At 49.2% G+C, this 141,283-nt stretch overlaps 2 protein-coding genes across 4 annotated transcripts; both read left to right on the top strand.

Moving 5' to 3' along the window:
• The first annotated feature begins 31,234 nt into the window (after positions 1-31,234).
• On the top strand, positions 31,235-49,675 carry LDLRAP1 (low density lipoprotein receptor adaptor protein 1). Of its 3 annotated transcripts, none has more exons than XM_074162019.1 (9): positions 31,235-31,390; positions 33,797-33,939; positions 35,459-35,571; positions 38,278-38,392; positions 41,299-41,371; positions 41,792-41,875; positions 43,306-43,433; positions 45,084-45,118; positions 47,536-49,675. In XM_074162019.1, exons 1-9 carry the CDS (start codon positions 31,306-31,308, stop codon positions 47,678-47,680), a joined length of 921 nt encoding a protein of 306 aa, XP_074018120.1. In that variant the 5' UTR covers positions 31,235-31,305; the 3' UTR covers positions 47,681-49,675. The 3 variants fall into 3 exon arrangements, with proteins under 3 accessions (XP_074018120.1, XP_074018119.1, XP_074018118.1); XM_074162018.1 differs by having other exon boundaries at positions 31,249-31,390; positions 43,303-43,433; XM_074162017.1 differs by having other exon boundaries at positions 31,306-31,390; positions 41,792-41,861; positions 43,280-43,433.
• A 20,957-nt stretch (positions 49,676-70,632) lies between these two features.
• MAN1C1 (mannosidase alpha class 1C member 1) lies at positions 70,633-134,343 on the top strand. The gene is made up of 12 exons (XM_074161961.1): positions 70,633-71,205; positions 92,426-92,522; positions 114,001-114,116; positions 116,311-116,391; positions 118,586-118,680; positions 122,989-123,112; positions 125,325-125,418; positions 128,957-129,072; positions 129,267-129,486; positions 132,441-132,613; positions 133,418-133,533; positions 134,226-134,343. Exons 1-12 carry the CDS (start codon positions 70,633-70,635, stop codon positions 134,341-134,343), a joined length of 1,923 nt encoding a protein of 640 aa, XP_074018062.1.
• Positions 134,344-141,283: the final 6,940 nt, after the last annotated feature.

The following is a 141,283-nucleotide window of genomic DNA, read 5'->3' as shown; positions in this document are numbered from 1 at the left end:
CATTCCGTTCAAAGCCTGATCGAAACATTCCTGATGCAAAATGCATGACGAGCATTTTAAAGACAATTTAAGACGGTGCTAAAACCAAGGGATTCTTACAAGATTGAAATAACCGGCATTTTACAGTCTTTATCTCCATAATTGCTCACTTAATCTAATCTGTTTCCTCATGCGTTTGCCACTATATCCTAACTTTCATTAACCTTGACTAAACAATTTGGTTTCTTGATGATCTTTTTAGGCAGTCTCTCTATTTTTTTTGTAACCTCTTCAGGTGTATTGTCACGTAAAACCATCTGTTTATCTGTAATTTCTTTTTTTAAATAGCCTTAGGGTTGTTGCGTGGTTTGTTTTTTTTTTTTTTTTTTTCTTAGACCTCTCTATGAAGTAACTGCCATATATAGAATAATTGCAAACAATTTTTATCTTGAGAATATTTATGCTTCATCTGCTTTTAGTCCCAGGTATCAAAAAGCAAAGGGAAGTGATTATATAGGGTGCATCCCTACGCGTGGGGACGCATTTCTGCCTGCAGAGCCCCTGGGGCTCTTTGGAGGGCCCCGCATCTTACAGAAGCCTAATCATACGCCATCCTTAAAGACTTAACTTTTAAAATATTGAACTGTTTTGATGGATGGGGAAAAAAAAAATAAAAATAGAAGTGAAGGAGTCTTTTGTTGGCAATTAGCTTGAAGCAAAAGAAAAAAATCCGGTAGCCCTAAATGCCAAGTAAATTTGGTGCTGAAATTAAATAGAATCATAGAATCATCCAGGTTGGAAAAGACCCTTGGGATCGTCGAGTCCAACCATCTACCCTACTCTACAAAGTTCTTCCCTATATCATATCCCCCAACACCACATCTAAACGTCTCTTATGTTTACGTCTTAAATGTTGTGGTTGATGGCAGTTTTCCGTTATAATGAAAATATTTGCTATCTGGAGAGCCCGAAAAGAACACGTCTTGGGAGTTTTCTGGAAGTGAGAACTTGCTGAAAGGCAAAGTACTTTGTGTCCTCTCCAAAGCAGCCACGAGAGGGCCCAGGGCGCCCGGAGTGAGCCTGGCCCTGCTCAGAGCACATCATCGACATCACTCCCTCACCAAAATACTGGGAAAAATTCCATTTCTTTTTAAACAGGCATCTGAATGCTATGTCGTAGTCTTTCTGTTATGTGAAAGCATAGGAAATTCATCTTGGGAAGGCCAGAGATTTCAAATATGTGGATTTGTGTGATAATAAAAGCATAATCAATATGCAAACATTCTCTCCGTGTGAGACTATACAGAGATTCAAGGAAAGGGAAGAGAGAAGGCTTTGCTCTATTCTCCATATCCTTTATTTTGTGGAAACCAAAGCAGTACAGATCCTTTGTTGAAGAATGATGCAAATACAGGAAACTTTCCACCGTGTATAGACCTGTAAGTACCCATCTATAGTCCCTTCGCCCACCTTCTGTGGGTGCTGCCGGTACTTACCTGCCGACCTGCCTTTGCTGGGTGTCTGCCTGCTTCAGCTGCACCCTGCCAGTAGCCCTTTTCCCCCAGGAACACTAATATTACAGCTTAAATACCTTTCAAAGATCCGTGGCTATTCACGATAGCCTACGAGCCATTGTGTCTTCGCTATCCAAAAGTGTAGAACTGTCTCCTTCCGTAAAAGACAGGTATGATTTAGAAACGCAGGCAAAAGGCATTTAGCCCTGGATGAAAGTCTAGTTTCTGATCCAATATCAGACTTAGGGCTAAAAACGAGTTGTTGAACCTCTCCTCTGTTTGCAAAGGGGTACAGTATCTTGACTTGTGCAGAGGAGCTGGTTTAGGTTTCTGTTGAGAATAATTCTTCTCATTAAAGTTCAATTTATAGTAAAGATGCCCAGCATCAGAAGTCACTACATTAAAGATACTCTATATTTACACATACCCTTTTTTAACCTTAGACGAGCTAACATTTTATACCAAATTTTAACATGGGGCAGGGAGAAACCACACCAGTGCTGCAGCGTGCCCTATTAACACCCTGTTGTTGTGGAGTTGACCTTCATTAGCTCATTCCTTTGGCCTCCTAATTTAAATGCAGTTCTCCACGCTGCCTCCTTTAAACCCTTCTGCTTTGTCTCCTTGTCGGCTGCATCGCCCCGCACTGTACAGCAGGACCCTGCCGCCGGGGGGTGGGAGGTTATTCTTTTAAGATGAGGAGGATTATGGAATGAATTTGCTTTCCCTTTCCCTCCCCGCTTCTCCCTTCCATTTAGTTATTTTTAACTTTTTTTTTTTTTTTTTTTTAATTATTATTACTTAAAGTAGTAACCTATAAGTAGCGCTTACAAGTCTGGACCAAACTCAGAGCATCTGTGTTATAGGTAGAGAGACAACGAGGGGGGGCTTTTCGCCCCGAGGTGCTCGGAGCCTGTGTGGACTCGCAGAAGAAGAGGGAGAAATCAATCAAAGCAGCATCAGGGCAGCGTTCCCGTTCTACAACTCGGCTAGCAGGACGTAAGGACGCTGGGTTTGCTTCCCCGCCTCACAGACCGCTCTGCTGGGGCTGGGTTTGCCGAGGAACTCGGTGCAGATCCCGGTGCCCAGATGGAAGCCGAGCTCCTTGCAAAACTCATTTCGGCAGGTTCAAGCCCTTGGCAGAGCCGGTAACTTGAATAAGACCCAGCAATTCGGGCTTAAACTGCTGCTACATGTAAAGATTCATGTCCTCTGCTCCAAGGAGTCAGTATATCAAGTGAGTGCAGAGTATAAAAATGGACCTGCCCTTTCGTAATGGCATTTTTACATCTCATTAGCACAACTTTCCAAACCTGCTCGCAACAAAGAGAGACCTTCAGGCTCTTTCCATCAGTGGGCACCTGGCTGACCAGGTACAAATGATCCCTTTAATGTTTCACAAGGACACATTTTTTCCAGATGTCCCTTTGAATTTGCTGAATTTCATTGAGTATTATTCACCTATGTTTTGCCATTACGTTAAAAAAAAAAATCTATACATTATAGGTAATCTTTTTAATATATATTTCTGAGTGCCAGTAACTGTGCCTTACAGTGCCGACTGATAGAGCCTGATACTCCTTATTTTGTGGCTCCAATACAGAAATTTGAAAGTGTGTTTTCTACTCTCTTTTACCTGGCCTTCACATGGAATTATAAGTAAAAGGCTGGGTGTCTGTCTGCTTCAGCTGAATTTTTGAGTCAGTTTGTTAATTTCAATTAAAATTGGCAGCGAATCAGTAATGCTAAAGATACGCAAGCTCCTTCGACCTTTGAGAAAAGAGGCAGTTGAGGAGGGGGAGACCGTTAGCTGCTGCAGGAAGAGGTCGAGTCTTCTTAGGCTTTATAATTAATGAAGAGACCCAGATCCCTGGGTCTGCAGATACTGCAGGTCAGTGTGTTCCTGCAACTATTTTGTGTTAAAGCCTATTTAAAACCGAGTTGCGCTTGTTAAAACAAAGCTCAGCTGATGACATATTAACATTATTCCTTCTCCGACAGCAGGCTTGCTGTTCATGCTTTGCTTTGGAAGCATCGAATCTGCTCTGATTTGCTATAAATACTTTATTCTGCGTGTTGGGCTCTAGAGGGTCAGGGCCAATTTTGAGTTGTAACTTTTAACACCATCTTCCTCGTGATGAGTATGGAGGAAATCATTTAACTTCTCTCAACTTGCTTACCCATCTGTAAAATGGGATTTTTGTTTCTTGGCTTCTCAGGGAAATATTTTAAAGCTTGCTCCGTGTTTATTGCCGCTTTAAAAGTTTAGAGCATTATTAAAATGCTCAGTATTTCTGAGCTGGGCTCAGACACACAGGAATGCAGAGGCTGCGTGTAACAGTTTACAGGTAGGAATTTCTCTGGCAGATATTTTGTAAAATATTTGGCTTCCCCCTGTCTTATCTTGCCCACAGCAGCAAAACTTTAGTAACAATAAAAGGAAAACTTAAATATATGCATATTTTTAACAAAAGAGTCGGATATCTTCTGGTCCCTCTCTTTTTAATTTGTTTCTGATTTACCATAGCTAAAGAAAAAAGGAGGGAAATGTAGTAATGCGGTGGCGAACAGCAGGACCCCCACTTAGGCATTGACAGGGGAGAAGCTGGAGGAATTGAAACCATGAGTTTTACTACATTTTATGGCACGACGTAGCGCGTTAACAGGCTGACTTTCCTGCTGCGTTTCTAAATGGCAACAATACTTAGGAAGTCAAAACGCTCCTCAAGTATTCAAACGCAAAAGCAAGAGTTATTCACTGCAGAGGGAGCCTCTGCAATTATCCCACGTGTACCCGACCGCTCAAAAAGGGCCCATTATCTGGTGGTTCAAGCAGAGCTCTGCAAAGCCCTGAGCAAAACCAGGTTCTGCTCCCAGCCCTGTCGCTGTGACTTGCTCTAAAAAAGGGGGTTTTTTAACTGAAAAATGGTGAGGCAGTTCCTTGGCCCATAGAAACTGATCTGGGGAGATAATGGGAAGACATAGGAGGGAGTAGGATTAAACAGCAGAATTTTCTCAGCGCTTCCTCCTTAATTTTTCCAGCATTGTATGTTTAATAGTAGTTACATTAACCCTCTTGTTGATTCCCTTCTGCTCTTTGCTGAGTTTACTTCGCAATTTCTTTGTATTTCAGTTGCGTATTTCAGCCTTGTGCCTGCCCTGCTCTTGAGTAGATGGTGATCCAAGGAAGCAAAAACAAGAAATACCATTGAGTTCTTCCCAGTTTGTGTATCCAATCTGGTTGATTCTCCAGTAAGCTTGTGAAACAGCAACTCTATTTGTTCTGCGATAGCCCTTAAAAGAGCTATCGGATGGGGGATTCAAAACCATCGCTGGCAGCTGAGCAACAGCATGCTTCGGGGTGCCTCTTGCTTTTGTTTTGACCTTTAAAATTCCTGGTGCTCTCGGCACAACTGCGAAGTCCCACAAGCCAGAGCAATCACCGAGCTGAGATATCTCGTTTGACAGGTAGAAATTATTCCCTCCCAGCTGGGCTTTCTCTGCAGCGCAGCTCCGAAAACGTACATCTCCCTCCACCCGTTGGTTGGCTCTTTGGAGAAGCAGGTCCTTTATTCTAAACGGGTAATTTGCTAAGCTGGACCTCGTTCCTCATCTTCCTTGCTTTTTATGCAGCCAATAAGCAGCTGATGGAGTTTCAGGCTGTTGAAAGTTTGTGGTCTTTCTTGATTGGATTTTGGATTGCACGGCTGCCAGTAATACTATTTCTCAAAGTCTGGGCTTTGAAAATTACTTAGCCTTATGTTTGGCAGTTCAGTTAATAAGCTGCATAATTACAGTTCTAGGAGCAGGTCCAGTACCTTTAGAAAGTGTGGTGAAATCTAAATACCTTCTTCCTTCTCTGCCTCAAAATGGTATTCATTTCTTTCTCTTCTCAGTGGCAACAGAATTAATTTTGGAGAGACCTGTTGCTTGAAGTGGAGTCAGTGGATTAATAAAAGTGTTAATTATTAAAGCCTGCAAATGCTGCCTAATGATTGTTTGCTGCAAAGTTAATGTTTGATTGGAGAAGGTCATCTGCAAGCCTGAGTAGAAAACCTGTCTCTGTAATAGCAGGTGAAAGCACAATTACCTTCTCCTGATGATATGCACTGGTGCTCTCTGCTACGCTCCGCCCGATCCTCCTAAACAATGAGCTTGGAGGAAGAGCTGTTTTGCCATAGGACAGCTGCAACCCAAAAGGTCACCCTTTTTAATTAAGTGGGAGCAATTATGTCTGTGACTGTGCCTCCTAGGATGAGGCATGGGCGCCTCGTTCCTCATCCCCACCTGAAAATGAACCTCAGACTGAGGTGGTTTGTAGGGTTTTGCAGCCCGAAGGGCTGGGGTGCACAGTTTCCTGAGAGCTCAATTAACACGTGGCAGGTATGCAAAGGAAATGAGCAGATGCTGGTTTTACAGCCATAATCTGTGCTGAAATGACGTGCAATCACAAGTGTCTAGTGATCTGTGCTGCAAAAACTCAGCTTGGCAGGTGTCATCCCGAAACCTCTGTGTGCGCTTGCCCTTCAGGCATCTTCGGGTGTAATTGAACTGAACGGCACCAGCGGGGGTCTTCCCCGAAAGAGATGGGCATCCCATTGCTCCGGCTGAAGAATGATCTTCTCTATTAATTCCAGGTCTAAGGCACGCTGCTGAGCCTCTCTGATCCCATCTCGCAGGGGCAAGTTAACTGCAGGCTACCCAGAGGTTGTGACGGTGTTTCAGTACCGAATCCTACTCTTTGACTATTTCCCTCTACTCACAGTTAATTGGAAAGGGCATCAAGAATCTGGCTTAACATTTTGATTTTCCTGAAATGATGGTTGGTAGTGCTAAGGGTGGGAAGAGACCTCCGTTTTTCCCAACCCTGCCACTCATTTTCTTTGCGGTTTCGGGCAAAGCATTTAACCTGTCTGTGCTTTGAACTTTTTTTTTTTTTTCTTTTTTTTCCTATTTAAAATGAGGATGGTAACGTACAACCTTGAGAAAAACCCTCGAGAGCTTTGTAGGAAGGGCGTTGTCACAGAGCTGCCAAGTTCTGTAGTTGTTAGGAGAGCGGATGTTTAACTTTAGAATTCAAAACAAAACAAGTAAAGCATTGTGTTGTAGCTGCTGGGTTTTAGGCATTAATAATGTTGCAAGTCCCTGTAGACGCTCCCGAGCTCATTGCTTCATCCGAGGGATGAAACCAGTGCGTTTCGCAAAGGGAAGCGTAGTAAGAGGAGGACTATCGGGAGGTGAGTCTCTGCCAGAGCTGAGCAGTCAGAAGTGAAAAGGAAGGGAGCAGCTCTTTGGTGCAGCTACACCTCAAGTGAAACAAAAGACACAATGAAATAACCTCCTTTATAGCAAACAAGGCAGTCGAGATGTAAAAGCAGAGTTGGAAAGGGTGGTTGCTGACATGAAGCAATAAAAGCTGCTGCTTTATCTTTCAGAACCAACAAGGGCTTTGGAAGCGGCTGCTGTGAAAACACTGTTCCCCCAGGAGGAAGAGGATGCGGACATCTGAGATGTCTCCTGTGACACGTTGCACCAGGAGAAGCCCTGTCGGTCCGATAAAGGGTCGTGAGAGATCATCAGGTGGGAGAGAACTGAAATAATTCTGACCATTTGATTTAGGGAGGCTCTTGTGCTTCATGGACTGTCCATGCAATTGTTGCGACTTTGGGGATCTCTTCATTAACCTCTTAGATGTCCATAGGCAGGCTCCAAGGAACAGTTCCTGTCTCCTGGGATTTTGGCCCCTTGCTTTGCCGCTTCAAATTAACCTGATAAAAGGGGATTTGAGCAGAATCCAAGCTGCACGTGCTCCCAGCGTAGTGAAACACAGAGAGAAATCTCCTGATAGATTCTGACAACAGGAGCCACAGCAGCGAGAAAACAAGGAGCTGCGGCAGCGAGAAAACAAACACACACTGTCTGGGACTTCAGGGGCTTTGTATATTCAGCCAATTGAGATTTATCAGCCGCCTTTTTACTATAATTCACGGGGACATGGGAATGTTTCAGTTAGAGCAGCACTTCCAGGCGGTGAATGACTGTGTGGCTCCGGGAGTTGGGGCAGTTCCTGCTCGTAGCTGTGACTACAGGAGCGTGGGGTGAAGCAGCCTGTCTCTGCTCTGCCAGAGCCTACAATTAAGCCTCTCAAGCCTGTTTAAATGATACCAAGGCACAGCTCCAGCGAGAGGTCTCTCCCTTTCGCTACCTTAATTTACGCTTGCTGTTGATCACTTAATATCCCCCATTCGAGCGTTTTCACCCAGCAGGAGAAAGGTCAACAAGGGAGAGCAGAGTTCTTGGCTTGCGCATCTGCGATGCCGGGCTCCTCTGGAATGTCCGGCACTCGTGGATCTCTACAGTGTCTGGGGAAGGCTGTAAGGATTCTAGCCCTGGAATAGGTGGGTGTTTGTAAGATCTCTGTGGCAGAGCCTCTTGTTTATGGAAGGATGTGGACAGCAAGTGACAGAGAGGGACCCAGACTCCATACACAAGTGCATTTCAGAGCCTATGAAGATGATGATTCCTTCCCAGACCGACGCTGGTGGGGCACAGGCCAGGCTGCACACGGAGGGTTGGTGGAGTTCTGGCTTTCTGGGTTGTTTTTAAGAGTCTAGTCAGCAGGAAAAAGGGCCAGAAATACATCTCGGCAGAGAAAAGCCTCCAAATCCCGTATCCAATTGAAGCTGCAGAAAGAATGAAGGTTGGCAGAACGTTAATTATCTAGATTGGAGTTCAGCCAGGACCCTAGGGCTCACCCTCCTCCTCCCGTGACAGTGCCGTTGGGTATTTGATAGCTATATTGGGTCCAACTACTCAGTTTTATGCATCCCTTGAAAAGCTGGAGTCGCTGGAGCAGGAAACCCCCTCGGCTCCTGCTGGAGCTAAGACTATGTAGTAGCACCTACCAAATCTTTCCTCACCACAGCTTGTGGGACCTGAATTTTCTTTGGCAATCCCTATCCCGGGTTCTGCTGGCTGAGAGCCTGCTTCTTCGCGCGTGGGATCGGGCAGGATGGCAGCCCAGAGGCAGGACGCCTGCAGGCTCCGCTCGCAGCTTTGTCTTTATTTCTGCTACGGTGGGCGACCGCATCTTTGATCCGCTTCTCCCCCCGCGCCCTCCCACGTTCAGCTGAACACTCCCCCGGAGCAGGCGGGCAATGCAGGATACGCGAATTCTCCGCGCCTAAGGATTTTCCTGGTGCAATTCCCCAAATTCCCTCGCTTTTGGCCACGTCTGGCCACGTCACACAGCGTGGCGAGGTCGGGCAGCTTGTGTTTGCCAGTGGGTGAAGAGGAGAGTCCTGGATTCGCTGCTGTGACTGTGTAACAAGCCCTGTCTCGCTCCGTCCTGGTGTGATCAACGGGACCGGGGCTTCTCTGGCTGCCCTGTCATCGCCTGGAAGGGATGTCATTATGGGAGGGACGTCGATGTCATTACGGGCTCTGCCCAGCTGCTGTCAGCAAATGTTCTCCCGCTCGCTGGGTTAGCAAAGGGATGATCGGATCTCTCCGTGTGTCACTGCTTTCTCCCTGTGGCCACAACACACCAGAAAAGTTCCTTCCTCTGGTTCTTTGGTGGAAATATTTCATGCGACCCAGGAAAGTCCCAGGGGGGGCCGTGCCGTGCACTCTGAGCGTGGGCCACGTGAATGGAAGTGGTGTATTAATTATTATGAAATGGCTCTGAGAAACAAATGCAGGTTGCCATGGAAGCACCGGCAGCGACAATGTCACCTCATTTTTAAGATGCTTTCAATGTTCCAAACACAATTTCCCTTCTCTTTCAAAACAGACAATGGCAAAATATCCCAGTAGAGGGGAGGTGGGGCTGCATCCCCAGGCTGTGCAAGAACTTGACTCCCCTTTTTAAAGATCCGAGAGATCAACTTTGTGCCTAAGCCATGGAGTGGGGAGAGGGCAGAGGAGGAGAAGTTCACCCGGGAGGAGAAGGAAAGTGGGGAAATGGGCTGTTCCTTCCCCGTTCAGAGATGTAAGGGCTGGGGAGCCACAGGGCAGCAAATCTTGTGACCCCTGCTCCTTGGGAGGTTTGGGGGGTACCGGGAGAAGAATTAAACATTAAGGAGGGTGAGAATAGGGAGACGGGAAGCTGTCTCTGAGGATTTGAATGGAATAAATTGAGATCTCATATGAGAGAGGAAATGAGGCGAGCGGTAATGTTGAGAATTGATAATGCTGATTTAATGAATGCAAAAAATTCAAATTATTGGAGAGCAATGAAAAATACAATAGTAAATGCCTAGCAGCTGGGTTCTCCCTGCCCATTCCAGCCACCTACGCGAAGCAAAAAGGTGACCTTTTAACCCACTTTATTTTAATGAACCTTTTGTTGCATGACTTGCCCTGGGAACTTGTAGGTTTAGTGCGTGTAGCCAAGACCAGTAAATCTAAAGGAATAATCAGTTGTAGCCAAGTCTTGACTTGCCTGCTCTCAGGTAGTCTCATCTGCAGGCTACAAGCACACACTCAGAGGCAACAGTGCTTAACTGGTGGTGTGGTGCCATCGCCAGCCAAGCCCCCCAACTGATGGCAGGCGGGTTCTGCCCCGGCTGAGCCATGGCTTGGTCCTTGCTGCCCACAGCCTGGCAAACGGGTCCCCGTGAGCTCTGGCTGCTGGGCATCAGCTGAGGGATTCACTGAGCCACTGAGATGTCATCGCCTACAAGCCAAGTACCCTGCATGCTGATGGCTGTTAATCGCAGGGGTCCAACATTTGTCCTATTCTGGCTGCCCTTGTCCTGTACCATGAACTATTCCTGTCTTCAGAGCTGTGCTTGGTTGGATCCTGCAGTTAGTCTGTCACTTCCCATTTGTTCTCTTGCACTTGCCAAATTTCATAGAATCACAGAATGGTTTGGGTTGGAAGGGAACTTAAAGACCATCCAGTCCCAGCCCCTCTCTGGAGGGACACCCCGACCAGACCAGGTTGCTCCAAGCCCCCTCCAACCTGGCCTTGAACCCCTCCAGGGATGGGGCAGCCACAGCTTCTCTGGGCAACCTGGGCCAGGCTCTCACCACCCTCACAGCAAAGGATTTCTTCCTAAAATCTAATCCACATCTGCCCTCTTCCATTTTAAAACCCTTCTCCCTCGTCCTATGGTTCCCCTCCCTCTCCAAGAGTCACTCCCCATCTCTCCTGTAGGTCCCTTTTAGGTACTGGAAGGCCGTTCATTTCTTGATTCTGTGGCTCCTACTTCATTTTTTGGGTTGTTCTTGCTTAAAAACCTGCACCATTAGCCACCTAGACAAGGGCCTTATGGAAGTTTCTGCAGTGCTCAGAGCATGAGTAGAAATAGATTTACTGGAGCCATGCTGTTCAAAACTGGTGGAAAATAAAAACATTAAAATTTCATAGATTCCTAAAACCCAATATCTCTGCTCTCTTGAAACCTTTCAGTGCGAGGATTTCTGCTGCCTTAAAAGGTCTTTATGGAGACCCCAATTGCTAACACTGAGGGCAGCGAGTTCCATCCGGGAAGGCTGGAATCATGGCTGGGGCTCTGGCTCTGGGATGGTCCAGTCTTGCCTAAAGAGGATGGTGTCCCTGTGTTTTTCACCCAAACCTGGAGAGGGGCTACTCCACCATTCATGATTGGCCTTAAAATCTCTTTTGGGCTAAAAAGGAACACTGCAACCCATGTGTGTTTGAAAAAATCACACGTACTCAAATAGACTTACTAAAAAAAATGCATTTTAACCAAGTAACTAACAACATAACTTAACTCAGCCTGGGTCCTGTGTCATTTGCTTCTGAAATAAAGAGGTTTTATTCTAGGCCAAGAGGAAAATCAAAACGTAAAACCTCGCAATGGTTTTTGGTGACCTTGGATGATCACGTGCCGAAAGAAGACTGCAATATTCCAGCTGTTAAATCAAGCCATTGTGGGTTCTGCTTCTTTGCTGAAAGGCAGTGGTATCTCCCTGCGGGAACAGCCTGAGCCCGGGCAGAGGGCGGGCACGGATGAAAAGTAAGTACTCTGCTTAGATTCATTTTAATTCCCTCTTTATCTTTCGATAACTGTTAAATCATCAGCACCAAGAATAGCTTTTGCGGTTATTAAAAGCATCCGTCAGTCCACTTAGCCGCTGCAGCCGGTGCTAACCCCAATCTGTCCGGTTTATGCTCTTGCTGCGTTGAGTCTGCACCTCCGCAGCGATAACAGGGGTGCTGATTTAAAGGGGAGCCTTTAAATGGCCGTGGCAGGCGGCCTCGGCTACGCCGGAAAGCGGAGGAAAACACACCGAGACTTTGAAATTCTCTTCGTAAAGGGGGAAGGAAAAAAAAGTATGAAAAAATTGATTTCTCCAAGGTTGGGCCCTGCCATGCCTCAGCCCTCACCCAAAAGAGAGCTGTGACGCTGCTCGCTGGACTTCAGCTGTGAACATGTTTCGTTTGCCCCAGTGGCTGGCTGGTTGACAGCATCGTGAGACACTGGCCCAGGTTGCCCAGAGAAGCTGTGGCTGCCCCATCCCTGGAGGGGTTCAAGGCCAGGTTGGATGGGGCTTTGAGCAACCTGGTCTGGTGGGAGGTGTCCCTGCCCAGGGCAAGGGGTGGGACTGGATGGTCTTTATGTTCCCTTCCAACCCAAACCATTCTGTGATTCTATGGTCTAGCACATGGGCTGGAGTATGTGGAGAGCGGGCTTCACAGCTGGGTCTCTCAGTTGTTCTTGGTTGTCCGCCTGGCGCATCCCATCAACTGCAGTGAGACTTAAAAGCTCCCAGTGTCCCTTCACAAGCAATTTTAATGCTTTGGCAGCTGGGCTTGGAGACTCGGGCGAAAACCCTTCTCCCAGAGTGATGAAGATGAGGACCTCCTAATCCTGGAGAGCAAATGTCAGGCTGAAGCTCAGGAAAGGGAAGAAAAAAAAACCACCACCAAAGCATCAAAGGGGACACAGCTGGTCAAAAACTGATGGAGTGCACAGCTCCCTGGCAGGGAGCCTGTGGGCATTAGTAGGAAAGCAATTGTTCTACAGAGGCACAGGTCTGATAAACCAAGCTCCAGCAGCTAATGACAGGACGGGAACCATTTAACTAAAGAGCAGGCAATACAGATTTTCCAGTACATTTCTGATGCATTTTTTTAAAATAACAAGGTGTGTGGGTTTTGTGGTTGGGTTTTTTTTTTTTTAAAAAAGCTTCCTTTCATTGGAGTTTAAAAAAGGTCCCTGTATTTCCTATCCCTTCCATCCCCAACCTCCATGTACAGCAGCTGCTGAGAAGTCCAGCTCGGTGTCTGGATGCCGCACGAGTTTGCTGTGCCAGCAGCGAGCGGTTTTGAACAGCCCGAGTAGTCAATGCCTTTTCTGTCTGGTCCTCGGCCGCTGGCAGCGCCTGTGATGCTGTAATGGAGCCTCTCACAAAGCCAGGCTGGGTCCGGTGCACGGCGGGGGGAGCCTCACGGGGAGCCACATCCAGCACCGAGCTGCTGCCAGCGGGAGGTCTTGGGTTTGCTCCTGCTCACCCTCCGGCACGCAGAGAGGAGAGCGCCGTGGCCTGAGAGAAAAATGCCCTGGAAGTCTCTACCTTGAACTCTTGCCATTGTTAATTAACCACATAATCTCTCTCTCACGCAGTGCTCTCCATCAGTTCGTTTGTCTTGCTCTCTTCGCTTGGCAGTTGGAGAAGCTCGAACACAGAGGACCAACGTTTTGGCCAGTTGTCACCCGTCGAGTCCATCTGCAGAAGCCAAAATAAACGGAAGTTCCCCAAATGCCAGACGAGCACGCTAACCACGAGGTAACACTACTTCCATCCTGTTCTCCCTTTAAAAACGTGATAAAATTAGTTTTATTTCTCTCTTTGATTCCTCTCGAAGTGCTGGAGCGCTACACTAAACGGATTCCCAAAGGATTCCCCAACCTACCCCAAAACTTTGTGCCTCTTGCTCTGTGAAAGAGCACGTCATTTGATGTCCCGTAAGTAACACGGCACTAGCAGAGCCACAGCGACTGATGCTCCTTGGCCAGGAACGGGCAACCGGGGCTGGAGCAGTTACTGCCCGTGTCAAGCTTGTTGGTGCTTTCAGCATCCTTGGGGAGATTTAGAGCCGTGGCGACACTCAAAATCTCTGCTCGCTAATACCCAGACACAGATCAAACACGGGATTCTCGCTGGGCAGAGAGTGGGCTGGAGGAAAAGCAAAATATCCCTTCTCCTGCCCCACACGGCAGCTGAGGATGGTTCTTCCAGCCCGGCACCCTCCACCCACCTCCTGGAAGCCACGCACAGAGCGCTGTACCCGAAACGCCGACCTGATGCAATAGGAGCCCAGCTCGGTCCCTCTTCAGCAACTGGAGAAAACTAACAATGACAAAAGGTGCCCTTTAAGGGTATTTGCGTCCCAGAGGAATGCACTTAAGGGCTCCGTGAAGCGCGCTGACGTTATTAAAAGGATGTGCACGGGGGAGTGCTTGTCAGCCCTAAGTGAAATTGATAAAAAGATGTTTTATGCAACAGGCTGTATTTAAATCTAAGGGACAATTTAAGCTGCTTTGTGGGTAATAGCATCTCTTTGATTGAGAAGCCATGTTTTTTAATGTGGAATTAGTGCACGTGAGCGCGTTGGTGACCCTGTTTGCAGGGAAGGCACTGTTGTGCGCGTTGCAGTGAGCAATGGGACTTGAGGTACAGCAGAGTGACTTTAACCCTTTAGTGGCTTTCACCTGATTAAGGACAAGCCACTCGGCTCTCTCCTGGCATGTGAGAAGGCTGAGTTTGGTCCCTGGCCCACTGTGTGGTGACTGCTCTCCGTTGGGAGCACCAGATTTGAGAGGAGAAGTGTAAATGCCCAGCTGCAGGCTTTTAAAGGGCTGACAGCAGAGAGGCATTTACACCAGCCCGGATCCGAAACCCTCTCCCGGTTAATTGCCTTCTGCCTGTGCAAGATCAGCCGCTGGTTCAGACGACGATCACATTCATTATCGCTCCCTTTCTGAGCTGTCATCCAACGTTACTGTTCCCTGCCGCACTCCACCCCGGATCTGGCTCCTTTTCAGTGCTCCCTTGATGCAGTTTGGCATCTCTCTGGGCGAGAAGTGCTATTGCTGCCACCTTCCCCTATCAATATCCCTTTCTTGTAGTGCCCTTCTGCCTTGGCGCTCGATACCATCAACTCGGTAATTAGCATTGCATTGTAATTGAATTGTCAAAAGGAGCTTGCATCTGAGCTGAGCAAGTCAGCAGGGTTACTGCTGTCTCCTTTGGTCTTTCCTCATCTTTTTAACATCTTCTCTTCATCACTTTATCATTTATTAGCCATGATCGCGTCTAAGGACGAGATGGGGAGCCTTTTGGGGCAGGCTGTGTGTCTTCATACTCCTTCAGCGCTGCAAGCAGCTAGAAACCCGTATCAAGGGCTGCTGTTTGGTCCCTACCCCATCACTGGCTCACATCCTCTCTCCTCCTTCAAGCTAAATCTCCAAAGCAACGGAGAAGGATGCTTCCAGAGGAGCTTCAAGTGGCAGCAGATGTGCAGGAGCTTCCCCTGCCCAACCAGGTAGAACCAGCTGCTAAAACACCAGGTGGCGAGTGCTGGTAAGCAGCTGAAGTGGCTGCTAAAAAGGGATTAAAAAGAGCACACACACTCTTGCTTCGTGATGGCACCCCTCTTGGGAGCTGCCCCCATCCTCTTCCACCCAGTCCTGCTCATCCCAGTCTGTGCTTCAGCCTCTGTGCCCTGGTCCTGCTTTTGGCACCGACTGTCAGCACGGCCAGGAGAGGGCTGGGTGCTGAGCACCTCCACACCCCTGCCAGGACAGCTCTGCCAGCTTCTCCTGGCAGCACAGGGGTATGTGATGAGAAGATAGGACAAGGGATAATGGTTTTAAACTGAAGAGGGGGGATTTAGATAGATGAGATGTCAGAAAGAAGTTCTTTGCTGTGAGGGTGGTGAGAGCCTGGCCCAGGTTGCCCAGAGAAGCTGTGGCTGCCCCATCCCTGGTGGGGTTCAAGGCCAGATTGGAGGGGGCTTTGAGCAACCTGGTCTGGTGGGAGGTGTCCCTGCCCAGGGCAGGGGGTGGGACTGAATGAACTTTAAGGTCCCTTCCAACCCAAACCATTCTATGGTTCTATGTACGAGCCTCCAATGTAGCAGGGGGAAAAGCCCAGAGCCTGGCACAGCCCCTTGCTGCAGTTAAATACAAAACAACTTCTCCACCGCTGCAACTCGTCCTCTTGCCCATGAATTTTTGGGTTTCCCTTTTGGCAGCAGCATCAGAGAGTTTGCAGATGAAAAGCTGAGCAGCAGAGGAGCGGGGCTGGAGCAGGAAGAAACGGCCCACTGCGGATCTGCCCGGCCCCCGCTGAACCCGCTCCCCTCTTGTCTCGCTGCCACTTCCTACAAGATTAATGCAGAGAGCACGTAGAAAACGCCTTGGCAGAAATAAACACGTTTCCCATCCATCTGGGAATCCTGGCAATCTCTGTTGATGCTCCTGCTCGTAGCCAAGCCACGAGCTTTCAAAACACCATTGGGACCCATTTTACAGTAGCATCTCCAAATAAAGAAGGCGGTTCTTACGCAGCGGTTTGCGGGGCTGAGAGAGGAAGAGAAACCATGTGTTGTCTCGTTTGCAGGTGCTTTGACCTCTTTTTCCTGAAACTGTTTTACAGCAACACTTCTATTCTCCTCTCCCTTCATCTTCCCGTTCTGGGATGCTCCGAAATTCCCTAGGGAGATGCTGTTACTGTTCTCCAGGAACATGAATAAAGGTTGTGGAGAAGAGCCTGCATCAGGACCCGCTCACAGGCTGATGAGACTCAGGCACCCGGCTGCAAAGACAGCTCGGGCACGGTTCCTTTGCACGCCAGCAAATTTTTCCAGCAAAGCTGGGCTTTTCCAAAAAGCTTAGGCTGGTTTCCTGGCCAATTTACGTGCTGATTGAGGGTGGATCTGTGGGAAGCAGCTGGGAAGGTAGAAACACCCAAGGGCTAGAGCAGGAATTGCGATCCAGGAGATACTTTCTGTGCTGGCAGGACAGGACAAGTCCCTTCAGTGCTCCTGTCTACACAAGCAGATGCCGAATGCCCCAGGGAACCCGTGAGGAGCGGGATAGAGTCACTCCTGCCGTGGCAAGAGAAGCATCACTCCAAGAAACTGCTCGTACACTGGATGTCAGCGATGACCCCGGTGCTCTCCTTCGGGGCTGGCCCTGGCAGGAGAGGGCTGTGCAATCCCATCCCTCACTGTCAGCTTGAAGAAAGGCCTCATGTCCTCTTGTAAATGGGGCTAATGTGGGGCCATCGGAGCCTGTGGCACCCACGGCCCGGCTCTGCACAGCCCTTGCTTTGCTCAGAGAGCAGCGATTCGGCAATCGGTGCCAGCAGCGTTATTGCACAGACCACGGGGGTTAACGCACCAGGACGGTGGCGCTTCATCTGGTCCTGCTTTCGAGCAGATGAAGTGTTTTGCTGATCTGAGGATTCTACATCCACCCACACACACATCAACTGTCCAGTGACCCTACAACCTTCTCAGCTCGTTAAAATTAAAATGCCCAGACCCGCGTGTTTCAAACTCCTTTCCTGTTTTTGCACTCCCGGAGCTACCTGTCCCTGCACTTCCATTCACCCAGCAAGGATTTGCTCAGGAGCAGGGGCCTCTGCTTTGTTGTTGACTGCGGGAAGAGTGAGCTGCTAAACGTCTGGAGGACGAGAGTGTGCTGAGAATAATCAATATTTTATGATTCCTTCCCAGGCAGGCCGGCCGGGGGGCGTTTCTAGCCCGGAGGGAGCTGCACTGCCTGACCTGCAGCTCCCGGCAAGTGGAGATGCTACATCCAGAAACAACCCAACACTGTAAAGCTTCAGCAAAAGGGAATCAAGCGCTCCCACCGCCCGCTGCGCAGCCTCGGCTTCCTCTGGGATCGCTGAATGAATGGGGAAGATATTTCTCCCTGCGATTGTGGGACCTGGTTTGATTTCATGCAGCAGCAGTAAAAGGAGCTCCCTCCCCCCTGGATGGATGGAAACCTGCCGGGCTCCTGCCGGCCAGACCCTGCATCCCTTCCCCGAGGTCAGCGGGGAGATCTCCCAGTGTGGGTTCTGGGATTTCTCCGCTGTTTGCGGGGCACAGGGTATGGCTCAGGGTTGGCACTTTTGCTACCGTAGCAGTGGGACGAATGCCCAGGTCCTGCTCCAGCTGGGGGGCTGGTTCCCCACAGGCTCGTGCCTTGCTGACTGGTGTCTGAGAAGAGGTGAATCCACCCACCCGCAGTGGGTGCATGAAACTTGTAGGAAATTAGTATCTTTGGGACCTCGTTGCTCTGCTAAGCAGGGGTGAAACCAGCTGCTGGATCCAGGAGCTACTGGGATGGACGTGCTGGCACAGAGAGTGGCTGCGTACGTCATCCTCAGAACAACCACCTCATCCCCGAGGACCTGGCGTGCAGGTACTTTTCTTGTTCCTGAACTTAGGTGCCACGTTGCCTCTTTCACTGTAAGGCAGAGCGCCCGGTCAGCTCTGCTCTCTGACTGGAAGCAGCACCTGGTGCAGCAATATATTTTGGGGCTGAAGGGTGGCCAGTGACCCCCTGCAACCCTGGGCTGATGGTGAGAGAGAGGAGAGCCAGGGCACAGCATATACCGCTGCTCTCCAGCTGAGCACACAGCTGAGGGCTGGCCGCCAGCACCCTGCCGAATGTAATGTATTTCCTGATTTACGCTGCATCCCAATTTACACGTGATTAATTGAAACTTCTTGTTGCTATGGGACTGACATCTCCCTGCCTCACCTTGGCTTTCACCTTTTGTTTTCCAGGTAACTGTTCTTTGTTCTTTTATTTTCCTGCTGAGATGTGGTAGAAAAGCTGGGACCGGGGAGGGGGGTGGGAGGAGGGAGCTGTAGATTGTAATAGGGTATAATGGCCTTTTGTAAATACGTAGACAGCTTTTGCATACAGTGCAGCAGAAATAATCTGTTTTTCGTGGATCAGGAGCCACGCGATTGGACTGAGGTTGCTGGAGGGCCGTCCCAGAAGAGAGGCAGCAGAAGGGACCCGGGATGCTGGGCTGGGGGAGGCGGGGGGACAGGGAGGACCAGAGGGTGCACATTAGTCCATCCTTGTTCTCACATGCTCTGCTACGTCCCCAAACATCCGAGTCAGGCAGCCTGAGCGTGCCACAATGTGAAGAGCCAGCATTTGGCACTAACCAGTCTCAAATTAAAGCCACAAATCAAACCCCACGTTTGCTGTTGGGGTGGTCACGCACTTGTCGCATGATATTGTTATTATTATCTGTCCTGGAAAACAGCACCATAAATAGCAGCAGGGCTTAACACAGCCCCGAACTGCTTACAGTGTGGCAGATCCTCCCTTCCCTGCAGGGGATTGTGTAGGAAGGGACCTCCCAGGGATCAGGGCTGGGATCTCCAGGACCCATCCCAGAGTGGTAGATCCCCCCAGGGATCCCAGGGTTAGCCCCGGGATGGGACTCGGGCAGGGCGGCTGCTGTCTCAGTGTGGTGGCAGAGCTAAAAGCAGCAGCGGGGACCGTTCTGGCTTCCTTTGGGGTTAATAAAGCCCCCGTTGGTCTCGGTGCTGGAGGAACGGCCCAGAGTCTGGCTGCATCGTCTGCCGTGGCAGAGGCAGAACAGGGACCGCTCCTCGGTGCCAAAGATGTTCATGAGAAACGTGATAATCCCTGCCCCGGCGAGATCGTTATTCTAACATCTGTCTTTGCTCAAGGCCAGTTATCTTTCTTCTTTTAACTTATTAACATGGAATTATCAATACCCATATTCTGGTATTTGCTACACCTCCTAGCAGGGTTCAAAGCAGATAGATTTCCAAAGAAATGTAATTGATTCGGTACAAATGAGAGCAGAATGACATTCAGCATCGCATCGGGGTAGGAATCGGTGCTATCCGAGGCACGGGATGGAGGGACAACGCAGGGACCAGCGGCCTTCAGAGGAGCGGTTCAGGGGCAGGGGTAAGTGTGTGGCTCTGCCATACGGCCAGGAGACCAGCAGCCGCAGGAAAAGGGACCTGGATTCAGGACAAACTGATTTATCAGATGCACCCGGCGTGGAACAACCTGAAACCCAGCATGCAGCCGGTTTAGCGAATAAAAGGTCAGAGGGGAGGGCTGGGATTGCCACTCTGAATTCCTGAATAGTAGAAGCCACAGGACTTAATTCTCCCTTTCAGCAGGACATCCAGGCTTAGCTTAAGTTTTTCCACTGCTAGAGGAACCAATCCAATTCTTGATAAATTGTTCCAATAGCCAGTTATCCTCATTCTTAAAAATAATAATAAAAAAAAACCCCACCACGAAACAAAACAGCATCCAACAAAACCCCCAGACAATCTATTCTGAGTCTGATTTATCCAGCTTCATCTTTCAATAATCGGATGTGATCTCTTTGTCTCCCAGGTTGAGGAGCCTCTTTGGGTCAAGCTGCTGCTCCCCGTGACGCTGCGCTGCCGGTACCGAGCGGGTGGATTCACCGTCGGCCGAGTCTGTGGTGCCGGCTCTGCTTGTGGGTAAGAGAAGAAAGAACCAGGCTCCTTATCACCGCTGAGCACTGCACCCCTCACCCCGGGATCTCAAACCACTTTAAAATCAGGAAACGATTCTGCTTTGCAACAGTGGGGGGAAAAAAAAGAATAAAAAAAAAAAGAGAAGGCAGCAAAGGCCAAGACTGTTTTCCAGAAGAGGATTTGGTGACTTTTTAGAGCGGTCAGTGCCTGCCCTTCCCTTTGCTGTCAGCTGAGACCCGGGCGCTCAGCCCTGGGAGGGCCAAGCTCATGAGCCACGTGAGCAGATTCCAGTATTACTATTAAAAGCTCAAAACCCCAGAGTCAGCGCCTCCCCCCAGTCTACAGCTTAAAAAAAAAAAAAAAAAAAAAAAAAAGACTCAAATTTCGCTGCTCGCTGTTTGGATTTCTGAACTTCTGTTCTTCATATTTTCAACCACAAAAATCTAGAAACCTCATGTTTTAATGGACGGGGAAGGCTTGTAATCTGATAACATAACCCTAGGGGCAGTGTGTAAAACAACAAGGCTTGTAAGAGCTGGTCACTCCAAACCCTACAGAGCACATCCAGAGCAAAACCGGGAATAAAACGTGATCCCTGGATGTACTCATCAGGAAATGTTTATTTCTTTTTTTAACTTGCTGAAAACTTTACGAACTGCCATAGCCCTGCCTGCCCTTTCTTCATGGGAAGGATGGAGGATGTTGGGAAAGAAATTCCTAACGAAATCTCCTTCTGGATGGTTGGGTCTGGGTCGGGCAGAGACGTCCCGGCTACGAGGAACCATCTCAGCACATAAAGGAAACACCAATCCGGACTGGAGGGTAAGGAGATTAAAAGGCTTAAACAAGATGGAGAGAGATGTTTACAATTATTATTAGCTTCAAAATCTGCCCGACCAGAGGAGGAAGGCGCTGCCCATCTGCTGTTTTCCGTCTCCACGGCCTCGATGGTTTTGTTCCTGTCTGCACCCTAAATTTGATGTTCTGGTACAACCTGAACGCAAAGAACCACCAGCGACAGCTAAATCTGACACTGGTGATGCAGCGCTGGAGGTATCGAAGCAGCTGGGGAAGAAAAGCCCTGCAAAAACACCTTGGAGAGAGAGAAATAGCATCTTAAATGCAGTGCTGTAACGGGAGCGGGGATGGAGGCAGCGCCACTGGGCAGAGACAAAAGCCAGCACGGAGTTTTCTTAAGGAAAACCTGAAAAACGCTTATCGTTAAGAACACATTAAATTGAGCTGAGTGGTAATACTACATGAGGCGGTCGTGGCTTTTCACACAGTTCAAATTAACTCCCTTGGCATTTGTGTTATAAATTTCCTTATCCATGTCTGCCGTAACCTGACAGAGAGATGTTGCTCAGGGGCTGCCACATCAGCAAAGGACGTGAGATGAGGGGGATGGAGAATCTGCCAGGAGCTTGCTTTAGGGGACGGGAAGAGGATGAAGCCTTTTTCAAAGGAAATACTTAAGAATCAAGGGATTCCTAAGAAATCCTCATCTGAGCAATGGGTAGGATTTTCTAGGGGAAGATTTGCCTGGGAAAGGGAAGGATGCTGGACCCAGTGCGATCTTGGGGGTTGTGTGTATGGGGAGGAGGGGTGTGCAGGGAAATATGTATCTAAACTACTCCCGAGACATGAATTCATTGCTTTTCTTAAGCTCTTGATATTCAACTCTTTCAAAACACATAAGCACACCCTTATGTGGGTGCAAGGTGTGTTCATCAGGTACATCTAAGGCGCATCATCAGGGTACCAAGCCCTAATGGTTAATCCCAAGAGGCCCGACACTAACGGCGACAGCCAGCCCGGGGGGGCAGAGCATGGGAAGCCCCAAATCCCAGCGGGATGTACCTGCAAACATCCTTTGTCATTTGGGTCGAACAAGGGGAAGAGTTTCAGCTGGAAAGGATGGGGGCTTTCAGCGCCCGGATAGTTTTTTGGATGCTGGCCTTTTTTTTTAGGGAGGGCAGTTCAAAGCGTTGTCTCAAAATGCAATTTTTCGTTTTGTTTTGTTCCTGGTGAATAATTTAAAAGGTTTTAAAAGCTTAAATAGGCCAAAGAAAAGACCGTTCTGAAATGACCGTTGTCTTTCTCTTTCTCCCCAAAGTCATGGAAGACCCCAGTGAACCTTGATTGCATTTGGGAACCAGTTTGATGTTTTGGCTCAATCTGACGTGGAAACCTCTTCCTGGTGGGTTCGTATCCACAGGCAGGAGCAAAATGAGCAGCTCAAGTGACTTGAGCAAGATCCCCATGCCAGGTAAGGGGCAGAGCTGGAAATATACCCCCTGTCTTCTATCCCCTCTCTCTGCCGAGCCCTTTCTGTCTTTAATCAAACAATCACCGGGGCTGTTTCTGTGGCGAGGGGATCATCGGCCTCGCCGCTGATTGTGGTGAGTTTTCACCGCCTGGTAGCACCGGGGGAGGGAGATGCTTTCAGCCGCTGTAAATCAGCATGGTTTTCCCTGCCAGGGACCCGCGCTGATTGATGTTGGCCTCACCGAGGTCCCCGGCAAACATGCGCCGGTGGATTAAAATCAGGCTGTCGGGTGCCCGTGTCCTGCTGATGGATGTGACCACCCAAAGGCAGGGACATTTCATTTACGGCGGTTCAGGAGCCGTCGCACCAGAGGATGGAGTGGGTTTGGGCAGGGGCTCGGGGGGGGGAGGGGGCAGCTCCGGGTGCCTGATTTTAATCTGCTGCCACATGCCGGTGGGAACCTGAGTCACATTTTACAGCCTTTCATCTCGCATAACTCTTAAGAGCAAGCACCTGATGCGGGGGCACCACCTCGGGATGCTCTCCCCAGCATCAGCGGGGGCGCTGGGCTTTTTATTTGGCAGGAGAATAGACAGACCTGAGCTGTAATCCCAGCAAAGAGAAGCCCCGAGAGCATCAGGGAGCGAGAAGACTGAAAAGAAACATTTAGCTCAGGTCAGCCACAACTATTTACACGGGATGTACACACGACACGGCAAACCTTGTACTTGAAATAAAACCTTTCCCGCGTATTGACTGCACAAGATCCCATTTTGATGCTGAATTGCTTTGAAATTGTTCTGTCAAAAACTTTCTCGACATCAATATGCTCCGGCAAAACGTTTCAATCTTGGTGAAACAGCATTTCCCATTGGAAAACTCTTTAGTTTAAATATTTCCTTGTCTCTGCTGATGCTTCCTGGGTTCATGCCCTGCTTCCAGCATTGTTCTCTTCTGTGACCAGCATGTGACAAGGCTTAAATAAGTAATGATTTGTAAAGTGCTTTGATATCCTCTGATAAAAGATGCCCCAGAACACCGTGCATTACAGTACCGTGATTTCTCTCCCCGTTTCTTCAGAACGCATTAAATGTGTGGGCGCTCTGGTTATTTCCTCTAACGGCTGATATTTTACCCTGATGTATTTTTATCTTTGCTGTATTATATAACGAAGTTTTATGTTGGTGTCAATCTGAGAGCTCCGGCGCTGCCAGTAAAACTAATCCAGTTTAACACAAGCCTAAGATGAGGACTGGATTCCTCGTGATAAAAGGTAGAATTAACCCAAATAAGTGACTAAACTCCTCAAAGAGGGCCAGGTCCCACTGTCCTTACACTGGGAACATTAATTAAAATCAACACGAGCTGACTTTCACTCTCAGCTACATCCTTGGCATGTGCCAGGAGAATTCGTACCCCATAGTTTTAACCTCCTGAAAGTTTTGAACCTGGTGAAGCCACTGGAGAAGTCGCACGAGGGGTAAATTATCCTCTCCACCTGCGCTCAAAGCTGAGCAATCTTTTTGGTGAATAGTTAAATTCACCGTGAAATAAGTCGTTTCCTGGGGAACTAAACTATTCATGAATTAGATGCTCATTTGGCAAATCGCTTTGGCCAAACAAACTGTGAAGAACGGAGAGCGTGAGGAGGCGGTGGGAGGCTCCGAGCTGGGCTGCACCTCGTCGCGTCGGTCAACAAGCAAAATGCCCAGCCTGGGTGCAAAGCCACCAGGAGAAGACAGACCCCTCCGAGGAGCCTTCATCTCCTCCGAGGTTTGGTTCACCCTCTGGAAATGACATTTTTCCCCTTAACTTTGGAGGGAGAGCAGATGATTAGCTCCAACCAGACATCTAACTCCCAGGTGGCAAAAATGAGCCGAATCCTTCTGCGGTGGCTCCGGCCGCTGCTGCCGCTCGGTATTTTTTTGAGCCAAAGTCTCCGAGCGCTTTATGCCAGCTCTGATCTCTCCAGCAGGTCAACATCTGCAGGGATCAGATGGGTGGCAGCCGGCGCTGGGAGCCGGGCAGCCCCCCCTGCCCTGCGTGTGTGACGGGGGCTTATCCCCAACACCACGATGCCAAAGCGACGGCTGTGCCCGGGCAGGCTGTGGCTGGGGGCCAGCATCTGCAGTGCTCTCCTTGCCCAGCTCCCCATTGCCCTCCCTGGGGCTGTGCTCAATCCCCCGTACATCAGCTGCCGTCTGCTGAAATCTGGGGGGGGGGGGGGGGGTGTCACAAGGGGCTGTCCCCTGGGAGGATGTGGCCACATGGGCAGGAAGGGACCACTCCTGAGACTCCTGAGGGACCACTCCTGCCCAGCCACCCGTGAGATGGAGCTGGAGAGTATCCCCGGGATATCTGTGCCCCCCAGCCACTGTCTGCCGGGGCAGGATTGCTTCCCGGTGTCTGAGGGCACCCTTGGCTCCTGCGGTCCTGTGCCACCCCAAGGAAGCAGGGGACGATGTGCTGGGTGTGCAAACAAGCGTTTGTTTGTACAAGTGCTTGTTTTCACAGGGGAGAAAAGCGAGTCTGAGGGGAGGAAACCACAAGCACAGACTGGGAACAAGCGCAGCCTCCAATTTCCCTGGACGACATCGATGCTGATGTGGATTTTCCATCCCTCATCCCTCCCACTGCGCTCAGCTCCCTGGCTCGGCTTTCTCCCCGGTCACGGGAGCCTTTCTTCCTTCTGAAGAAGGGGATATGTCTCGGTGACAGGGCGTACAAGGCACCTACTGCCTCCGCCAGCAGCAGGGCAGGGAGAGAAGCTGCTTTTCTCATGAGCTCCTGCCTCATTTGCCATTTGCTGTCAGGGCAAAGCACAAGAGCTCCTTCGGTGTCAGATTTTTTGAGGACAGAGAGCAGGTAGGCTGTGGGATTTCCCGTGCAGGACGTTGTTCGCACCAAAAAGTGTGCAGAGCTCCAAAAAAAAGAGTGAGATTTACTTCTTGGTACCCAAGACTCCGCAGAGCTGGGCTAATTAACATACAAAATTTGGTAAAGAGACATTAAGTCTCATGCTTTAAAATTTAAGCCAGACTCTAATTACTAGGGATTAGGAGATTTCCTGAGCCGTCCTCTGGAGCGTCTGGTGCTGAGCATCCCTGGAATCGTGATGCTGGGCAGGTGGTGGGGGGTGTGTGCTGGAGCAGCAGCCCCTTCTCCGCAGCCTTCTCTAACGCAGCTCCTGTTTCCCTGCCGCACGCTCAGCTCCCAGCCCATCAGCTGCGGCTGATCGGACACGCTGACGAGGCTGACAGGCCTTGATTGCAATTAAGTCTCTGCTCCTCGTTGCCCTGGGCCTGTTTTCCATCAGCGCGGGCAGCCCAGCGTGCGCAGCCCATCACAGCCTGGTTTTACTGGGGATGCAGGCGAAAGCAGCCGGGCTACGGAGATGTGAGAATAGCTCCAGAGCGTGACCCAAAAGAGGTGGCAAAAACCAGAATATTCAGGTCATGGAGGGGGGGGGGGGGGCGGGGGGAAGGCACGTGAGGGTCGTGCTAGCACTGGGCATGGTAATTAGTATGTTAATTTGGTATCACTGGGGGTGAGCCCACCTGCTGCCCCTCTGCGTTTTGGGGGCTGTAAGGGAAGTGAGAGCAGCTGGGGCTTTGCCCTGGGTGTTTGTGCAGTTGCAGAGTGAGAAGCAGCACGAGCCAGAGCAGGGATATGGGAGGGAAAGATCTAATATCCCTCTCTCCGGGAGTGGAGGCTCTCGGTTCTGGCCTGGATGCAGCCGCAGGCTTCTTAAGGATGCTTAAAACCTTACTTTTGGGTGGCAAAACTTTCAGGATAAAAACACACCCTCAAAATGTGTTTAACGGCAGCCGTTTGGCTGCTCTGAAGTGAGTGTTTCGTGCCAGGCTTTGTCTCCCCTCTCCAGCCTGGTGCTGCGCTCTGAGCGACGCCGATCCCCGGCATCCTGACGTCGTGCGTGTGGTGATGCCGGAGCTGGTCCCATCTGCACCCTCCGGAGAGCCCTTGGCACGGGTGACACCATGACTGCTGTGACCGATCCCCCGGGACCGAGCGGGGTCCCTACACTCGCCGCAATCAACAGCGACTCCTCGCCAAGTGCCGCTACGGTCAGATACTTATTTCAGCAATATTTGACACTGGGCATATTTATAGTGCCCTTTCTCCATAGATCCCAAAGCATGTTAATTGACTCATTAACAAAGTGGTAATGACTGTGGTTATTTAGGTCCTGACCAGGCCTATAAATTAGAAGTTTTACTGACCGGACTGAAGTGACGGTGCGAGGTGTGGGTTGGTTACGGCTGAGCCCCGTGGCGAGGGGTGAGTTACGGTGATTGTGTGCGCTGGGGGGGTAAGGGGGGGGCCAGCTCAGCCTGTTCTGCAAAGCCCCGAGATGCTGCAGGGCCCTGGGAGGACTGAGGGGAGTTCTGTCATCCTGGAGACAGGGTACATCCCCTTGGCCAGCTACTCACTTAATCAGGGCAACCGGCCACGTTACGGCCAACGAATGTCGATGAGAGCACGTTTGTAGTTGCTGGTATTATTTTCTCCTTAATGAAATGTCAAAGGAAGGGAAAACAGCAGCAAATGTCAGCAATTGGTCTTTTATCACTGGGACAGTTAGACACAGGCCTTCTCGGCAAAGATGCCGATTTATTAGGAGGCAAACCTCGGATGGATTTGACGGAGTGGAAGGAGCTCAGATTTCCATTAGTGATCACCTTTTAACCAGCCCCAGCGATGCTAATTCGCTATAAAACGCACGTCGCTATAAATACGAAGAGCGTAGAGCGCACGAGCACAGCCCCGGGGCATGCACTCCCCCTGCCTGGGGGGGGGGGTCGGCACGGCTTTGCTGACTTGATTAATCAAAGCGGGGAGCTAACGAGCATCCACCCTTGCAGCAAAGCGTAATGACTGGCGCTGAACTTAGGTCTGGGGCTGCGTGTGCGTCACAAAGATTGCTCCAAAGAAATCAGGGATGGCTCACTCAGCCGTGGCCCCCACCAGCTGGGAAAACGCATCAGCGTTTTACCAAAAAATGCAGAAATTTCCCTGAGAGGCTGCATTTATTTCAGTGTGATTCGTGGATGCAAACGCCGCGGTAGGGAGGAGCAGGGGCGAGGATTTCTTTGCGTTTCCCGAGCAGAAGAGCTGAGGCTGGATGTTAGGAACAGCGGAGAGGAGCAGCCCCGCTGCTGCAGTGCCGGAGACGCAAACTTGTGTGTTTTGGTGACGCTGCAGAGCTGAAAATAACCTTGAGAGAGTACGCGCGGAAAGAGCCGGTGGCTCGTCAGGGGAGAAGACAATTAACGGGGAGATGGATGGGTAGCGATGGGCCGAGCATGGCTGGGGCTGCGGAGGTCAGCCACGCGGTGCTCGCAGCGAGCGAGAAGGTTTTTCCAAAAAAATCTGCTGTGCCATGCTCAGACCTCGGACAGAAATAAATAGGTTTGACTTTGCTTCCCTGACACACACCACCCGTCCGCCCCTGGGCTCCTCTTGCAGGGAGGAAAGCCTGGGCTGCCCAGAGAGGTAGAAGGTAGATGAGTGTGGAGCTGTGATTTTTTTACTGCCTGATGCTCTGCCTTCCTGGGGGGAGATGACACTAATAGTTCAGAATCACAGAATCTTCATGGTTGGAAGGGACCTTTGAGATCATTGAGTCCAACCACACACACACAAAAAAATAAAAACCCAACCCAACAATCTCGGGCACTAGAGCATGTCCTGAAGTGCCACATCTACATGTTTCTTAAATCCCTCCAGGGATGGCGACCCCACCACCTCCCTGGGCAGGCTGTTCCAGTGCCTGACCACTCTCTCAGTAAAGTAATTCTTCCTAATATCTAATCTAAACCTCCCCTGCCCCAACTTCAGACCATTTCCTCTGGTCCTGTCATTATTCCCTTGGGAGAAGAGGCCAACACCCACCTCTCTACACCCTCCTTTCAGGTAGTTGTAGAGGGCAATGAGGTCCCCCCTCAGCCTCCTCTTCTCCAAACTAAACATGCCCAGTTCCCTCAGCCTCTCCTGATTATTACCATTACAGGGATATTTTAAACTCAAATTATGACTTTCAGGGAGCTTGGCTTGGACGGCACGGCCGCGTTCGAGACCTTGGTTTGCTGACTCCCCTCTCCCAGGCTGCTCTCGTGGTCCTCCACTCTCCAACTCGAGCGGTGACACTCCAAGAAACACGTTGTGCCGCTCTCGCGATGCAGCGCCCACCTGAGACGACGCCGTCAGCCAAAGCGAGGGGCGAACATCGGCACTGGGATTCAGTGGGAGAGCTCAGCCGGGGAAGGTGACGCTGCAGCGGGGTCTCGCCCCCTTTGCCAAGGACAGAGGAAGAGGAAGGCGCCTCGTGCCCCTCGAAACCAGATTATTGGACAAGGGAAAGGCTGTTGATATTGTATACCTGGACTTTCAAAAAGCATTCGATACTGTCCCCCATACAATTCTCATGGAAAAACTGGCTTCACACGGCCTGGATGAGCATACGATCCGCTGGGTCAAGCATTGGCTGACTGGAAGGTCCCAAAGAGTGGTGCTCAATGGATTTAAATCCAGCTGGCGGCCGGTCACAAGTGGTGTGCCTCAGGGCTCAGCGTTAGGACCATTTCTGTTTAACGTCTTTATTGATGATCTCGACAAGGACATAGGGTGTATCATCAGCAAGTTCGCAGATAACACCAAGTTAAGCAGGAGTGTTGATTCCCAGGAGGATAGGGAAGCTCTACAGAGAGACCTAGATAGATTGGATCATTGGGCCAACATCAACGGTATGAGTTTCAGCAAGGGCAAGTGCCGGGTTCTGCACTTGGGCCACAACAACCCCGTGCATTGCTACAGGCTCGGGGAAATGTGGCTGGAGCTGCCTGGAAGAAAGAGACCTGGGGGTTCTAATTGACAAGCGGCTGGACATGAGCCGGCAGTGTGCCCAGGTGGCCAAGAAAGCCAACGGCATCCTGGCTTGTGTTAGAAATAGCGTGACCAGCAGAAGTAGGGAGGTGATTGTCCCCCTGTACTCAGCACTGGTGAGGCCACACCTCGAGTATTGTGTCCAGTTTTGGGCACCTCAATCCAAGAGAGATATGGAGGTGCTGGAGCGGGTGCAGAGGAGGGCAACGGAGCTGGTGAAGGGCCTGGAAAACAAATCCTATGAAGAGCGGTTGAAGGAGCTGGGACTGTTTAGTGTGAGGAAGAGGAGGCTGAGGGGAGACCTCGTCACTCTCTACAACTACTTGAAAGGACACTGTAGAGAGGTTGGTGCTGGTCTCTTGGCACAGGTAATTAATGACAGAACGAGAGGGAATGGCTTCAAGTTCCAACAGGGTAGGTTTAGACTGAACATTAAGAAAGAATTTTTCACAGAAAGAGTGGTCGGGCATTGGAACAGGCTGCCCAGGGAGGGGGTTGAGTCACCATCCCTGGATGTGTTTAAGATCCATTTAGGTGTGGTGTTGGGGGATATGGTGTAGGGGAGAACTTTGTAGAGTAGGGTAGATGGTTGGACTCGATGACCCCAAGGGTCTCTTCCAACCTGGACGATTCTATGATTCTATGAAAACAGCCGGAAAGGTCGGTGCGGGAACGCTGCGGGTCTTTCCCCATGGAGATGGTGGCCCTGTGAAATTGCCGCGGCGGAAACGAGGGGAAGGAAGCAGCGGAGCAGCACGCCAGGGCAGAAGCTGCTGCCCGAGCCAAGCCCAGCGTGGTGTGATATATTTAGCCGACGGTGGTGCCAAATACAGAAATTGGGGAATAAATCAGGGCTGGTGCCTGATACCTGCCGGGGGGGGGGGGGGGTCTCTCGGGCTGGTTTGTCGATGAATTAATTGCGGTGGTGTCTGCCTTAACTCATGGGCTGTTGGCGAGCGGGAAGCCCCCCGGTGAAACGCAGGCTGCTGGGGGGGAGCTGAGCTTCATCAACGATTCAGTGAAATATTTTAAGCGCCTGCTTAAAACCCTGGACTTCAGTCAGGTCTGAGCACGCGCTTAAAGTAAGCGCAGGCGATTAAGCGAGTTGCTGCAGGGAGATGGGTCTGTGTATATGCTTAAATTTCCTCCTGAGGCAGTGATTTTTCAGGTTTTTTTGGTATTGCGCGTGCTCCTGCCCTTAGGGAGCTGCCCCGGTGTGGGTAGCCCTCGGGGGAATTTCTTCCTTCAAGTTTTGGTCTCCCATCCCGAGCACCCCCCAGCCCGCTCGGGTTCAAACCGGGCACTAAGTGGACACGTACCAGCGGCACCGAACTATTTTAGGCTGGGATTTCTGGAAATGAAATTCTCCTCAACCCTTCCGCCGCCCGCTCGTGTCCGGCGGAGGGGAACCGGCGCCGCCGTCTCCTTCACGGTGGTTCGGCTTCGTGACTCCCGCGCCTTGGCTCCCGGCTACAAAGGCGAGAGGGGAACGTTAAAATTTAACTAAAAAAGGGGATTTTTCCAATTACACAAATGTTTCTGTGAATAATAGGCTTTGGGAGGCATTATTCTACAAATCCGAAATGTGGGGTTTAACCTCCTCGTTATTATCCCTTTAATTTCGGGAAGCCTTTGAGGGCCTTAATCCTCCACACAATTAGGTTCGGGCTGAGTTAAAAGCGGGGTGACACCGGGGGGGGGGAGGGAGGGGGGGGTCGGCGCCTTTATCAAACCCCATATTAAAATATCACACTTTCTCATGCCAAGGCAGTGGGGGCAACCAAACACCTTTTGGGGCAAAAGCAACTTTTTTTCGGTGTCACCCGAGTCCGCCGGAGCGGGGAGATGGGGATCGTGCTGCCCTGGAGCCCCGGGAAGGGGATTCCTGCCGGGAATCTGTGCGGGGACACCCCCCACCCCGACCCCCGTGGGAAAAGGCGAGCCCCCCCCCGCCCCTCCCCGGTGGAGGGGGTGTTTGCCGTGGGTGGGCGTGGCTGTGTGGGCGTGTCATGGGTGACGTCGCTCATTTGCATGCGGGCCCCGCCCCCGGACGCGGTCAGCGCTGGCGCCGCAGGAAAGTTTGCGGCGGGGCCGGGATCGGGATCGGGATCGGGGCGGGGGGCGGCGGGGGCGGGATGGACGCGCTGAAGTCGGCGGGTCGAGCTCTGCTGCGGAGCCCCAGCGTCCACAAACCCTCCTGGGCCGGCGGCCGACACAAAAGTGAGATCCGACTCCCCGCTTCCCCCCCCCCCCCCCCCCCCGCCCTTTTCCCCGCACCTCCCCCCCCCCCCTTGTCCCGCACTCCCCGCTTCTTCCTTCCCGGCTTTATCCCGCTTCTCCCCGCCCCTGCACCCACTTTTCTCCCTCCTTGAGTTTCGCTTTCCTCCCTCCTGCACCCCTTTTTCACGCTGCTTTACTCCAACCTCTCTTCCCCCCCCCCCGTTTTTCTGTACCCCCTTTCTGCTTTACTCCTCTCACACCCCTCCTTTTAGCCCCCTTTTGCCCCTCACTTTTCTCCCTTCCCCCCCATTACACCCACCTTCCCCTTGCACCCTTTCCCCTGTGCAGCAGTGGGGTGGGATGGGCAGGGGGGTGGGCAGGGGTCTGTCACCGTCCCCTAGTGGGTGGGGGGGGGCTGTCCCCGTCCCCCAAGCTGGGGTGAGGGACGGAGGAGCCCGGAGGGCTGTTTCTGGCCTCGTCCCACTGCTGGCTCTGTCACACGATCGATAGCCCCATGGCAAGCGGCCACTCGGCCACTGCCAGGCGTCCTCCTGCTGTGACCAGGGAAGGGGGGGGACCAGGCAGCCTGGCTGACCCCTGCCCTGCCATGGAGCCCCGAGCATCACGGTGGGCAGCAGGAGGGTGCCTCATCCCGCCTGCACCCCTTGCCGCCTACGGGTGAGATCAAACTTCTTGATTTTATTAATCTGCTGAGACTGACCCGGCATCGTTACACCTTTTTTTTTGCTCGGATTAAGGGCCACCAGCTGTGGGACACGGAGGGGCAGCCGGCTGGGGGGCAAGACGGATGCACCCCAGGCATGGGGGCCGTCGAGGGTGGGTGAGGTGGTGGTGCATGGAGGAGCACGTCTGTCTGTCTGTCTGTCTGTGCTGCCTCCTTCCTTTCTGAAAGCATTTCATTGGCCACACTTAAACAACCCCTGTTTCCGTCCCAGCCTGGCTCGAGCTGTGGCATCGTTCCAGGCCGTGTGGGGTGCTCGGGGGGGTCCCTGTCCTGTCTCTCCCGAGCGAGGCAGGGAGTGGGCAGCTGCCCATCCATCGCACGCGAACTGCCCTCCACCCCAGTGTGCTCGCCCGGCTTTGGCCACCGAGGATGGGAGGACAGTGGCAGCACCCCTGTCTTTGGAGAAACCCAGGATTTTAACAGTCACCCCCTGTTCCTAGCTGGGATGTGAGGGAAATGCAGCATCCCTCCCCTCCTTGGTTTTTCCTTTCCTTCTCCAGGGTTGGGACCTGCTGCCCTGTGTTGGGCTTGGCATCCCTGCCTTCCTGGGAACTCTTCTCTCCCCGGGGAACGGCTCCCACCCGCCTTCCTTCACTTCGACCTTAGCCAACGCCGGGATGGTTCACCGCTCGGCACCCACACCCGGCGCAGGGAGTGGTGCCGGGATTTATGGCTTATCTCCCATCTCGCCTTCGCCGGGAGGCTGACTCACCGGGGGTTACCCCAGGGGCACCTCTCGTCATCCCCAGTGTCCCTGCCCTCCCGGTGCTGCAGGTTTGCAGGGAGCTGCAGAGTTTGGCCCCACTGCCTGGAGGCAGCTGAAGGAGGCTGAACACAAGGCAGCGAAGCCTTCAGGGCCATGTTTTGTCTGCAGCGAGCAGAGACTCCTCTCCGGGAGCCCCGTTGCTCCCCAGGGCCATGGGGCAACTTGGTTTGTTGCCTCCTGCTCAAAGCAAGATCTTCCTTAAACACGAGAGCTGCAGATCCTGGGTTACCAGCTCCGTGTCTGGAGATTAGATCAGATCCTGTGGTGTAATTTCAGGCTTAGAAATACCCACCCGACTTCCAGTTTGGCCCCAAACGTATCTCTTTATTTTGGACCCTCCTTCCCACCCACCCCAGCATGTCAGGGAAGAGGTTGGTGGCCTCTTTGGCGATCTCAAGGGAGAGCAGAGACCTCTCCCCGGCAAAGCTTCACCCACTCGATGGGCTCCTCAGGGCTGTCGATGACCGATTTAGCAAGTGGCAGCACATCACCTGGGTCCCTACAGCTGTGCGTGGGCTTAGCTCACGGCAAATCCCCTCTTAGCCTCTGCGGGAAGGTGATGGTTAGCGCAGGGTAAGGTTATTGCCGGGCACGGGGCAGCACCGAGCCCTCCCCTGCGCCGGGCTGGGGCTGATGCTCAGGGTCCCCTTGGTTATGGGGTGGGCCTGGGCACTCACTGTTAAACTCACCGGGTCTTAAAGGGTCGCTACCGTTTGCTGTGACTCGTGGAAAAAAAATTTGGGGGGTTGTTTTTGTCTCTGCCCTGTCCATTTTCCCAGCCACTCCGGGCAGTAGCTAAACCAACACCCTGCTCCTACCCAAACCCTCCCTCGGGGCTTGGCCAGGGAATCCTTGTGCCTTTGGGAATCTAAGAGCCTCTTTGCTGTCTCTCTAGAGCTCCCGGAGAACTGGACCGATACCCGTGAGACGCTGCTGGAGGGGATGCTCTTCAGCCTCAAGTACATGGGCATGACGCTGGTGGAGCAGCCCAAGGGAGAGGAGCTTTCCGCGGCCGCCGTCAAAAGGATCGTGGCCACCGTGAGTGTCCGTGCTGGGGCAGAGCCCTGGCTCCTGCTGGTCAAACGAGTCTGTCACTGGGGGGAGTTCCAAAAGCTGCAGGTCTGGAGGCAGAGCTGTCCGTCTGCAGGCCACGGGGTGTCCGGATGGCAGGTCCAGCCCTTCCAGGGGTGAGCAGGCATCTGGTGGTGTAGGTAGAAATGCAGAGAGGGCACTGGGAAGCCCTTGGGACCAGCCCTGGCCTGTGGATGGGACAGGGTGCAGACAGCTGGTGTGACACGTCTGAGCTCTGGCTCCCCTTGATAAGCTTGGGTGACCCTGGGTGTGGAAGGAACCTTCTGACCTGGTGAAATCAGCCTTCTCCAGGACCAACCCTCCTCTTGCAAGACACGGGGGGAAAGCGGTTTGAGTGCAGCCAGCGCGTGGCCGAGAGCTGGCGTTACAGCCCTGGGTTTCCCTTCCCGGGATTTGGAGGGTTAAGAGGGGCAGGGAGCAGGACAGCTCGCTCCGATTCCCAGCCAACGCAGCCCGCCGCCGTCCCGCTGTAACCTCTGATGCAGGAGGGACTCATTTTCAAGCCATCCTCTCGCACCAAGCCTCCCCGGAGCCCCTGCTCACCGGGCTGCGAGTAAAATTAACGCTTCTTTAAGCCCTTATAAAACTGAATGAGGCAAAGACCCAATCGTACAGTTAACCGTCATAAAACTCAATGGGGTGGCGAACTGCGCCGGGTAATGACGGATCCGTTCCTGGCGTGTGCCGAGCTGGGTGGGAGGGGAGCGCTCGCATGAAACGGGAGCCGCTGGCAGAGCCTTTCCCGAGCTGCTCTGCTCAGAAGGGAGCCTTGAATTAAAAGCCTCAGAGGGGCAGGACCGACCGCCGGCCGGCCTGGATGCGGCTCAAGCGAGATCCCCAGGGAGCAGGGCTGAGGATCCGGGTCTGCAGTGAGCTAGCTCTCTACTTTTATTTTTTTTGAGAGAGAAGCTGGGTGGTGAGCTGAATGTAACCTGAAAGCACTAGAGACTAGTAAAGAAGAGAAAGCGGCCCTTAAAAGACTAGTTACCTTTTAAGCCGGTGTCCTGACCTTGGTGTGGGGGTTGGTTTGCACTCGAGTGGGGTTCAGCCCAACTCAAAGCCAGCTTTTTGGGAGCCCGCGTCCTGCGGCACCGTCCTCCTCCTCTGTTCCTGTTGGTGTCCCCCTCTGCTCCGGAGCTGGCCCCCAAGGGTTTCACCAAGCGCTCAGCTGCTGGTGGCTGTGGGGAAATCCTCGTGGAGGTGCTGGGCTGGAAATAGCTCCATGTGGGGTGGAGGGTGTGTGTCCTTGCCTCATTAACGCCAGCAAAAATCACTGCTTCGGGGAAGGAAAAGTTTTAACGAGTGCCTTATCGCACCTGGTAGTAAATTTAGTCTCTAGTACTAACGAGTGCTATTAATACGCTTATTAGGAGCACGTACCTGGAGTCTCTGCTCTGCTTACGTACCTTTGGATGTATCGGTGGTCAAAGCCCGTAACTTTCCTCTCCCTCTTCTCCTTCCAAAGGCAAAAGCAAGTGGAAAGAAGCTGCAGAAAGTGACTCTGAAAGTCTCGCCCAGAGGGATCGTGTTAAACGACAGCGGAACGAACGAGCTGATTGAGAACGTCTCCATATACAGGTGGGTTACGGGATGCGCTTCAGGGGGTGCGTGCCCCCAGGGTCCTCCTCTGCTCCTGCCAGGGTGAGGAGCTGGTGTCACAGCCCCTCGAGCTGGTGTCACAGCCCCTCACCCGGGCAGGCTCCGGTCCTCACCCGGCTTGAGGTGACACCTCGCTGGCCATCGCCTCTTACAGAGGGGTGGGGAAGGAGGTGGCTGTTAAACTTAAGGTAAAATTAGGTCTGGTGCAATAAGTGTTCAGCTGGGGGTAAGGAAAGGCATGAGGAGCCTGGAGGTGGTGTGCGTGCACAGACTGCACTCCATGGCTACCTGTGGCTTTACCGCCTGCTCTTGGCAATAGAAACACCAAAGCAGCCGGGGTGACAGCAAGAGGTGAGTACGGAGGATGGTCAGAGCATCTCCGAGCGGGCGAGGATGCAGGAGCCAGGGCTGCCCTCCCCTCGCTGGCTGCTCTGTGACAAAGAGCGAGGCTGGGACAGCCACTGAGACCCAATACCGGTGTGGGGAGAGTGAGGACGGATTATCCCACATCCGCTCCCGGGGCTTTGGCAAGTATTTCTTCCAGAGGCTCAGGCCTGGCAGAGCAGAGCTCAGCTCGGATCTGGCCCTTTCCATCTCCTCCATCCCTTCTCCCTCTGCATCCCCCACGCTCTGCTTCTGTCCCTCGCCTGCTGCTCTCTCCCCCTTTGCTAAACGTGGGGTGGGGAGCGCTGGGTTGGGGGGGGCTCTCTCTAACCAGGTTACTCACCCGCTCGCTTTTCTCCCCTTCAAACTAAGCGGCCGCATACGGCCACCGGTGCTGAGCCCGGGAGATAAACCCCTGCCAAAGAGCAGAGCTGATGGGATCAGCGCTGGTGGAGGAGCAGGCAGAGCCATGGGTTTTTAGATGCTGCCTTAAATTCCGCCCAGATGTTTTAACAGCCAGCGATAAAGCTGTTCCTCCCGGTCAGCGCTTGCGTACGAGCATCCCCTCGGTTCAGGTGGCTGAAGTCAGCGTATCCTAAATAGGCTGTTGACGTGGGGACCGATGCTGCTCCCCGGGGATGCTGGCGCTGTGGGGTCACGGCAAAAGCTGGGGTCTGTGTGCGGGGGGGGTGTCATCTCCCAGCTCTGTGAGCGTGGTGGTCCCAGGGCTTTCCTCTAACACCTCTAAAGTCTTCTCTTCGGCTTTTCTACTCACCGGGGAGATGCCACTTCTGAGCTCTCTCCCCAGATCAGGTGCTTGGGCAGGATCGGGGGGGGGGGTGTCACAGCTAAAATGCAGCCACCGTCCCCAAACGTGCTGCTGCAAAGGCCTCGGTCCTGAACTCGCTTCGGAGGCGGGTGAGAGTTATCCTTTCCCTGGAAATTCACGGCCATCGTATATGGAGCTGAGCGCTGGGGGTTGCTGGAAGGCGGCCACACGCCTGCGCAGACGACCTCCCGTGGCTTTGTCACGGTTGCTACAGGAGTGGCCACGGCGCTTTGGGAACAAACGGGAGAAAGGAGCGAGCGTCCAAGTGCCTCTCTAATCCAGAGCACGGCTCGGCGCTGGAAAACAAAATATAGGCCATTGAGCAGAGGCATCCTCACACGCAACAGACAACTCATGCGGTGTAAATAAATTTTGAATGTGGCATTTTAAGTCCCAGCATCTTCTGGGAAATGGGACCTTCCAGTCCCCTCCCTGCAAACTCCTGGGGGCAGCAAGAGCGGGAGCTGAAGGGGCCACGTGGGGTCATGGGAAAACTTTCACTGAAGTGTCCTACTTTCTCCTCGGGTTTTCTCTTTCCTTAACACCTCTGTGATCTATGGTGTGCCCAGGGAAGGGGCTTTGCTCGTTGCTGGTGCCTGTCGCCTTGCACTAAACCTCTGGGGCTGCTCCGACCTGTGCTCGCTGGCTTCAGTCCTGCAGCTCCTGGCAGGGACTGACCCATGGGAGATGGCAGATGCTGAGGGACCTGCTGCCCTGCAGAAAGGAGCTAAGCCCTCGGTCACAGCCTGGTCGCCCCAGACAGATGGGCCTGTTGCTCTTCCAGAGCATTGTTTGGCATTTCAGAGTCTGGGATTCTCCCATTCAGGGGCTGGGAGAGACACGGCCATCCTGGGGATGCTCCACGGAGGAGGCTGAGCTTCCTTCCCCACGTCCCATGTGCTCAGGGGTCTCGGAGCATCCCGTGCATCTGCTACTGCGGATATTCTCAGAGCCTGAATTTCAGCTTTTCTTGGGCATCCCTGCATCAATTTCTTTCCCTAGTTTGAGCCTCAGGATTAAATCAGAGGCTGAGAACAAGTCTGTCTCTCTCCTTGCGAGCTTATCCTCCAAGGAAAACCTTCTGGTGTCTCTCTTCTGGAGGCAGAGCGTTTGTCAGGCATAGTCCTCGCTGGCACACCGCAGAGTCTTCACCTTCTCTAACCTCTCCTTTCCCACGAGGCGAAACGTTTTCTCTTCTCTCCTGCCTCTGTGTGTGATGCACCGTGCTTCACACGGTGGCTGCGGGAGTTACTCTGGGCTTCTCTTAACTCTCAAACGGGTGGCCTCGACTCCTCTGCTTTGAGAGGGAGTTGGATCGAAGCCCGGCAACGCTCCTCTGCTCCCTCTGCCTTCCCCGCTTGGCCCCGGAGCTGGAAGCCCTGGGTAGGCGCTTGCTGGCAGGTCAGAGGAGGGGTTGGTTGATCTCCCTTGCTCACAGTGCCCCGGACAAGACGTTTCGTTCTGTCTTTCAGGATATCCTACTGCACGGCAGACAAGATCCACGATAAAGTGTTTGCCTACATTGCCCAGAACCAGCTCAATGAGAACCTGGAGTGCCATGCCTTCCTCTGTACCAAACGGAAAATGGTCAGTCCAGAGGAAGAAATGGGGATGTGGCTGTAGGAGGAGGAAGCAGAGAGGGGCTGCGCCGGTGAGATAACACCCTAGTTTAGAGCAAGGGGGTTCCCTGCCCCAGCCAAGGGCCGTGGGGGGAGCACCCACTCTCCTGCTGCCGTCACCGCAGGCCGTTTAATCCCGGTGATGCTGCCCGGTGCCTGGCTCTTGAGTGGGCACAGCTCTGGGCTGGACTCAGCCCATCACTTTGCAGGTAAAAGCCTTTCCTGCCCCAAGGTTTGTGGCGGGGCTGAGAGGACCTGGCCCTGCATTGGCAACTGAAAAATCCCTGCAATCCGTGCCGCCATCCCGGCCGCTGGGATTATTCCCTGCTCAGCATCCGCTTTTCCGGGCTGAGCCCGGTGCGGGGAGAGGCTTTGGCAGGTGGGGAGGTCTCTGGGGAGGCTGGCGGGGAGGTGCCCGGGGGCAGCCTCGTTGATGGGGAGGCGTTTAGCCAGCGGTTCTGGGCTCGCTGCCTTGGCTTCCATCCATTTCTTGCCGTTGAAGCTCCCCATCCAATTTTTAGCAGCGTCTTTGCAGACAGGGCCATGTCCTCCCCATGGGAGCAGCACCGGACCCTGCTGCGTGTTGGGGTTGGAGCAGAGACCTGTGTATGGAAAACTGTCTCTGGCTCTTGCTTTGAACCCACTCGTGGGACTTTTTCCTGCTGATTCAGTGCATCAGGATGGGCAGGGACTCCGCCGGGGAGGGAGAGAAACGGGTCACTGGGCACCGGCTGCAAATGGGGCAAGGAGAGCCCTGGGGGTCTCTCCAGTGGGGCCAGAGCTGGGGCTGAGCCCCCTCCCCGCAGCAGGAAAGGGCTTTAGGGGAGAGGAAAGGCAGGTAAGATCCTTCTGCCCAAGAAATCCTTCCCTTGGTGCCTGTTGTGGGGCCTGAGCAGGGAGCGGGACATCCTGGATCTGCAGGGAAACAACCTCCCAAGAGCCGTTCCTCCCCAGTACATCCCGGTGTGGCAATTCCCGGGTCCTTAGGAGCATCCCTGTGCCCGGAGCGCGATGCAGCTCTGTTAATATTCTGCACTTCTCCCGGCTTGCTTTTTTTTTCCGGGGAGAGAATAATGGAAGCTACAAGTTGTCTCTCCTTTCCTCAGTGTGTGCTCCCATCCTTGCACGACGAAGATAAGCCCCGCTCGGCAAATTAAAATTTAAATCTCTCCAGTGCTAAAAGAATTATCTCAGTGGTACATCAGCCCAGTGCGTCTCCCTCCAAATAAAGTTCTCCAAGGCCTTTTGTGGCAAAAACTAGAAATTTTTTTTTTTTTTTTCCTTGTCTTTAAGACGCGTGAACGTCGTGCTGGTGAGGTGATGTCCTGCTCCCGGACCGGGGACCGTCCCTGCCCCAGGGCAGGGTCCCTGAATGTGAGCACAGCTACCAGTCACGGGCATATAATTAGTCCATATTTTTAGTTCATGGGTAATTCTCAACGGTAGCTGGGTCTATTAAACTTGATTCAGATGTGACAGCTTAAATTGTAAACAGCTGTGAGGAGTTTCATACTTAATTACCATATTTAAGTTTTTGCCATAAAGCGTTTGCACTTCCATCAAAGATGTAAATAGCTCCGACATTCAAATGAGCTCTCCTGCTTTGCGAGGCTTAATTGGCAGCGATGGGTTTGCTGGGTCTCCTCACCCCTCCCTGGCTTTTGGGGGACCCTGGTGCTCCGTTCACTCTCCCCCCACCACCATCTCCATCCTCCCAGCTGCCCTGGGCCGTGGGTCACGGACCCGGATCTGGGCTTGTTTAGTTCGCAACTTCGTAAAACAAACTCACGCCTCAAGGATGCTGCGGCGCCCCGGCCTTGCAGAGTGTTACTCGTTATCTCCTTGCACTTAAACTGCTCATGAGCTCTGCCTTCTCCTAATGAAACTGGCATTTATGTCACTATTTATACATCTCCAGCAACTCGGGCTATTTAAGGCGGTGGGTTTTTTTTAATGCTGTTCGAGCTCTCGGCTTGGGGAGGAACGGAGGGACTGAAGGGGAAGGTGTCCCTGCTCCTGCTGTGTCCCTGGCTGTTGTAAAACAAACCCACGCTGTTGGTCTAAGCCAGTGAGACCCCACTTTAGCGCTGGGGGGCCAGGGGAAGACCCTGGGGGCTCTCTTGTCCTGCCTCTGAGATTGGTCTCTGTTGGAGAGAGCTGCAAATTCCTGGCATTTTACCCTCTGCTGTCGGAGCATCCTTGTGCGTGGTGCCGGGGGGATGGACCACAGCTCTGCACATCCCTCCCCAGCGCTGGTGGGACCAACAGGCCAGGGCTCGGCCTGGGCACTGGTTCCCTTTGGGATCATAGAATCACACAATGGTTTGGGTTGGAAGGGACCTTAAAGATCATCGAGTTCCAACCCCCCTGCCATGGGCAGGGACACCTCCCACTAAACCAGGTTGCTCAAAGCCCCATCCAGCCTGGCCTTGAACCCCTCCAGGGATGTCAGTTGCTCTGGTGAGTGATGCTCAGCCCAGCCCTGGAGTGTGGACCCACGTCCCTCAGGGAGCCATGAGGACAAGCCTGGGACCGTGCAGCACTTGTTTAGATCACGCTTAGGTGTGGGGTGTGGGAGGAGCTGCTCTTCTCTCCCCGGCCGTCAGCGTGATGGCTGTGACAGCCCTGTCCCTGCCACCTCCGTTTTCCCATTACCCCTAAAGACGTGTCTACAGCGAGCTGCGTGTCCTACACGGAGCTGGTCTCTGCTTCCATCAATATTTGATTACCCCTCCCCAGCCCGGTGGGGAGTGTGTGGAGCAGAGGGCTGGTTGGATCCAGGTTAACACGAATCTGCAAACCAACATCTCCAAATGATTTAAATCTACACGAGGACCCGTTGATTAACGTGCTGCCTCACCGATGTCTTTCCAGGCACAAGCAGTCACCCTCACCGTAGCCCAGGCCTTCAAAATCGCATTTGAGCTCTGGCAAGCAGCTAAGGAAGGTGAGTTTTTTTTCCCCTCTTCCCACTCTTCACGTGAAAGTTCAAGGGTTTTTTCCAGCTTTCAAGTGCCTTTTCCCCACGCCCTCCAAATTTCCAGGCTGCTGTGACAGTTGGTCCAACCTCTGCTGCCATTTAAGGCGTCTTCCAGGTTTCTCTCAACAGCCTTGTAAATCCAGCTGAGTTTTGGCCCCACTCCTGTCTCGCAGGCGGGATGTGGAGGACCTGCTGTTTGGTCTGTGGTGCCTCAGCTCTGCCGCCGTCGGGACTTTTGCTTTCACCTTCCACGAGATTATAAAATGCACCCAGAGCCTGGGCTGCTGTGGGTGGAGGAGACCTGGTGGCCCATCCTAGCTGTCCCCCCTCCCTAAAAGCTTGCGAGGAACACTCCGTGGGCAGTGATGGGCTCTTCTTCTTTTGCAGAGAAGGAGAAGCGGGAAAGGTCCATCTTGGAAGGAGAAGGGACGAGCAGCCCCAGCTCGGAAGCCCCTGCCCACCCCGACGCACGTAAGTCACCAACGGCAGAGCTTGCCTTCGGGGACGGGGAACAGCCCGAGGGCTGCGGGGCTTTCCCTGACCGGGGCAGGCTCCTGGCAGGGCTTTGGATCGGCGAGGAGCCAACATTTTGGTCAGAGCAGAGATGTTGCCCTCAGGAGAGCACTGAAGGGCAAGGAAGGACCTGCCAAGTCCTTCCATCTCCCCCTTAATATCTCCTGCAGCCCCTCGTACACAGCTTCTGCCATCCCAAATCTGGTTACTTCTGCCTGAGGCAAATTGGCCATAGCATCCTTATGGGCTTGGCGTGGACCCGCACACCCCGAGCTTGATTTTTGGGGTTGTCTCAGACCCAAAAGACTTGCCATCCCATCAGCTGAAGGAGATGGACATCCAGGTGCCACTCTGCCTCCGGCTCCCCTAAGGAAGGAGAGGTGTGTGAAAATAAAACAATTAAATAGTAAAACCCCTCCTAATTCAGTGCCTCCCCGTGGTCCTCTGCTGCCTCTGAAACGCGGGATGCGAAGCCAGGGAGAAGTGGGACAAAAGGCTAATCTCTCTTCCGTGCTGGCCATGGCGATAAGAGGATTTGGCACGGAGGAAAATAGCATTAAACTGGGCTTCCTTCCAGGGTGGCACATCTCCTTTCTCCGTGTGAAGGCCCAGGACTGGAGGAATCTGTCACAAGCGGTGGCACATCAGGATAAACGAAGCCCGGGGCTGGCACGGGTGTAGGATTGGGCTCCGGCGTCTGCCTGGGGGATGCTCCGCAGCTGGGGCTCTGCTGCCTCTGCCCTCACTGCGGGGTGGTGGGGAGGATTTGAGGCTTCCCTGGAACAACCCAGCCTGCGGGGGACCGGCAGCCCCTGAGCTGTCAACTGGTTTTCACCCAGTGCAGGATTTGCCCTCGGTTCTACAAAATAACGGTGCATCTTTGTAAGAAGCTGAATCGATGCCGTGGGCTGAGCTGAGGATATCGTCCGGGGTCTGTTCCCACCCTGGGGCTGGGATGTCCTGGGGCTGGGATGTCCTGGGGTTGGGATGTCCTGGGGTTGAGATGTCCTGGGGTTGGGATGTCCTGGGGTGGGATGTCTCAGCTCTGCTCGGGGCTGATCCTGACTCACTCCGAACGTAAGCAGGTTCCCCGGAGCCTCCCCCAGCGGCTGCTGGAGGGATGAGCCGGTCAATCCTCCCCCGTGTCCTTGTCCAGAGGGTTTCGGGTGCCCGATCTGAACAGCATGAATTTCACAGGCTGAAACCGCATCCCAGCTGGGGTGAATGCAGCTCCTCCAGGCTAAAATTTGGGGCCATCCTGAAGGAATTTGATGGAACCCTTCGATTCCGCTCTTGAGGGGAAGCGATTACTGCAAAAAGACTGGGTTTCGTGTCATCTCTGGTTTCCCCTCCCCTGCCTCATTCCCTCTCCTCTCTGTTCACAGCAGCAGCCACGGGGAACTTGCTGGATTTAGAAGATCCTGCCAAATCGCCCCTGCCCGGCAGCGCAAACTCCCCACACTTAGATAACAGCATCTTCGGGCCCAGCTCCTCTGTAAATAACAACGTGGTGTGGGTAAGTGTGTGCCTGGGGCACCGCGGTGTCTGCCGAGCCGGGGAGCGATGCCACCTCCATTTCATGTGTTCCAGGTCCCATCACAGGGGCTTTTTCTTTGATACACCCCCCCATCACCACCACCACCGCCGCCCCAGGGAGCTCTGGGGGGGACTGAGCCCTTCAGGCAGGGTTTCGGAGCTGGGTTTCCGTGTCCTGCTTGAAAGGATCGATCAGTGTTCGAGTGCCTCCTGCCCTTCTCAGGCTCTGTAAATAAATGAACGAAATTGCGAGGCGCTCCCGAGAAAAGCCGCTGTCGGATAATTGAATATTACTTATTCTCGAGCAGCATTTCTCAGTGGTTTGTCACTTAATTGAGGGACCACCTCACCGCTCTCTTCAGGGGAAAAAATCATTAAGTTGGTGGCTTTTGTTTACCGTTCACTAAAACCAGGTTATATTTATGTTTGTTATTACTCTTATTTTTTCCCTTGTTCTTGTTTGCGGCTGTATCGCGCTTGTGTGAGCGTGGATGGCTTCTCTAAAATGTCCTCAGTCATCTGGCTTAATTGTTTCGTGGATTACTAATAGAAAAATAACGACCCAGACCATCTGCCTGGGTGCGCAGCCATCGGGGAGCCTCCTCCGTGCCCAAGTGCTCTGTCACCAACCGGGCCGGGGCCGATCTTTGAAGCCCCATTTGACCTGGGACTTCGTCCCCCCCACGTGCCCTCCCTGGAAACGCACCGTCTGCTAAATTTTGGAGAATTGAATGATAAAGGCCTTTGCCTGGAGCCTGTTTCTTGAGTCTGCCGGGTCTGAGCCTTGAGGCTTTTCAGGTTAAACCTGAAGATCAGTTCTAAGTCGTACCAAATCCTGGAGGCTTATCAGCGGCCTCCGATCCCTCCCTTCTCGCAGAGTTTTCATACTTTACATATTACATTAAGTCTGTGAGTACATCACAAGATTTTGGGAATAGTGGAGTCTGTCTGTAGCAAAGCCCTCGCACAGAGCCCATCTTCCTGCACGGGGAACCTTTCTCCCCCAGGCAGCTCAGATGCTTTCCCTGGGAAACCGTAAGAGCAGATCAGAGATAACGGATCCCAGAGCCGCTTCCAAGGAGCGCAGGTTTCCCCTGTGCTGCCGCAGAGTTGCTTTCCAGGTTCCTCATCCAGAAAAGCCCTGAGGGACGCCTGGAGCATCTTCCTGAGCTCTGTTCTGGTCCCTCCTCTTAGCAGGAACCCTCGGCACGTGCCAGTCTCGTGGGCTGGAAGAGCCGAGGGCTGTGGTTAACCCCAGAGGGGGATGACATCCAGCTGATGGGCCAAATCCAGCCTGAGCAGGTGGTGGGGCAGAATTAGCCTGGTTTGGAGATGGTGAGAATGGGCCAAGCCCCTGCCCTGACCCTGGGCAGCAAGGGGAGCGCAGCATCCCTGACCTGAGCCCTGGGACCTGCTCTGAGGAGGCCTGGGCCACCTGGAGTTATGCCTCTTACCCTGGGGCTTGTGCAGAGAGCGAGATAAAACCTGCCCCAGGAGTCAGTCAGTGTATATAAATATATATATATATATATTTTGCCTGTTGTGCTCAAGCGCAGAGCTGGATCTCTAAATACACTTTTGTGCATTCTCTTAGCAACTAATTCTCTCTCTTTTTATCTCTTTAAAAAAGGAAATGGATGATGGTCTCGACGAGGCGTTTTCAAGGTAATTCTAATAACTCCCTTTACAAGTTCGCGCCACCGGGGGACCAGCCCGGGAGACTTGACTAGTGACTGGCTTTTAATAATGCTTCTAATCTAATCAGCCCCCGTGATCTGACCTAGGCAGCTGCCCCATCAGTGCCTCAGCTGTTAATTGAAAGATAGGCTTGGAGGCTGGCTGATAAGCCAAATATTTTGACAACCTTTTAAGGATGGAGAGAGGCTGTATGTAACAGGGAATTCAATTCCCCAAGCAGTTAATGTGTCCGCTCCTGCTTGCCAGGGTGGTTTGAGGCTGCCTGTTTCCAGCCCCTATGCTAGCTATGGCCATGCTGGTCCCAGCTTCTGGCACGGGGACTTTATGCTTCCTCGTCCCTCCGTGAGGTTTGGATGAACCCTGGGACTTGGTTCCCATCTGTCCCCAAACCAGCAGCCTCCCTGCTCCACCATCCCCGTTGCAGGGTGGTTGCATCAGGGTGACTCTGATGCACCCATCTGGGATTCGTGCGTCTGGGCACGTTCCGAGTTTGTGGCCGTAGCTTCACGTGGCTCAGTTCATTTCCCAATCCAAATTATGAGCTTTCCTACACACGCACACCGAGCGCTCCAGCAATGTTAAACAAATCCGGTTTGTTTCAGATGAGTTTTCCTGTCTGTCCTCATGCAGGGCCCCTGCGGGGTGATGGGAATGATAGAATCACAGAATGCCTTGGGTTGGAAGGGACCTCAAAGCCCACCCAGTGCCACCCCCTGCCCCGGGCAGGGACACCTCCCACCAGCCCAGGTTGCTCCAAGCCCCCTCCAACCTGGCCTTGAACCCCTCCAGGGATGGGGCAGCCACAGCTTCTCTGGGCAACCTGGGCCAGGCTCTCACCACCCTCACAGCAAAGAATTTCTTCCCCAGATCTCATCTCAATCTCCCCTCTTTGATTTAAAACCATTCCCTCTCGTCCTGTGGCTCCCCTCCCTGATCCAGAGTCCCTCCCCAGCTTTCCTGGAGCCCCTTTAGGGACTGGAAGGGGCTCTAAGGTCTCCCTGGAGCCTTCTCTTCTCCAGGCTGAACCCCCCCATCTCTCCCAGCCTGTCCTCACAGCAGAGGGGCTCCAGCTTTACTCTTCACGGCTTCCATCCTCCAGGTCAGCACATGAAGCCACCCTGCCGCTCTTTGGGCAGCGTGGGCTGTGGAGGCCACAGTTTGGGCAAAGAGGAGCCTTGGGTTGTGATGCTCCAGGCACAGAGAGCTGCCAGGACTCTTCCTCCGGGCGGGAGGTGCCGATGGAGGGAGTCGGGCAGTAACAGGGCTGAGCCCGACGCCGTCACCTCCCCGAGAGCCACCAGCCTCCCCCAGGGTTTGTAGCAGCACAAAAACCGCACACTCAGCCCTAAGGAAACAGACCTTCGTGCCTTGTTCGGCTCTCGGGAACGATTTACAGCTTCCACTTCCCCCGTAGCCCTGTCCCAAGCCGTGTTCCATGAAGGGGGCTGCTTGAATTTATGTCTTACTGTCGTCTGTTTTCCTCACCTCTCTTCCTCGCTCCACTTAATTAAGCAGATGTTGCTGGTTGTGGCTTTTTGGTTTGCATTGCTGGACGCCGAGCTGTCCCATCCCCCTTGGCCTTCTGGTGACTCAGTGTTTGGGCTGCTCCTCCGCCGAGGCAGATGCTTCCGAGCGCGTTCCTGCCGCAACATCACGGCTGGTCATTTTTCTTTTTTATTAAAAAAAAGTGCGCGGCGGCTGCTTTAATCCGAGGCTTATTCCGCACCGCGCCTCCCCTGGATGGAACACCAAATATTTGAGTTAACCTTTCGGCCCCGGGAGAATTGATGCCGCGCTGTTAGGTTTTCACAGAGGTATTTAATAACACAACAACAAACCGGGGCTCGTTAGGTTTTGCGAAAGGTCTGGGATGGGCTGGGATGAAAACCCTTTAAAGCTGACCCTGGGGGCTCTTCAACGTCATCCGTGTCCTGCCGTGGCTTAAAGAGTTAAACGCTTGGGCTGGGGAGCGCGACGGGGAGCGAGATACGGCACCGTGAAAATAGTGTCGTTGCCGTGAGGCTGCTCCTTCGGCCAGCGGAGCCTTTAGGCTGAGATAAGATCCCGGCAAAGGATGCACCCACCGTCAGGGGGGAGGAAACCGGCGCTGTTCCGCCGGACCGTTAATATACGGGATGTCCAGGCTGCAAATTCCTTGGATGCCTGTGGGGGAAACGTTAGGATAAACCAGCAGCCGAGCTGCAAGAGACGTGAAGGAGCTGCGAATGTGGCAGCTCCCCCCTGACTGGGTTATTTCACTCCGCTGGAGGATGTGGAAATGTGGACCCGCAGCTCGGGTCGGGCATTACGGATGCATCGAGCATCCAGGCTGTGAACCGCGGGGATGCGTGTCCTTAATTTCTCTTTCTCTCCCCTTCTCTCAGACTGGCTCAGTCGAGAACAAACCCCCACGTCCTCGACACGGGGCTGACGGCTCAGGACATCCAGAGCGCGGAGACGCTCTCACCTGTAGACTGGAACAAAATAGATTCCACCACGGGCGAGAAAGATGATCTGTTCATGTTCTGAGGTGAAATGCATCTAAGAGAATAACCACTAGGAGTCTGTGGACTGAGGCATGCCGTGCCGGGTGCTGTACACGAGGGACCCTTCCGAGGGCTCTTCACCAAGTCAGATGATGTTACAGCACAGTTTAGACCAAAGCTTTAGAAGTCTAATGCAGATTTTTATACCTTGCTTTTATCTAAACCACGAGATGCTCTCGAGCATATTTATTCATAGCCGTTACAGTTTACATATATGTTATTGGAAGGGGTGTAGGGCATCTACAGTATTAGGTGGCAATATACCGTGGAAGAACCTTCAGCAGTGCCTGTTCCTCTCTGAAAAAAAAGACTATGCAACACCAAAGTCTCTCTGTGTACACTTTTCCAGACAAAGATCTGCAGATGCAGAGGCGATTGCCAGCACAACTGTTACTAATCCACTGTTTCTTGAACAACGCATCACCTGCCGAGGCAGGGGGAGGAGATTCGCAGCAGCTGCCCCCAGGGTTAAAATCCAAGAGGTGGCAGAGATCTCGCTTTTGTTGGGGATGTCTGGGATACTCTCACAGTTGTCAATCTCCCCTCCGTGTCCTGGCTCTTTCTTCGCCAGCTCCCTGTGGGAATTGACGGTTTTTTTAACCCAAAGACTCTATGAAGTTTTGCACTTTAAAACTCAAACTGAAAGCGATGGTCGGGATTGTCAAGGTAAGCAGTGCCTGTAACTTCTCTTCACAAGCTATTTACCCAAAAAAAACCCCAAAAAAACCCAGAAACAACAAACCAAACCCCAACCCGGCAATGCTGCAGATCCGTTTCAAAACTGACTACTCGAGGTGCACCGTTCCCGATGCGACTCGGGAATGCCAAGGCTCCGTTGGCTTTAAGAGCAGAACCACCGGGGGGAGTAACAATTAATTAGCGTTGGTTGCTGAAGGGGGTTGGAAGTTGCGGGTTCACCAGCGGCACGATAGATCTGTGTTCTCCGCTCCTCTAAGTGGATTTGCCCGTGCGTGCCTTTTTACTGTCTCAGAACCATTTGGTTGTCGCTCACTCGATACGACTCAAACCGGAATTGGATTAGGCCAGACGGATACCTGGATGTTCAATTAGCAAGGGGGGCCCCTTCCAGCGGCGCTCCCGTCCTCTCCCCCCCACACACACACCCCGACAGCCGTCTCTCCCGGGAACTCGGGAAGTGTCTTCGGTTGCTCCTGGAATTGGAAATAAGTAATGGAGGTGCAAAGCTTATGCTAATTAAAAGATTAAGTTTAATGATCCTAAATAGTCGCACTGACAGTTTGCAGTGTTTGTGGCCTTATGTGAAGTATGCTAATCTGTTTTATAGATTTGTAACTTGGTTTTGAAACACTAATTCATTCCCCAGATAGCTCTTTATAACTCTCTTAAAACTGCTTGCAGGAAAAAAAATAAAAACCTCTTTGTCAGCTGTAAGAATTTATTAGGAAACAGCTGAGTGACTCTAACTTAGATTTGATTTTTATTTTTTTTTCCCCTAAGTGTTCTTGTGAAAAGGTGTCAAGGACTCGTGAAGCTGAGTCATCATGTCTCTTGATAAAACGTGTGCTCTGTTTATCCAGCAAAATTGTGTTTAAAGCAATTTTACATCTTGAAACTACCGTGCCCGTGACTTATTTGATCTCATGTGTAGCATCAGTCTCTCGTGATTGAAGGAATTATTCAAAGTTTGTCGGTGCTACGGAAGCACGGGGTAGAGACGTGAACCCATGGCATAAGGGACACCAAAACTGCGCGGAAGTGGTTGTGGGAAGCGTCTTGTCCCGGCCCCGGTGAGGGGTGATCCTCCTTGGAAAGAGCTTGGGCCGCAGAAATGGAGCGTGAGGATTTCTCTGTACGTTGATCTTTCTCCTTTTCTAGAGGCTCTAGGAGCATATACTGAAATGCACAGTACTATATATGTATGTATATAGTTTTCTAAGAGAACCTTCTGCTGTAAAGAATATCCGTACTGAGGAAAATAAAACGTCTACCATTTTTTGGAGTGTCTGTGCTGGGTCACTTGACTTTTACCGTGCTCCTTTTAACGCGTAGAAGCCTTTGTATTTCTAACTGGTTGAATTCTCCATCTCCCTTGACGCACAGCAGCGAGCGACTGGAAACATCCGCGGGAGGTTTGTGTCCGTCGGAAGACTCTTCCCAGTGTCATCCAGGTGGGAAGGTGGCAGCAGTTCGATAGTACCCTGCGGTGCTGCCTCCGGGAAAGGCTTACGGGACTGGATGTGGCCAGGTGGGATGCACAGAGGGATGCGCAACGGCCACCTTCCCTTCTGCACAGAGCCCCTGCGTCGCTGGATTGGCCTCCAGGGACGGGGATGACGGGATGAGAAGAGGGAGGTTGGTGCTTCGGGCTCGTCCGGGGGTAAACATGGTGCTGGTAACATCAAAAACCAAAATCTTTTAATTGATAGAGTTCCTGAGTCGCTGTGCAAAGCGCTTCTCCCTTGGGGGGAGTTTTAATTTGTACAGCTGCCTTTTAAATAAAAACAGCCCGGAGAGGCCGGTGCTGCCCTGGGTACTCGGCCTCCCCCTGCAATTCCTGCTTTTTCTGGATGCCAGCTCGGAGTGAGCGGCTCCTGCAGGAACCAGCTCACCCCACTGCTACTGGGAATGACACGGAGAAACTCAGCCAGGGATGCTGAGAAACAGCTTTAACCTGCGTGTACCACCAGGCTCCCTTTGGGGTGTGGGAGCTGGGCTGCGGGCAGAGCGAAGGGGCTTTGCGGAGATGCCTCTCTCCCCCCAGTGTTAGACTAACAACAACAAAAGAAAATTCAATAGAAGTTCATTTTGCTGTTTAAATTGTCTGTTCCAGCGTGAGATGTCCCAGATTACGAGCGCTGCGTTCCGGCAGGCTGCGCCTTCATGCATAACTGATGGCGACACCGAGGAACAGATTGATCTTTCGGTTCTGATGTGACCTTTTTTTAAGTGCCAGTTTAAGGAACTTTCAGCACCTGTTTCCTTCACCTGCGCTTGGGAGGGAGGAAGGGGCTCACCCTGGTGAGATGGGGTGCTGCCGTGGGAAGCTGCCTGCCGGGGGGGGCCACAGCATCAACCGTGAGCCAGGGGAGCCGCTGGCTCTGCTCCCCCAGACCCGTGTTTCCCCGGAGTGTGGGGGGGGACGTGGTGTGACGTTTGCTGCCTGTTTTCCTCCCTTTGAGCAGCCTCAGCGGTGGCACTGGTGCTGTAAAATGCTGCTCTGTCACCCCGTGGTGGCACGGGGTGTGTGTCGGACATAACGACTCCATCCATCCTGGGGACAGGAGCCAGCGTGGGCGAGGATGCTCGAACTCAGAGCCCGGTTTCGACCTCCCTCCCGAAAGCACCTGCTGAAGAAACACAACCCGCAGGTGTTGCGAGCCGTGTGGCTGGAGCTCGTTTCTTTAAGGGCTGGTGCCGCAACTCGTTAAACTCATTTAATGCATCCCCCAAAAACTGCATGGACAGCCCCAGGCTGCTGCTGCCAAGTTACAGGCGGGGTTTACGCGCAGACGTTAAGTTTATCAAGCGTTTCCTCGTTATTCAACGAACGGGCTCGAGTTGTGTTCTCGAGAGTCGAGGCCAAATCCAGCTCTGAGGTTACAAACCGGCGGGTGCTGAGCTCCGAACTTCCCTCCTCTCTTTGAAGCACCGAGAGAGTTTGTAAATTCGTGCCGAGCCCCGCTGAGATGCTGCAGGGCCGCCGTTACCCAGATCATCCTTTATTTTTTTAAAGTATAAATAAAGAGAGCGACGTTTCATCCGCGCACCTGAATGCTGTGTTACGGCTTTCACAGCCCAGCCCCGGGGGCTGCTCCGCGCGGGGTTCTGTGCTCTGAAGCAAGAAGAAATAATGGTCCTGATGGAGAAGCGCAAACGCGTTTCGGCTGGGGATGGAGGGGAGGGGGGGAACGACACCGGGGAGGGGGGGTATTGGCTGAGCTCTGCTGGAACGTGGCAGCCTCGCGTGACGGCTGCCTGCAAACTGCCAGACCCCTCCCCGGCGAGGCCAAGGGGAGCTGAACCAGAAAAAAAAGCCAAGCTGGGGGGGTGTTTGCCGGGAGCATCACCACCAGCCTCGCTGGGAGCCGGGGCAGGGGCTGGAGGAGCTCGTTACGGGTCAGGGAGGGGGTATTTTGCAAGCGTGTCTCTGCTTCTGCTTTTGAACTTCTTCCAGGGTTTGCAGCGCTTGATGGCAGGAGGCGAAGCTGCGGCCGGAGCGGTTGGGGCCGCGTGAGAGTCAGAGTTTCCATCGCAGGGAGCTGCGGAGCCACCGCGGCCGCCCCGTCCCCCCCCCGTCCCCACGGACAGCGAGGGGCGCAGGGCCATTCTGCCAAACCCTTCCTGCGCGGGAAAGCGTCTCCTTCCGAGACAGCTGTCATTTCGGTGCCAACAAGCCATAAGCTTGTCAAAAAGTTAACTTTTTTATACCTCCCTTCAGAGGAAATCCTGCCGACCGCCTTTCCCTGAAGCCTGGAGCCTCCGTTCATCAGGACGGGGGTAACGAGGGGCTGATGGTGCCCGTTTGTGCCCCTGCTCTCCTGCACTAAATAAAATCTCCCGGAGCGGCTCCCACGGAGGCAGCACAAGCCCCGTTGGACGTCTGGAGCCGAGCAAGATGCCACGTGGGCTTGGGATGACACAGAAGCTTTGCCTGTTCCCAGCACGGGGGGACCCGGGAGCCCACACCAGTGGCCACAGGGCCAGAAGGTGATGAAATTACCCGTTGCCAACGAGCCACCAGCGAGCGGGGCCTCAGCTTCCAGCCCTCGGCTCTAAAGTCCTTTTAGCAAGAAGCCGGCATCTGACTGCGAGCAATTTATCAGGAGCGAGCGGGTACCGCTTACGACAGAGGGAGTCTTAATATTGCATTACTTCATTTATTTAGCACCTCTCCTCTAAAGCCCAGGGGAAGGATAATGGGAAACAGCGTTGTGGGTTGCTGGGGGTTGGTTGTTATTTTTCTTCCCTGCTAAAAGCAAACATCTCCAGCTGGTTCTTGGCTCCGAGAAGAAATACTGGCTTGACAAAAAGAAGCGATGTCAAGTCATTAGGAGCTGCTGGAAGAGGAAGCCTTCTGAGATAGGAGTGGAAACGGGGCCAGAGAGCCGGAGCCAGAAAGCAGCTGTAGGAAGCGCAGGAAGATCGGAGGCAGTTGCACAGGGAATGTGCAGGTAGAAGGTAATTAGTGACCACGTGCTGGTTAATTTACTGTCACCGGCCTCTCACGCCGGACATACGCTTAGTCCCGTCTCCGCTGGGCTCTGACCTTTGTCAGCGGCGATTGTTTCTCACTCTTGGCTCCGCAGCGGCTCCCTGGGCCAGCAGAGCCAGAGGGACCCTCTGCTCTGCCCGGAAAGCGGATTAGAGCTCGGCCATCGGAGCCACGTGCCACCGTCGGCCAGTGCTGGCCAACAGCCAGGCGCCGGGAGCCGGAGCCCGGGGCTTCTCCATCCCGGCTGGCGCCGCTCACCTTGGCAGCATCGAGCATCTCCCCGGGGCATGAACCCGCCGGAAAGCTGTCGGCCCCGGCTGTGAGCGCAGAAATGTGTCGCTGCCATTGAATGCTCATTCCTCGTTCCCCGCGGAGCGATCTTGGAAGCCGTCGGGAGTCGCGGGAGCCAGGTCGTGCCAGCAAACCCAGCGTGGGAGCGTCGGGAACGGCTGTGCTCGCAGGCAGGGACACTGCCACTTTCCAGCCCTCCTCGAGTGGCTTTGCCTTCCCGGAGCCAGGCGTGATTATCACCAACGTCACCGTTCCCACATCAGGGCCATGGGGCCGCTCCTCTCCCTCCAGAAGGAAACACGGGGAGAGGCAGGTTGTGAAACGTCAACCCCCTCAAGTTTTGGCTCCAAAATCCCGGCTGACTCCTGTGATTTAGCACTCGCCCAGCTGCTACTTGCAGCTTGGAAAAGATAAGCAAGGGGGTGTGGGGGGGGGGAATATGGATTTTAAAAGCTTGGCTTTAAAGCCCACAGACTCAGGCCAAGACTCCTGTCCTGGCCAAGGTAACGGGGTAGGAACAACGTTACAGGTCGCGGCTGAAATCAAACAGGCACCCACTTCATGCTGCAGTATGAGAGGGTAATTCTGCTGCCTTCTCCTCCCTGACGTGAGAACCACGATGTGAGAAAAACAGTATTTAGATACCGAAACCCCTGCTGCCTTCCTTTGTCTTTCAATTTATCCCCCAGGCACCTTGTTTCATAGAATCATAGAATGGTCAGAGTTGGAAGGGACCTTAAAGATCATCGAGTTCCAACCCCCTGCCCTGGGCAGGGACACCTCCCACCAGACCAGGTTGCTCAAAGCCCCCTCCAGCCTGGCCTTGAACCCCTCCAGGGATGGAAGTTTGCCCCAAACTTTTGCCACCCCAGTCTGTGTTTTGGGCAAGCAGCAGCAAACACACATCCAGGGCATCACCGAGATGTCTCCAGGCAGAGGGGCTGATGCCCAGAGGATTCTTCTTCCCCTCCTTTCAAACCAGCCGCTCTGCAGACTCGGGTCCAGACCGCTCACTTTCTGCCTCCAAGGGTTTTTTTTTTTCACCTTTCCAGCCATCGCCGTCAGGGATTTCTTCCCCAGCACAAGCTCCAGCCTCCGCGCGAGAGGAAAACAGTCCCGGGGCTGAGTCTCCCCGACGCTCTCGCTGCAAACCACAGCGGCAGTTTCTGTCTCGGCCGTTAACGATCCCATGGACGGTAACACCACTCGGGGCAAAGGTTTGTGCTTAAAAGCTTTGACGAGGCTACTTCGCAGGGAGTTATTTGGCTCGTACCTTTGTGTTTCCATCTCCCGACCCAAATCTTGCCCTAACAGCCCCCAAACTTGTCAGGTTTTGTTTTAGCTACGACCCTCCTCCCTCTCCCCGCTTGGTGGCATGAATTTTAATGTGACATCCCAGCACCAGGCCTGTCACTCGGCTATTGCCTGTATCACAGGCTGATACGGATGAGCCCCAAGTCTAATTAATGTAATAAAATGTGTAAAAGTCCTAAATCTCCTCAGACGTGGCAATTTTATCACTTCTATATACTGTCATGGCACGAGTAAAACTGACAGTAAAGAATAAAACAGTTATGTCTCTGGCATTTTTTATTACTTTTAATATGCTACCTTTTTTTCTTACTGGAAATTTAAATTACAATGGTAGGCTTCATTTTTTTTAAAAAAAAGAAGAAAGTTTCCATAGCAACAGGAACATCTAAATTATTACAGGCTGATCACTTCTTCTCCTGGAGTCACATCACATGCCTTTCAAAGACAGTCCCAGAGGTGCGGGATTTTAATAGAATTTTTTTTTTTTTACCTTTTTTTGCAAATAAACAACTGTATACACAGCACTTTCTCCATCAATATGCTGCCTACAGAAAGATCTAAACCTAATAACTGCCAGCACGCTTCATTACCCAGAGAGGGAGGGTTTCAGGCTTGCTCTTGCAATCCTTACTTCATAGGAGGCTTTCTCATCCGAGTCGGTGCCTCCTGCTTATCCCGTGTGAAACTGGAGAATTTCCATCGAGTTCAGCTGGTGTAAAATCAGGCTCGAATCGGGGGAAAGTAGGAGGGGAAGGGGAAAAGGGAGGGGAAAGGGAAAGGGAAAGGGAAAGGGAAAGGGAAGACCACTGACCCTGCAGCATCAGGAACCTCGTGTTAGATCACAAGCTGGAGTCAGTCTCATTCATATTTTATTCTTTCAAAATTCCTACTTGTCACCCCCCAGAAAACAACTTCAGCAGCTGCTGGACATGTAAAAAGGCGATGGGTGGGAAAACACCCAGATATTTTCAGCCACCATCCGTACATCTGAGCCTCCTCCGTGACTTTTGGTCCAAAGCAGCTACAGCTTTCCATTCTTGAAAAATACCTTCACCTTACTATGAAAAAAGCCCTACTGATACATACACAGAGCTGTCAAATGTAAGGAATAAACATGCTGGAAGAAATAGAAAGACTTTTTTTTTTTCCTCTAGTCTCAATTATAGGAATCATATGCGTCATCTGGACCAATACTAGGTCAAAATTGCTCAGCCAGAAAGATTTGATATATAAAACAGCAGCAGCTGATAGCCTTCCTCTAAGCTCATGTATTATTATGTTATAACTGAAATGATGGTAGTAAACCATGTTTACAGGCTCTCTTGGAAAGCTCAGGTTAAGAACAAAGGCTTAATAAATGTACTTGTACATAGGAACAAGATCTTAAACCAAGCCTGTATGTCTCTGAGATCTTATCATGTTCAGTAATAGCAGAGATTTGCTTGTTATGTCCTTTGTTTCCCTCTGCCGCCCGGTAGCTCCCTGGGTCATCATTTCCTGCATTTTCCCCCAGAGGTGGCTGCAATTCAAGGAGGACGTATTTCCAGAGAAGAACATGCAAATTACAGAGGAACGAGGCAGTCTTTAAAAATATAATGTATTACTTATCACTTAACCTTTGCAGAATGAGAGCTGATGTGCAGTTATGGTTCACCAAGGCCAGCTCTTGGTTAAAACCCAAGAAAACGTGTCAGGGTTCTTTGGCTGGTGTGATTTATTCGTAAGGAAGGGTCAGGGAAGCTCCGCATCCATGGAAAAAGAGGGGCTTCCAAGGAGAGAACTTGCAGGTTCTGAATACGGTTGTGATCGGGGCGATGCCGGCAAACGCTATCACAGGAACCGGGTGTATCGTCTGTCAGTGACTCTCAGATCAACTCGGTTTCATATATGAGTTAAAAAAAAGTCAGAGTGAGAGAAGGTGGGCGGTTAAAGAGGACTGAGAATGATGCAGAAAAATCTGTCGGACCTGCAGATCCGGCTCGCATTTGAAAATCACCCTCTTTATGGCTCCCGTGAAATCACCTTTTAATAAAGAGTCTATAACAGGAACCTATAATTTTGTGGTTGATGCGTGAGGCAGAGACAATCCAGTTCACTCTGGCATAGCTTTATTAAAGCCATGGGTCCAGAAATATTTACTTGTGTTGAGCACAGGAGATCACAGAGAAACCCTGGGCACTGACCTTGGCCACCAGGCAACAAGTTCAAGCCGTCATTCCCTGACCTCACCTCCCTCCCAGCTGCACGGCATCAGGTCTAGCAGGAACCCGCAGGTGGAGGTCTTTGACTCACAGCTTCCCTGAACCCACCTTTTCTCCTCCCAGAGTAATTAAATAAATCCCAGAAGCCACAGCCCTGGGTACTTGGGAGTATTTGTTATCCCGTGGTACGTCTGTGGGCAGGGAGGTGGGTCTGCGCTGGTCTGTCTGGGGTTTGCTTCTTAATTTGGGCCAGATTTGATCCTTGGGCTTTGTGTTTGAGGCTTTGGTGCCTCCGTGAGTGTTTTGGGGCTGGGCAGGGGGTCAGAGCTCATCAGCAAAGTGTGATTGTGTCTGAAAACAGCCAGCACCGGGAGGGCGAGACCTTTGTTTTTATGGGTGACAAGAGGATGAATCCTGTTTTCTCATGTTGGTTAAAACATTGTGATCCAGGGGATGGCTTGTGTTGTGTGAGTCAAGCCTAAATTCTGGGGGAAGACTGTCAGAATCTGGGTTACTTGCTCCTTTGTGGTTTCCCGTTTATACATCGAGCTGACCTGACTCAAGCCTGTGGAATGTGATGGGAGAACGAGAAAAGCTTCTGGTGAAGTTATTTAAGGACTTCAGACAGGTATGAGCAGACAAGTCATTTTACAGCTATGACAGGAGAAACTCGGCTAGTGCTCCAGCTGTATTTCATAGGTGCTTCCCCCTGCCCTTGATGCTACGTGTCTTTCCAGTTCCGCTTTTTATGTCCTCGAAACAAGAGCGTGGTCTCTCGAGGCCGGGGTAAGACAGAGCCGGCGCAGAGCTTTTCAGTTACAAACCTCCCCTCGTCTCGTTAACCGGGTTGCATAAGGAAGGTGCGATACTGCTGAGCTCAAAATTACATCTCTTTATTTCCTACCTGACCCAGCAGCAGCAGACGGGAGAGGCAGCTGCAAACGAGTTTAAAAGTATTGCTTCCTCAGAGCAAAATCCGGGAGGTGAGACGTTTGGGTTTCATCTGGCCGACCGAAAGCCCCCGGGGAGCTCCGGATGCTCCCGCGACTGTGTGAGATGGGCCCCGGGCTGGTCCTGAGCGCTGCGGAGCTTCGGAGGGCGCCCACCTGTGCCTTCTGCAACAAGCTGCGATTTATGGGGTGCCCGTGGAGCCGCTAGTCTCCTCGTGATAACGAAGGAGAGTCTGTGACACAACTCCTCTCAGAGGAGGGAATGGACTCTGCAGCCCCGGAGGTCCTCCGTAGCCTGTGTCCCCAGTGCCACCTCTGTGTCCCAGCTGATAATGGGACTTGTGGTCCCCTCTCTGGTCCATGACCTGCAGATCGGGTGTGATGGTTGCAAGCTGATCTCCTCGCTCTACAGGGAGGGAGTGCAGGTGTGGTCCTGCCCTTGTGTTGTCAACGCTTCTCCTCTTGTGCTGCTCCTGCCAGCTTCAGTTAAATGTCATTGAATCGGTCTCTTCTGAGCGATTAAATCGCTCTCAAACCCTCCGTATGAACCACTGAGCCAAGAGCGATGGAGCTGGGAGATGAGATTTGTGGCCAGAATCTGGGAAACATTCAGTCTGGAGCACAGTGAGCCTGATCCTAACCTGCCTCCTGCCGTGGCTGCCAAGTTCGAAGCAGGGGGTGATAAAGCCTCCTTTAAATGCTGGCTAAAGCCCTGATGAGCTGGGGCTTTATCTGGTTTGGGACCTCCTACGGCCATTTCTGGAAGGTGCTGAAGTGATAAGGTAAAGCAGTATCTGGAAAGGTGGTTTCTGGCTGCGTGGTGAGAATAAGTGCAACAGACTGTAAAGCCAGGGAAAACCATTATCAGCATCTTGTCTGATTTTATACAGAAACACATGCTTCAAAAATGTCACTTAGTAACATCTGTGCTGAACTCCAAGCTTCCATCTGAGCTGCCAGATCTCTTTAAAACCACACACAGTCTTCAAACTTTTTTAAAAAGAAAAAAAGAAAAAAAAAAGACAAGAATTTCCTATATCTAAAAAACCTTTCCAGCCCTGACACAATACTCTATTCCCTCTCCTCAAAAGTGTGATCCACCAGGTGCAAAAATGCTTTCAAAGAGCAAGAAGGTGGACAACTCGCTCAAGAGGAGAGGCCCTTCTGTGTAAAGCAGCGCTCTGCAATCAACCGTTTGATCATCTGTCCCTGGGTTTTTCCTCTTGTCTCCAGGAGGGCTCTCAGCAATGGCTATTTAAGGGCTGAAGTTCCTCCTCTTTTATCTCTCGGAGCTTCTGACGCCAGCGCCGGGAGGATTTTCTAGGCTGAAATGGAAAGAGCCCTGAGCAAGTTGAGGGAAGGGCTTTGGAAGCTGCCCATTAACAGAGCATTAAAGGCTGAGCTGAACTTGCCTTTGGCAAGTGCACGTCGGCTTCCCTGCTTTCTGCAGGCTTCTTCCCGGCCCTGATTCAGGATGCTGCTGGGTGATGCTGCTCTTCCGATCCTGCAGGCGAGGAGTCCCAGCGCACGGGGTGTCCATCTGCTCTCCTCCGTGTCCACAGGCCACCCTTGGGGCCACCAGGGACTCGGTGGCTTGTGTCAGAGCAACGGCCGGAAAAACCACCCGATGAATTGAAGCAGACACAGAGCAACAACCTTCCAAGATCAGCAGAGGTGACATTGCTTTTCCCCTACCAACCAGCTAGAAAATGAGCAATTAGAACCTCCCTACAGCTCTAGCTGACTCCTACAAAGGCACTTGAAAGTACGTGGCCTCCACACTGGCTCTGCTGACTAACTCCATAGCCCATACAGCATTTACAAGAAGCTTAGCCTGTCCTGGGTGTCCCTGGCTTCAAAGAGCCACAAAACCTGGGAGAATATCAGCAGCATGAAGACTATTGCCCTTGTACCTCCCCACCAGCCAGGCGAGAGGACAGTGTCCCCACAGGTCACGCGTTTCACCTCTGGACCAAGAAATCTTTGGGGTTTATTTTCTTTCTGACGCAGGGATGGGAGGATGCTGCCCTGAAACATTCATTTCCTTATCTCCCTTCGCCCACAACCCCTTGGTTTCCCCCCTCCCCTGCACGTCTAATACCTGGCAGGTATTTTCATAATCCCATATTTGTTATTTACTCCAGTTCTCATTTTCTATTTTACAGCCCGGCCACCTGGTCAGAGCCTTTTTAATCTGTATGCAGCGTGCACGGCTGGTGCAGCCCGTGGGAGACCTGTATTTAAAACTGTGTGCTAATATACAACAGCTTGAGGCACAGAAACACAAATGCTTTTTTTTCTCCCTCTTTTGGGCCGGCTGCAGTGCGAGTTGCTCACACGGACACATGTACTGAGAGAAAGAGAAAGCACCGACCTATAAAATGATTTTTAGGAGCCTTGGAGAGGATCTGTTGATCCTGGATGAGGATCCAAGGACGATTTTTCTTGTTCCTTTGTGCGGATTAGGCATTGGCCTATCTACAAGCTGAAGGTAGGAAAAGGAAAGACAAACGTCCCCTGAAATGTAATTGGATCTGGGGATCCAAGTAGGACATTCGTCATTCCATGGGATCTCTTGGGTAACAGATGGAGAACGATGGGGCAATGAGTCTGGGCTGGTACCGCCCGGAGACACCAGGTAAGGAAATGCATTTTGCTGTTTCATAGGGCACATAAAATTGATTTATTTTGTACAGGCCCAGGAAAAACTGAAAGGCAACTGAGGAGGATGCTTCTCACACGCCACGAGTCAGACGAGACATCTCTGTTCTCCAGACTTACGCTGGCAAAACGTCAACAGTTTGGCGCAGACCTCCCCAGGCTCCTGCATAAATATAGTGGGGAGAGTGATTCACCTGCGCGACGGTAGGAGCGACCTGTTCCTCAGGTTGGGACAGATGAACTTCACCCTGAAGGTGACTTAAAAGTTATTCTGGGCTACACGGAGCCCTCTCACGTATTTCAGTGTTTACAGGAAGCACAGTGCAGAGAAGGCAACCGTCTGAGCTGCATTTGGCCTCACAGGGGAATACTGGCGCCCGGGGAAAAGCAGATTTTTTTAAAAAGAGCAACAATCCTGACTTTCAGAAGGAAAAAATAACCTGCAAAATAGGACTGTGACACCAGCATGCCTGCAGAGTGCAGATTCCTCTTCTTTTATGGCTTTAGCTTACGACTTCCCATGATCATTTAAAATCCTAATTCATATTTCTTGTCTGGGTACTAATGAGCTGACACGGGAACTCCCACTCTGGAAACGTGAACTCCACAGTATCTCTATTTTTCTGTATTGGTTAATGTCTGCATAGGGAAAAGGATAATTCTATAATTTGGCAAAGCCACGCATAGCAAAGCGCTTCGACAACTTTTACTCCTCTCTACAGGGAATAGAAATATATTTGGCTGCTGGAACATCTGCCCCATTAACCTTAGATTTTCTTTTCTTCTTTTATTTTTCCTACTATTGACCTCTTTGAAAGAGGTTTAAATTCCCTTTACCTTGAAAGACCCTGGGGAGGGACTTCACCTGCTCGGCACTGGGATCCGTGCGAAACACGTGAGGCGTTTATCCCAATCGATAACCTGGCAGCTTCAGATCACTGCGGAAAGAGGCAGGTAACATCTGAGTGGTGCCAGTAAAACACTGGGGAACCTGTGTATTAATCTCAATATAATTGCCCAAAGGGCATCTACCGACCCACTTTACCCTCCAGTGTAAGTTACTGTACAGTTGACAAATGATTTTAACAGAGCCTTAGTGGTCACCTGAGGATGGCCAATATATAGCGCTATAAACCGGAATTTTCATTGCGGCACGTCGTTTAAATGACTTTTAACTCTTTGGAAATGCTTCTTTTTCCCTATAATGGAAATATTTACGTTACCCCATTCAAATGCTCTAAGGTGTCTTTATTTCTCTTGGCCTGGATCATAATGGCCTAGTTCAAAAGCATTAAAGTTTAAGGGAAATGAGCTTAGCACCGAGGGAAGTAGGAAAATATTTTTTTCCTCTGGAAGATGGATGTGTTTGCCTTAGGAAGGTGCTCGTTCTGCAATGGCGCAGGGCTTCTCATTTACCCTGCGCAGGGGATTGTCTCTGCGGCAGATCCAGGGTCTCTCTACATCACTCCAGTGGCGCAGGAAAATAATCACGAGGGGTTGAAGGTTTGATCCGAAGAGCTTATCAAGGATTTCACAGGGACAGAGAGAATCCGATCTGAAGACAGCAATGTTGGACAGTAACTTATGCTATCTGTAGGCAAAAGGAGTTATCACTTGCCATTAAGTCTAATAACTCTAGTTAATAATCTGACCCAAAGGCTTGTACTGTTCTCTCTTGCTGAAAAACCCAACTGCTTGTCCTGTAACAGTTATTTGGATAAGTTTCTTTGCAACCTCCATAAACTGGTGGGTTTTAGTCTTTGACTTATGGTCTCCTAAAAGCAAATGTCCTCTGTGTAGATTTCCATATGGCTTATATGTAATTGGGGTTTTTTTCATTATTTTTTAATAGATTGCTACAGAGCAGCGTACTAACCCCAAGGGTCTGCTAACCACAAGTTGGAGATCACTGTCACTTATCTTACCTATTAACCCAGAAAATTGCACATACTAATCCTCATCTAAAACTGTCCCCTTTGGGCACGATCCTCTTCAGACCCAGCATCAGAGCCGAAAACTGCCAAAATCACGAACCTCATGGCATAATTATTAACAGAAGTGATGGTTCAGGCAGTGGGTCCGAAGCAGACCATCACTCGTGGGGCTGACAGAAACCCAAAGAGTTCAGAGGCAGGTAATGAAAATGTGTGATTGTGTTTCATCTTTGGCCAAAACACAGAGCAGAACCAAAAGAATAGCTGGTTTTTTTTCTCCTTCTAGTCTGTGGACAATGAATGTGGACCAGAAAGGCTTTTCCTCCCATGCTCCCACATGATGATTAATCTTCCCAGCTTTTGAAGATGTTGGTCATTGCTTCCTGGCTTGCCTTGAAATCCACTCTTAAAAAAGCAGCAGGAAATATATGTATGATAAAAGAAGATTTTTTTTTTTTTTTTTGGTGAAATATGCATCTGTTTCAACATTCTCAGAGCAAACCTAGTCCAGCCCTTCAAGGAGAGCAGAGATTATCACATCTGGGGGAAAGCAGGGACTGCTGCAGATGTACCGGGATGTCTCTGGATTCGGGACTGACAATGGGTTACACTGACGGCTGTCAAATAAATGGAAATTCACCCTTTGGGAGCTTATTTTCCTTTCGCAACCAAATGGGTCTTTAGTGAGTACCCAGAAGCTGGCAGTTTCTGAAGGCATCATTCTGGCTGGCTCCTTCTATGGCTGGAAAATTCCTGTGATTTGTCAAACAGGGTCCCCTGGCACATTTTTGAGCTGGGCTTGGTCCCCACCAGCGTAAGAAGAGACCGTCACCTCCTGGTTTCTTTCCAAATAGTTCGGATGACTACAGACTTGTTAGGAAGCTTTGAGCAGCCAGGTTTTACCTGAAAAAAAGAGGGCAGATCTTTCTGCTCCAAACGACCTGAGATAAAAACACTGTTTTAGCTACAGACAGAGGAAAACTCATTCCCCAGGAAGCTGTCGGGACCACCACATCTTGCGCAAACTGCTTGTTGGATTGACTCCACATTGTTGGGTTTTTTCTTAATGCTTCTGTTTGTTGAAAATCATTTTTTCTTTCACTTTTCTTACCCAAAACTACTCACCAAGTTCATCGCCGATTCGTCTGCAGTTCTGGTCAGCCTGAACCGCATTTTCTAACACGTCAACTCTTTTTTTTTTTTTTTTTTTTTTTTTCTGGAAATTATTCTTAGACATTTTCCACTTGGGATCTTATTTCTGAAGCCGTCTAAAATAGGATGTTGCTCCACATTCACAACAGCAAATTCATTGCATTCTTGTGGCCCTTATCTCACTTAAGTAGGGGAAAATGGAATACAGTCATTCTGATGATGCCAATTTTAATGAAAAAAAAAAAAGAAAAAAGCTTGTGCAGGCTGCTACATTAGTCACAAGGTGTTACAAGAAAGTAATAAACTAGAGCTGTTTCTGCTCTTTCCTCCATGCACCTTATGTTATGTTTCTGATTTTGTACTATTTTTCATCTTGTTTTATATTTTCCCTGGTACAGAAGAGGTAAGATTGTCAAGACATAGACCTTTACCATAATTAAGCAAGATTCCTCCTCTTGTGAAAGCTCATTCCTACCCAATACTGGTTGAAGAGACATAGGATGGATTGTTATCTCAGACGTGAATAGCTTTTTCCCATTTTTTTTAGAAAACTGAGAATTCTGGTTGAGGTGATGGTTGGTTTTATATTGTGCAAATGTCTCTCTCTCCCCTGCCAACGGAGAACTGCCGTTTGAGTTCTCAGTGAGGCTTCCGTGCATCCCTGAATGTGAGTCTTAATTCAGATAATTAATATCTTGTATGTATGAATGTGGAGTTAAAAGAAAAATCAGTCAGTCCTGCAGATCGGTGCATGATGGTGCTTCTCAATTCAGAGCTTTGGGGGCTAAATATGCTATTTTCTGTGTTTTGAATTTGGCTGTAGCTGCATTTTAATGGCTTCATAGGCAGGGTGAGGTGGCCGCCTTCTCTGCACCTGCCATTCACTCCTGACTGGTAAAGAGAGGAGGGGGCTTAATAGACCCTCACTTTGCAGGTTTAGCACATAAAAATTAGCACGTGAAAACTGTATTCCTGCACAGCACAAACTAAATGAAATCGGGGCAAAATCCACTATTAGTTTATCTGTTCTTGCAGCCTGCAAAGCTCTTCCTTGGCAGCACAAGATGGTCAATAGATGCTGACGGGATCACTTGGAGGAGGAGGAAGGCTGCCCCAAAGAGCCATGCCTTAAACATGTCTTTCTACGCCTTTATCACCTCCTTTATACATTAGTTTTCTCGCACCGTATATAGGTTGGTGCTCCATGCTGTGGCTGGAGGGAACTTACTCTGTTGGCCACAGTCAGCTGGGCTATATATCCTCCCTCTCGAGGTGACAATGCCACGGTTGCATTATTATTACAATTTAGCCTTTCAAGTGTCTTATTAGAGTACCTCCTACCAATCCCAGTAATCCATCAGCACATGGGTCGAATCTAACAAGCAATCATGCTTTTCACTCCCTGTTCCTTAAGTAACACGAGGCAACAGCACACTCTCCTAGGTTAAAACGCCGGGAAACAGCAATCCACTTTCGCATAGCAGATAACGAAGTTCCTAATTATCTAGGCTTCTCAGGAGCCTTGTGTCCTCCGCTTGTATTTCTAAAACTGTAAAGTAATCAATATCAGACAAATTTCTTCTGTCCTGAGTCATTACAGGCCATCAAGGGATTGTTTCGCTCGTTCTCCCTGCGTGTGGATGAGCCCTGCTTCGAGAAAGTCGAGGGCTGCTGTTTGCATAATGTATCAGCCAGTTTAAATGTATGGATTTCCCCATATCTGATCGCAACCAGATAAAACGGCGGTCGCTGCAGTGGGCCTGACAGCCTACACACATCTAAGCCTTTAAATAGATGTTAGACCTTGCTGCTTGCAGGTGAGGAAAAGCGGGGAGAGGGAAGATGCCTCAGAAGCTTTTTTCCTCCCCAAAATGATCCCTGCTGGGCCACATGTGGGTAAGAGCCCGGGGTGGGAGCAGCCAGCATCTGTCCCACGCAGCGTGAGCCCCCCATTCCCGGCGGGTGGTTCGGCAGCTCCTAACATCAGGCTTCAGAAAGTCGAGCGGCAAACGAGGCTCCGCGCCACGGTAAAAGTGTCAGAAATCTTTTAAGTGAGTGCCGAAAAGACGGCACCTTGTTCTGTCAACTGCCGGGCTTGTTCTTTCCGAGGTAAAGGGTTCCATCCTTTTTCAAGCTGGCAATTTCAGCAGGTTTTGTTGTCACTATCTGTACTTTGTAGTAGCTATCAACAAAGTTTAGGCATCGGGTTTACATGCTGAGGCTGCCCTGTTTTAAGGACGCATTTAAATATACTATCCCTTTCCACTTCAATGAAGCAAGACTGGGTTGTTCCTTCCCTTCCCTTCCCTTCCCTTCCCTTCCCTTCCCTTCCCTTCCCTTCCCTTCCCTTCCCTTCCCTTCCCTTCCCTTCCCTTCCCTTCCCTTCCCTTCCCTTCCCTTCCCTTCCCTTCCCTTCCCTTCCCTTCCCGTCCCGTCCCGTCCCGTCCCGTCCCGTCCCTTCCCGTCCCTGCCCATGGCAGGGGGGTTGGAACTCGATGATCTTTAAGGTCCCTTCCAACTCTAACCATTCTATGATTCCCTTCCCTTCCCTTCGCTTCCCCCCAAAAAACTAACCCTGTTAACTCTGAAGGTTCCTGCCACCAATACAGAGCCTTTCCTCCATCTGCCTGCTCTACCCTTTCACGGCTGCGATGCCCAAAAATGAAAGGTTTGAGTGGTTCTGAGAGTCAAGAGAGGGCTTTCTGGCTAAGAACTGGAGTGCTATTCCAGCACGAGAGACATCCCAGCCACTCCCGCAGCCAGAACGGGAGCATTTTTCTACAGAGAGAGTGGGGGGAAAAAAAAAAAATCAAACTTTCTCGAAAAAATAGGCTGGAGGCTTGAGCGTAATTATCTTGCCAAACTCCTTTGCCTCGAGTATTATCTATCACTCTGTAGTTTTCTTCCTTGCAGAAAGGTAGATATTAAATTCTATTTTTCTTATGGCCATAAAAAAAGTAATTTTCTCCAAATTATTTCTTGCAGTCCTGCTAAAAACAAGAATCGTAATGCAGCAGGACCCCCATCTTTCCAGTAATTACACTCTGCCTCCTAACTCTTTCAACACCAATTTCTCAATTTATTTGGCTTATGTCTGGAATTGCAGTCATACACAGAGACTGGGCTCTCTGTCTTATTATTACACAGACTAAATTGCTTTAAAAATGTAATTAAACATTTACCTTGAAGACAATGCTTTGTCTTCTTTAAGAAGAACGATATCTTAATTTAACCTAATTTGGAAAACCTTTAATTTCTAAGCATTTACCTTCAAGACAATGTTATGCTAAACACGAAGCAAAACAAAAAGATTTCTTAATTTAACTTAATTAAAAGATAAGCCTTCAACTTTGCTATCACTGCTGTATAAAATGGAGAAGGAGGCATAGCCTTTCGGTTTGTTCAGAACTGTCTGTTTTATTATCCCTTTGGTTTGTTCTCAGCTGTCGATTTTATTATCCCGCTTGATGCCCCCAAATCCTCTTAGAGAGCAGAGCCATCTAACCTTTTCGGTCCTGGGGCCGTCTGTAAGAAGATCAAGGGACCACCACGGCAACCGCGGAGGTCCTCGGTTTGCTGGGGGGTTTTTTTTGTTTGTTTGTTGGGATTTTTTATAAGGCTGAGACAAAATGCAGCCTGCTGCTTGAGGTCTCCCCAGGGATGAGGAGATGGGAGGGGAGTGAAGGATTATTTCCATTCAGTCGGAAGCCGAGGCAGGATGGTAGGTGGTGGGATGATGGAAGCCCACGGAACGATGGTCTTTTGCTGGTTCCTGGGGGACCACTGATAAACACAGGAGGCAGGTCAGCAGTAAAAGCCCTCCCAACCGCATCGATGCTCCAAATAATGGAGCCGGCAGCTGGCTTTTAGGTCTCTCTCCCTTCTGAGCTGCCCTGCGAAGGCGTGCAAAGCAGCAAAACCAAACCATCCTTTGCAAGGAGCTCCCCTGGGTTCCAAGGAGCTTGTGGAGCATCTGCCGCTCTCAGCGAGGCTCCGGTGTGACCTGCCAAAATGGAGCGGCCAAATCCATTCCCCTCTCCCTAGTGGTGCTGCTCCGGGGCCGGGAATGGAGAGCAGCCGTGCGGAGGGCTTGGAGATCCTCCACCATCTGCTCCAGAGGAAACCCAACCCTACACGGCGGTGGGAGATGGTGCCCACATCTCCGTCTCGCTCAGGGTGGACTGGTCCTGCCTGCGAAACCACGGTGGGGGGGACGGCTCGGTGGGCACGTTTCAAAACCCAAATAATCAAGATGCAAATTTGCCTCCGAGGGCGGTTGCCTTCAAGGTCCACCGGGCAGCCACCAGACAGCTTAAAAGCACAAGGCTTGCTTTTTAGTGTTATTTTGATTCGATGAAAACCTGCCGCGGGTGTAAGGAAGGGTAAAGCAGGATGATGGCCGGCCTTGGGCACAGCCGGGTTGACAGCGGCTCTCGAGCCTGGCTCCTAGAGCTGCTCTGCTGCCTGCTTTGTATCAATTACAGCACTTTTCACAGGAAAATGACAACACGACTGATTCTCAGCTCAAAATGTGGGGCCCTACAACGTACTGACCCCGCAATCAGAGCAGGTGTTTCTTTCCTGTGGCGTTAGTTATTGACGAGGAAGGAGCTCGCTCGGTACAGGAAGACGCAAACAGCAGATGATTCCTTTCCTCCCAGCTCCTTTCCAGCCTACAAAACGTTCTCTTTTAGCTCTTCCAAGTTTAGTCACAGCAATGCTTCGGCAGCGGCAGTTCACCCTTTCCTGTGAGCCTCCTCCTGCCACGGCTCCTCTCTCACACAGCACCCAAAAACCAGCTCTGGTCACCTCCAGCTCCATTTCTGAGCGGTTTCAGGTGCCTTCAGTTTTGGGTGGTACCCTTTTTCCCTCTTTCGTTGCTAATTCTGTAGATTTTTGGGGTTTCTCTAACATTTATGAGCAGAAGCCCTTTGGTTCCTCACGTTCACCTCCGCTATAGCATTACACCGGGTGACTGTCACATTCGGTTAGTTCTTGTACGCTACGTTGAAGGTTAAGATGTGTGATGAGGATGCAAGTATTTGTGATTTAGATGTGCTTCACGGCACTTGACTTTGGGCTCATAAATCCCAGGAAGGACAGTTTTATGCACAGGAAGGTGGTTCCTAAGCCATCTCCAGCCCCTCTCTGGGGCCCCAGCTCCTGGTCAGGGATGAGCCACCGCACCGGGGCCATGGTCCGTTCTGGGGTCTTCGACCCTGTGGCACAAGCCAGACGTCGAGGGGCAGGCTATGGGCGCTGTGCGGGTAAATCCAACCCTTCAAGAGCCCTCACAACAGCTGAGGTGAGCGGAAGGCACTTACACACCCCGCCCCTCCCCAGCTGAGCCCTCACAGCTCTGAGCCCCTCTCTGCCCGCAGCCCCTATTTAAAGGAGCGGGTCCCCGGTCCACCAATCGTAGCGGGGATGGGACATTCCTAGCAGCCAATGGAAAGCCGGATGGAGGAAAGGGGCGGGGCGAGGCGCTCCTCGAGCTCGAGACGGGCAAGTGTGGTAAACAAGCGGGAGGGTCTCCCGGTTTTCCTGGCGTTTGGAAGAGCCAACGGGCGCGGTCAGGCTCCAGCAGCCATCCAATAGGGAGAGAGGGCGGAGCGCGGCCCGCGGGGGCGAGCAGCACCTGGTCTGCTGATTGGCTGGCCAGGCGCCCCGAGTGACCGTTGGCAGGCGGAGGGGCGGGGCGAGGGGCGGGGCTGGCGGCGCTGTCGCAGTGAGCGGCGGCGGCGGGTGGTGCGGGCGGCGCGTCCCGGCGGGTCCCCTTCGGCGGGGAGGAGAGGCGGGGCGGGGGGGAGGTGGTGAAAAGCAGAAGCCTTTAAGTAGCTTGGTGCAGTTAGGTACTTCCCTCCTGGATGCTTAGATGGGCAGGAGAGAGGAGCTGCTCCCTGGAGAGCCCGGCGGGCAGCCAGCCTCTTCCTCCTCGTGATTTAGCGGGGGCTTTGCGAGCGCTGACAGCAGCGAGGGGTTCTCGCTTGTGAGGTGCGCAGGCAGGGCTGAGAAGATTTGGCTCCCTGTAGGACCCAGAGAGGCTTGGATTTGTCAGAGGGGTGAGTAAACAGGGCTGGGGGCAGGCAAGCATCCGCCAAGCGGGTGTGACGGCGTGTTTTGGGGAGAGCGCCGAGCCTACCCGAAGGAATAGGGGTGATCTGGGACTTGTAGGTAGGTCTTTAAGACGTGTCGTGCTTTTTGAAAGTGGTCCTCCTTGCTTGCTTTCCTGGTCTGAAAGTTGAGCTCTGTCTCTCCCAGCGCCCATAAGATGTGTGGGGAACGAATAACTCTTAACAGCGAAGCAGAGATTTGGGAGAAAGGGAGAATTCGCCGCGATCGATTTAGCAAAACCAAAATCTATAGATTTTTTTTTTTTTTTTTTTTTTTCCTCAAGAAACTTAGCCCCAGCCGAGCTTTCCGCATGGCTTGTTTGCAGCCTCATCGTCTCCAGCCCTCTGCGGGCAAAGGCAGCCCTTGGCAGCCTGGTGGGGAGCAGCCCCGTCCCTGTCAGCCTGCTCTGTCCCTGGGCACCCTGCCCCTCCCGGATCCTCCTCTTGGTCCCAGGGCTGCCCCGCCAGAAGAGCCCGGAGCTGTAGGGGATGGTGTCGAGCTGGGAGCTGCTCGCAGGGTAGAGAGTTGATGGCTAGTCCGGAGAGAAGGAAAACGACCTAGTGTGTCTGGAGGGAGGGGGACCGGCTGGGGAGGCGGCAGACCCTCCGGGACAAAGGTTTATAACGCCGGTTGCATCCTTCTTGGTGTTGAATGAAGGCGTTCTTATCTCCCCCGCCTCGCAGGAATGCTGCAGCATGAACCCACCGCCTAGAGAGAAGGGATCGCACCTCCTCGGCACCGCTCCCTGAGTCAGCCCGACAGCAGAGGGGAGCCTGCCCGGGGGACTGTCGCCGGGAGCAGCCCATCCCCAGCCCTGCCGCTCCGCCGCCCGGCTCCGGCGGGATGCGCTCGCCGCCGCCTTCATGCCGGAAGGGGGGACGCTGAACAGCCGCTCCGCGCCCTGCGAGCCGCTCGGGCAAGGACCCCGGGCAGCGGCGGGGACCCGCGGCTCAGCCCGCTCCGGAGCCATCCACGTGTCACCCGCCGGCGGTCCCCGCTGAAGGCGCCCGCTCCAGCCGGTGCTGCCGGTGGGGGGGCACCCCTGAGCCTTTCGCCGCAGAAACCGGGCGGTGCTCCCCGGGGGTGACGGCGGAGCCCGCCCGGCCGCCGCGATCCGGTGCCCCATGGTGGTGCTGCGGAAGCTGCCGGGGATGCCGGGCTGGCCGGCGGCGCTGGGGCTGCGGCTGCCGCAGAAGTTCCTGTTCCTGCTCTTCCTCTCGGGCCTGCTCACGCTGTGCTTCGGGGCCCTCTTCCTCCTGCCCGATTCCTCCCGCTTCAAGCGCCTCTTCTTGCCCCGCCGGGCCACCGCCTCCGCCGCCTCCTCCTCCTCCTCTTCTTCCTCCGCCTCCTCCGCCTCCTCCTCTTCCACCCGCGACACTGACCTGCCCCGCAGCCCCCCCGCCGCCGCCGAGCCCCGCCACGCCAGCCCCGCCGCCCCCCGTCGCCTCCGGGAGAAGCTCCGCACCGCCGCCCGCATGGCCGGCCCGCCGGCCCACACCGCGCCCGGCTCCCGGCAGCAGGTGCAGGGCGGCGAAGGGCGAGCCGAGCCCGCCACCGGGGCTCCACCGCCCCGGGAGACGCGAACTCCGTTCCGCTTCGACTACCAGCGGTTCCGCCGGAGCCTCCGACACCCGGTGCGGGGCAGGCGGCCCGGCGAGGACCCCGAGACCCGCGCCCGCAGGATGAAGATTAAAGAGGTGAGGAGACCCCGCACCGCCTTCTCCTCACGGCCGTGTCCCCCCCCCTCAGTCAGCCCTCGCTGTCCCCTCACGGCCGTGTCCCCCCCTCAGTCAGCCCGTGTCCCCCCCCTCAGTCAGCCCTCGCCGTCCCCTCAACGGCCATGTCCGCCCTCAGTCAACCCTCACGGCTGTGTTTCCCCCTCGGTCAGCCCTTGCTGTCCCCTCACAGCCATGTATCTCCCTCAGTCAGCCCTCATCTCCCCTCATGGCCATGTCCCCCTCTCAGTCAGCTCTAATGGCCATGTCCCCCCCTCAGTCAGCCCTCGCCGTCCCCTCAACGGCCATGTCCGCCCTCAGTCAACCCTCAGGCTGTGTTTGCCCCTCGGTCAGCCCTTGCTGTCCCCTCACAGCCATGTATCCCCCTCAGTCAGCCCTCATCTCCCCTCATGGCCATGTCCCCCCCTCAGTCAGCTCTAATGGCCATGTCCCCCCCTCGGTCAGCCCTTGCTGTCCCCTCACGGCCATGTCCCCCCCTCAGTCAGCCCTCATCTCCCCTCATGGCCATGTCCGCCCTCAGTCAGCCTTCACAGCCGTGTCCCCCCTTAGTCAGTCCTCTCCATCCCCTCAAGGCCATGTCCCCCCCTCATTTTCCCCTCATAGCTATGTCTCCCCTCAGTCAGCCCTCACCTCCCCTCACAACCTCGTCCTCTCCTCGTTGCCCCCATTCTCCTCACACCCCCCTCACTTTCCCAGCCTTGCCTCCCTTTCCCACACAGGCCCCTTGTGCCCCTTTCTCCCTCTTTTTCCCAACAAAGGTGACAGGAATTGGGGGGCGTCCCCTTCAGTGGGGCCGTCCATCATGGCCCCACACCTCTGAGGTGTCGGCGGGCGCACATGGCTGTCGGGATCTGCACACACCTCCTCTCACCGGAGAGGAAATGTTAGGGCAGCCTGACAGGGTGTGACTGGAAATTAAAGAGCTGAAATTAGGCAAAGGGAAATTTCAGTCTGGTTATTTATTAGGGAAACAAAAAAAACTTGCTTGGCGGGAGGTGTCTCTCTGCTTTGTGCAAGGGGGTGTCGGTGTAACCTGGGGTGTCGGTGTAACCTGGGGTGTCGGTGTGAACCTGGCCACTTTACACAAAAGCTGGTGGATGATGAAACTTGCGCTGGTCCGTGGGGATGGAGGGACAGCCGGGATGTGCCCTGGCAGACATCCGGGAGGAGGCGTGGGGCTGGCTCTCCCTGTAAATCCTGTCGTAGCTCCGGGTGGAGCTGGCCGGGGACTTGTTGCCCGCTAACAGCGACCTGCCCTCGCTTAGACCCTGCCGAGGCTGGGAAACCTCATTGATGGGGCTATGGGGGTGGAACGGGGCAGGATTTGGCCCGGTGCCTCCAGTTCCTGCCTAAAAGCCTGGCAGCCTCGTGAACGTTACAGAGCAATCTGTGACCTAGTTAACCAAGAGCTATAGATTCCGTGTAGTATTCGATTGTGTTTGTCGTATCTTTTGCTATGATGGATAACCAACTTGGAACGAATTTTGGTCTAGTAAGAGGTGCCAGTAAGTGAAATGCACGGATTTAATTAAGCAGAGTATAAATTTGCTGGGTTGGTTCCCTCACAGAGGTGCAGGCATTCACCAAAGATGCTGCCCCAGGTTAAACAGAGAAGGAAGTTAAAGAATAACACACCGAGAGCTTCCATCCACTGTAACCTCTGTTTTAAAACCAGGTTTTTAAAGCTCCCCTCCTGGTATCTCTGTCAGTCATTAAAGACTGAACCGCGGGTAAAATTCCAACTTCTCTGCCAGGCAGCCAGATACAGTGCACCCAGGGGCGCTGGGTTTCTTTCCTTAGGATCCTGGGCACCTTGATTGAGGTGAGTGATTAAGCCATCCTTTCGTTCTGCGTCTCAGCTGCAGGGTGTCCAGAATATTCCAGTACCCGGCCCTCTCGTGTGCTGGGGAGTCATGGAGTGTGTGCTGGGATACGCTGCAGGCTCCTACCTTCAAGGTATGCTTAGGATAGCGCGGCAGCTGTGAATAACGTGGCTTCCACTCTGTACAAACAAATCAAATTGGAAATCAAATTTATGAAAGCTAGTGGAATTCAGTCCTTTATTTGTAGTTAATTATTTTTTAAATATAGGATTATTGCAAGTTGTATGGATTCAGCCCCATCTGTTTGTAACAGCCATAATCAGAGCCGGGTAGCAGAGTTAGATTTTTCAAGGATGAGAATCCATAAATACTGGTTTTATGCTGACGGCTAATTACTCTTCAAACAGAGCCCTTATTCCTTAAAAGTGCCTGCACTTCTATTTATTCAGAAAGAGGGAGAGAAACAAATATGGTGCTGAGATCTGAGACCGAGAGCGAATGTGCAGAACAAGGGATGGTGGTGCAGCTTGTGGAAGAGATAAGGTGTGTCCTTTTTTTTTTTTTTTTTTTTGTTTGCGAATCAAAAGGACATGAAGAAAACAAACCAAGAGAGGTTAGAAGACAAATATTGGATAGAAAGAATCAGATGGGCAAAAAAAAACCTGCAGGGAAGTTAAGTCATGATACAGCATTTGGGTTAGCAAATACTCTTCACATCATGTGAGAGATGCCAGCAGGGGTTTGCTGGCCATTTTAAGGTGGTGTGTGCAGTAGCAGCAAGTAGCTTTTCTCTCCTCCTTATTCCAGAGCTTTAAGCTCTGTAATTTGTTAAATGTGTTCCAAACTTTCCTGGTACTTTAAGTTTTGGTTGGTTTTTTTTTTTTTTTCTCCCCTTAGGCCATTCTTACAGGTGAGCACCTCTGTAACAGGGAGAATGGATATGGGTGGGACTTGTGGATATTTTTTTTTTTCCCCCATCTGTCTGCCAGAGCCTAGATGATGAAATCCAGGAGAAGGAACTGGTACATGATCAAAGACCGGGGCTGATGCCCAACCTAGAGATTTGGAACTATTTTCTCATTGGACCCTTCAATCTGAACAAGATTCTGTTCTTTCCCACCCAACCTCTAAGCTGCTTGATGCTTCAGCCAGAGAAGAGGGTGTGTCATTAATTTCTTGGCCGTTATGTGTGGAAAGTGTTGATTTATGTAGTCCTGCTAGACTTTTTCTACTTAAAAGATAGTGTTGTCCAGAATGTGAAACCCACCTCTCCCACTTTACTGCTGTTTGGGAAAGCTCTGAGCAGGGCTGGGGGCACCGGAGCTGTTTGCGGATTGAAGGAGTCTGGCCTTGCATGCTTTGAATGCTGCGTTTCCTGGTAGTGCAGAAAGGAAAAGAGGTGGATTAGCAAATTGAAATGGCACGTAGAAGTCTGTTAAAAGAATTAAGCGCTGCGGTGAGCTGAGCTGATGTGTGTATGCAGGTATGCTGCCTTGCACTGGGGGGTGACTTGGCAGAGTGGCAGACTTCTTAGGTTCGACTTGCCTTTTTAAAGACAAATCCAGAGTCAATAAAGGACTTGTTTTCCTGAACAAGGAAAAAAAGAGAGCACCTGTACTGCACAGAGTGCTTACTGCAAAAGGTCATTGGTCACCTGGAGGATTGCCTGGGATATACTGCTGTGCATTACTGTGGGCAGCTGAGGACTGGGGGCACTCTGACCTTTTGAAGAAAACTGCAATAAAACCAAATAACAATCTTCTCATGCTACAGGTTGGGGAAATTTAAAAGGGCCTGGTATTCTTCATCTCTTAAACTGACCTCTGAAAAACGTATTAGTTCTGCAATTGATCAGTCATGCATGGCTTCAGGGAATAGCTACTTTTTTTACATGTGCCAAATACTAATCACTGATGTTCAAAAAAAAAAAAAAAGAGAAGTGGTTGTAGTCAAAAAGTGACTGCAGAAATGCCACAGTGGGATTCCGTATTTATTCGCTCTCAACAATTTCCAGATCAAATTGGCTCAGTGCAAAGTCAAAATGATTTCCCCTCCAACTGCCTCTACAGCAAACTCAGCCTCAGATCTGGGAAAATCAGACCGTGTGGTTTCTGCCTTTTGCATCATAACCAGTAATAAAGATTTTGCTGTTGGAGCTGAGCTGACAGTTTTGCTGATGATGGATGAAGCAAAACAGAGTGCTTCTTGCTGTACTGTTGCTGTGTTGGCTTCATGGGTCTCACAGGTAGGGAGGTGGTAGGGAGAGAGAACAGCATTCCTCTGAAGTGTTTTTATACCAACCCTACTAATGCCATCCAGTGCTCAAGGACAACTGCTGTAACCAGCTGAACCAGAAAGTGCCCATCAATGAAATTAAACTAGCGAGGTTACTTCCAGTCATGAGATGTGAGAAAAATGTGAATAGTGAAAGAGATTTACTGGTCTTTCTTTTCTTCCTTGGGTGCAAAAGGCAAGTTTCCTTACCTGATGTCTGAGAATACCTAATATCTTAACTTGACAGTGTCCTTTGTCCCTTTCAAATAAAGGGAGTATGTCAAATTCGGGCAGGTTTTTAGTCCTCTGCTGAGATTGTACCCTTGGGTTTGACACACGCATTCATTTCCTCCGGATTAGTAATACTGAAGCCTATTTATTTTACAGTGCAGTTCTCTTCATCCTGGCTTTTCTCCCTGTCTCCACCTTCATTTGCCTCACCTCGCTGTCTGCTGTCCTCTTTTAACACAGCTCTAAAGATGTATTTGCTTTTGAAAATCAGAGCCCAGGGGGGAAGAAGGCCATCGGAGTCCATGTACACAGTTATCGCGAATCACTCTGCAGATAACAGGCACCTATTAAGGTAGATCAGTGTTTTAAACACAAATATCTTGACAGTTTGTCACTAAAAGATAATTGGCAAGAAACAGGAATGTTATCAGGAGCTCAACTTTTGTGGCGAGTTACTTGGTGCTGGTTGCTGAGTTCCCTTTGTGTGGTTTTGATGGTCCTGACCGCAGTGAAAAAGCAGGTGGTGTTGGGGCAGAGCTGGGAAATGCTGCTCCTTCTCCTTCTGAATTTGTGCCGCAGCCCTGACCCCTGGTGGGAGAACCGTCTGGTCGTTCCATCTCGCACGCCTTCCTGGGGGCAAGCGCTGGTGATTCTCAGGGGATTTTACGTGGGTGCATAAGCACCGGGAACTGGATTGTGATCACCAATTTATCAAAAGCTGGGGTCAGAACCGTTCTCAGTTTGAGTTAGAATTAGGCTGTTGGTACAATGCTGGGAATCATCACATTATCAGTCGTCCCTGAGCCATCTCATTTCTGAAACCGGCAGTAAAAAGGTTTCAGACATCTCCCTCTCCCTACGCTGTGCAACTTCTATTCTTCCATTTGGAACAAATGCCTTTCCTTTGTGTAATCTGGGGATGAAGAGTTCTACAAGCAAATAATGTAATCTGTCAGTGGCTTCAGTACGTGAGTTGCACCACGCACAGTTCGAGATGGAAGCACAGCTCCCCATCCAAATCTTTCTCACTGGGACCCGTGGAAAACATTTCATGCTTTGTGCTGGTCAGATGTAAATCCGGTGACTTCTAGCAGTGACTTTGGACACTGAAGGTAAAGAAAACTGCTCTCAGTAAAATACTTATTCTGGTGGACTAGAATGATGATCTCAAGCCAGTCAGGTATACTGCGATCGGATCATAATTCTTTCTCTGGGGTAGAAGTACCTTTGCAATGAGAGAATTTCTCTGCAGTTTGAAGCACTGGCTGGCTCCAGGCTTGCTGGAATTTTCCTTTGCTCCATGCTCCTTCTCATGCATTTATTTACTGAACCTGTGAAAAAGGATGCTGTACTGTAAATCCCACAAATGGTGCATACAGTGTGGTTTTTTTGCTTCAGTAGCCTCCGGTGGGTTCATGCAAACAAAATTTAGACCTAACCTGTCTCAGCTTCTTTCGGCTATAGGGTATACAGTTATTTGACTAAAAGTATACTTGTTCTGTTGGCATAACGCATGAGTATAGAAAATACTTCACATGCTGTGATCTGTGCTACAGTGCTGCTTGCCTTGGAGATGCCAATGATACCTTAGTGCTCGCTATTACTGATATTACTCGAGCTGAGGGCATTTTGGCAATTTGAAGACATTTGTTCTTATCTACAGAATCTAGCGCTGAAAGCACTTGTTCCACAACAACTAAATTTGGTGCCCGACTAGTTTATAAACTGCCACCTAAAGACAATGCAGTATTCGCACAACAGCGAAATTGTTGGAGTTTGTACCTCTCCAGGCAGATTGCAGATAATGACTGGATGCAAGTGCTGGACGTGGTGAAATGAGTTTCCAGGACACACAGGAGCCTGTTGTGCAGGACCTACAACCTGCTGAATTCCTGTAGTAAATACACTCAAGCTCTTTGAAAGGTCTCAAATATAAAGAGAAGGGTTGGTACCAGAGGTGGGTCAAGCTCCTGTAACCCCCCTCGCTCTGCCATCAATCTGAGGACTGTGTATATGCAGTTGTGCAAATATTTACTGAAAAGCAGTCACCTCGGTTAAGATTACATCTGTCCAGCCAAAATATTTATAGACTCCTGATTAACCTTTTAATCAACAATGAAATTTGCCCCTTAATGGGGGAAAGATTTTTGTGTTCTTTCCTTTGGATCTGTATGCAAGGTTTAACCAGATGATGTTAATCAATCGTGTTTGTTTTACTCTATTAGTCTATTATTCTTTAGATTGTTTATCATTTTGTTTTGATGTTTTCAAATATGCTTTTCAGTATTTAAAACAATTCAGTTTTTAGATGGGAAGCTGAGGGGGGAAAGGAGAATGTATCTTCGATCGGTCTGTCATTTAGTTCTGAGTATAAAACTGACATGGAGCTGTCAAAAGGAGAAAGCAGGAAAGAGTATTCACTTCATTGGTGGGAAGAGGAAATCTTGTGCTCGGAGCATTATAATTTTTAAACTTAGGAAAGAAACTAAATTTACATTCCCCCAAAAGAAGTACGTTTCACTCAGCTCCGGGAATGGATTTGGCATGAGGAATGAACACACTCCCATGATTGCTGTCTTTACTGCGTATCCCCTTGGTCCTCAGTTCATCATATGACACAATATTTTGGAAGGGCTCCAGAGGAGCTGTCATGGGCCGCGGGGTCAGTGATCCGTGTGTAATGCGAGTGTGTTGTGCATGATGGACCCAAACCACTGTAGGAAAGAGAGCGCAGTGGGAACACTGAAGGACTGGGTAATAAACATCCTCAATTTATGGAACAGGAGTGTTACTCATTTGTACTCTTACTAAAGGAGACAGAGCATCTACTGTTAATTAGAAGAGGACACTCGGTCCTGGGTTCTGTTCCTGATGGCAGATTCATGGTGTCGCTGTATGAATTCAGTACGCACCACTGTAAAATGGGCGCAATTGTTTTTATCCCTCATCCGGAAAGTTAATATGTGGCAAAACTCTTTCCTGTCGGGCAGTTCAGCATTCCATGGGAGGACACTGGAGTGTAAGTAATGACTAGAGGTTGCACTAAACTGAAGTGACTTCAGTGTTTCCCTTTTGCATCTACTTGTCTTGACAGCAAAGACGCAGAGTTCTCTGTGTGTGCATCTGCTGCACACTAGAATCAAAGGAGAGATCTCGACGGCCTTTGAAAAGGGAAAGTGTGCTCTTAAGACTTCCTTCTTCCATTAGCAGAGAGGTAATGGAGCCTGGCTCGCTAGGAATAGGAGTCCTGTGTGCTGAAACCCCCATCCGTCCTTAGATCCCCCTCGTGCAATTTGTGACTTTCCCCATCCCTCTGAAGCTCCTTCTGTGCCACTCATCCCTGCTCAGAGGTGTCTGTTGCTCTTCCCAGTGTCCCCTCTCAGCTGTGTGGGCCAGAGGCGACCATCCAGCTTGGGGTGAGTGGTACCCATCCCTGCCCGCTGCTTAGTGGGCTGTGGCTGAACAAAAAGGGAGCTTGTGGCGCTCTCCTGCCTTCAGTGGGGCACTCTGTGGGGCTCTCCTCCACTCTCTGGGTCTCTCCTCCGCTCTGCTGGCAATTTGCGCTGAACTTTACTTTCTTTGTGACCTTTACCCTCTGTCAAACCCAATTGAAATTTTCCAGCTCAGAAGTTATCAGGGAGGATGGGCAGACGACAGCCGAGCAGAAAACGGTTCCCGGGCTTATTTGAGCTAATTGTTCTGATGGTTGTGATTGAGTGGGAGCCAAGAACTCATTAGTTCTAATCTGGCCTCCGACACTTCTATTGCATGGCCGTAGAGCTGTTGTTATATTTCTCTCTCTTAGTTTATTAGTGGGTAGAACGATAGCTTAAGAGTAAGGCTGCAAAGAATAATAAATGCAAGAGATTTAGAAATTCTACAGCATCTCATCGTGCCAACAGCACTTGCACAGAGCGATGATATACAGTGAAGCTGTATGTTCAGAGCATCCCAGAGAATGTCTCTTCTCTAAGAGCTGGTACTTGCTTCAGAGGCAGTCAGTGACAGAACTCCCACTGATTTATGGAGCAGGATGGCTCCGAAGACTGTCTGTACTGAGAATTGGAACCATGTTAGTAACGTCCGAGCAAACCGTGTTTAAAATAGGGTTCTTGCTCTAATTGTGTTAACATGATTTCCCTGGGCAGTAAAGAAAGTGCATAACCATGTACTTCGCAAAGTAACAAAAGATAATTATAATGTAATCACATTTCATCCATCCTGAAACCCTTCTGCTGTCTGGGTTAGCCAGCACAGCTCACAAATAAAATGCTTCCAGTGGAAATGTGGATGTTTCTGGCTCCTCTGCCATCTGAGCCTCCATTTTCCTGTGGAATTATCTAGGAAGGACACATATTTATGTTGATAGTTCAGCATTGTGCTAGATGAACCCAAACAAATCCCTGGCTGATTTCTAGGGCTGTTTTGGCTTTCTTGAAGGCCTTCCTTCAATAGTGATACCATATTAGGATTCCTCAGTCCTGAAACATCAGAGTTGTATTTGATTATCTTACCCACCAGACATTTGTTCTGCGTGTTAGTGAGCCCTCCAACAACCGGAACATTGTCGCTGCTGGCTGCGGATCTGCCCACTCTCATCAGTGGCTGCACAGTAGAATAATTCTAAAGATTGCCTTTTTTTTTTTCTGAAAGGCAGCTCCTTGGCTGGTGTATTTTGAGTTGAATATTAGGTTGAAATTTGGTAAGTGAAACAGGGTGGAAGCTTGTTGCTTAGGTCTTGAAATGGAGCGTGGCCAGAGCAGCGCTGCGGGAGACACTTCTACACCGGCAGGGACGTGGAGTCTCTGACCTAGGAGGTGCCTTCTGTCTCTAATTTTGATGATGAATCTCTATGTTTCTTTTCTTTACTTTATTACCCAGGTCTCCTAACTTTCCATTTCTTGCTTTTTCCTTTCAGCAGTTCATTAATCATCGTTGTGTGATGACTGTCCAGTGCGGGGCTGGAATGATGCCAGGGCCAAGCCCTGGTCACTCTCGTGATGGGAGGTCAGGCTAAATGAGAGCGAGTCCCCTTCATCCTGCCAGCTGAATTCTAACATTGTTCTAATATCCGCTACACCAACTTCATTTTTACTAAAGATCCAGTATTTGCAACCTGATTTGTATGATTTATTGTTGACTGAGGGAGTCTTGGAAGAGTTTATCAGCTTCTGGCTAATAAATTTGCTACTGTGGTCCAAGAACTTAGAACGCTTTTGTAAGGTGACAACTCTGACATGAGGCTCTAGGAAGGCTGTGAGCAAGTTTCTTGTGTCTGTTATTAGCTATTACCTTTGATAAATTATTGGGCTAATCTCTGCTGACTACATAATGCTTGAGAATTGCTCTGTTCCTCTCTTCAGAAGTTCAAATCACAAGTAACTCTTGAAAGGGGAGAGGACAGCAACGCTCCAATCTGTCCCTCCGAGCAAGGACTACAAAGACAGATGGGCAGCAGGTGAAGCAGCAAGAAATCATTAAACTAAACTCATCCTCCCAGATCTCTCCTGTTAAGCCATCCAAGTGTGAGATAAAGCAGGAGGTGTGCTGGCAGTTCTCGGCTTCCCTCTTTTCTTCTCTTCTAGCGTTTGGACTGAGACAAAGTTTCCAAACAGATGTTTCTTCTGCTCCCTAAGTCCATTCTCACAGTGCAAAACAGGAGCGATGCAGGGTAACTCTTGGCCTGTATTTACTTTTTTCTTTCTTTCTTTCCTTCCTTCAGCTATCCCATCTGCTTATGACTGCTTTTTGGGCCCTTGAGCTATCCATGTGTCAAAAGCAGTTCACGCTTTGCCGGTGCTGAGAGGAAAGAAGCAGCTCAGATGCGTAGTCCTGAAATGGAAACAGTAAGATGTGTATGTCGAGCCGCTGAGTGAACCTGTGACCATGCTAAATTTTTCTTCCATTGTGAAAGGTCTCCTTTCGCATCTTACAGTGTGGGTCCTGTGATTCCCTTTTCCAGATTTAAGGGCCTAGCAGAGGCCGATTCAACCTGTTCAGGTTGTCTTTAGCCAAGATGGTACCTGGAGCCGTGGTGTGAAATCAGTTCTGTTTGTTCACCTGGCTCCGTCCCTCCTGTTCCAAAGCATCTTGCTGTCTCCCAGGCTGAGAAATCTCTTCTTCCCCAAGGAGGATGTGGCTGATTGTGAGACACTTTTTGTGTCTAAAAATGCTTTGGAAACCTTTTTTTTTGCTGAATTGGAGCTCTTCAGCTGTCCAACTTGGGCTGCTGACTTCAGAGCCCTACACAGAACCCCAACCTTCTGGTGCATCATATTTTCCATAACCGTGCTTCATGGTGGCTGTGGGGATATTTCTGCTCTGGGTGAAGAATGGAGAATTACTTGCCTCAGGATGGCTCTGTGGCAGATTTACACACGGAGACTGTGGCCCTTGTTTAGCCTGTCACTTCCACATCCACAGAATATTCTTGCTGTGGTCCCACATGCAAGGCTCAGGGGTACAAAGCCCCATATCTTCTCTGTTTTGTTTCTTTTCATAATTGATCTGTTTGATGTCTGACCCACAGGCTGTCAAACAGGTAGGCCTAATAGGTTCTAACAACATTTTTTTCTTTTCTTTTTATTATTTTCCTTGAAAAAGAAAAGAAAAATGTCCCCACACCTTTTTTTTTTTTTCTTTTTTCTTGCAGTCTGCCCATTTTTGGTTAGTTATCACTACAGCTTCTTTTAGAGCATCCCCTTGGGCTCTGGCTCTCCAGAAATGAGAATCCTGTGCAGATGGTATCTGTAGGGAAAGAGAAAATGACTTACCTTGTCATAATGCAGGTCTGGAAAAACAATCTTGCTCAGTGTTTGTGTTTCCACCCACCTTCCCTTTGAACGGGGGGATATGATGGTGAGGAGCTGATGGATTCTGGCCCGGGTGTTTAACTGATCGTTGTACATCATTCACCTGGAATGTTGGTCACTTTTAAGGAGAATTTGTCATCTGTGCATAATTAGGGATTTACGAAGACCGTGTGCTGTACATGCTTGAAGGGATGTAACTGAAATGTAAGAGCCCTCAAGGCAGCCTATAGGTGTGTCACAGTCCCCAAAATCTTAAGAGCTCGGGGAATTTCCTGCATGATTTATGCTGCAGGCACAAAACTCAGGAGAGGGACTCTGCGGTGACATTTGAAGAAACACAATTACTAGGTAAGTAATTTTTTTCCCACTTTCTTTCCTCAAAGCATACTGGAATAAAATAGTGGTCGCTAAGAAAAGCCATTACCAGATTGTCCAACCTACAGTTAAAAGGACTTGAAAAATCCAAATAATAGTGTCACATAAAGTGTATTGCTTGCTTTCTGGGTCCGCCTGCTGTCCTTTTTGTGTGCAACCCCAGCAGTGGCCGTAGAAAGAGTTCTTGTGTGCTTGACTGACATTTCCTAATATGCAACTTTGTTAGCAAAAGTAATCTGGTGAAGTGAACCGTTACATTAGAATGTAAAGGTAATGATTTGTGACATCGCAGTAGTGTCGAGGAGAGTGTTTGCTTGATATGGCTCTTTGTGCGTGAAAGTCTGTATGTATGGATTTGGATATATGGCACCTTTTCACTTCTAAAGCGCAGCACATAAAATAATTCCTGAAATTCCTGAAACTAGCATCATGGTAAAGTATAGCACTGAGATATGTTTGTAAGTATATTTTAATACTTCTAAATATCTAGTATTCTGATATTAGAATGTTATTATCTAGTATTCTCATAATTTACAAGAAGAGATTGATTTCCTATCTTCAGTTGTTCCTTGAACACATTCTGATATCTTCCACCTTTGAAAGCACTTTTTAATGCTGCAGATATATACTCACAACTTAAATTTCCACTTAAGAAATCTGTTTTGCGTGGGAAATCTGCATGGAAGCGGTAAACCGGAGCTAAGTTCAAATTCTGCACAGTATCAAAAAAAACCCCAGTGTTTTATAATGACCTTAAATCTCTTTTCTGATTTCCTCATAGTTACGGATGTTGCTCAAAGAGCTACTTCTGCCTTCGTTCTGTGGTAATAACAAGGGAGATCATAATTATTCCTATCGTTTTAAGCTCATCTTTCTCAAAGTCTCCGCTCTCCAACTTTTAATCTTCCGTTACATCTCTGCTCGCTTTCTGTATGTTTGCTGGCACAACACCTTCGCTTTCATCTGCATCACACAAGCTGTAGTTAGATGTGCTCTTTGCCACTGACCCCCGTTTTTTTGCAGCATGCCAAATTACCTTTTGTGTATCCATCTGTGGAAGAAATCATCCCTCAAATTTAATAGGGTCGGTTCCTGTGGCTGAGGCTGCCGGGTGCAAACTGGACATCACGGATTTGCCGTTTTGTGCAAGTTCCCTAAATCTCCTGACGGCAAGTGCTTGAAATAGCAGTTAGAGGTAACAAGCTTAGGACCAGAAGAATCTTCATTGTTTTTATTGCTGGCCTCGTGCAGCGTCGGCTTCGGTCGTACTCTGGAATATCATATGTTTGATCAGTTATAGAGGCTCAGAGGAAATACAAAGCTGACAGCATTAGGGTGAGCGAGAACACAAATAGCTTTTATTTCGATGAGAATTTTCCACAAGCTTTGATTCTGGGAAGCGAAGGAGATAGACTACAGCTTTTCTCGTCTCTCTACTAAATCACCCTGTGCTTTGGTCTAGACTTGCAAATTTGTTCTCAAAACCATTGTCGTCCTCTTACAGTCTAGCATCTCATTAAGAAACTAACTGCAAAATCAACTGCTCTTGCTGACATGTTTCCTGATTTAGATGCAGCTGGATCCAGCTGTGCCTTAATGCCTGAGATAGTCCTATCGAAGGATTTTTTTTTTTTTCTTCCCCTCTTGACACAGTTAAATCTAGTTGCATTAGGAATTTAATTAGGAGTTAGTTTAATTGTGTTTTGAGCTGTTCTTTCTCCCATTCAGCTTTCCTAGCAGGGGCTGTGAGTCAGGAAGACTCTCGAGTTCTATTTCTGTCCTTGTCACTAACACTAACGACCTTGGACTACTCTCTGCTGGGTATTTTTTTTTCTCTTCCCCCAGTGCAAATCAGGCTTCTAGTCCTGCTTTTTTTCCTGATTGTGGTGGGGAGAGAGTGCTTACCTCTGCAGATCTGAGCCGAACAGCTCTCCTTTACTCAGCTGCCCCGTCTGTCTGGGAACAGCAAGCAGAAGTTGAAACTTTTTTGTATTAGAGCGTGCTGGAAGGTGCCTCGTGGCTGTGTGATGGAAGGTGATTTCTTTTAACTTTGTAAAGAAAACCTCCATTGCTTCCAGTGATGGAGATCGTGGTCTGCTGTGTCTTTGGCTATTGGGCAAGAGAGAGTAAGCTGTGATAGTAACTGATGTGAGAAAAATCCACCCATGCAAGTTCGAAAACAAGCTGCCATGACTTTGCCAGAAAAATCTGAAGCAAAGCCCTGCTCACCCGTTGTTTGAATTACTGTTATATTTACTTCTAGATGAAGTGACATGGCGCAAGTAATTCACAGTATCTATCTCCCATCTAACACTAAACAATCAGCTGATGTATTTACAGTCGGTAGGCTGACAAGGTTTGAAATTTTGTTTTAGAATCCATTATAAAGCGCCGGAGCACAAGGGAGGAGTTATGAGCTCGGGCTGGTGCTTTGGGGATGGAAACATGAGCCCTTATCTTGTGTTTCAGGAAAAATTGAGTAGAACAGTGGCAAAAGCAGCTGTCAAAGGGCTGATGCTTTCCTGAGCTTTGGGCATCGTTCCAAAGGGTGTATTTTCAGAAATTTTGCTTTTGAGGAAGTGGGTTTGTGACGGGAGTCAGTCTTGGGTTATCGGGGAGGTTCATCAGCCTCCTGCCCCGTTACGGTTGTGCATCTAATTCCAGTGTTTGCTTGCAGGGATCACCTCCTTGACTAAGAGGTGTGTTACCGTGTTGATGCAGCTGCAGCAGAGTAATTTCTGCTCTCCTGAGTCGGGGACCTTGCCCAGGTCCCGTTGCTTCTCCCTGCCAAGGGAAGTCATGGCCAACGCCAAGCACGTGTAGACAGGCCTTGAGTTTTGACCCTGAATCTGCCACTGCCATCTCCTGCAAAATGATTCTGGGTCTGCAAAATCACTGGGCGAAAGAATATTGAGTAGGAATTCACCAAGTGAACTCATTCCCACACCGTTTAATATAATTTGGTTGTTCCTCTTTATTATGCCCAGTGCTTTTAGAAGAAGAGGATGAGGTCTGTGGTGTAGGTGGCGAAGCGGATACGCACAGGAGTGGAAGTTGCCCAGTGGGTGGATGAGAAGGGTCAGGAACGGAAAGCAGCTAAGTCGAAGAGATTGCGTTGACTTGATTTTGCCGGGGCTTTCATTTGGTAGTAACAGACTGGGGGTTTCCTGACAGTCACCCCTTCACCGTCAGTTAAAAGAGGAAGGAAGTTAGAGAAATGAGGGGATGTTAGATTAACACTTATCGAGGTGAGACTCTCTAATGGTTATCAGTTGTTTGAAGGCCTATTAAATGAAAATCTCTGCAATTCATTTAATGTTTTATTCAAAGACGGGAGCTAACATGGATGCTATAAAGCAGGCAGGTTAGCTAGCATGTCTCTAAATTGCTCAGGTTCCTGTTGGGATCTATTGGATTTACTGTAATCTTTAATTATAAAATGTAATTACTTTAGAATGGATTGTCAATGTTGGTGTCCGTTTCTGTGGGTTGCTTGGTAACGTCTTTCATGTGCTGAAGCAGTAGCTGTTCTGTGAGTTACAGGCTTTTAAACCCACGAAGTAAAAGCCTGTGGATATTAGTGTCTGCCTAAATGGAACCTTTCAATCAACTGGCGTTAACATGCAGCCTTTTTGTTATTATTTTGCTATTGCGTAAAAACATTTCTGAGGACAATGTCCCAAAGAAGTAGCCTGAGAAGTTGTTCAGTTTTATATTAAAGAGTTTCAAATGAATTCTAGCCTTTTTATAACGTTCTGCCATGGTGTTTGTATGGATATTTATATCTCTGCGTGATGATATTAAAAACAGCAACAGATGATAAACATGGTACTGTTTCATTCCCTTTCCTGCAGTCAATCCTGAATTATACAAGTGTATGCAACTCTGATTAGAAAAAAATACCATCCATTATTGCAAATATAAATGGCATAGCCTGATGTGTTCAGTCAGACTTTTTCTTCTGTCTGCAAGACTGACAGTCAGTTCCTTTTTTTTCTCTGCATCTTGTCATGTGGCAAATTATTTTTTGCACAGCTGGGGAAAATATATGGCATTATATCGCAGGTTAAAAATCTGAAATAAAACAGAGCTATTTTGGGGTAGCAAGAAGGTTAGAGATGGGAAAGAACAGGTCCTTGTTTTGAAACTCTTAACGACAACTAATCTTCCTCCAACTGCAGAGAGAGGAATTTCTGTCTGGTAATTTGAGGTGGGAAAAACCAAGCAAGAAATACAACAGGGAAAGAAACACTTAAAATTACATGCACCAACAACCTTTCTTTTGGTTTTTGTTTGTTTGGGGTTTGTTGATTTTTTTTGAAAACCCAAACCATTAATTTCTTAGACAGCTTATTAAGCTATCTAAGTTACATATTTAAAGGGGAGTTGAAGAAAGAGGGCTAAAGAGCCACAAAAGCGGTTATCTTGTGAAGATAATGGCTTTATGTAATGTTCCTTGGAAGTTCTTGAAAGGGGCTGATTGGTTGGTATATTTAGATTTCATCTTTCAAGCATTTACTAATTATCCCAGCCTAGATGGATAAAACTAATCAAATAGCTGTTTGGGAATGCTCTGCATTTTTAAATCTTCCCTGGTAACAAAAGGAGAGCTATAGTGGGGGGGCTTTTTTTCTCCTTTTTTTCTCTCATCTCTCTGCTTTTTGCAAGTACATAAACCCAGGGATTTTCAGTGGTTTAGTTATTCCATATATTAAAGAACATCAGATTTGCACGTCTTTTGAGAGTGAAAGCTCTCCCTTGGTCAAGCTTTTATCCTGAGCCCTGTTTCTTCATTATCTTGGATCACAGAACTCGCTAAATGCCTTTTTGTTACCAACTGCCTTTCCACTGGACTCTGATTTTCCATAACCTCAGATTCCCTGAAAATGAGTGAAGTGGTGGCACTCTGAAAATCAAGACTATAGTACACGTGGGCAGAGAATGTAAATTCCAACTGTTCAGTACCTCCTGTGTTACAGCCTGGGTGGCATCATAAAAGCACAGCTGGACTGAGGGACAGCAGTATGTCATGTAGAGGGAGTGTCATCCCTTAAGCATCATCAACTTTATTGATGCTTTTATTTACAGAGTCTGGAGTGGGGATTTTCTTCAGTGATTTGGCATATTTGATCTCAGGAATTGTTAGAGTTCTTGCTGAGTTAAGACGTGTCAAGCACAAACAGAAATGAGAGAACGGGCAAAGCTGTGGTAGTGGTGTGGGTGCTGTTGTGGTCGTCTTGTTCGGCTCAGCAGATGGAGAAGTCTGGGGTATCAGTGAAAACATTAAATATCTGTATGATTTCCTGTGGCAGTATTTGAAGGGAGACAAGCACTTAGTGTTTGGCCCAGTATTTTAAAGGAGAGTATTTATAAAGCTGACTTCTAAATAAAAGTATTTCCATACATTAAATGAAAAAAATGCTCTGAAAGCAGTTTTAACCCAGCCTTGTTCTGCAGTGGTTTTGTGTGATCTAAATGCTGCCGTGTTGAGAACCTGCAAAGTTCATAGAATCACAGAATGGATTGGGTTGGAAGGGGCCTTAAAGATCATTGAGTTCCAACCCCTTGCCCTGGGCAGGGACACCTCCCACCAGACCAGGTTGCTCCAAGCCCCCTCCAGCCTGGCCTTGAACCCCTCCAGGGATGGGGCAGCCCCAGCTTCTCTGGGCAACCTGGGCCAGGCTCTCACCACCCTCACAGCAAAGAATTTCTTCTTAATATCTGATCTAAATCTCCCCTCTTTCAATTTAAAATCATTACCCCTTGTCCTGTCGCTCCCCTCCCTGATCAAGAGTCCCTCCCCATCTCTCCTGTAGCCCCCTTCAGATGCTGGAAGGCTGTTATAAGGTCTTCCCGGAGCCTCAAGGCTGAACAACCCCAACTCTCTCAGCCTGTCTTCATAGGGAAGGTGCTCCAGCCCTCTGATCATTTTCGTGGCCCTCCGCTGGACCCATTCCAACAGGTCTGTGTCCTTCCTGTGTTGAGCTCTCCAGAGCTGGACGCAGTCCTCCAGGTTGTGGATGAAGATCCTGAAGCAGCAAATGACTTGGTGCAGGACTCTGCTCTCAGCGCCTGGCTCTGTGCTGCTGCCCGTATGAAATACCTGGGGGCTTGAAAGGAACAGCTTTTTTGGGGTTAGATGGAGCAAAGCACAAGAGAAGGTCACGGCCTAAATGATGGAAGTGATAGCGTGGGTTTTTGGAATTCACTTTGGTTACTTCTAGTTGATTTGGCTATACAATCGTCTGGCTGGGTATCTGGAGCTTTCTAAAGTAAAAAGTGACTTACGGATTATAGAAAAGAAAGAACAATTTGACAAACTCCATTATAAATTTGGAAGTGTCTGCTATAAATCAGCTGAAAGTTAGGGTGATTAGAATTTCAGGGCCAAATAGATAATTGTCTATTAGATGGCAGATGGCATACTGGTAAGAACAAAATCTAAAATTATGGATCTATTTCCATAATTTTTGTGGTTCTGGTGTCATTTTTCAATTCTAAAATGGCATGATGTTAGTGCTGATGTATTGTGATTTGTCATGACTAGAATGGTATAAAATATTCACTTCTAACCTTGGTGTCTCATCAGAAAGCGGACTTAAATCCTCCCTAGGCACATTTCCATTTTGCACCTCTCGGCTCCATCCCCTTCCATTTCAGCCCGGCATTTGGAACCTCTGTCAGAGAAAGCTTCTGAAAGCTCCATCTCAGTCCTCTGAACGGGATTTAAATGTGGAGCCTCCGCTTTTAGAAACTTGATGAATCTCTTCAGTGGTTTGGAAGTTGTACTGCTAAATTTGGGTTGGAAAGGCAGCTGCAGAAAGCCAGAATGGGCAGATAATTTTGGCTTTTAAAACTTTTCCAGTTGCTGCTGGAATCCATCGTTAGAGAGAGAAAAGCTTGATCTTGGAAAATGAAAGAGGGCACCACGTTATGCGTTTTGCTTTCCAAATATACGGGATTTAAAAGCAGTGAGCAAAATTTTATTCCCGTAAAGGAAAACTGACAACCCTTTAGTACGAGGAGGCAGCATATCCAATCTCATCCATCCTCTGTCTGCCCGATTATCAGCTCGGGACGGAACAGAGAAGGAGAATTTAAGACACTACAGCCAGCACAGCCCAAGAAATTGTTTTGTAGGGAACCTTTTTGCAGCACCGTGACAAATGCAGCTTAAATGGTTGAATAGGCAAATTAAGAATAAACTTATTTATTCAAATAGCGCTTGGGAGTCTTGTCACTTTGGGGTGTCTGTCAGCAAGGCCTCATGTACTTCCCCCTCGTGTGAGAGGATGGAAGGAGAGGAGGAGGGGATTTCCCTTGTAGGACGTAAGCGGCTGATGAAGGGAAACCCGGGGCAGTTTTCTTGCCTACGACGGAGGTGTCGGCAACCCCTGGATCCCAGGAGCCATCAGCCCTAGCGTGGCAGAGATGCCCAGGTTTCTCACATGCTTTGAAGAGGAAACTTCGGATGTTCTGGAATGGAGGGGTTAAAAAAGCTGAGGGAAGGAAATAACTTTAAAGTCCATGCTCGGCTTAAAATGACTCTGATTCAGAATTACAACGTTAGGAGTTTTGTGCAACAAAACAGAGTCATTTCCACATCCTCTGCATGTCCAGGCTCTCTGTGTGCCAGAAGGGTGGGTCCTCCTTCCTCAGCTCTCATTTAGAAGAGAAATGAAGCGACTAGATTGCCTCGCTGTTTGCGTTCTGGTGCACCAGCCCTGTCGCTCACCCTGGGAAAGCCCTCTGTATGGAAGCACCGTCTTCCCTGCACTAAGTTTCAGCATCAGGCTCTGAAACAGAGCGGCGTTCGCTCGGTACCGTCAGAGGGAGTCCAGAGTTCCTCAAAGATTTGCCCTGTTACGTTAATGAGGAATGAGAATTTCCCATTTAGAATAAAGCTGCTACTGAAAAAAAAAAACCCCAGAGATGTAGCGAAAATAAAATGAACACCCCAAATCATATGATTGAGACATGTTTGAGTGGATTCTTCCCCCCCACACCCCAGGCATTATTTAGTTTCCTCAGAGCAGAGCGCTCCAGTGACTAATTCATCCCACACTGAGTTTTTAAAACCCTAGTTGACTTTATTTGTTTGTCCAACATTCCTTCTCCTGGTGGTGTTGGAGTTTGAATGTTATCAATCAGTTCAGCAAATGTTTATCTTCGTCCCTATGACCAGCTCTGTGAAACTTTACTTTGGAAGCTCGATGTTTAAAAAGGCGGGGAGAAATCTGGTGATGTGGCTTTTTGCGTACGTGTGCTAATTAAGGAGGACACTGCCCGAGGTCCGTAATGTTGGGTTTGTGAAACACAGCTGGAGGGAAGGACAGAAGTAAGAACTGAAATAACAGTAGGAATTTCAAACCAAAGTAACCTGCATATCCTGATCCTGAAATAGAGCAGCAAATGCTGTGGCAGGCACTAGACGGGGGCACTCTGCGGAGGAATGATTTGTTTTAAACTGTCCTTTTCTCTCAAATGTCTTGTTTGAGTGAAGCGTTTTAGAAGACTCTTATCTTTGTTGAGCGGCGGTGGAGAATATTGTCAATTCTTTGAAGCCGCCTTCTTTCCCTTTGTTATCTGACTTTTTTTCCAGGGATTGAATCAAAGAATGTACAGGTCACTGAGATGGAGGGGCTGTAACTGCTCAGAGCCAGGCTGTGTGGATTATAAAAGGGAGCTTTATTTAAGGCACTCCTTAGAAGCTTGACAAGTCCTAGTCTCTCCGCGCTGCACAGAGGATACTTGTAGGTTTAATTTTTCCTACCAGCTGGAGCCAAAGGGGCAGGAGGACAGAAAAAGCAGCGCTGATGTGTGTGTGTGTTGGAACTCGCACAAACCCGCTGCCTTGCAGTCCTCGGGGAAAGGTTAATGTGCTGAGCCCGGGCAGGACGGTTCAAACATCCCAAATGGAATTGTTTGAGTTGGAAGGGGTTTCTCAGAAATCACCCAGCCCATCTGCAGGACTCTCTTAAGAAAGCACTTTTGAGTTTTGATAGGAAGGTATCAAAATGTCACGCATCTCCCCTTTCTCCTTTATGAAGTTAGTCTGTTCATTAATAGGAAGAAAACTTCTGTGCAGTCCTTAAACAAAGACCAGTTTCTTCCTTTGCTCACCGCAGTATTAAGCTCATTGTGTACCTCGGGAACTGCTGCAAGGTGGGCAGAGGGGGGGCTGATTTTGCAGTTTGATCAAATCTCATTATCATAAAGAAATGCAAAAACTCAGAAGGTAACATCCTGTACTTAGGGATATATCAGCTTTGGCCTCACATTTTTAGCCCATTCCAGTTACCATTCTGAAGTACTGATACTCCTCGAAAAAGGTCAGAAATTTAGCGATGGAGGCATCTTTCTAACATTCCCACATGATTTGCACAGCCCAGGGGAGGAGTGGGCTCTCGGTGTGTTGGATATTGTGGTACTTCTGAAATGTGCCAGTCCCAAGCTCCGCACTAGGAGCCATCAGTTTGAGACTTCAGCAAACTGCTGAATGCAGCCCCGTTCATCGGTGTTCAGTGAGAATTAATATTTTAGAATTAATGGGCCATCGGTTGCCGGGTTTAGCAGTGGTTGGGAAACTCCCATTTGTTTCCAGAGCTGAAGTTCAGAAAACTTTCAGTTCTGTTAAGCGCTTTCATTCAACTTTTCTTTTTACAGATGATGAAATTCGCTTGGGATAACTACAAACAATATGCCCTTGGAAAAAATGAACTGCGACCGCTGACTAAGAATGGCCACATCGGTAACATGTTTGGTGAGTTCTGAATCAATTTTAGTACAATTTCATCGCTTTTTTTTTAAGGTCATATGTCCCGTGTGTGTTCCTTTCTCTGCAGTGCAGCAAAGTATCTAGAACAGCTGTGATCTCTTTCCGTTTTTTATGAAGTGAGACTTTCAGTGCTGCTCCTAGGGCTTACCTACTCGTATCCCATTGCTGGGAATCTTGTTCCTACAGGCATCTCTCAGTGCCCAGCCTGTATCACCGCTGTGTACAGCTTTAGCACCAAACATGTCTGAAAACAGCACTAAAACCAACCGGTGTCTTTATTAAAACATGAAGTCAGTCCAAACCTGACAATGCTGCTATTTGTCTAAGCTTGTCGACGTCAGGACCTGACCAAACTGAGCATTTTCTCTCTCGTTTCTCCACTGTTGAGCAAGATGTGAATTCCATGAAATATTGAGTGAGTTAATCAATATTAAAGGCTCTTTATACTATGTGCTTACTGGCTTGTATAATTTTACTCTTTAGCAGATTACCTTTTTTTTATGTGAGCCACTTACATCATTCCAGTGCTATTCCCCTGCTCGTTCTGCTGCGATACTTGTTGACTTTCTGGGACATAAATTGTCTTTTGCCTCATTTGCACTCAAAGCGTTTCCCGGCTCTGCTCACTCTGCCCTGGCTTGGCCCTGCCTGCCCAGTTTGTGCCGTGGGGAGGAGACCAGCAGAATCTGCTTTAGCAGCCCTTTCCCACCCCTCTGGGGGGAAGACTTGCTGTGCAGAGGTCTCTTGGCTTCTTTCCACAGGACTTGGCTTTGCAGAGATTATCTCCCAGAGTCCCTCGCCCAGATTAGAGTGGAATAGAGTTCTTTAGTGGGCAAATTATCTGTGAGCTTTTATTTCCTCAGGGCAAAGGGATTGGATTAATACAGTAGGAAGGAACATTCCCATTCCTGTTTTTGCACTTTCTGGGTGTCCCAGTCCTTGCCTACATCAAGTACGTGACATGGGTTTGATCCTTCAGACATAGATGTGCATTGTGTGGAGACTGAGTACAGCCTCCTGCACAGGCCTCATTAGCTTTGGGGACCTGTGAGATGTGTGTGAAAGTGGTTTGAAGGTGGAAATAGCAGCACATGTCATGTAGGATGGCCTTTTGGCAGCCCTGCTTCGCCTCTGGACTGCAAGAGCAGATGGCCCTGGTGGAGATGGCAGAGGAAGGGCTGGCTTTCAGGTTAGCCACAGCACGGGGAGAAACCTCCGTATTCTGCTTGTGGTGCCACCGTCAAGTCCTTTTATTGCCTCAGATGAAGCACTCGTCTCTCTAGTTCCTGCAGAAGTACCAGGAGAGTTAACTCACAGCAGGTTGTGCAATACTGTAAGTAAGTTGCCTGGCAGCTGCGTTAACGATTGCTGGGGTATCTGGAGGAAGCAGTTGTGGAAACGTGCCTTGTGCTAGCACAGGCTGTGTATGACCAGCCACTGCTCTTGCCCAATTTCACTTTATCAGGATCGGTGATTTGGGTTTGTTAGCCCTTTGCCTTCCTCTTTCAGTGCCCCAGGAATACCCAGGTTTCTTACTTTGCATTAACTTCAGCACCGAGTTAAGCATTTTGCAACTTTTCCATTCTGGCAAGCTTGTCAAAATTCCTTGAGGAGCGTGCCTGTAAACAGACAAAAATATTGAAAGCTTTTAAATGCATTTATCATGCTAAAACAATTGGCAGTACTTAACGCTTGTTTGTAGCGTGCCTAGGAGCACTCTCAAGGAAAATGCTTTGGAGCACAAGGATTTGCAGACAATTGCAGAAAAGAAGCTACGTAGTAGCTTTCAGCCTCTTAATAGGCTTTTCCTCCTTTTAACTGTGGCTGGTAAAGAACGGAAGCATTAAGCAATCCGTCGCTGCAGCCCTCTATCTCCCCTGTCTTCAGAGGCTTTAGAAATTAGGACAGGGCACTGTTCGCCACCTTCATTGTTGCCCGTTCCCCCTCCTGCCACATCGGGCATCTTTTTATTCCAAACTACAGATGTAATGGAGGCAAATTGGGTACTCTCCAGGCTGGAGGTGTCGATATTAAGCTGAGATTTCTCTGCAGCTGCTTCCATGTGGGAGGGAAGGAACCTCTTCTGGGCTATTTTGAAGTATGTTTGGGTGCATGAGAAGCAGTCGAGTTCTTGAAGGGTGATACATTTTCCTGTTGTGGATGTGCTGCTCACTTGTAGCCTGCCTTCAGTTTAGCAGCCTCACCCTGGGGGAAGCTGCTCTTTATCGAATATTCTTTCTAATCAAAGTAGAAATACAAAATAAACACTCACCTCCTGCTCCGACACAGCATTCTGCTTATCTTAACAGCCATGAGCTAGCATCCCTCCCCGATGTCTATCCCAATGGCAGGAAAATCACAGGCAGAAAACCTCTTGTGTCTCCACCCCAGTTCATCTCCTTTCTATGGGGAGACCTTACAGCCCCTTCCAGTACCTAAAGGGGGGCTACAGATGGGGAGTGACTCTTTATGAGGGAGTGGAGCGATAGGACGAGGAGTAACGGTTTTAAACTGAAAGAGGGGAGATTTAGATTAGATATTCGGAAGAAATTCTTTACACTGAGACTGATCAGATGTCCCCACTACCCCGGTCAGTGGTCGGCTGCTATGTACACTGGAAGGCAGCGTTCCCCCTCAGACTTTGATCTGATCACTTCATCTTACGTTCTGACTTGTGATTGATGCTCTCCAGGTCCTATTCCTAGGACATCAATTTCATCAAGATTGTCCCGTGTTCTGGACGTAGCTTATTTGTACAGAAATCTTCTGATTGCTGTCATTTATGATCATTGCAACTTGAAAGCCCTTTCCTTAAACCCGCTAGCTGTGGTTCTTTCATCAGCATTATTTACTCAGCTGTGATGCCTGTGATAAGATGTGCCGTGCTAAACATCCCATCCCATGCCCTCCAGTGGGGTAAACAGGTTTTAGACTTGCAGCCGTTTCAGATGTGTGATGATTTCCCTGGAAATTACACCATGGCAATGGGCAAAGCCTACTGCTAGGGTGGAAGGACGATCTCTGTAAGAATAAAAACTGCACCACAAGGTTCCAGTGTGAATGATTGCACAACTGCGGGGTTTTCAGAATTATCAGCAAAATTTCTCTGCACACTTCAGCTAAATCAAGAAGACCTGCAGAGCGTGTGGCCAGTGGTAGAATCAGGCCCAAAACATGCTTGTTTAGGAGAACTATTTAAGAAAAATGGCACATCTGGGCTTGTGGCTAAGGGGGAAGGCAAGAGATCTGCAGGTACGTTCTGTTCCCAGTGCTGATCTAGTTATTTTAACCCTTTTTACCCCAGCATCTCGGCATTCCTGTCACCAGTGTTGTGAGCATTAAATTAATTGATGTTTGCAAAGCATGTTGAATTCCTTGGAGTGGGACTGCCGGAGAGGGCAACCGTATTATGTAGCGCAGCACTTGAAATGCACCTGTCACTGTGATATCCAGCCTTAGATAGCTGAATTATTATTCTGCCCGCTCCCTGGGTCTGTCATAGCCACTTATTTTTCTGACAAAATGTTTTTAAAATCCTGTTAGCTTTACAGAGTTTCTCCAGCTACGGGAGAGTGAGCTGGCATCTATTTCTGCTCATGCATCAGCTGAATTGTCAGTTACATTTTGATTGCACAGTCTTTTAACAATGATAAGGTAAGAAGCCTGATTTTCAGATACCTCTTGAAGTGTGTAGTGCTGGCAGCAGAAGAATCCTTCTTTGACTTATAACCTGAGCCAATTTGCTCTGAAATCATTGACAGTAAGTAAATATGGAACCTTGCTGTGCTGTTAGACAGTCATTTTTCACTACCTAACTGCACATTAGTATATTAATTTGGGTATAAAAATAGCAATCCTTAAGTAGGTTTCCCCCCTTTTTTCCCTCTCTCCCCACTTGAAATCACGCCTAAAATTATGAATTGCCTTGTCACAGCCATTGCTTCTCTCAGCATATGCCAAATTTGTGCATCGTTGTGAGGCTCTGTAGCTTTATCTGATGTGAATCCATGTGACAACTGTCACATCTAGGCCACAGGCAGGTCACCAGAACTGGGTGGCAAAGATCTGACAGCAGCTGGATCTGAAGGATATGAGGTGTTTGGAGTTCGTCCTCGTGTAGGGCCCTCCACGTTGTTCCACGTTGGATTGCTTGGTGACAGAGTACACAGGGCGATCCGCACGGGATGGATAACAGTTCTTGGAAAACTGCTTGGGCTGTGTTTGTGTGCTCAGCTCAGACTTTGGCCTAAACTGTCCTCACAGTTTGTTTTGAAGACAGAAGGTCATTGGTCTCCGTTGCCTGGAAATAGTGCTATTTTGGCTCTCCAGGATAAAAAGAGATTGAAGTGTCTGGGGAAGAAAAGTAGTGGCCATGTGAATATATACAAAGAGGCCTCTAGAAAGTACCAAGTTGATTGTCCTGAGATTCAGAAACCTTCGGGTGTTTTTTTCTCCCTGGCAAATGCAGCGTAATCCTACAGGAATTTCACACTGCACTGTGACACTGTGACCTGCCCGGTCTCTCATCTGGATGGAGATTCAGGTAACATCTCTCCACTGGACTTAAACCATCAACCTCCTTTCACAGGAACTTCTGGCAGCAGCTAAAGTGCTCTTTGACCCCCCACTTCGGGTGCTTGGCCCAAATGGACGCAAAAGGCTCCATGTCCCAGAGTAAATCCCTTCAAGCACCCAGTCTTGCCTCTTGAGCCAAACATTTTCCAAATAGCTGCTTCTTTCATCAGCAATTTATCTAGAAAACCATGACGCAGGCAGGAAACGTGCCCACCTCAATTAGAAGCAACAGGAGTTGATGTATGAATATTTAACATGGGAAAGGTAATTGGATGAAAATACTAATTTAGCAACATTCTAGCTACCAGAAGAGAAATGGTAACCTCCAATTGTGCAGTCGTTTGGTGCAGCTTTTCTGTTCTGCCTGTGAGTCTCTTTCCCTGTGATCACAAAATTGCAAAACCCTGGAGTGTCCTTTTATGTGATTAAAATAATAATAATAATAATAATAATAATAATAATAATAATAATAATAATTGCTCTCTGAATTTGTATGCTGGATTATTCCTGCTGCCTATTGCACATGACATTACACGGTTGGCACCATGGGCTCTTTAAAGAGAAAAAAATATTGTAGTGAAGATGTTGCTGTAACACTGTTGCTCCCTGGCATCATCTTCTTTTTTTTTTATGTATTATGTTACCCGGTTGAGTGTTATTTTCAGGAAGGGCGTTCTGAGTTGACGTTGGCTTTTGCTGTCACTGAAAGCTGTAGCAGCAAACTTATTTCCTGTCAGCGGGAAGCAGTGAATCAGGATATCCTCCAAATATCAAACTCATCGGAGGTTGGTTGCATGATTCATGTTAGAGCTGACATTTATTCCTGTTACGGGGGTTTTTTTTCCCCTGCTTCCCACCTGCCAAAGATCGCTTCTTCCAGACGCCGGGGTTGTCATTAATACCGCAGGAGATCCGTTCCCGCTCCGCTCTCCCCTTGGGTCCTGCTGAGAATGGTGGCTTCCTTCAAGCATTAGCTCAAACATCAGAGCTCCGCTGAACCCTAAACCTCACACAGAGAGTTTTAAGCTCATTACGGTGGCTCAGGTGACAGGTACTGACTCGTTAGCTTGAAATACTCATTTATAAAGTTTAAACAGAAAAAAAACTATTAAAGTCACATAGAGTGGCCTAGGGCCTTCAAACACTTTTGCTGTCAAAGCCCTTATTATTCTGAGGCTGAGCTAGACCTGACCAGCTCCGTTGTGGCAGCAATTCTTGAAAAAAACAAAAACTTGATTTGAACCAAATAGATTCATCTCCCCTCAGCTGAGATTTACATCTTAGAAAACAAAAAAAAAAAAAAAAAAACCACCCAAAACTTGGAGAATTCAGTGGAGAACAGCCTTGGCCCACGATGCGAAGCGCAGATGCACGTTCCAGCGTCTCTCTGTTTGTGGTTCAGCCCTTTAGATATGAGCACAGCTGCGAAGATTGGCCAGCGAGGGTTTGCTCCGGGCCCGTCTTTAGCAGGAAACCGGGCAAACTTCACGTTATCTTCAGTGTAAAACCATTAATCATCCCAGGCTTCCTCACGAGTTTCATGAACTTTCCATTGACCCTGAACAGAGTTTTGAGTTTAATGAGGCCTAAAAGTAGGAGAGTGTCTTGGGATTTGCCAGAACTGCTTTGCACAGCAAAATGGAGGCGAAGGAAACAACAAAAAAAAAACACCCAGAAAAACAGCCGTTAAAGTAGCAAACGAAAGCAAAAAAAAGAAGGAAGATCGTGTTGAGCTGCTGTGACTAGAGAGTGTTCTTTGGGACCTCTTTTCAAGGTGCTGAGGAGTAGAACATACACCGGTGTGGAGGAAGCAAGCTCCGCGTGAGCAGCCCCGTTACCATGTAGACAGGGGAACAATCCAGGCTGTAACTACTTTTTTTTTCCCTTTTTTCACACTTTGGGGGTTGTATTTCAAAATACAGTGAGCTTGTCTTTAAGCATTTTTCTTCTTTTTTTATTTTTTATATATATTTTTTTTTTTAATCCCCCATTATGGATGTTGTTTGTGCCTCATTCCGGACACTAATTATGCGGAAATAATTGTCTAATCTTCAGAGATATTGAGCGTGTGATTAAAAGGCAGCCAACTGGGAGTGGGTGTAGTTGGACTGCTCACCGATTCTTCTCTGGATTACGGAGGCGTCGGTGGCAACTCCACAGCAAAAACCGAGTTGGAGGTTTGGCGCTTCCAACTGGCTTGAATTACCATCCGGCATCCATTCCAGGGATCTTAATGGCACCCCTCTGGGTTGAGGTGATAATAACACAGCGTGTACAGAGTTGAATACCAGACTCCAAGCTCCTGACTACACGGATAACTCTGCTTTGGTCAGAATATCTCTTTGGGAAATGCCGAGGGCCGTTTATCTTCTAGCCCCGATTTGCAATCAGATGCTTCACCTGACTTCTGCTGTGGACACAGACCCCCCTGCTGACATGCACCACCAGAAACTACGTAAAAAGGCAGAGCAAGTTAAGAATATTTAAAAGATGTACTTTTAGCCGTGTCTTTTTATGTTGGAAATATCTTGATATTTCTGGGTTTCTTATCTCTATCCCTCTATGTTTAGTTTTTCCTTGTTTATTCAGAGGAGATTGGCAGCTATAAACTGGAGCACAACCCCCAGTATTCTTCTTTGGTTTTAATTCACTCCTTTTCCATTCTTGAAACTTCTGAAGAGATTAGGCAGGTTCAGAAGTGGCTTTGCTGTGTTAGATTTCACATTTAGAACTTAACTGCTTTATCATATCTTTTTTTGTGCTACTGCTGAAGTTTCTTACCACCTTCATTATGTATCTCATTGGATATTCATCTGGATTAGCGTTAGATTGTGACATTTTTCTATTCGCCTTCAGGAGATCTCATTTCAAATGGCTCCTACAGAATTTCCTTTTCTATAATTTCTTCAGGTACTTGTTTCTGATACTTTTTTTTTTTTTTTTCTCATTTCTGCTGCCTTTTGGGATGAGAGAAGTCTCTTCTCGGACTTAATCAGTAGGTTTAACGTCATCCCAGAGGATGTCAACTTTCAGATTTGTCACCAGTTTCAAGGTTGGATCTATGTGTTCAGAATATTGTGGTAGGCATTTGTCATTTGAAGACCTTTGTACTTTTTAAAAATACTCTCTTTTAGCCTCTCAGGATTGTTCTTGTCTCTAGAGAGAATTTTTTGGAAGTTCAAGAAAATCCCTTAGCCTTTGCTTGAGGCATCAGTGTGAAAAACAGGGAGGATTTTTTTGGACTTACTAAAATTGTTCATCCTTCTTCTGATGTTTTATTCTCTACTGCACCCTAACACACTTTATATGCAGTTCCCAAAAGAAAAAAAAAAGGGAGAAAAAAAATCAATGCAGGAAAATGAAGGTGTTTCAAGAGAAAGTCCTAAAGGCAGAGGTTGTTTCCATACCAATTTCAATATACCCATAATATCTTTGCTCTGATACAAACATGCAATTAACAACACTGAAATTACGCCTATTTCTCGCCACAGTGCTTTTATCTGAGCACACGGTTACATAGGGATAGCAGTTCTTCAGAGAGCTGGAGAATGGGAAGGCACAAACTATGTGAATACCAAAGCATGGTGTGGTCCAAGATGGGAGCATTCTGGTGATGGTCTTCACAGCAGCTTGGATTTGTCTGTCTCGCATCTTAATTTCCAAACTCAGATCTGTGCTGTGTTCTGCAAATGAGAGCAGATAACTCAGGAATGAAGAACCGAGGATCAAGTTTTTCCCGTACACGGGAGCAGAGAGCTTTCATTGACTTCACCGAGGCCTTCTTCAGTCATCCGGATGTGGAAGTCGCCTTCAGGCATTAAAATTAACACCTTTTGACTAGGCTAGAAGATTCCTTCTCTCTTGGCAGGCTGCATCCTGGTTGCTGTGGGAACCAGCATTTTTAATTTCCTGACTTCTGTGTACATCCAAAATTGTAGCTGTGATGTACTCTGTCACTAAGGTAGCTTTGGGGGTTTGCAGGGAATCGAGCCATCAGAAAGCATTTTATGTAGTGCTTCCTTCCCTCACGATCACTTTGGTGCATCTCCAAGAGGCATCTTCATGAGGCTTTTTGGAGACCTGCAATTCTCATTCATCTTAGCGAGTAATCACAGAATAAAAAAAGGAACAGTGAGAGGTCATTTAGTCCTTCCCTTCTTTAAGCCATCCCTAAGCTACCCCATGTAGGAAAGCCACCGCAGGCATTCTGCTTCAGTGCTTTGCAGTTTTAAAGCTTGTGCTGGTGTCTGACCTCGCTCTTCTGCAGAAAGTTAAACTGTGACTTCTTGGCCTCTCCCCGTGGATGAGGAGAATGGTTTTACCATCTTATTCTTTGCAGCATCTCTCTGTGTCTTCGCAAAATGTTGCCAAGTTCCCTTTTGTCTTCTCCCCTCAAGGCTGAGCAACCCCAGACCTTTCTGGCTTTAATTGCAGGTCACGTTCTGTGGCCTCCTCCTCGGAGCCGTTGGGCCCCTCTGAAGTCTCCAGATGAGTCGAATGTTTCTTGAAGTGGACTCTGTGTCCAGTGGAGAGCAAGAGCCTTTTCGTGTCTCGCATGCCACACACGCTATTTACCCATCCTGGGGTAGGGTTTGCTTCTTTTTCCCACATCACAGCATCGTTGATTCGAGCTGAATTTGTGATCTGCTGCAGCCTTGGTGTCGTTTCCTGCAGAGTGCTGTCTGGCCGTTCATTCCTTATGCTTCGTGGTTCATTGTTCTTCCCTCAGGGTGAAATACATTGTATATCCTTATTGAATTGCATCCTGGTTATTTCAGACTATTTTCCCAATTTGCTAAGATTATTTTGATATCTAATCCTGTCAAGCAACATACTGGAGAGCATTTGGAGTCTTTCAGCCGGGGTGCTGTTGGTGTGACTTTAACAATATAGGAGAGAACAGGAAGAATATGGACAGATGGTTCCAAGTGATGGAGTTACCATGGCTTAATGTGTTCCTGAGACATGGTAATGGACCGTTTGCATTCTCCTGACCCACTGCATTCACAAATAAAATATATTTAGATTCTTTCATCGTTGATTATTAGGGACCTTAGCTCAGCTCCTGAGCAGTAACTTGGTGCTGAGCAGTAGGTGGGTTGATAGCAGGTGTCCGGGGCCCAGCACCCCCCATTCTGTCGCGTACCGAACAGCATAATTAATCCTTTTAGCTTTATTTTGAGGCAAAGGGCGGTTTCATCTCTGAGTTCTGCTCTCACACACCTGGGCTTGTGTTAAGGACCAGGTCATTTCTGTGAACACGCTATGGGAGGTGATGTTTGCTTGTCTGGACTAGAGATAAAACCAGGTCAGGGATGAGCAGTTTTATAACCCAGACTAGAATTCACTGCCTGTTCTGCAAAGCGCCTCCAGAGCGAATCTTATCTGCTGAGGGGAAAACACCGTCCGGGGCTACGAGCTGCATCTCTCTCCTGTGCTGTCATAACACATCTGCCACAGCCACTTTTTGGGAATTGTGTTTGGAAGACAGAAGGGCACCTTCTTTCTGATTATTATAACGAAGCATCTCTCCTTTGAATTCTAAGATGAATTAGCGGTCTCTGCTCATTAACTGCTACATATATGTCTCGAAGTCCATGGATAATAGTTGCAGCTAGGACGAGTGTGTTTGTTTTAATAAGCCTGTTGGGACCCCTCACATTAAATGATGCAAGTCCTCGAGGAGGTGAAGGAGCAATAAATAGTATATAATCAGATTACCTTTAACCAGTCTAAAATTAATTTCGATCATCCAGAGGAGGAGAGACCAGCCGTATTTTGCCCCACCAGTATTGCTCCTGTTGTCTTCTGCTTAACCTTCTTGAACTGCTCCTCCCAAAATTACTCCTTGCTTGTCAAATTACCGATCCTTGCCAGAAGTAATCACCTCTGCTTCAGTGGCATCTGAGCCCTGTTGCCCAAACAAAGGAGAAAACCTCTTCCCCGAAGGAGCATTCAAATGATTATTACTTTCAATTTTCCGCTGAGCTCTCCATAGCCGACATAGTCTGCCTGCAACAGAACCTGTGTGTCATGGGAAACGGATTGGATACACGTGGGGAGTGGATTTGCAGTATCTCTCCTGTATCAAGGATTGTGTTCCTGGGGCTCAGTCGAATCGCTTCCTCCTCTATGTGACACTTTCAAATAGAAACAGTTTGATTTGAGCTCCAGGAGGTTTGGCATCACGCAGTGCCGGGACAGTGCCTGTTGTTGGAGGATCACTAAATGATGAAAGATGGTTGGAGAAACTGGGGAAAAGAGGATTAAACTGGGGAGCTGCTGCCAAGTATTAAATACTTAAGAGTCAGTTGGCAATAGGTGCTTATCATATATCTTCTCTCCCCTTCCACTGAAGGAAGTAACTATCTGAAGGGCTGTTGCTGTGACAAGAAATTCATTTTTATGAAATTCATTTTATTCATTTTTAACACCTTTCTTTTTGTTGTTTTTTTTCCCCAGTGCATAATAAGAATATTGCTAACCTGTTCCCACCAGCTTGATCTCCTCCAGACACAGTCTACTTTGCCACATTCCTAAATGAGCACGAGCTCTGTTTTTCTCTCCCTTACCCATCACTTCTTCTGAGGAGAGCTGCCACTGCTAGTTCAGTTTGAATGATAGGCTTAATTCTTCAGGGGAAATTGATATTTGAAAAACATGAGTGGTTTGTAATCCAAAAAAGCTATTTCTTCCCCAGCTGGAACACATTCTGTATTAAATTTGATCATAGCAACCTAAAAGCCAACGCTTCAAGATGCTTCTCTGTGATGCCAGATTTACCTAGAAACTGTGCGGCACATATGCTGACACCCATCGTGTGCTGCAGGTGGAATTGTGACTCATTATCACTTCCCATGAACTTGGAAGATCACTCCTGTTGACAACAAAAACCAGACTGAGCTAACTTGTGGGCCAGATGTTTGGGCGATCTCGCTAATGTCAGTCTTCAAAATTCATAGAATCAAAGAATGGTTTGCATTGGAAGGGAACATAAAGACCATCCAGTGCCACCCCCTGCCCTGGGCAGGGACACCTCCCACCAGACCAGGTTGCTCAAAGTCCCCTCCAACCTGGCCTTGAACCCCTCCAGGGACGGGGCAGCCACAGCTTCTCTGGGCAACCTGGGCCAGGGTGTCACCACTCTCACAGGAAAGAATTTCTTCCTGATACCTAATCTAAATTTCCCCTTTTTCAGTTTAAAATGTTTTCCCCTCGTCCTGTCACCCCACTCCCTGATGAAGAGTCCCTCCCCAGCTTTCCTGTAGGCCCCCTTTAGGTACTGGTACTTCCTTGCCTTTTGGTGGGAGGTGGGTCATCCTTGTTTGGAGATGGCTCTTTCAAGGTGGTGTTACCTTTTAGTCTCTTTACATGGTCTGATGTACCATGGGCTCTGCTTCTTCCAAGCCACGTGCTCCAGGATTAGTTGCTCTGCTGTTTCTAAGCATCTTTTCAGGGAATGATCAGCACTTTGACCTTTCCTTAACTGGGCCAAGTGTGACGTTATCCACCCTCCAGTGTATAGGGCTAGGCTTTGAGTTGATTTAGGTATGAAGCTTATAGAGTGACAGTAACCTTTTGAGTGATGCTGTGTGTCTAGTAAAATGCATGAGTTTCTGATGGATCCACTACTGATGGATCCGCTATGTATTTCTTCCAGAACTGCAAGAAAATTAGCTTTACCTTGACTTTAGCAAGGCTTTTGACACTGTCTCCTGTAACATCCTCATAAGTTCATCTCTTCTGCATAGTCACCCCCTGCTCTGTTCGGAAGAGGAACATGCGTGGGGTGGAGAGTATTTGAGGTGTGACCTTTTGACCAATATCTGGAGAGGAGAATGAGGAAGATTAATAAGAAGAAGACAGGAAAATAGCCTTGGATATGAAGTGTTTTCTGATGAAGTCCATGAAGTGTAGGTGCAGTGGTTTATTTGGAAAGCAGAGAAAAATGAGGTTGCTCAAAAGCTAATGGACTTTTTTTTTTTTTTCCCCAGTCTGCAGGAGAATGTGCTGATAAGAAAAGAAATAGATCTTTTCTAATTCTTGGACTACTTCTTTGTCCCCTTTATCTCTCTCTACTGCTACCTTGTTGCTCAGATGTAATTTGTTTAGTTTACCTTAAATAAAGGGAATAAAGTTACTCTGTGTGAACAGCTATCAGGTTCACAGACAAAAACCTCAATAAATAAGACAGGGTGGCAAGGCTGGAGCTGGGGTCTGGTGGGGTTGGCTTTGCAGGATTCATCTGCGGGATGTAGGTACCATTCACAGGCAGCTGAGGGACCGGGTTGTAATGAGACAATTGTGAAGACTCAACTGAGAAGTTTTCTTTCTTCCTGCAAAGGCCTTCCTAGTTTCATTTGGATTTTCTGTTTAATTTATGTCAGCTGAACAAATAGTACCAGCCCCATCCTAGGGATCACTACTCGTAATGGGAGCGGGTTGTCTTTCTGCTTCTTGAGAATACCTTCTAGAACTGGATTGTACCTTCCAGTAGCGATACCCAGTGCAAGGTTTCCATGCTAGGGGACAATTATGAAAGGAATAGATAAAAAATAAGCCGGTGGGAGTGGTTTTGTGTGGCCGGCAATGCCATTCCAGAGGGGAGATGAATGGCCAGTGCATGGTGCTTAGGATGAACGGAGGCAGAAACGCCAGGTCAGATGATGGTGGATAAATTAATGTGCTGAAAGGAGAAGGTGAGAGAGCAGCTGACCGGGAAGAGGCCAGTACACAGGGGCTGTTTCCTCCGTGTCAGAGGGGTAGCGTGTCCCTTGCTGATATTGACTCTTGTTTCTCATCTTGCTGTAACTGGTACTGAGTAGAACAGGCTAAAACTTTGGTCAGCATGTTGCATCGCTTTCCCCGAATGTGGGTTTTTAAATCTTTTTACTTCTTTAATCAGCATGTTATCTTATTTAAACTCTTTTTAAACTTGGAGGAAAATGCCTCCTGCTTTTTTTTTGCTGGCAGAAGAAACCAGGGCCCAGAGCGGGCAGGGAGCTCTGGCCTAAACCCAGATCCAATCTCAGGAGTTCCAGGTTCCCAACCACTTGTTCTGCCTGACCCAGAGCGCTCTGCAGAGAGGACTGGCAAATCTGCCTTGAAAAACAGATTTTTCAAGAAGCTGCGCAGTGATTTTCACAGTTTACTTTGTTGCCAAGATAATCCTGAGCTGTGTAAAAGTCTCTGTGTAGATTTCCCCCAGAACTCGACAGTGTGCCATCACCCAGAAGAAGTCTGGTGATGTGGGCTCAGCCAGCTCCCAGGCTTCTCACACAAATCTCTGGATAAATGTCAAAAGTTCAGTCTGGTCTCCAAGCTTTATCAGTGAGAAAAAGAACCAAAAAGAACAAGAAGAGCAGCACTCGGAGATGGTCGTTTTTCCAAGTCCTGTTTTAACGAGGCACTGATTTTAATCAAAGCCAGTTCAACCCTTTGAAGCCTTCAATACCAGCATAACCAGAAGAAGGGATCGCAGTGTTTCCCTGGCAACAGCAGGGGGACGTGGCTCTCTAAACGCAGGTGATATGGCACAAAGAAGAATTTTGTTCAAGCTAAACTCTGACATTGGGGAGATAGTGTTGAAACGCCGGTGAAGATACTTCTGTCTCCTGCTGCTTGGGAATCCTTGCACCATTTCCAGCCTTGCAAAGGCAGTGCATCTTAGGCACACGCTAAATTCAGCATTATTCCTTGCACCTAGAAAGCGAGAAGTGAGAGGGGGAGGCTCCTAGTGGTCTGTGACGTGTGTGCCACTCTGGCTTTGTGGCAGGGCAGCCACCCTTTAGATGACACACCTGCAAGCCATCGTGCTTAGTGGCTCCCAGACCCGGAGCGGCCGTGGGAGTAAGGCAAAGCCATTGGTAAAAGGCGTTTCTCCTTCCTGAGGAAGAGGGCTGTTGAAGACCCCACTCTTAGCTACTCATTTGCTGAAGCATCACTTTTAGAGCTTTTCTAAAGACTCTCAAGGGACAGACTTGCAGCTGGGAGCCCTTCAAGTCTCTTATCTGGTCTGTGATACTCCAAGTTGGCTATTTCGGGAAGAGGGGAGTGAGGGAGAGCGACTCTCTCTGTCCCTCCCATCACAGCTGCTCTGCTTTGTCTAGAAAATCAAACGTTTGCTGAGCTTTGGAGGCTGGATATGTCCAGGGGTTAGGCCTTTTCATTAGCCATTGGGAGAAGCAGATGTGGGTCTGTGTATGAAGTCTGGTAGCAAAAGGACTTGAACAGGTAGATCCTCAGCCTGTAAATACCTCACCCCAAGGAGGCATTTAATTTTGGCCAAAATTCCCTCCTAGAGCCTGAGTAACTTCCAACACAAAAAAAAGAGCAACCACCACCAAAGCAAACCCCCCCCAGAAACAACACAAAACTGATTTTGACAAAGGGACGCTTTTTGGTCTGCAAAAGTGTAACTGGAAAGTGATACTGGGGAGAGCTGCTTGGACTTTGTAGGAATGGAGCTGGAAAAGCCAGAAGGAAGAGCGAGGGTTTGGTTCACCTGCGCGAGAACGTGAGGGTGTTTTATAAGATCTGGAGCTTGGTCCTGAAATGCAAACTGCTGGACTGGCTGCCCCTTCTCTTTGGGCTTGTTACTCTGCATCCTGCTTAATAGAAACCCTCTGAGGTAGGATGAAGGTGGATGAATTGTGCTTTGTTACCAGTGAGTCACTCTGTTGCCTAACTATTGTCTTTTCTCTTGTCAGTGAGTCACTGACACCTTATTAGAGCAGCTGACAGACCCCAGGCCCCGTTCCCACTGGAAGGAGCGTGATGGGGTTTTGTTTCGACGGCAGCTGGATAGGCTGAAACGACGGCATGAGGTTCAGGCTCCACAGCCCAAAAGGCTGATAGATTTCCTGGGTTATGGGCAACGCTTTAGCAGTTTGAACTGATGGAGCAGGAGCAGAGCAGGGGAAGACAAACCATTTTCCGAGCACGGCAAAAACCACAATCTATTTCCTGGTGCCAGGGGAGCGCATTGAAATTATCCTGGATGCTCTTGCAAGTGCTCCGCAGTCTCTTTGTTTATCATTTTTCTTTCTTCACAGTCTGGTTCTGTCCCTCTTCCCTTTCCTTTCCTAATTTTTGTCCTTTCGTTCAGTCCCTGCTCACTCCTCAGTCATGTAGTTGCTGTTAAGAGAAACCTGCCCAGTACTGTACGTCTCAGCTGGCGATTGCCTGCAGGGTGCAGAAGGCGGAGGCAGAGGTTCTTTCAAGCTGAAGATTTTGACCTTGGCTGCAAGAAGCCGTATGAAAAGTTGTGGCTTTTTCTGATGTGACTGCCTTCTGTTCTGCGTAGCTCCCACAGAGACTGAAGGAGAGAGAAACCCAGGGTAATGTCACGGTCTCCTGATAAAAGACAATTCTTTGGGGTGTAAAGACTTTGTCTTTTGCTCAGTAGATCATCTTACTTCCTAAAAATTTTAATCCTGTCCTCTGGGCCCTTTCTAAGGGGGGAGCTCGGTACTGGGCTGTGTGAGCGATGCCTGGATCAACGTTCCAGCCCGATGCGACCTGTGGCCGTCCCTTGCTGTTCCCAGGCAAGTCTGGGTTGTAAACGCGAGCAGATGTAAAGCGTTTGCATTAGGTGAATTACACATGTGGATTTGGAGGCTCCTGAAAGCTTCAGCAAGTCAGATGTAAACTCTTACTGCTCTGCTAATGATCAAACGTGGAGTTTCTGTTGTGTACCTGATGCTGGTGTGTTTGATTGGCCTGTTTCTGCCTAAATTGGTGGGTTTGATTTGCAGATAATGTGTAGCTAAAAGGAAGTTCACAGATGCAGCAGCAGTTGTGATTGTTACCACAGTTATACTTAGTCCCTGCTTGGTGCTTTGCAGCGCTTTTCAAGCCTTAATTAGCCCTTCCATGTTTGGCAGGTGGTAGGCTAGATATTCTCCACCTTTGATCAGCCCTCGTGGCCTCCCTTTAAGCTCTACGTTGAGAAGAAAGCTGTTCCCTTTTCTCCTCCCCACACTGGCTTGCCGGGACGCTGGAGGGGAGCGGGGCCGTGGGACATGTGCAAATGGGTGACTCTTCTGCATGTGTCAGGGGGGTCAATGTGTTACTTTTAGGTTCCCCACTCACCTGAATTGGAGCTTTTCACCCTTTATGATCCTCATGCAGCTTGTGATGGGGACTACCCATCCGTCAGCTCTAGGCCGTAGTCCGTGGGCTCACAGTTGATCCAGATCTTCATGTCGGGGTCAGAGGAGCCCCAGGCTGTGGTGGCAGCTCTTCTTTTCTGCCCTGTGCTCTGCAGTTGGTCCAGGGAGGGCTGTTCCTCGCCTGGCAGCAGGAGCCTGGCAGGCTTTTGTACCTGTTAGTTCCTTTGGTTGTTGAGACTGTCTTTCCGAGTGTTCCCCCACTGGCCCAGACACATTAAACCTCCTAATGAGCCTTTGGAATTGTGTTTTGTCTTATAAACTCTTGCTGCAAGTGGCTTTAAGGAGCCCCTAAGCTAGCAGGCAGCAGGGATGAGTCAGGGATAGGAGAAGAGGATGAGCCCTTCTATTCAGATTATCTACCCCAGACTAGAACAAGCTGCTACAGGCTTTATCTGGGGTTTTTAGAGATAGCACTACCATTAATTACCATGAAGGCGCTTCTGAGACTGTGCTGCTTGAATGGTCTTGTTCCTCCAGACTGGCATTAAAGCACATTCCCACTGAGGCTGGGGGGGTACGGTGTGTGTACAATGCCATCTCTTCTCCGTGGAGTGCTCCGTTCAGCACCTTTCACAAGAATTATGTTAATTAATGTAACGTTTGTTAGTGATTTCTGTAGCAGTGTTCACGAGCAAGCGGGTGGATGCTCGTTCCTCTGGGTGGGTGGAAGAAGGAACAGAGCAGCCTTGTTGCCTACATGGATGTCTCCATTCTTCTTCTGCACAAAAGCGCAAATTGCCCTTGGGGCTGGGGACGGGGTGGTACAGGCCCTCCTTCAGCTCAAGAAGAGATGAACCTTTGTATTCCTACCACGAGCTGCTTCTCCTGGTGTTGCTGCTGTTCTCTCACAGATGAAACCCCAGGCAGAGACCCTGCCACTTGCTGTCACGAGAGCTGCCATGAAGTCCTTTGGTTAGAAGTGCCCCTAGACAAGCATCCCTGCATTCTGCCTCAGGTCCCGGTTCTTCCCACTGGTGCCAGTTCCTCTTTCCCATTCAGAATGGCCATGGGTTCCCTCTGGGCAGCACAGGAGCTGCTGTGGATCCCGGAGCTGTCTCCAATATACGTGCTTTCCCTTTTAGCCGTCACTAAAGTGACGTTGTTGTCCCAAGCGAGGTGTATCTCCACTCCGAGCCAGATTTCCAGCGGGATCTGGGAGGGGGGGTGTGTTTCGTAGCGCACAGGGCCTTAGATTTGTGGAGACAGGTGGAATCTCAGACATGGAGTCCTGCTTAAAAGTCATTGCTGCCTTTTCTGGGTACTTTCAAAAGGGTTTCTTTTGAGGGTTTCTTGGTTTCTTCTTCAAAACTCCCTCAGAGAGAGTACAATGAGGCTGAAACCAGTAATTTAGTGAGGGGAGTGTCAGCAAGAGTCAAAAGTGACAGAGTGGGTTTTGATTCCTTTTCCTTTTGAAGCTGCTTCCCCTTTGATTATATCCCTCGCATTATAATGTGTAGATCTGGAAAGGTGATTATTTTTTCACATCTCTCAAAATAAGCAGCGTGTCAAGGAAATATCACCGCTTTTATAAATGGGTGCATATATATTGCAATAAACACGCTGGGATACGTACGGCACCATCTTTTGACGGCTGGCTATAATCAGAGCTAATGACCATTGTATCACGTCGTGGACTGATGAAGCAAAGTCTGAGCAGGAGGGAATGAAGATGCTCCTGTAGCAAAGAGGTACCGTGTCGGTGTGCACAGGGGGGCTGGGGTCCTTCCTCCATGTCCCCTCTGTCCTGTGTCAAGTGATGGGGACACCACAGCAAAGTCCTGATGGCGGGTTTGCTCTCTGCGTGGCTGTGGAGGGGAAGGAGGTTCTTTTTTTTTTTTGTCATTCTCATGAGGCTGAAGCTGACACGGTCGCTCTTGGTGTTGCCCTAGACTCTGTTAACTGCAGGAGGAAAAGTCAGCCAGGCATTTTGCGATTGCTTCAAAGCTGGTGCAGAAGAAAGGAAACATCGACAAGACCCTTGTACAAAACACACAGCCTGAGGTTCTTCAGATACAGAGTGTTTAGGGGAATATTTAAAACAAATGTTTAAAATGACACAAAGACAAACCAGCGGGGAAGCAAGGTTTGCCCTGCACTTTGTCGAATACAGGGGAGGGAAAGCTTTAGCAAAGAGCCGAGCATGTTCCTAATCCCCGATGCATTTCGTGTATTTAAAGGCCTTACTTGCTAAAAACATAAAAGGCTGTGTCAATTCAAGCAATTTTTTTTCACTTCAATTAATCATCCCAGAAAGTTGTAACTTTATTGTCTCTTTGTCCAGTTTAGTTTGAGCAAATCCAACTTTTCTCATTGTCTCTCTGCAGATTAGGAAAGGCTTTGTGGATTATATCATCAAATTAAAGCGAGCCTGTTAGTGTTACTCTCAGAATATCACAGCAATGGGCTGTGCCTCAGGCAGCATTGCCCTTCCTTCTCTTTTTAAAATGTTTTGCCTGAGTGCGTGTTGCTCTGAGCTGGTGTGTCTCTCCTTGCTAATAGGGAAGTGTATAAAAATCCCATAATCATTAATATTGAAGAATCATTAAGGCTGATAAAAGCAGCTCTGACTGCAATGATGTTGGTTTTCATGGTCACTGCTTTTGGAAAACACACCATCCGAACATCAGCTCGGTTGTTTTTTAGAACCCACCGGTTGATCTAGTGGCGGTTTGACTCCATCTATTGCACTCTCAGAGATAGCTCCAGTTAGATGATCATTTCCAAGCCTGCAGGAATAAATGGATTTCTAGCGGCTGTCTCTCCTGCCTTCATCCCTTTTCCACAGCCCCTGCTTTTGATGCAGACAGCATCCGAAAGCCAGCAATCTGTAGTTGAGCAGTAAAGTCTTGGTTGGGTTTTTATTAAAGCAATGATGTGCTGACTGGCTGAAAAGTGTCAAAACTGCAATCTTGTAACATCAACAAAATAAGGCAGGATGCCTTTCTTACGGGAGAGGAATGCTGAAAGCACAAATGAGCCCTGCAGGAAATTGGTGGATCTGAGCACTTCTCCTCTGGGGAAAGGGTCTGATGTACATCAGACAGGGTCGCTTTTCTTCCTTAATAAGAAAAGGCCAAAGTCTTCAGGTTCGTGACACAGGACTCACCTTTGCCTCCCTCTCCCCTTTGCAGTAGTTCCTCAACAGTGTGTCCAGCTGGGTCTTCCTCTCTTAAGCAGAACGAGAATTGAAGTAACACTGTAGGTATTCCAAAAGTGCCAAACCAATCTGAGCATGCAGTAAAAGGCTGGGTAAGATGGGGGGATTTGGGCTAGTAACTTTTAAAGTCTGTTAGCGAGAAGAAGGAACTGACCTGAGCCAAATAGAAATAACATCTCGGGAAAACCCCTGGGCATAAGCAGCGTGTGTGAGTCTTTGCGGTTACACTGGAAAGGGAGATGATAGGGACGGAGCCGGCGCAAGCAGTTTTCTCCTGCAGAAACGAAAACTGAACCTCTTCCAAGCATCATTTCTGCCAGAGATTCCAAGAAATCTGACTGCCAGGGGGTGGGCAGGACCGTGGCTGCGGCCGAGCAGCGTGGCTGCGGGGGCTGCACGTGCTGACGGCGATACAGAGGCAGCCTCACGCCTGTGGCCCCGGTGCGTTACATCCGCAGAGGGATGACTGGTGATGATTCCAAACTGGAATCCTCCTGAGTTACACAGGAAAGTGATGGCCTTTGTAATTAAAGCACAAAGGGGTTTGAGTCACAATGTGCTTCATACCCCTTGCTTTCCCGTGCTAGGAATAATTTTAGGGAGCCTTAACAGAAATAGATCTCTAGCACTGAGATGTTCCAAACCCAGGGTTGTTACTATCTCTAGTTTAATTTAATCTCTACTGCTACAAGATTGTCTGTCTACACACTCTGCGTAGTTTTCTTGGCATGACATGCCACGTCATTCTCTCTCACTGGAACGTCTCCTATAGTCCATTTGCGTAAGACAACACTTGGCGTGCAATTTTTTTACGTGGATGACATGGTTGGTCCAACTACTTGGTTGGCATTTGCTTCATCTGCGTGTGTCCCGTTGCCATCTGCTGGAGAACGGTGAGTGTGCTCACAGGGACTGTTCTGTTAGCCAAAAGAATGGAGCTGTCCCCAAAGTCACCCACTTTCTGCTCAAGTTTCATCAAGATTAGTGCCTCGTCTCTCTGCTGCCAGATGAGGCTGTGTTTTGTATATAGGTTGGTGGTGGGAGACCCCGGGTCATGGCATGGTGCAAAAGTACTTTGTGCCCCAGATAACATCACTGCATCAGGGCAGAATGATCAACGTCCTGTCCTGGATGCTCTCACACAAGAAAAATAAAATTCTCTTACTTATGCTTGTAACTGGTTTAGAAAGAGGCTGAATTTAGGTTTACAGCTGAACAATGAGGGATGGAACCACCTGAGTACTTTGGTCAAGACAAGAGTGGAAAACAAGGCCAAGGCTTGCAGTCATGACTGGTGGCTTAAAGTGTAGACCTTGAGCTGTTCCTTAGGGGTGTTCTTTTCAGAAGTCTTAGCCTTTGAAAATGGGGCCCCTCCAAAGCAGCCCATTTTGGGCAGCAGAGCTCACTAGTTCCTGTTAGAGGATCTTGGCCTAGACCATGGTCAGCCTGGATCCCATCCAGACATCCCCAGTATTGGGACTGGGAGCTGCAGACAGATTTAGAGCTAAAGATGACTGCATCAGTGGGGCTTCATCACGCTCTTCTGTTTGCAATGCAGGAGGCCTTCGAGGAGCTACGGTGGTAGACGCCTTAGATACTCTGTACATCATGGAACTTGAGGAGGAATTCCAAGAAGCAAAGAAGTGGGTGGAGAAGAGCTTCGACTTGAATGTGGTGAGTCAGTTACTGGGAATGCCTGTCTGTGTCACAGAAATGCTATGTGTTTGGCCAGTTCTGATCACAATCTTCTCTAAGAATCATTTGGGGAGGGGAACTATGAAGTCTGTGGGGGAAGAAACCCTCAACTCTGATTTTCTAATTTTTTTTTAAGGCCAAAGGGACTACTGTGACGATTCACCCCATCTTCTGCCCTGGGTTCTAGCCAGGGACCACCACATCAGACTCACAGTGTCTGGCTGAAAATAAGATTCAGCGTTTAATATTTTTTGTCTTTTGGTCTGAGTTATAAAAACAGCTTTAATTACTACTCAAAGGAAGTTTTGTTCATCAAAGAACAAGCTCTGTTTCATCTCAATTAAATGTCTGTCTGTGATAAGACAAATTTTCTTTTTACTTGCTATAGATTAAGATTGAAAACCCTGATGTCCTTGTCTGGGCCCTTTGTTGGAATGTCGTTGCTGGGACTTGTGCAGTGGGAGTGTGGCACCTTGGCAGTGAAGTGGGAGCACACAGTGAGCCTAGATTTGGAAGAAAGGGCATTATCTCTAAAAAAGGCCAAAGATTCTCGCTCTTGGTGGGTCCTGAAGCTTCTTCTTAGAGCTGGTATTAGCCTTGCTGGGCCTCTGGGTGCCACACGTGCCTCACGGTGCTGTCGAATGAAGGACACTGTCCTTTATCTCACTCTGTGGCCGTGGCCGCTTGCCGTGGCTCTGACTTTTGGTCTCCAAGCCAGCTCTTGTGTTTCTCATGGGAGAGCTGATGGGATCACGTCGGTGGCATACGGAGAATGTTAAACCAGAGTGCAGTTCAAACTTCTATTTTTTTAATGCCAGCTTAGTTGTCTGTTGTGAAAAATGGTTCTCCCCCTGGGAACAATGCATGCAGCTGCCTTTATAGAAAAGCATCATTTGGGAGGGCACGACCGGCATTCATATATTCATAAAAGGAAGACCACATCTGATAAATTTGGTGAATGCTCTCAGTGCGTTACTGAATCGATAAACAAGGGACAAAATCAACTGGGAGATAATTTATCTGGATTTCATAAAAGCTTTTAATCTTGGCCTGCAGAATAGATTGATCTGCAAAGACAAGAATGAATGCTATGGATTGATCGGTGGAGTCAGAAAGCACAGCAGAGGGAGAGAAGGAGGGAAATTAATTAAAAATTGGCTCTGTACAAGGAACTCTAGTAGTCCAGAAAAGCGAGGCGGGGACTCCAAGGCCCACGAGCTCTGTTGGTAACTGGGTGCCATGATCTGTCTCAGGCAATTTCAGTCATTGTCTCAAGAAAGCGCTTGCTGCGATTTGTAACCTGCGGGTGTTTGGAAAGGGCAGGCTAGTGCAGAGGTTCGAGTGCCCCTTTGCTCTGCCCTCCTCGCTGAAAGTGCTGTGGTGGTGGAAGATCTTTCTGGTTTTTGTCTTTATGCATTTGCGTGAGGGTAGGAATCATTTATCATGCAGATTCAATGGCCAGGAGCATGTATTTTTCAAAGGCACATTTTGAACGCAATCGTTTTGACGTTTGCTGATGATCAGCTGAGTCGGTAGAGCAAAACTTGTTCCAGGTGAGTGGGTTCTTGAGCGATTCAGTGAACCACATCCGTCTGTGCCTGCTGTCTGTGATGGTGGGACACATGGACATCACGCAGTTTGTCTCTCCATAAGGATGTCCGTGACAGGCACCCCATAGGCTGGGGTCCTCTCTGAGCCTGCAGACTGGGGTGAGTCCTTGAATGACAGAAAATATCTCCCTGGTGCAGGAAGTGCATTACGTCTATCTAATGCAGTGTCCTCTTCACAAGAAAATGGAGAAAACGTTTTTTCTGTGTGGCTGTACAATTTTCTATTTAAATAAAATATTTCCAGGGGTAAATTTTCCCCCTGAACTAACTCACAGCTTTTTGCAAGGTATAACCCAGGCCAGGGCTGGATGGATGGACAGTACATCTGCCCTGATTTATGTATTGTCAGCTGGTGATAAACGGGTAGTTGGGGTGTTTCTCTTCCCTTCAGGCTCCACCTGTCACTGTAGAGCAAATAAAGCGCTGTGAGATCTTGGATATAAAGCTGTGTTACACTGTGGGTGAGGGCTGGGAGACTTAAGTATCTGCCTGCAATCTGTTCCCTTTAGCTGCCATTTGTGCGTGCAGGCTTTGCAGTCAAGTATGTCATTATGTATTTTCAGAACGGAGAAGCATCCTTGTTTGAGGTGAACATCCGCTATATTGGAGGACTGTTGGCCGCGTACTACTTAACCGGAGAAGAGGTTTGTTTCAGCCACTCTGCATGTCTCACACAGTCGCCAGTAATGAACTGAAAGGGTTCTCCAGCAGCTTTTCTCTGAGCATCAGATAATCCCTCCATAACAACAGGCTAAACCTATCGTTTTTATGAATATCAAAATGCCACTAATGTTCTTTTAATTAAGTCTCGCATAATTACCTTGCACACACCGTGCGTGCCTCATTTGCAAAGATCCTTTCTCCTGTGGGCAATTCTAGCAAGACATGTTTTCAGTTGGACGCATTGCTCCCCAGTGAAATGCCATTTGCAGTGATCTTTGTCTTTGTACTTGTTCCTTTATATTCTAAACAGACAATAATTCATCAGACATCGTTCCAGATTCTACCTGGGACTAAGGGGGGCAACTGATTAGTGGCAAGTGCTCCAAAATCTACCTGGGCAGTCTCTCTGCAGCAGCAGTTTCTAAGATAAAGTGCCCTGGGGTAGAGGGAAGGAGGGTGGCAGACAACCAGGGCAAGGTACCCACATGCTGCCAACTCAGGTGACAGTGATACAGCTCCACAAATGTCCCCTTGCCCAGTAGGTGTGGGCTAAGAGTCACAGCCCCTCCTGTAGCGTGGTGGAGCAGCCCTTCAGTCCTGGCTAAAGCAGGAGGCTCTCGCTTCCACTTCCCTTTTTTCCCTCCAGCCCGGCAGAGGCCAGGGCTTAATGCCATAATCTGCTTTATAATGTGACTGGGCTGGAATTTTACAGCTGGCTGTAGAGAGATGAAGAGATTATTCCTTTGCCCTGGAAGTCTTAGCCGAGAAGAAACTCTGATTCGAGGAGGGGGTTTGTGAGTGAAGGAACTGGAAGACCGGCTCTTAAATGAGAGCTCAGCTCTCGTGCCATCCGGTGACCATGGCTGGGTGCTGGCCACCATGATGGGGTGGGATGGCTCATCGCTGCCCAGTGGCACCATTGATCCGGGGAGTCACAGGAGCAGCTCTGTTACATTAGTTACATTTTAAATGAGTTCCAGGAATGACTTCTCTCTGTGACTTCCCTCCAGGGAAAACTCTCACAGACTCAATGCCCCGACTCAGGGTCTGTCTCAGTCGCAACTTCAACAGGCTTCAGATCAACAGAGCAAAAAGAAACCACATTAAACCATAAAACTCCAGCAGTGACCTCTTGAAGTGCAGTCAGCAGCGATGCTCGGCAGCCAGGGCAGCGCCTGTCATGTTACCCAGTCAGTGTCACCAGGCTGAAAGGCAAAAATCAAGTCCCCGTCTCTTGCTTTCCCTTCTGAACCAAACCCCTATCTCCTTGTGAGCGTATCAAAGGGCTGCAAGCCCGCAGGAGAGCTCCGCTTTCCTCAGAGCTGTATTTTTAGAGCAATAAATTCCCGCTTTCTGAGAAGTACTGTGACAGCTTGGGCTGGTGTAGGGGGGCTAGAGGTAAAAGGCTTGTGCTTTATCTCCTAAGTCACTTACAGGCTTCCCTTGATCAGGACTAATCTCTGGAGCAAAGATTAGTGCTTGTATCAGTTTGTCCCAAAATAATTGTGTGTGGTGGCTTTGTGCTGCAAGACACCATAAGCTATAATTTGATTTGAAAGCCCAAAACTGAGGCATTACAAATGGAAAAGGAGCAGCTTAGCCATGAAACCATGAATCCTTCCTGGAAAAGAGTTGCAAGTAAAAGATTGTTCATTGGAAATCATGTTTTTTACAGCAGGAGACGACACGAGTTGGCAAACCCATGTTGTAAATCTAACAGTGCTTCACCCTAGGAAGATTTCTTTGGGTTTTAATTCAGTCATTTCACTTTCCTGTGTCCTCTGCCACCCTGGGAAAAGGGAAGAATTTGGCCCCAAAGACTACAGTTTGGCTCAATTCTGATCACGGAAATTTGCTGCTGAGGTATTTGGGGTGTCGTGAGCTCTGCAGCTTTGGCTGCTCTCATCCAGGCTGAGCGTTTTGCAGGGGACTTGCCACTGGTCTAGCGTAGATTTTTAGAGGACACTCAGATACCAAAGTTGAGCATGACTTTTGGTTCAGATCTACCATGCAGTGGAACTAGGGCAGCAGCGTACCTGAAATGGTAGATTCTTATAGTGCAGCACTTTTAGGTTTTTTTATAATGGTGTGTTTGGAAAATGGGATTTGAAAGAATCCAGCGTGACTAGTATTCACAAACCATCAAATATTTATCCTCTCTTCTTCTTTTAACAGGTGTTCAAGAGTAAAGCTCTGGAACTCGGAGAGAAACTTTTGCCAGCTTTTAACACCCCCACTGGTATCCCACGTGGCGTCATAAATCTGGGCAGGCAAGACACGCGTCCTTACAAGCATGTCATTTTATTACTGAATGTTTGTAAAAGACCAGGATTCAAGCAGGAACAGCAGCAGTTCCTCAGAGGTGCCCCCCTCTAGTGCAGATTCTTCGAGGTCATTTGTTTTGCCAACTCAAAACCAAGAGGTGCCTTGGCAGAGATTGCAGGTGACTCAAGTTAAACCCAGCTGTGTTTTATTAATTTTGGGCTATCCGCAGTTTCTTCCTCTACCTCTTGGCAGGGCTCCCTGCTGCAATAGCATTTTCCTCACTCTCATTTTCTTTGAAAGGTTATTTGTAGTCTGCACGTAGCATGCGGTGCTCGCCGTATTTTTGCAGTGTGCCCAACTTAGATGCATGTGAATTTATCCAGGCTTTTTTTCTTTGGAAAAATTGGGGAAGGAACAGGATGGGACTGGCTGACAGCTTTGCTGCTAGAAAGGGGAGAGTATAGAGATGCTCTAGTTTTCTCCCCGCTGCAGCACTCGGTGGAGTGCGTATCCTTCCCTTAGAGCCACAATGTTTCATGTCAGGTAGGTGGTGTTCTCCTGCTGGAGGGGAGCTCTGAGGCTGCTGGGTTAAATACCTCACTGAAGGTCTCTCGGCAAACAGAGACAAACCTGGAGGCTGGACTCCCAGTCTTTGATTTTTGCTCGTAGACAGTGTTCTCTGCCAATAAGGGCTCATTGGCTCATTTTGATGCCTACAAACAAATCCCCCAGGGTAAAAGCTGCATGCTGGCTGAAACAGAGACAGCAGGAAATGTGGGTTAAGAAAAGCCTTTCATCCTCACCTCTTGCAAAACTCGGAGAAGCAGCCATGAAATTCATTATTCATCTCGAAGCCCAAATCTCCTGTTTGGTTCATGTCTCTGTGAAGTGTAAGACTTTCAAATGTTTGGCTCACACTGATCCATTGCTCAAGTATCACTGTCACCCTTCGGTTGTCTTATCTGCACATGATCCCGGTGAAAATTTGAGCCACCACCACGACTTTTAATTGTCTCTTTTTTACAGAAGAGACATCTGCTTCCTCTGTGGCTGATAAAGATTCAGCATAGACTAACCTTTCACAGAAATGCCAAACCCTCCCTTGCCCTTTGTGAAGACAATTGAAACAGACTCTCTCTGCCTAGACATTCCCAAAATGTTTTGCTGATGACCTTGACTAAGAGCAAAGAAAATCAAAATAACACTGAGCCCACAATCCAGAACCTGTATTATTGGCTTGAGCTCTGGCTTCAGGGCCACGAAACTGCTGAGGGGGCTTGGAGTATCAATTGATTTAGGAGCAAGGAGGGAGCAAGCTAAATCTGGAGTCTGGCTACCGCAGGAACATGATGAACAGCCAAAGGCTGTAAACTCAAAGGGGAAGGGAGTTATTCAGTGTGAGATAAAGTGGGGAGGTGGAAGCAGGGGAGAGCGGGGTGGTGCTGCGAGAGCACGCTGACCCAAATGTTGGGGCCAAACCAAAGCCCAGGAGAGTTTTGCAAGAAAGAATTATTTCTCCAACTCTGCTTGTGCAAGGATGTGCTAATTCCAGAGAGACCTCGTCGTCTCAAAAGGAGGAGAGTCTTGCAGTGTGTGTAGGCTTTGGGTGGTGGGTTAAGAATGACATTTGGAAATTGGAAACAAACAAAAGCAGGCATTAAGTCAATTCTGTGTATACATTTTTGAGGACCCAAGTACAAAGACACCCAACCCCCCCAGCTCTTCCCATAGCCTTTATCTCTTCCTACCACCTCACGCCACCTTTTCCTCTCGTGTCGCCTCTCCGCTGATGAGCTTCCCTGTGGCCTTCTGTTTTCACACAGGCGCTGTATCACATCTCACACAGCCTTGTTTTCCATCCTGCTGGTCCAACTGCCATGTTGTCTGCCAGGTCCTAGAGTACATTGTCTTCTCAAGATGCTGCTCTCTGCCTGTGTGTCACACTGCGATTTCTCTCCCAATGCCTCCTGTTCCATGTTCCTGGCCCCTGCTCTCCTTCACATCTCCCCTAAACCCTCTGCACCTCCAGATTTTTCATCATCATCCTCTCCTGTTCTCGCTCTTGACTTGGCACCATTTTCCTGCCTCGTCTCTGTGAAGGAAGGAGATGATACAGACATTTTCAGTCCACGCTTGCACTGGGGAGTGTTTAAGGAAGACCCACTTATCTGGGGGAGAAAAAGAGCTTTGGGCATTTCCTTTTGCCTTGAAGACCAGGTTCCTTTAAACTGTAATTTCCTCTGAGATGTTATAAAACAGGGCAGCTGTGAAGACCCAGTTTGTCCAGTCTGTAATGCTGACAAAACATTTTCCTGCAGGGGGTCATTTCAGGCTGCTCTTTAACCCAGGGACACATTGCAGACCTACTTTGTTTCCTCCAGACCACCTCTCCCAGAGTTTTCCTGTGGTTTGTAACCCAGAGCTTGGGTTCCCAGCAGCACGGTCCTTGCAGGCAGCGCCTGGCTGTGTCTTTGGGACAGAAGTTCCCAGGGGAGGGTTGTGTCGGCCGCTGTCACCCCGCATAGCGGCTGTCACAACAAACACGGCCCCCTTTGGCCGCTTCCAAGCACTTCTCATTTGAACTAGCTCAGAAGGTAGTTTCTTTTTGTGAGATCGTATTTGTTACAACGTCCCTTCAGGGCAGTAAATAAAGAAAAAGTAAGTGACTCTTTATAGATCTGAGAAGACGGTGGGATGGTTTAGCCCACCCATCCCAGGGCCAGCACCCACCAGCTTCAGCAGATACGGCCAATGCCGTATTAAAACCAGCATTATCCTGGTCAGACTGGAGGAGATTTCTGCCTGCACGGGGAGATTTCTGCCAGTAACACGCGATGTTGTTGGGGTACCCGTTTTAGCTGCACACAGAGTTTTCAGTTGAGAAGCTGGTGGTGCAGCCTCCTGCCAGTTCGCGGGGAAGGCTGACGGTTGGCAGTGACTGAGCAATTTGAAAGAGCGTGAACATATTGCTTATCTAATGGCTCCTTTTGTCTGGAGGGGAAACAAACAGCTCTGGACCTGAAATGGTTTTCCATACATCACATGGAGGGGAAACTTTTTCCGCCCCCTCTCAGAAAGATCATTCGTTTTAGCCTCCTGTAAACAACAGAAACCTTTTTTATATTAATAACCAAGCTTTCAGGCGCCATCTAGTGTTACCCCCGCCTCCCCCCATCCCTGGAAACCTGTTACCTCATCGGTACCAACTGCAAACGGCGCTCGCTAAGAGATGTGAAAATCAAAGCCACGTCACTTCTGAGATGGCTTAGCCAAGCTTGCCTCGGCCAGCCCCTGCAGAGGCTGTTTTGAGACCAAGGCTTAAGGATGTGGGTCATTTTTATGTCTGTGCAGATTTCAGAGAGGCCGGAGCTGTGATCTGTAGCGGTGGGATACAAGGAGGAAGTGCTCGAGTGTAAAAGCAAATCCAAGAGTGAGGTTGTTAGTGCTTGGAAGAGCCTCTGCCATCCCATGTCCTCTGGTTAGTTTTTCTTTCAGATTTAAGGGAGAAGCGATGCCCTCCTCATCCCCAGAATGGACTCCTTGCTTTGCTTCGGTGCTGATTCCTCTCTTTGTGTGGATTTGGCGGGGTGAGGGGAGACAAACAGAAACTGAGAAGGGATCCCAGGACATCAGAAGTAGGGGCGGAGGCACTTTGTATAACTGGCTTCTCCAGACAGTATTTGGCAGCTTCTGTAGGTTTATGCTGACCCTCCTATTCTTGCAAGGCACGAGATTCCCCGTGGCTTTTCCTTACAGTCAGGTTTGCCCAGTTGCATCTCTCCCGCATCGTTGATGTCACTGTAGGTTTTATCCCCCTGCAAACGAGCATACGCTGGGAATGTCAGTGCCATGAACATATAAAGAGTGAGAGATTGTGTTTAAACAAGGTGGATAGGGACAGTCTGGATTCTCCATAAAATAGCAGCCTTGTTGGACTTGTGGGACATTTGAGACGCGAGAGTTCAGGCTGCTTAAAGACATGTTTTATCCCCAGATGTCTTGTGTAGGGCAGGTTCTCAGCGTTCGTCCCAAGTTGTTTGGGAGGGATTAATTCCTCTCCCGCAAAAGCTGCAGTTTCCCAGTAAGTGCAGTCTGTGCGTTTTGCCCCATCCTTGGTAAAACTACTGCACCATCCCACTAGAACTGCTCCGTGAAATAGTCCTAAAAATCTATGTATGTCCTTTCCATGGCTCCTGTTGACCCCTGGTGTGCGCTGCACGCACGTAACAAGGGCAGGATCTGCACTGGGGTGGTGACCTCAGGCTTTGGCTGTGTTTTCCTGGCAATAAAAGCTCCCTTTTCTCTCCTTGCAGCGGCATGAGTTGGAGTTGGGGTTGGGCATCTGCCGGAAGCAGCATCTTAGCAGAATTTGGTACCTTGCACTTGGAATTCCTGCACCTCTCGGAGCTCTCTGGCAACCCGGTGTTTGCAGAAAAGGCAAGTATTTCCCAACTTGGTGTTCATTAAATTGGTCTCTTCATGCTCCTGGGGTCAGCGCCCTCATCTGCCTCTCCATCGCTGGGGAGATGGAGATGTTGTTCCCAACATCTCAGTTGTGTGAAGTTGTAGCAAAATCTTCCTCAGACAAGGGCGCAGCCAAAATTAAACCATCTGGTGGATGCAGACTGCAAAGATAATTGTTAACTCTGATATCCTAATAGCAGTGCCTTGTACTTGCAGACCTTTTTACTTTAAACAGGCATTAAATGTTATGCTCCAGCCAGCAAGATTTCTGCTGAGGTTTCTTGGGTAGGAAAGGCCTGACAGTTGACATATTGGATTCCTTTTGTGGAACTTGTAACTGAAAATCTATTAATATTATACATTACCTTGAGCTTTTTTTTTTTTTTCACAAGTGATCTTGTAGTGCATGTGAGAGCAACTTAATAAATATGCTGTTGGATACCAGCGAGTCATTAGCTTTTGCTGCATGTCCCCGAGGAACCAGCTTTGAGGGAGACAAATTGTTCCAGTTAGAATCCAAACTGCCCCCATGAGCCCAAAGGAAATGGGGCCTGTCCAGAGCCCCACGGTGGGGTGAAAACAGACAGTGGTTCTGGGATCGCCAAGGAAAAGCTCAAAATGGTGCTTTCCCAGGATATTTGCAGTGCAGGTCTGTCAGTTTGTGAAACAGGAAAAGAATTTGCAGAAGAGACGGGAAGAAAGAGAAAGAAGAAGGTAGGAGAGCAAAATGGAGAATAGGATGGAGTGTATGGAAAGCAATAAAGGGGGGGTGAGCAAGAGGGATGTCGCAGAGGGGTGAGCGGGAGAGGAAAGCAGAGGGTGAAGGGAAACTAGAAACCCAGGGAACTCTGTAGGGAAGATAAAGACAGGCTGGTGATTTGAAATGAAGGAGACAAGCTAAAGACTCCCTAGGACAGTGATAATGACAGATTGCTCAGAGGAAGGGGGGAGCTGAGGAAAGACCAGCGAAGGGAACAGTGGCACGGAAAGAAAATGTGTGTGAAGGAAGCGGAGGGGGGAAGAGAGATGAGCCCTGAAAACACAAGGGCAAGAAGATGCACCGTTAAAAACTAGAATTGCATCCATACTCCAGGTTCAAACTGTGGCATTTTGAGGCAGGGTCAAGCTTCTGTCCCCAGCCTAGCGTTTCCCTCTTTTCCTCCTAAGCCCAGAGAGGGACAAGGGCAGAACCTTTCTCGTGGACTCTCCTGAGCTGAGCGTCCCTGGTGTGTGCCACAGAAAACGTATCGCATTCATCCTAACACCCTCTGAGAGAAAAAAATGTAGGATGATGTGGACTCAAACGGCCCATCCTGTGGGAAATTACTTCAGAGGAACAGATCAACTCATTAACTTGCAGCTTGGGACTTGTGTGATTTTAGCAAGAATAAAGTCCATCTGTGTCTTTTATTCAAACATGTCATTAATATGCCATGCTACTAAACTTCAGTAAATATTATCCAGCCTGACGACTTACTTGGAAGTGTCGACTTAAGTCTGTAGCCAGCTTTTGGCGTACAAATTGTCTAATTTTATAAAAGGTTTAGAGTGTATTAGCTGCTCTGTAGGTTATAATAGAATATTTATGCTGCATACCATTTAACTTTGTCCCTTATGGGAAAGGCCTATTGGATTTAATGGGGGTGAAACCAAGGGAGGTTTTAGGAAATAAGTACGGCTGTTCTAGCATATTAAAGGAGCTGTCTGTTGTTGAAATTAAAGGCCCCAATTCATCATGTTAAGTGACCACATGGTGAATTTAAGTACTGTGTGAGTCACTCATCCCTGCCACTCCTTTCCCTTTGGATCATGGAAAAAATCACCCTCCGCGTCTCATCCATTTCCACCCAGATCCCGAATCCTCAGGATTGCTTCTGAACCACTGTTAGCGAACTGCTTCCACTGCCTGCTGAACTGCGGCCTTGCGGGGGTTTTTAGAATTGTTTCTAAAGTCCCACAGAGCTGGATAAAGATTGTGCTGGGGAGTCCAGCAGGAAAGTTTCTCCATCGCAGCCCTCGCACCGGAGAGCCATGTCACTGGGTTCTGCTCGCACGATGAATCCCAAAGTTACAGGCTGCTGTGCTTGTTCAGCACTGATGAATTACAGAGTTCTCAGTGACGCTGCAAAACTGTCGGATTTTTCAGCAGAGAAGTAACACAGTTCTTGTCTCTCCTCTCTCCTAGGTGATGAACATCCGCAAAGTCCTGAACAGAGTTGAGAAGCCGCAGGGCCTTTATCCCAACTTTCTCAGCCCAGTGACAGGCAACTGGGTGCAGCGTAGGTATCACAGAGTCCTGCCTGGAGCATTTCAGTCTTCCCATTATTCTTTAGGAAGCAATAGCAACTGTCAGAGCAGGGAGCCAAGGAAGTGTCATGTCAGGCAGCCTGTTGTACATGTGATTAGATAATGCATCCCAATTTGTAAGAGGCAATATAGTAATTGTATACTTATTCCATCAGCCGTGTTTCCAGCTGAGCGTCTCACCTCCAGAGAGAATTAGGGCCTCTCTTGCAGAGGGGAGGATAATGGCACATGGTTCATCACACAGATATTAGAAATCAGTACATCTCTTTAAGACCTCATCCAGCAGTCATCACATAGCCCACAGACCTACTTGGGAGTTGCACGTGAAGGATGTGAGCAGAAGCACTATGAGATTTGCTTCCTGAGTGTGCTGCAGCAAGTAAGGAACCACCTGGAGAGGCAGAGGGCTTAGAGAGTCTCAGATCTCCCAAGGATCTAGGGCTGCGTTCTCCTGTGTGCATTTCTGTACCTGTCACCGTGGGTGCAGTTTTGTGCAAGGAGGGTGAGATGAGTAGCTGTTCTTTTCTCTTGTTGGGAACCCAGCACTGGAGACATGGGCAATAAATAGACACTGCTCTGATATAAAAGAGGAGCAATAACCAGGAAAGGGCTTGAAAAGAGCAAGGAAATACTCGAAGCAGTGTACCCAGGGAAAGATTATTTACTTTCCTGCTTTACACAGGCAACCCCTTCCTTACCTGGAGAAGAGACTGTACTCCTCTTTTTGTGCCACCAAAGCGCAGGAGCTTAGCCTCCAGTAGGAACCTGAGAGGCTACTTCTGCCGCTGTGCCCCACATCTCTGACCTCAACTTTCTGCTGTTAGGGACTGGCAAGGGAGGTTTGCTGGATTTTGTGTTTCTCTGTCAAAGGAGAGAAAAGTCTCTTTTTGTAGAAGCCGTTTTTAACCTGTCAGTGGATTGCATTTATATTGTTTAAGCAGTTTTCTTTGAGTCATCACACTACCTGGTCTCCCCGTGTCTCGTTGCACTCTTTGCTCTGCTCCAGAGCTTTCTAACGACTGCATTAATAGCTCTGATTGTAACTGAGGGCAGCTGCCTGGCTGCCATCATCTGAAGCAGTGAGAGCGCCCTGGCTGTGAGCAATCCCTGACCTTCAACTGCCACATCGGCACCTCTAATGGCAATTGACAGGGCTTGGCTTGAAAGGTGTCCCAGCAAAGCATCTTGGACGGTTGCAGTTGTCCCATTAAACCAGAGCTGTCCTTCGGTGCCACGAGGAAAGAAAATGGGCTTCTGTGTTTGTCCCATTAATTGATCTTCAAAGTTATCCAATCTCTTTGTAAGCAGTTCAGCTTCCCCTCCACATTTGTCTCCGCAGAGTTGTTGCAATATGTTCCACTTGAAAAGCTAATCTCCCATCCCCTACTGCACCCCTGAGATGCCATTTTCTTTAGGTTATTCTCAACTGGCAGCCACACTGCACATTTTCCTGGACACAAGCATTAATTCTGCCTATTCATTGGTGCTGGGAGGAGAAGAAGTGCCTGTCTGTTGCCGTAACTGATAGTTACAGGATCTTTGGGAAACCAAAGAGCTGTGCTCTTAATTCAGATGGTTAAAATACTCGGCTTGATACTCAGTATTCATCTCTTCTGCCACTAATTTAATTCTATTTATGTCTGCAAATTTGACTTCATTGTACTGACCTGCTCCCACCCCTTGCTGACATAGAGAGGGGCCTGTTGCTGGTTCTTGGAGCTCATTAAAAGTAGTTTCTGATTACTTGTTCTGGGGTAGGCTGATGTATGCAAAAGGACCAGGGATAACCTCTCTCCTAGACTTTCACGTCGAGAGGGCAGCTCATGGCACAGGCTGTTTGCGGCGGTTGCTCATAATACGACCTTGTGGTCTGACTCCATATTCCAGGGAGGGAAAAGGCTGATCAGCCTCTTCTGCATCTCGAATGCTGCTGGTGAGAAATAGATTAGGACCAAAGCAGGGAGGCAGCTGCCGCCTGCCACAGAGATGGTCCCTGTAGGTGCCAGGCTCTCATTTTCTCTCGTCATTAAAGCTCTTTGCGGGAAGCTGTTTTTCTTGGAATTGCTGTGATTTTCTTAAAAGGTGTATCTTTGACCTGGCTGAATGAGCAGATCTTCTAAATGAAGAGGCAGTGCTGTACCTCTTCTGAGTGCGGTTGTTACCTTTAGAAAATTAAAGGACGGTCCCCTGCTGAAATAAGAGATTTGTTTATGCAAAGTGCCTGGGAGGCAAATGCTGGCAAAGCTGATGCCATATGGAAAGCAATTATGTACCAGAGCTCCTGCTTTGGTGATTTTATGAATGACACACTTAGGATCACAGAGCTTCCCTTTAAAGACAGGCTGTGCAGCCGCTGTTTGCAAATAGCCTGCCCTCTTTTTTTTTTTTTTTCCTGAATTCATGCGTCTAATCTCATTGTTTTGCTATGGATTATTCCATGGATCATTGGACACACTGTATCGGGGATATTTGCTCTTCAGGTCAGGAAAATGCATGGCTGTTGATCTCTTCTGTTGGTAGGATTTAGCATTTAGAATAAGCCTTGGGACTTTATATATGTACAGTGAAAGGGAAAATAAAAATCTGACCAGCTAACTCCGAAAACCCTGCTGCATCTGCTTCCCTGTGAAATGAGGATGCGCACGGACACAGAGCTGGACACTGGTAATTAACAGGGATGGTTCAGTCCATGGTGGGTAATTTGTCTTGCTCTTCTAAAAAGGGGAGTAGGTGACTGCTTGAAAGAACGAACGCTGCTTTTCCCCCTGTGGTATAGTTTAAAGATATAAATCCAGCCAGCAGTTCCCCCCAGGCAGAGACCTGCAGCTGTCATGCCCATTTCACAGTGCAATTCTTTAGCATCCTCCTCTCCAGTAAGGTCAGAGCAGTGCGTACTCTCAACAGATAGCCTTAAAAATCTGATTTCTGCAGAAGAAAATATTCGGTGTGCATCCTCGTACCTGACTTGATCGTTTTAATACGCCAACAACCCCAGCCTTCCCCAGGCCAGAGTCCTGCCGTGAGGCAGGAATACAAATGACACTATCCAGACGTCCCTCCAGCAGCCCCTCGCTGGCACCTCCATGTGATCCAACGTGCATCCTCCCTTTCCTGAAGCAGGGAGGCAGCACCCAGTGGCTCCTTAGAGGCAGAGATTTATCAATACCTGCCACTGCTTTTGGTTTATGAGGCTGGGATTTATGATGATTGCTTCATAAACAGGAAGCATCCTTAAGTTGCAGTATAAATAACTGTTGCAAAATAAGACCTCTGAATACTTTTGGTAAGGGATACTAATGCTTTGTAAAATGACGGAACATTTTTCTTCTGATTGCACTTTCCACCTTTCTTCCTTTTTGAAAAAGAAATGCTGCAAGCTCTCCCCAGGAACCTGGAAAGAGGGAGGAGAGAACAAGGGCATTAAATAGGACATGGTTGTTTGCTCTTTGTAAAGCAACTGCTCATTGTAGATCATGAACCTGAAGTTCTTTTCTGGCTTTCCCACTACAGACCATGTCTCCATTGGGGGGCTTGGGGACAGCTTTTATGAGTATCTCATCAAATCTTGGCTGATGTCAGACAAGAAAGACTCTGAAGCTAAAAAGATGTACGACGATGCACTAGAGGTAAGGAGCAGGATGCTGCTCGGTATTTTTTTGTGCGGGACGTTGTTCATCAGAATGTTTCAGGCAAAAATGTCTTAGATTTTTGGGTTTCCTTGGTTTTCACTCCTGTCCACTAAGTATCTTGAAATACTTAGTAAGGAAGTTATACTTACTCTCCACCGTGTATCTTGAAATCTTGATTTTCATCCCTTTAGGCAATAGAAAAGCATTTAGTCAAAAAGTCTGCTGGAGGATTGACCTACATTGCTGAATGGAGGGGTGGCATCTTGGATCACAAAATGGGCCACTTGGCTTGTTTCTCCGGGGGCATGATAGCACTTGGAGCCGAACACGCTGGAGAGGAGAGGAAACAGCATTACATGGACCTCGCTGCAGAAATAACAAACACGTGTCACGAGTCTTACGCACGCTCAGGTAAACCTGTGGGCTGCCTAGAAAAAGTTAGTAGGGTATTTTGTGCATCTGCATCTCTGTGTATGATTTTCACTTGTCTTTTCTGGGATATCTAGAAGAGAAATCAATATGTTTTACACAGCGGACAGCTGGAGCAGAGGGACGGGCAGATGTGAGCTCCTGAGGCAGAGTTGGGAAATGAATCCAGAGCTGAATCCCTCATCCCGCCTCCCAGTCCCAGAACTAGCCTTCTCCCAACAAGGCTGTAGTTTGAGTCAGCCTTTTAAAAGTCAGTACTTTCAAAAGTACCTTCTACCTTCTTAAAGTACATAATTTTCACATCCCTTTGCAGGCAAGAAGGGGAGATTAACAGTGATTAATTGCAGGGCATCCCACTATATGAAGCAGAGCAGCTGAGAAGCTGGAGAGTGTTGGAGACCTGCAGCTGCTGGTAGGAGCCAGAAAAATGAAGTTACTCAGCCTCTCTTGGCTCCCTAAGTCTTTCTGTTTCACAAGTCCAGTAAAATTTGTTTCACCACCCAGTGTGCTTATCAGTGCTCTGGGAGAGCAGTGACTGGTGATGAGTGAGAGACTGGGTTAGTTCTCTGCCTGCAGGGCTTTCAACACGATAAGTTTGCGTTGGACTCTGCTCCTTTCTTTGTAGGCGTTGCTGTAGCTCTTCTGAGATCGCAGGCAGCGAAGCAGCAGTCTGGGACCTTGTCAAGAACAGGTCTGGCTGCACTGACTGTTCCCAAGGATTGTTTCACACCTTTTTCACACCTTCACCACATCAGCAAGCCCATATTGGCAGCTGGTATCCAGCACGTTTGCCCAATAAACTTCAAACTAACCCGAAATGGTATTTGCAAATAACTCTTTTTTTTTTTTTTTTCCCCAGCACTTAGAGAACTGAAACAAGCCACCCGTACTAATAACCCTCTGGTTGTGAGTGCCTGGAGCCAATTTTCACCTTCAGCAGTATCCATCAGCATAGAAAGGACAATAGCAGGCCTGCCCACACTGGTGATGGTGCTGTCATTTCAGCAGACTCATTGTTTTGCAGAGAATGTCCCCGCACGTCACCCTGGCTCTCGGCAAATAGTCCAGCCTGCGAGCGTTGTTAGATCCCCACACAGACAGGAGGGCCCAGGGAAAGCGTGCAAAATATTTAGAGAAATAAAATGACTCCCTGAAATACAGCCTTGTGGTAAACACATGGGTGCAACAGGAGAAACCTTGGGGCATGATCATAAACAACCTCTCTGCTCAGTTTCCCTGGTTTTCGGATAGGAAGAGGGTTGGTGTTGGAAGCAGGGATCCGAGTGCTTGCTAATGCTTGTAAGAGATTGAGATTCTCCTGTGAGGGACACTCAAAAAGACCAAGGTACTCTTAATGTTTTCTTTATAAAATACCAGCGAATTTGATGAAGCCTTCCCCGTCATCCTGATGTCTTCTTTTCAAAGAGGCTGCTGGTGGACCAGCAGGAAAGGCAGCAGAAGTGAAATGGCTCTGTCTGGTGGAGTGAGAGCGGTGGAACAAGTCCCTGCCTGGGAGCGGTGTATCGATGTCTCTGTTACAGCAGGGTCAGCAGCGTGGCTGGATTTTCCTTTAAATGTGTTTTCTCTTTGAGGCTTTATGACAGGATCTGACTCCTCTGTTCGTTCTCATCTGCGTTCTGAGTTTGTCTTCAATGACACACTCTGCTCTCGGGGTCGGGGGCAGTGCAATTCCTAGGAGAGAGCCCAGCAAAAGTGCTAGGACACGGGGGAGATTTGTACCTGCCCTCTCCATGCTCAAATCTGATCCAAATCTGTGTTTTGTCGGTTGTATCCACCCTCAGAAGGACTTTTTCCTCACCTCGATAGCACCCAGACATACCACAGAGTGAGCAAGACTTGGGTGCCCCTGTTTTGACATTTGAGGTTTTGACATTTGAGGTTTAATAAGGCCAAGTGCCGGGTCCTGCATTTCGGTCACAACAAGCCCAGGCAACGCTACAGGCTGGGGGCAGAGTGGCTGGAGCTGCCCAGCAGAAAAGGACCTGGGGGTGTTGGTGGACAGCCGGCTGAACATGAGCCAGCAGTGTGCCCAGGTGGCCAAGAAGGCCAACGGCATCCTGGCCTGCATCAGGAACAGCGTGGCCAGCAGGAGTAGGGCAGTGATGGTGCCTCTGTACTGGGCACTGGTGAGGCCTCACCTCGAGGGCTGTGTTCAGTTTTGGGCCCCTCACTACAGGAAGGACATTGAGCTGCTGGAGCGTGTCCAGAGGAGAGCCACCAAGCTGGGGAGGGGTCTGGAGAACAAGTCACACGAGGAGAGGCTGAGGGAACTGGGCATGTTTAGTTTGGAGAAGAGGAGGCTGAGGGGAGACCTCATTGCCCTCTACAACTCCCTGAAAGGAGGGTGTAGAGAGGTGGGTGTTGGCCTCTTCTCCCAAGGGAATAATGGCAGGACCAGAGGAAATGATCTAAAGTTGGGGCAGGGGAGGTTTAGATTAGATATTAGGAAGAATTACTTTCCTGAGAGAGTGGTCAGGCACTGGCACAGCCTGCCCAGGGAGGTGGTGGAGTCGCCATCCCTGGAGGGATTTAAGAAATGTGTAGACATTGCCCTTCAGGGCATGCTCTAGTGCCCGAGATTGTTGGGTTGTGTCTGTTTGTGGGTGGGTGTGGGGTGTGGTTGTGGGTGTTTGTTTTGGTTTGGTTTTGGTGTTTGGTGTTGTGTGTGTTTTGTTTTGTTTGTTTTGTTGGTTGGACTCGATGATCTCAAAGGTCCCTTCCAACCGAGAAGATTTTGTGATTCTGTGACATCAGCCGTGAGGTTGAGGTGACGCACGGGCACGACCGATCTCATCTGACGATAGTTAAATCTTGGCAGCCTGAGCAGCATATAAAGCTTAAAAGACCCGGACAGTCTTGTTTACTTGCTTCCTCCTCGAATTGACCGTCGCATGTGTGTGATTTTTTTTGTCTAGATACCAAACTTGGCCCCGAAGCCTTTCGCTTTGATGCTGGAAGTGAAGCCATGGCAACCAGACTCAGCGAGCGCTACTACATCCTACGCCCAGAAGTGGTGGAGAGCTACATGTACATGTGGCGGCTGACACACCATCCCAAGTACAGGCAGTGGGGCTGGGAGGTTGTGCAGGTACGATTGGAAAGCTCGTAACTCCTACAGCCCGCTGGATTCGTAGAAAAATCTTTCCTTCAGTCGATAAAAAGAGCAGAAATTATTTAAATTGTGTTAGATGCTAAGATGCTTTAGCAATGGGGCAGGAATACATGGAATAGCTCGATTTACTGTGGCGTCTCTGGTGATGGTTGTGAATGTTTCCTTCTCCCTTTTGGGCTATGCTAAGATCAATCAGTCAGTCAAAAGAGGGGAGGAGTGCTGCAGACAGCGAAACCTGCTGTTAATGTAACAGCCCCCTGCAAAACGGAGTCAGCCTTCTGTTCGAAATGTCTGCGCTGCTCAGAGCCACTGGTTCGTGGCTGGCCAGGGAAAATCAGCAAACCTGCCTTTGCCCTTTGTCCTGTCTCCTTCCCACAAAGACCTCCCGGGCAGAAAGTCCCTCACCTTTTTCTAGCTCATGCAATAGCCCTTTCGCTGCTGTCCCACATCGTTTCAGTGGCACAAGTGTCGTTTGTCTGCTGCCCTGCGAAAGAGCCTCCGCAAACAGCCCGAGTGGCTGCTTGTGATCTGCTTTTGCTACGTGTGTAACGTCAAGGTCAATCAATCGCCTAACTCAGGCGGTTTCCGTTTCTCTTGCTATTTCATTAGAACCGGCTTCATTCCCAGAGTCTGGAGTAATCACCACGCTCTTCAGTAAGAGACAGAGGCTGCTATAAACCTGGAATTAGATTTGTAAAGCTGACTTGTAATGCAGCTGATGATGATTAATGAGTTACTCCGTGCTATGGTGTGTTACTGAGATTTCTTCTCTTTTCTCAGGCCCTGGAAAAATATTGTAGAGTAGAAGCTGGGTTTTCTGGCATCCGAGATGTTTACACCACAACCCCAACCCATGACAACATGCAACAGAGTTTTTTCCTCGCAGAGACTCTGAAGTAAGTCTAGTATCACAGTGGCCTTTCCGAGTAGCATAATTCCTGCAGCGTCAACACTCTGTGCTTAATAAGACTCTGATAATAAGGGGGGAATCGTATTCTCTGGGGGGAAGACTGGGCAAGGCCGTGGGTGCTGCAAAGCTTTGGTAGCTTCCTCCTGCAGAACCACTGCTGTCATTGGCACCCTCAAGGTTTCTGCTCATGGGCTGGATTTAAAGGACTCTTCCTGTGATTTAGAGCTGCTCTAGGTGGGAGGCTCTGACCGCTGAGCTCCCTTGAATTTATCTCTGGTGGTTTAAGAGATGGCTGTCTCCTCTGCCAGGTTCATGTCCTGCCTACAGAGGTGACTGTGGCCTGAATTTGCTGCAGATCTGCCTTTCCTGGTAGTGTGAGCTGGTGTTTGCGGGGTGGCTGGGCACAGATGCCCGTCCCGTTTTGCCACCTTTGCCCCAGGGGTGGTAGTTTCCAGCAGGAGGATGAGGCAGGGAGTCGGGAAATGTGTCGAACAAGGGAAACACGCAAGGAGTCGGGAAATGTGTGACCATAAACTGTGGCAGCTGAGGCCAGTGGCAGCCCCCGTCACGCTCCTGATGACGGTGTTTGCTTGGGCGTGCTTGGAGTCCTGCTTGAATTTCCTTTAATCTCCCTTTGTGTCCATCTTCTTCCCGCCCGCCCTCGCCTTGTGGCTCCAGGTACCTCTATCTTCTGTTCTGTGAAGATGACGTGCTCTCTCTGGACGACTGGGTGTTCAACACCGAGGCTCACCCCCTGCCAGTCAACCACACGAACTTTAAAGCCAGTGTGCAGTAGGGAGGCCGCTGCCCAGCGCCCTGCGGCTGCAGCGTCGGCGGGTTACTGCATTTCCTTTCCATTAAAGGAATTCGAGTTGTTCCTAAAATGGTATTTTGGGGCACTAGTCCAATTCCGGACAGTATTATATTGGGGAGATGAAACCGTGACATAAGCACCTTCTTTTCCTCTGTGAGGAGCTTTATTAGCCTGATAATGAGATGTTTATTCTGGGCCATATTGTACACAGTTCATAGACATTCCTTTATACAGAGAATTTATATGAAATCCACTGACTTTGCTTTATAGTGGCCAAAGGACTGGAAGTTTGCCATAAAATAGACTTCACACACATACACAACACACATCCTCCTTTCATTTTTCTGTTTCATTTTTGCCTTTTATATACTCTTGGATTTATCACCTTTCTTAATTAACAGTTTTCAATATACTGTGCTTTCTAGGTGGTAGGCTTTCTAGGCTCTTTAGGAAGGACGGGGTAGGAGAAGGAGGAAGGGGAGTTGCCCTTCATGTGAGAGAACAGCTGGAGATGGCTGAGGAGCTAAGAGCTTATGGGTTAGGACTAAAGAGGGGACAGGTAAAGGTGACATTATAGAGGGTGTCTGCTACAGGCCACCTGACCAGGAAGAACAAGAGGATCAGGCCCTCTACAGACAGGTAGGAACAGCCCCAGGTTTGAATTTGCTGGCCCCGGCCCTCATGGAGGACTTCAGCCACCCTGATATCCGCTGGAGGGACAACACAGGAGGACATAAGCAATCCAGGAGGTTTCTTGGGTGGATTGATGATAAATTCCTCCTCAAAGTGACAGAGGGACCAACAAAGAAAGGTGCTCTGCTGCCTCGTAGTCACCAAGAAGGGGCTTGTTGGGGATGTGAAGGTCAAAGACAGCTTTGGCTGCAGTGACCATGAGATTGTGGAGTTCAGCATCATGAGGGCAGAAAGGAGGGTGTAAAATCAAGCTCAGAACCCTGTACTTCAGGAGAGCAGACTTTGGGCTCTTCGAAGATCTGCTTGGATCTTGGAAGAGTCCTGTGGGATACAACCCTGGAGGGAAGAGGGGCCTGAGAAGGTCAGTTAATATTCAAGAATCATGTCATCCAAGCTCAAGAAGTTCCATTCCAATGAGCAGGAAGTCAAGCAAAAATGCCAGGAGGGCTGTGTGGCTGAGCAGAGAACTCCTAGCCAAGCTCAAATACAAAAAGGAAGGATAGAGAGGGTGGAAGCAGGAATGGGTAACCTGGGAGGACTACAGAAACATTGTCTGAGTGTCCAGGGCTGACGTTAACAAAGCTAAAGCCCGAATGGAATTGAATTCAGCCAGGAATGTCAAAGACAAGAAGAAGGGCTTCTAGAGGAACATAGGTGACAAAAGGAAGTCTAGGAAGATGTGGTCCCACTGCTCAACAGGACAGGAGACTGGTTACACAGGACATGGAAAAGGCCGAAATACCAAACATTGCCTTTGCCTCAGTCTTTCCTAGCAAGGTCAGCCTTCAGGAATCCCAGGTTCCAGAGACCGGGGGGAAAGGCTGGAGCGAGGAAGATGTTCCCTTGGTGGAAGAGGATCAGGTCAGGGAATATTTCAGCAAACTGGACATAGGTAAGTCTATGGGCCCTGGCCAGTAACTGCTATAGCAGAGTACCCCAGGGGCCAGTACTGGGTCCGGTCCCATTTAATGTCTTAATTAATGATCTGTCAGCAAGTTTGCTGATGACACAAAACTAGGAGGGGTGGCTGTTAGACCAGAGCATCGTGCTGCCACCCAGAGGGACCTCAACAGGCTGGAGAAGTGGGCTGATAAAAACCTAATGAAATTCAACAAGCAGGCCCCGTGCCTGGGAAGGGACAAACCCACGCACCAGTATGTGCTGGGACAGCTGACTGGAAAACAGCTCGGCAGAAAAGGATCTGTGGACACCAAATTGACCATGAACCAGCAGTGGGACCTTGCTGCAAAGGAGATTTCCTGGGCTGCATTAGACAAAGTATTTGCCAACGGGGCAAGGGAGGTGGTCCTTCTCCTCTGCTCAGCACTGGTGAGGTCACACCTGGAGCACTGTGTCCGGTTCTGGGCTCCCCAGTACAAGAGAGACATGGACATACTGGAGGGAGTCCAACCAAAGGCCACCAAGATCAATAAGGGAGTGGAGCATCTCTCCTGTGAGGAAAGGCTGAGAGAGCTGGGGCTCGTAGCCTAGAGAAGGCTCAGGTATTTATATACATTAAACATATAAATGTATATACATTAATGTTTATAAATACTTGAAGGGAGGGTGCAAAGGGGACAGAGCCAGGCTCTTCCCAGTGGTGCCCAGTGACAGGACCAGAGGCCATGGGCGCCACCTGAAACACAGGAGGGTCCCTCCGAACATGTGGAAAGCCTTTTTTACCCTGAGGGTGAGCGAGCGCTGGCAGAGGTTGCCCAGGGAGGCTGTGGAGTTGCCATCCTTGGAGATATTCAGAAGCCTCCTGGGCAAGTGGCTCTGGGTGGTCCTGCTTGAGCGGCGGGGTTGGACCAGTTGATCTCCAGCCTCAACCATCCTGTGATTCTGTGATTCTGTGGTGTCAAAATTGTAACTAAATCAAAACCTGTCTGCAAAATTCTTGATCCTGATGTATTTTTATATACTTTTTCTGTGCTCTTAAAACACGTTTACCGCACATCACATCTCATTTAACTTCCCTTTATCGCTTTTGTGTTTTTCTACTTTTATTTGGAACTAAATGTTATGAGTCACTTGTAATAATTTCACTGCTGTAATAGTCAAATCTGTGAAACAGAATAAAAGTCTTGTAAAATAAAAAGCATGTTTGGGTTGATCCTCTTTAAAGCCATCTGTCAAAGACCTGTTACATCATGCTTGGAATAACTAGGTGACAATACTGGTTGATTTCAAGAATATTTCACAATAGATGTTGATTTCTAGAGCAATCTCGCCAGAGATTGTATGGACAGCAATTCCCATCTGCACCAGCTCTTAAATCGCCTGTTCCCATCTGATGTGGGTTAGCAGGAGTTCTACGCAACGGCTGATTTTTCTAGCAAAAAATAAATAATCCCCAGCCAAGTTTGCTCATCGGTGTACGTTGTTTCTGGGCTCAAGTAACAGAAGAAAAAGAAAGGAAAAAAACTGAAGGCGGGTTCTTCCACGCGTCCTGCCGCTGAACCAGCGGTTTATCCTGCGTGTCCTCCGTGTCGCTGGGCAGGAGGACTGTGCAGAGATGTCCACACACCACCCCTCTTCTCACCCTCTTCTCACCCCAGCAGCCGTGAGTACCCACTTAACAGTTCCGGCACCACGGGCTGGATCTGGGACCAGTATCCCTTCTCCAAGCAGCCGTTCCTCTGCTCACGGCAAAGCCACGCGGCCCTTGGCTCAGCCTGGAGAAGAGAAGGCTCCAGGGAGACCTTAGAGCCCCTTCCAGTCCCTAAAGGGGCTCCAGGAAAGCTGGGGAGGGACTCTGGATCAGGGAGGGGAGCCATAGGAGGAGGGGGAAGGGTTTGACACTGAAAGAGGGGAGATTGAGATGAGATGTGGGGAAGAAATTCTTTGCTGTGAGGGTGGTGAGAGCCTGGCCCAGGTTGCCCAGAGAAGCTGTGGCTGCCCCATCCCTGGAGGGGTTCAAGGCCAGGCTGGAGGGGGCTTGGAGCAACCTGGTCTGGTGGGAGGTGTCCCTGCCCAGGGCAGGGGGTGGCACTGGATGGGCTTTAAGGTCCCTTCCAACCCAAACCATTCTGTGATTCTATGATTTTTGTTCATTCTTGTGACATTGTCTTGATAATCGGTTCATTCAGCAACTTGGGAAGACAAAGTTGCTCTGAGCAAGTTGTGAAAACAAAAAAGTGCGCTTGTGAATTCATGCCTTTGTAATTCCCCAAGAGAAATAAGGTTGTCAGATGTGGACTTAGCATTATCCTGGGGATAAAGCTACTGGCTGGTAAGCTTGGCCTAGAGGAATGGTTATTGGTAAATAAACATCTCGGGAGTGAGTTGTGTTATCCGGGAGATTTGGATACAGGGAAGCTGGTTTAGCTCAGAAGGGTTTTATAGTGGATTAAGGGAATTCCATAAATAAAAATGTCCTGTTCTTGGAGTAACTGAAGACACTTTGCCTGGGAAAATATAAACCCCTAAAATATATAACACGGCTCTAGTTTCCTTTAGAAATAGATCCTTGGTGTTACATTAAAACTCTGCTCTTGTTTTCTCTGCCACGCAAGCGAGCGAGAACGGCACTGGTAAAGTCACACACGCTTCTGGAGGAGAGCTGCTGCTTTCCTGCAGTTCGGTGCAGGTTTTTTTTTTTTAGTTGCCCAGCATCCCTGACGATATAAACCTTACTGATATTTTGCTTTCCAAGACACCGGTGTGGAGTCAGCACCAGTCACAAGAATAGGGTCTTGTTGCAAACAGCCACGCTTGAAAATCGCCCCTCTCCTAGACCACGATTCTGCAAATACTTCTGCCCGTGCCCACAGATATCCCCCGTTAAATCCCTGAGGCCGGTGGATTCGTTACAGGCACCGAGTTAAGCGTGTGTGTGTTCAGCAGGAGTAGAGATGTGTTCCAAGGATCAGCTTTGTTCCAAGGCCTGGCCCGGCGCCACGACGGGGATTTCTCTGTCCTTCGGCAATACAGGTAACGGAAACGTTTGCCCCCGATGGCGTCTCGAAACGTTCTGCTCCTCCCTTGCTCCTCTGCACGCCTGGAGCCATGGCTGGAAGCTCCTGCTGGAGCAGAGCCCTCCGCTCGGGGAGCCCTGGGATTTAACCCCTCTTACCTTGCACCCACCCCGTGTGGTTCCTGCGAGGTCGGGGGGGGGGGTGTGGGACTCCTCCTGTTCATCCAGTTGGGAACTGTGAGCAGATAAATAAACGGGGCGTTATCTTTGAGCCAGAGGGTTGGTTTTAAATGTCCAGGGGAAGTGATCTGGGAAGATGTGTGTCTTTGAGCTGCTTTCCTGCCTTTTCAGGCACGTGGGGCACCAGTGGGAATTCTGTTGTTGATTTACGATGGTTTTTTTTTTTGTGGTTTTGAGTCACGTTACCAGGAAACATGAGCAGCCGAGGTAATTTCCCATTTCCCATGTTAGACAAATTCAGGAGCCGCGATTACCACGTTCATTTTCACCATCAGAACAGGCCCTATTTTATGGCAGAAGGAATTTCCTGTAAATGAAGTTCTGATAAAAGAAAGTTGCATCAGTGGTAGAGATGAAAACTAGCGACTGTCGCTTGTAGAACAGCCGGCTGTTGTCGCCTGACCATACAAGGAGATAAGACAAAACTACCCAGAAAACAAATGCATCTTTCTGTAACCCACACTTCATTTTTTACGGCGTTATTAAATTCCCTCAGAAGGCTTTCAGCGGAATTGGTTATTGAATTCAAAAGCCTGGCAGTCGTAGTATTTTTCCACATACATTTTGATCTGATCTATTTATCCGATTGTTTCAGATGTGATGCATCGAGCGCTGGCTCCCAGCGCGAGCGGTTTCAAAGTTCCAGCAGTTACTTCTGATCACGTTTGGGTCTTTGGCTTCATTCCCCGTGGAGCCTCGAGCAGGTACCGGGCTATAATTAAGAATTCTCTCACTAAAACACTCCCTGCGTTGTAAATTCTATCGTTTAGTGAGAGCCAGCGAGTGGCAGAACCGTAACTGACCCTACTGAACGGGAGAGGCCAAGGGGGAGTTAGGAACGCGAGCCCTTGGGAATTGGGTAGACATTTGGCTCCTGCGCTTCGACTCAATGGCCAAATTTGAAACCTCTCAATCAAAGGTCGTTTCACTCCCCAACCTTCGCTGGCCGTTCTTCTTCTGGGATGAACTCTCTGTTTTCCGTGGCTGTGAAGATTTTTCACAGCACATCCCCGGAGCAGGATGCAAACCTCCGGTTTTCTTGTCCCCTTGGAAAAGCCCCATGTGAAACCAGACTTGGATACTCCGTGTTCCTTACTGGTTTTCAGAGGATTTATATTTTTGGGCCTCGGTCTGGTCGGGACTTGCTTCCTCAGGGGGTTTCTGTTTCCAGGTGCTTTCTCCATTTGCGCACAGAGCTCAGATTTTAATGCCGCCTTCCATTACATCATGACGGCTTTGACTTTAAAAGGGGCCAGGGTTTCAGGCTGTGGGAAGGGGGCCATCAATTTAAACCAGGACAGGGTTTCTCTGCTCTCGCAACGTGCCGCCCTGGAACGCAGAGCTGCTGCGTGTACTCCCACATATGGGAAACCCATCCCTCTGCTGCAAAAGAGATCGCTCCAAGCTTCTCATCCCTGCATCCAATTTCTCACTATTTTCCTTATTTCCAGCCAGACTCTCTCCCTGCTGGCAAAGGGGAAATCTGGGATAGTTTTTCCTGCTGGGTGAGCTTTTTTGGTGGAAATCTTCCTTGTTATTTCTCTGTCACGAGGATTTCCTTCGACACAAGTGTGCCTGGGTGGGCCACGCAGCAGATGTCTGGATATTTAAAATTCTTCCCGAGCGCTGTAATCTGGAGAAACCAGCAGCGTAGAGCCAGGAGCTGTTGCGTTTGTCCTCCTTTTCAGGAGGGTTATTTCCCAGCAGATGCCCTGAATTATTTCACCTTTTGTCTTTCATTCTCTTTTTTCCTATCAAATAATTCATCTTTATATGGTCGCTGGTGATGCTGGAAACGGTTCAGATGGAAAATGAGCCTCTGCTTCTCCTCCGAATGGTACCATCTTGGCCCTGCCTCCCACCCTGCCAGGTCGCCTTCTCCGGCTGGGTGTCCGCAGGCTTTGTCATCTCACGTCACCTCTCGCTCGTTTCCCAGGCACCCAGGTACATTTATCCTGTTTCAGAGCTATCTCCTCCTGTTACATTTCGTGCTCTAAAGGTACTTTGTAGGTTATTTGAGGTAAGCAAAAGCTCTCCACACCTCACCGCCCAACCTAATGAGTCCGGGAAGTT

The sequence above is a fragment of the Numenius arquata genome, chromosome 21 (assembly GCF_964106895.1).
Source record: "Numenius arquata chromosome 21, bNumArq3.hap1.1, whole genome shotgun sequence".
NCBI classification, from domain to species: domain Eukaryota; kingdom Metazoa; phylum Chordata; class Aves; order Charadriiformes; family Scolopacidae; genus Numenius; species Numenius arquata.
Note: the sequence above shows the minus strand (reverse complement) of the source record. Positions and strands in the feature narration are given on the sequence as shown.

Excerpts from the sequence above, each read along its gene's own strand:
- LDLRAP1 (XM_074162017.1), top strand. The coding sequence starts at position 31,306 with ATGGACGCGCTGAAGTCGGCGGGTCGAGCTCTGCTGCGGAGCCCCAGC. Across the intron at positions 33,940-35,458 it reads TCAAAAGGATCGTGGCCACC|GCAAAAGCAAGTGGAAAGAA; the intron begins GTGAGTGTCCGT and ends CTCCTTCCAAAG. Across the intron at positions 35,572-38,277 it reads GAGAACGTCTCCATATACAG|GATATCCTACTGCACGGCAG; the intron begins GTGGGTTACGGG and ends TCTGTCTTTCAG.
- MAN1C1 (XM_074161961.1), top strand. The coding sequence starts at position 70,633 with ATGGTGGTGCTGCGGAAGCTGCCGGGGATGCCGGGCTGGCCGGCGGCG. Across the intron at positions 123,113-125,324 it reads ACCCGGTGTTTGCAGAAAAG|GTGATGAACATCCGCAAAGT; the intron begins GCAAGTATTTCC and ends CCTCTCTCCTAG. Across the intron at positions 129,073-129,266 it reads TGTACGACGATGCACTAGAG|GCAATAGAAAAGCATTTAGT; the intron begins GTAAGGAGCAGG and ends TCATCCCTTTAG.